Consider the following 144,179-nt stretch of genomic DNA (forward strand, 5'->3'; position numbering starts at 1 on the left):
GAAAAGCAAACCACAACCAAGGTGTGTTCATATTTAAAGGTTTGACATATGTATACACATTTAATTCTCACATATGATAAAGTGCTACAGAATTAATACAATGACAAAATGCCAGTGTAGTTCTAATAGTCAGAAACCATTTCGTATCTTACAGACTTCTGCTGAAGCAAAGTCAAGGAAAGGGAAATTGATGGGTGTCAAGGAGAAGTGATTCATTCCTCATATGGATTTCTGAAACTGCAGTTTAAAAAAACTAAACAGTTCACCACAATCATGAGCCCTGCCTGTCAGGTAGCATACATCTACATCATATCAACTTCCTCAGCAGGGATGTTCTTACATTGAATCAGACCTCGTGTGCAGAGAAACCCCCTTTACAACGGTGTATGATTCATTTGACCCAAGGTGTGCACAGGTTGCTCTGTAGCTTTGCTCCAGGGAGCATGAGTCCGGATATGAGTCCGACTCCGGATCACAGACAGAGGAAGTCAGTTATTACAGTGGAAGCCAGAGGTTTAGAAGTTTGGTTTAAAATCCAATATGAGCGCTACATCCATGGACAACTTCCACCCTGGTCAGGCCAGCAGCTGCACAATCGAACCGTCCAATAACACCTCCTTAAAGTCAACACTGAGGGAGCAAAACAAGACAACTTGTGTAATATGCAGTGAAAATGTGTCTGGATCATATTTGACTTTTGAGACACACTGGACATTGATGTGAAATATATATTATTATTTTACTGTATTTCCCACATCCATAGACAGGCAGAATTGGCCACAGTCATTTCCCAGGCTCGTACTGGCCACAAGAGCTGGAATGTTTGACCACTGCAAACAGTTAATGCAGCTTGCTGACTCAAGCATGAGCTTTGTAAAACAATCTTTGTGGGGTCGCAGTAACAAGAAAAATATAACAGCAAACTTTTGGTCAGCCAAACGTGTCAAGTGGACACAAACTGTAGAGGAGATTCGTATAAATCTTAAAAACAGCCAACAGCTTCAATGACCAGCTTTCGGTCTTGGAGGTCTGAACAGAATGAACCATGAATGACACAAACATAATAACAGCACAGTCATAATGAATACCTCCTGCCATGCAGACAGGTTCTCTGACTAAGAAACATGCTGTACAAAGACCATCAGCAGCAGCTGCCTTTACATCTCCTTCAGGCCGTTGAAATGCTGTATTGTTCAATTACGAACTGTACAAAAACATGTGCACTTTACTTATTAACATTAGGATCAGGGGCTCACAAGGATTGCATATTCATATCTTTAAACAGTGAGCTGTTCTGTAGATACAATAAAAACACGGTTTACAAACGGGACAACTTAACATACAAGAATGACCACTTATCACAACTTCTGCCAGTACAGGTTTAATGCTAATGTGCTGAAGCACTGCCTGCCTCAACAATCATTTCAGGTAAATACAGCCGACATTTGTCAAATCGTTGGACAGTTAACCCACTGACTGTTTGAAATGTCTTGAAATATTATAATTCCGTGCAAAAAGTATTACAATGGCATTAACACATATTGTTGTTATAACAATATAATGGGTTGATACATGCAAACTGCAACTTCTGCATATCTATTTAAACCAAACATTCTCCATTTAATTTATCTACATTTGACAAACAGATGATCTAGTTAGTTTGCTGTTGTTTAAAGGTCCAGTGTAAATAAATGGCAAGTTTCAGAATCATGTAATAAATAAATAAATAAATAAATAAATAAATAAATAAATAAATAAATAAATAAATAAATAAATAAATAAGATCACAGATGAGTAGGAATGGAAATAAAACAAAAACATCACCTACCCTCATTTTCGGATGTTGGACATGCCACTTGTAAAACCAGATCAAAAGTTCTTTCTGGATTCTCCCTGAAAAGAAGGAGAACAGTGTTTAGCGAGGACAAACAAGTGCAGGTGTTGTTGCAACAAGTGTGCCTTTAACATTCGCGCAGAAAACAACCGATGTGTCAGTGACATTCCTTCACACGGACTCGGCTGTGAACGAGCACAGTCCAGGACACGAGTCAGACTGTCGGTAGCAGGCAGGGTCAACACAGACGAAGTGTGCTGCAGTTTGTTCTGAGAAGTTCAAACACCGTTATCTGGACGGACGTGGGTCAGAGGACTCGCTCGCCCGGCGTTGCCGCGACATTTCTCCCTATGTATACACCCTCCTGCTCGGCTAGCGGAGCGGCTAATTGGTGGCCAGCTAGTCGCCAGGCTAACAGACTGGGCCGAATGCCGTGGAGCCAGCTGGCCCGGCTGGTAATTCCACAGTTGGAGAGATGGCCGCAAAATCACGCCAAAACATTCCCCCCGCAGCTCCACACCGCAGCTCCCAGCCGGCGCTGCGCTACCTGCACCGCTTGTTCTTAGCCGTTAGCTCGACACTTTGGCTGAAACGACGGAACGCCGGGGCAGGAGGAGAGGGTGGTGGTGGGAGGTCGGGGAGTGGGACACCAAACTCGGGGGGTCTTACTTTATTCTGCTGTCCATGGTTTAGTTACAACATCGCGACCGCTGTCGGCGGCGGCTCAATCTCCGGGACTGTCCGAGAATATCTCCGCGTCCTCCGTCCTCACTCCCCGCCGTCGCGTCTCCTTCAAATTATCTGATGCCGGTGGAAAGCTGCCGCGACTGCATACTTGGAGGTGCGACGGTGTGGCGGTACGTGCCGCGTCTGCTGCCCGCGCGCCGTGGCCTAAATCCGCCGTCCTGCAGCAGCGCCGTGGCTATTTCCCACAACAAACACCACTCCAGGAAGTGCTGTCAAAGATTTGGTGACGTCAGCGCGTCAGACGAGCACCTTGCTGCCCGCGAGCGTCTTCCCCCAGCTCTGAGGATGGGGGAACAAAACGTGATTCACACGCAGACCTGCATCATGAGATCCCCGCGTCTTATAATCTCCCTGATTCCCCCCCGAGACCGTGTTATTACTGCTTTCCGTGTGTCTGGTGCAGCTCTCAGCCGCAGACTGCAGCCACGGCCTCCACTCTGGCAGTCCTAGTCCATAACCAGCCAGCTCCTCAAAATGAGAAATGGTTCAAAACGGTCACGAGAAGGCAGGAAACATGAGCCACTTTTAACTTTTCATGATTCAACAGCAAATTGCACAAATGATTTCCAAACAGGGTGGTGTAGTGTTAAGCGCTCTCAGCATATCGGGAAGGTTATGGGTTTGGGTCTGGGCCTTTCTGTGCAGAGTTTGCATGTTCTCCCTGTCCGTGCGTGGGTTTCATGTTTGAGGATAATTAATGACTCTGAAATGCCAGCGTGTGCGGTTGTCTTTCTCCCTGACTGTCGTGTGATGGATTGGCAATCTGTCTGGCTGGAATGGACTCAAGCTGACTGAACCACCAATATGAAACATGAATGGATGTTTTTTTTTTTAAATGCTGATTATCCACCAGCCACTTCATTTCATAATTATTATTTATATATTCAATCAAACATATTGCAGATTGACTGACATATTTTACTGTGGAATTGGACATCCTATATCAAGTGTGTCAAACCTGTAACCCTGGGACCAACATCACAGAGGGTTCAAAAGCAGACATGATGTGACTGTAAAGTGTAAAACATTTTAAAGAAGATTTCACATGCCGTTTTCCAATGAAATGAAACTTTATTAATATGTCCACATTGGATTTCAGGTTGTTCACAGTAAGTAGAACGAATGTCAAACTAATACATTATTTCAAAATTGGAATAGCTGCTATTTCTAAGTTATCCTTTTTAGAGGTTCAGCCAATAAGAGATGAAATGAGGCCCTACGTCACTCTTGAACTAAAACGAGCTTGACACAGTTGCCTCTGCATTATTTAATGCTTACAGAAAGGGCCGCAAATACAAACAAATACTATAAGTGAGCCCCCTAATTCATTACAAATTCATTACTATTACATATTTCTATTCAGCCTGACTAATGATGATGCTGATTGAAAAGCAATCAACAAAAAACACATGGCAAGACAGAATTACAATTAAAGAAACAGTTGATTTTGTGGTCCTCAGTTATTCAGGATGCAGCATATTTCATCAACACCTGCTGTCTGTTGTACACCTGTATAAGGTAATGTGATTCAATCCAGCAGCTCTGCCAAAAATCTGCCTTTACAAAAATAATATTGTTCAGTATTTACTTGAAATCGTCCAAAAAAAAAAAAGTTTTAACTAAACTATATTTAGATTTTAAATTTTTTTTTGCTTTCTCAGCAGCATGGTAGTGATTACCATTACCGCCTTACAAGAAGACAGTTGTGGTCTAATTGAGCATGCAGACTGGGCTTTCTTTGTTTGCAGTTTGCATGTTCTCTGTGTCTGTGTGGCTTTTCTCCTGGTTGTCTAAACACTTCTCACAGTCCAGCAACTTGCTAATCAGTTGATGTTCTTCTGGGTGGTGGAGTAGTCGTAGTAGTAGTGCCAGAGAGGTGGGGTTTGTGACGAGAGGCCCAGCGTTCGTTCCAGTCCCTGACACACAGTCATCACTGTGAGTCCCTGTTCCCAGGTCACAACACAGTGGCTGCCCACTGCTTCTGAGAGATGAGTTCAATGCACGGAACAAGTTTCACTCTTCAACCATACGTATGTGGCTTTATGAAGGAATCTTCATAAACCCATGGCTGAGATTGTCTTACGTCTTACGACCCTCCACTTTTGTTTAATGTAAGCTGAGGTTCCGCATCCCTATAAAGTTAATCTTCTTATGATGCCTTGGAAACATCTCCTAATATAATGTAGAGCAAAGCAACACCAGAGAATCCTACAAATGCCTAAATCATCATTCAAATAATTGTCTTTATAGAAGTCTCAAAGCAAGCAATAACCTGTCAGACTTGTCAATTAAGATATGCATCACATCTTTACATGTCGCCAAATGACAAGAGCTCATAGTGAATGCTCTGAACCGCTAAAATGACATCAACTATTCAAACTGTAAACAGCTATAATGCCTAAAACAGCGAGAAATTCTATAACAATCAACAATATTTCAATTGTCAAAAATAACAAAAATTGCTGAAACGGCTAAAAAGGCTAAAACTGCTAAATGAAGTAAAATGTTGTGTAAAATTGAGTATATACTTCATATCATTGTGTATTTAATGAAATTGTTGGACTTTGACCAAGAACAGTAGCCCATTAAAGAAGTTAATACTATGATGCAATGCAAAGGTGAGTTTAAAATGATCACAGGAACAAGGTAAGTTAGGCCTTGTTGTATCAAATGCTGATGTGAAAAAGTTAATCAAAAGCTCAATTTAGACAATAATAATAATAATAACAATAATAATAATAATAATAATAATAATAACTGATATAGTCCCCTGGCTAGCTCAGTTGGTAGAGCATGAGACTCACAATCTCAGGGTAGTGGGTTCGTGTCCCATGCCGGGCGCCACCTTCCCGTGGGCTCACCACCTGCAGGAAGGTTCTTAAATGGTGCAATGTGATCTGGGTGACGGTGCTCAGACTGTCACCCCCGCGACCTGGAAACGGAAAAGCGGAAGAAAATGAATGAATGAATAACTGATATACATTTTATTAAAGCCATCAACTAACAATTCTCTTTGAGCAGGGCTGATAAACCAAGCTTCATTATTCCCATTAAATACATCGAATCAATATTCTCCAGGACAATTCGAGACAAACAATGGTGTAAGTCATGCATCGAGAGTATTTATGCATTCAGTTGCCTTCTTTTATAAAGTGACTGGTTGTTAAAGAATACACTTTTGCACATGCTTCCTGCAAAGCATGTGCAAAGTAAGTAAAAGTAAAGTAAAAGTATTATTAGGAAGCCCCTCATTCCTTTCCATTGCTACATAGATGATACAGAATTGATCTTTGAAACCAGATGATACTGATCAGATTGTCATCTAGAAGCTTATTGGCTTAAAGATATGAAGGCCTGGATGAACTGAAAATGTTCTCCTCCTCATTTCAGATAAAACAGAAGTTTTAAAATTTGAGAGACACATTATGTAGACATATACTCACACTGGATGGTATTACTTTGAGCTCTGGGAACCTGGGAGTTGTTGTATTTTTGACCACAATTCATCTTTGACTCCCACATTCAACAAGTCTGCAGGACTGCCCTCTTTCACCTGCATAACGTCTCTAAAATCAGGAACATGTTGACTCAGAGTGACAAATGAATCCAAGCATGTGTTACTTCTGAAGCACTTTGAACTGCATTTTATGTGTGAAAGGTGCTATATAAATGAGGTTATTCTGGAATGGACTATTGCGGTTTCCTCTTAATAGTTTGTCCAAATGACCTTTTAAAAAGTTCTCTATTGATTGAAAATACTGCAGCAAGAGTATCACGTTGACAGGAAGTAGCAGGAGATCGTATCACTCATTATCACAGAAGAACACTTTGTTCTCAGACTACTGGCTGACTCAAGTTTTTCTGGATTTTCTAAAAGTAGAATGCGAAGCAGAGCTTTCTGCTAGCAGGCTTCTCTCATGTGGAACCAATTCTGACACATTTTCCTTGGTCACCACCGAGGGCCATTTTGTAGTTATGCTGCTCTAGGTTTAGTCTGTTGAAAGCAAGTTCTTCTGTCGCCTGTGTTTGCTGGAATAGTTGGATTTTTTCCTCAATAAAACTGCATTGAGAATGCTGTTTCTCATGATATGGATAATATTGCATTGAAATCAATACCATAAAAAAAAAAATAATAATAATTGTTGGACATTTTTCCAGGTGAAGGGTTTTAGTGACACACTGCAATTCAATTACTCATAATCTTTCAAATTTGTAAGAAAAAACCCCACACAGTCATCTGTATACCATTCAGCTTTTCTTCGACCATTATAATCTACTTTATCGAGATAGTGGGAGCCTGTCCCTGGGCAAAAATCAGGACGACAGAACCCCCAGATAGTTTGATACCAGACTGTAGTCATGATATAGCAGGTTTAAAAGAACTAATCTTCAGAGTGGCTGCGGTCAGCAGCAAAAGGGATTTGGTACCTATGAAGTTCTATACCAGTAACCTAAGAGTGGCTGTTGCTTTGTTTGAAACCCTGTCTGACAATTGGTCTTTCTAATTTAAATAGTAATAATGTAACCCGCCAGCTACGGCTGAAAAAGGTGTCTTTGAGGAAGTATCACAATCTAACTTGAAGAAAACTTACAAATACTCTGAGTCCAAGATGCATGGAGTTGTAGTAAATATATGGTTGATCAGCACCATATGGTAAGAGATTTGGGGAATTGGGACACGGGATTAGTTTACAATACTAATGCAAAGGCAGAGACACTCAGATGTCTTAACCTGGACACGTAGACAGGTGGAACCTTTGGGCAAATAGGTTTGCTGTTGGCTTGATCCCTGCTGTGAAAGTGAAGACGCTGTGTTTTCCTTACTGAGGCCCACGTAGTACACTCAGTTGAAGAACAGTGCTGTGGCCAACTGCAGCAGACAGCATGTGGTGAAATCGAGCATGATTCCTTGACTGCATAATTGCAGTGTGTGTCATGAGCGGATGCTACTTACAGTAACCAAATTAGACAACAGCAGTCCGTGCATCCAATAAATAGCTACAGAAGTCACATTGCACCACTTAGCTCCACGGACTGTTAATTGACCAAAATTATTCTGTGTGGCACCGGCATGTCTGAAGTTGCTCTCACTGCACATTACAATTAAAATCGGAGAGATTGAGTCAGTCCTCAAAGGCAAATACACACTTGTAAGGGCATAGGAACCAAGCTCGCACACACACACACACACACACACACACACACACACACACACACACACACACACACACACACACACACACACACACACACACACACACACACACACACACACACACACACACATGCAAGCTTACCGTGACCAATCTGAATAATAGTATTTTTATTTCTAATTTTACAATATGCTCCCACTCAAGTATTTAATGCTATATTTTATATTCCCTCAACTTGTTTTCTTTTATGTGCAATATACCTCAGCACTTTATAAAAAACCCCGAACAGAGTGTAATTTTCAGTGCATCTTACCTCAACGGCTGCTCCGAATCTATTTTGAGCGACACCTGATTCATTCCATTTCTACTATCATTTTGGGGAAAATAGATATATTTTGCTCCTTTAGTTGATCGACTCAACATCAGTCTTTGTCTGCTCTGCTCTCGGAATTTATTCCATCAATTATCCATTTTAAAACCATTTTCAAAACCTCTCCTCTCTGTTATCCAGTCTCTTCCCTGACTGCATGAAGAAGTCCTCTCCTGACGCAATGGTTTATGATATTAAATTGAACAAATCAATGAATAATACTGGACTAATATGTGTCCGTCATTATTCCAAAAGACCTCATGTGAACCTCCTTCCTTTCCGCCCTCAGGCATCTTTGTACGAGCGTTCTCCTGATAAGAAATCATAATCAAAGCTAGATTATTGAGATGTTTTTTGTTTTGTTTTTTCGGTGGAATGTAAAATATATTACCATAATACCATTTATCTTTAAATAAGAGGAACAACTTGACATTTCAAGCTGAATTAAGAGGTCAGGTTTACATTTATTGTATACTGAAACAGTTGGTATTCTTACATCAGTTTATTATTAGAACTGTTGATTCCTTTAACTCAGAACTGTCCCAGAAGGAATAGTTCTGCTCTCGAGACTTCCCAAGTAACAAGTGTACTGTCACTAATCTCAGCCTGTTGCAAACCATTAAAACAACCGCATGTGGCAATCCATGCTCATTCATCTAATTGTACTCGTTGTTATCCAAAAGTGCTGCGGGTCATACATGCTCTAAAATGTTATGGATGTCGGGAAGAGGTGCATGCTCCCTTCTCTGCTGCATTTTCATAACAAAAGCCTGTAAACATTTATTTATTTATTTATTTATTGATTGATTGATTGATTGATTTTTAAGACTACTGTTCTCTTCAATGGTATAATGTTGAGTGGCTCAAATGCACCAGTTTCCAATATTGGTGGGAACATTTCCCCACATCCCCCCAATTCTGATGTCAGAACTCTGGAACATCTATTTTTTATTTTTTTTAACTTAGGTATTTAACCAATTTTGAACCATTGAACACTTTAAATTTAATGTAATCTCTCTTGGTTCTATGGAAACATGCCTTGACTCATTGCTGTAAACTCCCCGGTGAGTTAAAATGAATTAGGGTGTGATGTTTCAAACAAAATTTGTATGAGCCCAAAGAGTCTGTCACTAATTCGTTAATCATCCATTTCCCTATCCCGAGACGGATGATACATTAAGTTCATAATTCTATTCCTTTTTGACTGAGTATAGATTTGGCCAAAATCTACAATACGGTGTAGTTCTATTTGAGGGTAGACTTTTCTTCTAATGTTTGCATTGATTAATATGTTTGAGGGAAAAAAATGTATCCTTTGGTAAATTGAAACCAATGGTTGGGATGTATCCCGCTTCCCTCTCCAGAGAGTCTGTCTGGATTAGGGCCAGATTTCCTCAGGCTGACTGGAAGGTAATTAAGTGGCAGCAGACTGGGGCATGCTGTTTCAGGCATTCATATGAAATGATAATGGCAGGGCTGTTGCCTTAACATGGGAAAAAAAACACACACACACACACACACACACACACACACACACACACACACACACACACACGCTTTGTATGAATTGTGGGCATGGGGAACTGGTGAGGTTTCCTATTTCAAGGAACTGTAAACAGTAAACAAGCCCAGATTATATTCATTTAGGAGAACCTGCCACAGTGAAAATAACTATACAGCGTCTCATTGTCCTTCATAGGTGCCGCAGATACGTGACAGAGTAATTTCAAACATTTTCCCTGCCCAGAGCATATAAGATGTAGTTTGCTGAATTGAGATGTGACTTAAAAGAAATACACAACGGGGTTTCATGCTGGGAAAATGCAGCTGAGAGTAAATGCAGCCTGCGGCAGAGTTAACACAAACTCTTTCATTGACTCTGGAGTCTATTGCTATGTAAATTTATAAAATATCTGTTTCATCTTACTTTAATCAGGTTATTTTTGCAGCATATGCCCATCATGTGGGATGCTAAACAGCCAAATATAGAAAGGTTGGGAAATTTCACTTGGAATGGAAACACCTCAGCCTGGAAAATACATACGTCCCCTGTTTTTTTTATTTTATTTAAAGTGTATTTTATGCTAATGTTCATGCAAATATTTTTATCAGCTATGTGTAATTTGTCTGTGGGTAAATTGACCCCACAATGTCAGTCAAAAGACACTTGTCAGGTTTCATTACCCATAATTCTGGAGTAGACACATCATCATCAGTAGTAGCTTACAGCAGAATATAACCTTGAAAGGACTCATTAATGTCCACTCATCAACCTTGCAGTGCTTAGTCCAAGTCACCATGTTAGAATAATAGCATGGGAGGCTCACTTTGGACTCAAGGATAGATGAGGAAAAAGACCCAATCTTGGATGGTGCTTGTCCTTCCTGTTGTATAAGTACATGCACATATTATTCACAAAGGCGCACTGCCAAACAATCATGTTCTGTTTTTCAATGTATTGCTTTACAATGTAATTGCATTAGGCACACAGATTGCTCTGCAAAGACACATTTTATTATGTGTTTCCCATGGGAGCACTTTTTTTTCTGTCAGATTATGGTTCTCTGTATGTTTTTTAATGCCCTTAACAAATCCAAAGAATTTTTCTTCATTTCCAATGCTTATCATTGATTGCAGGAAGTTCATATTGTAAATGAAATTTGTAAATACCCAACTTCACTCATATGGGTGGCTTCAACTTTATTATTTCGGATAAAGTAATCAGCTGGTTTAACATGTGTTTAAAAAGAGAGAATCCATTAATGAATGATCCTCTAGACATTTTGATTTTTTTTTTCCTTCTGTGATTTTGAATCACAAAAAAAACTAAACTGGGCCCAACAGGTGAGATTGTTAGTATCGTAGCAATACAGTAAAACTGTAGATAGATTATTGACATGTGTCAAATAATGCCTGTTTGAATGCTGCTTGAATGAATTCACACACAAAGATCATGTTGCAAATGCCCAATGAGTGTTTTTTTATTTTTTTAAGACACTCACAAATGTATTCATAGAGGAAATATATACTTTCATCAATACATGTGGCACGAGCGTCATTCGTTATTCGGATGTTATACATAAATCCCCAAATATATGTGTGCATCCTTCTGAGAGTAAGCACGACGTTTGACATCGATGTGACTCCGTGGTCCTCAGTGGCAGCTTTCAACCAGCAGGGGCGCTGTGTGAGCCTGTGAACCAGACATGGTCACATGTCAGCAGTGTGACGAGGGGCAGACGAGGAAGTACAACATGCTGGCGAACAGGCAACACCTAAAGTAGGGGTCACACAGTAGTAGAGCGTCTGTTTGTGTAGGTGGAAATGAATTAAACTGAGATCTGCATGCATGGATCTAAGATGATCGTGGTGTCCCTTCAGAAGTTAAATTCCTGCAAGACACGAAATGTCAAAGTAGTTTTTCTTTTCTTTTCTTTTTCCATGATTACAGATCGCGTAGCGTCTGACGGCAATGTTTCAACAACATCACCCCGGCAGGGCATTGATCTCTAGGCTCGTTCTTCTCCACCACCACCTTCGTAAACGTCTCATAACACTGTCGGTAGCGCAGCCCTCGGAGGACCGCGGGAGGCGGCCGAGAGGCAGCAGCAGCGTGTCCCGGGTGGAGGAGGAAGGCAGCAGGGCTGCGGGCTGCAGAGAGCCGGGGAGGGAGGGAGGGGACCGGCACAGGGCTGCAGAGCTCACAGAGCAACACATGGACATCCACACAACCCACAGAGAGGCGTGTGAGGTAAGATGCATCACATCCAACACTTCAAATTCAATTTGTGTCATGTCCTACAATCAGATGAACACAACCTGTCATGATTAATTACAACCCGACCTGTCCATATGTTTTTGTGGGGACCACAACAAAGCATTAGGAGTCCAATTTATCATTCAAAATGCGACTTAAATAATAAAAAATGTCAGTCGATTCCCCCAGGCAGAATCATTTATTTCAGTGTTTGTTTGTTTTTTATTATTATTGAATGTGTGTTGTGTTGTCTAATGTAATGCTTGACTGATGACAACACTTTGAAGTTGTTGTGTTTATCTTTGAGACTATATTACTTGGGCTACTCTCTGGTGGATTGTACCATCAGTAGCAGTGGAACAAATACCACATGATCACAGTATTTCTGTATGACATCTGAATATCAAAAATAGCTACTTGTGTTAAATATTGAATCAAAATTGATAAAAAAAACATTTTATTCACAACCCAAGATTGCCTTGACCACCATGTCAAATGCAAATAAAGACATCGCAAAGACTGGCACATTGAATCAACTCATATTTAATTCCCAATAGGACAGCTTGTCACTACGTCATTTTACAATTTCATGGAAATTATTTTGGGAATTTGATGGCAGCAACAAAAGTCCACATATTTTCTTAATAGTATATAAATTGTTTCACAAAAGAAGCATACATCAGCAATAATTTAACCTTTTTTTTTTTTTTTTTCATGCTGAACTGGACTGCCTGCAATCCAGACCGTTCACCATTCATGACATTTTACATTTAGCGCATTATAAATTGAAAAAAATCTGGTAATGAAGTCCTAAAGACTCTGAAGTAACTGACATCCAGCAACTGATCGCATCTCTTTGCAGATGTTTACAGGCTGTTGTTAAATAGTGAACCTGATGTTTCACTGCTATCAAGAAAAGCGAATATTTTCAAAACAAAAAACGGTCCCAGTTTCAAAATCTCATGAGTTGTTCATGTTCCATTAAGAATGAAATATTGGTACATTAGGTTAAAAAAAATGTTTTATTCTGTTTTCATTTACATTTAACACGGCTACTTGACTTTTTAGGCTTTCGGTTGCATGATAAAGTTAACAATCTTAACTTAATCTGCACAATATAGTCAGCATGTCATTATAGTAATTTTATTGAGAAGGAACATCTTTGCTGTAATGACATGCATATAAAGGCATACATTTCAACCCACGGCTCTGCTGTATTGTACATTTTTGATGCTCTTTTCCATCAGGTAGACATAAGGTGCGGTTATTTCTATCAGCCATCAGCCATTGGAACAGAAAATTATGATCATGTTAACAGCATATGGGTTTAATGGCATAAGAGACAAGTTTAATGTATTCCACTATGTGAAGTTTAAGTCAGGCTGAAATGGAACACAAAGAGTAAAATAAACATTGTTTACTTTAAATACTCTGTCTGAACAGTTCTGCTTCTTTGAGCAGGCCCGAAAGTTAGATTTCGATTCATTTTGTTGAAATATTTAAAGTTACAAATAGTTTATCACTTATAAACCAGCGGAAGTAAGTAACACAGTTTATTCCATCCGTCACAAAGGGTCAGTGTCACAGAAAGAAAATGACCCACTCATTCATTCAGTGTTTCCAGTTCCTACATGCTGTAGACAATCTCACTTTACGATAAAAGAAGAAACACAACCCTGTACTGGTCTCTCCTCCAGTACAGGTGAAAAACAGAGAGACAGGTGATTACACGCTCACACACTACCACTGGCAATTTAAAGTCACTAATTAGACACATGACGTTTTGAAAATGTAGAAAACCCACGTATGCACAGAGAGAATATGCAAACTCTTCACAGAAAGGCCCCTAAGTCCAGATTCATAGCGGGAATATTTTCCCTGTGGGGTGAGAGTGGTAACAACTACATCATCATAAAACCACTGATAAACCATTAATCACTGAAAATATAAAACACATCTCAAAAGTGCTTACGGTCAATTTATTTCCCTTCGGTGGATTTAAAGTGTGCATCATGTGTTATAATCTTTAATGTGTTTCGTCTCAAGCGATCAGCATTCCCAGGGAGGCACACATTTCTTCTGATTGGTACTGAATGTGACACTCCTATCAGATAAACGTAGCTCTGATGTATTTGTTATTCCTCACTAAGTAAATAAAACAAACCAGAATGGAAAAAAAAAAAATCTGTCGTAATCCAACATAGCAGAAACCACGCTGGACCAGGAGCAGCTTAATTTATGAGAGCTGGTACTGTCCCGGCGCAGTGTGATAATGTACCAGCTGTGATGCCTCTCCAGAGCCTACCTCTCCCCAGGGCAGGGTTCCCCTGGAGTCCTCAGCAAAATGAAATGTTACTCTCGTTCTAATCACTTAAAGAGATAAAACAGTTGATGGTTTGTGACTCACTCGCTTCATGTTTACCTCCCTCACCACAACAGATATGGTTTATTAATTATAAAGCACTGAAGCTGTAAATATTTTTGGGGTTGAGAGACAGACAGAAAGAGAGCGTCGTGTCTGAAGGAATGAGGTGTTTTTACTTTCCTGCCACTGATGAATCGTTGAATTCTGAATTACACGTTCACGTTTTTTCTTTTTTTTTCAGACGACAGTGTCTGCACAGGTTAAAATCTACCGTTGAAGGGCAAGGTAATGATAGTAACTTGTTTTGCCACGTCCATCATATTCGCCAAATCTTACCCGCTCCTCCATCAAACGCATCCAGAGCGCTGTGCGCTGATGACAGTGGTGAATAGGTGTCATCGGCGTGCCTCGAGGCTTTATCTGTTGTAAATATTGTGCCTCTAAGTGTGCATGAAGTTGAGGCAAGTTGGCCGCGACCTGAGGAGACTGGTAGGGCCTGGGTGGGAAAAGCACAATACAGAGGGGGCCCAGCTATGCCAGCTTCACTATGTGGCCGCGCAATGCCATGTGAAATGACAGGCCGTGTCACCAAAAGGCCTAGGGCCCTTTTCCCTTTGTGGCCTGTCAAAGCGCACCAACTAGTGGGCTCTCAGTTTGAAACAGACTGAGAGATGACATTTTCTAACTTCCTAAGGGATGGCAGAGGAGTTCTGTGGTTTTTTTTTTTTTTTTTCGGTTTTGTTTGTTTGTTTGTTTTTCACTTACAGGAGAGCTTTATGTGCAGTATCAAAGATGTATTCCTAATGAAACAATGGCTATGTCTGGATTAAAATTTTTTTTTTTTAATTAACGTCTCTTGAAACTGCTCAAAACTAATTGAATGCAGCGCATTAGTCATCGCAATCATTTTCACCCACTGAATTGCACACAAAAAACAAGAACACTAATTGATGAGTGAAATCACAAAAATCTAACTGTCTTGCATCTGTTTCTATGCGCAGAGGTCGTCTGCTCCCTCTTCTTCTTGACCCAAAGCAATCTGTCTCTGTGTATATGTTTATATTCAGCAGGATGCTCACGTGTTCCTTTGTGTTTGGGTGAATATATGCACTGTATACAGTGAGTACGCAAGGGTCACCCGTCAGCATACGTGTTTGTGTGTCATGCTAATTAAATAATAATACCTCCATTATGTTCAGGCAAAGAAGCAGATGTACGTCGACCCTTCCAGCGGGTATAAAGTGTTCACAGAGTATGCCCACCTTCAGAGAGGAAGATGCTGTGGCACTGCATGCAGACATGTGAGCGCTTTGTTTTCCGTTTCACCAGGTTGTGTCTTCCTCCACTTCACTCTGTTTTCTTTTACCTAGTTTTTTTTTTTTTTTTATTATTAATCCTGCCTCAGCTGTTGCGTTCTGCTCTTTCCTGTTTTATACAGCGGGGATGTTTTCTGGTCCCGCTGATAATTAACTTTAGATGTAAACTGTGTTTCTATACATATGTTTGTTTGTTGTTGTTTTTTTAATTCTTTTTAAGCCAAAAACTTTATTTGCATGACTGCTGACACTGTCACATACAATTCAGCTGCTCAGGCAGAAGAAAATATGGTGAGATCATTTAGTTGAGGAACACAACTTTAACACATTTATTTGATAAGACATGAAGATACATGTTATACAACAATGAAATAGAAAGAATAAGATGTAGTGCAAAACCATCAATGTAACAGGAATCATGACTATATAAAGACCATTATTTTACTTTGCAGTGGAAAAATGTCTATGAATCGCAACAGTAAGTAATGTAATGTGAAATTAAAAGACTTGTCTTTTCCTTTCAGAATATGTTGTTGCGTTATTTACTAAGCATCTTGAAATTGTGGCAATATCCTCTTTTTCCAATAATTTCTTCCTGATAATTCTTAGTCATCTATTCATCCTTTTCTTTTTACACGCGCTTTATCCAAACTAGGGTGATGACGGTCAAGACTCTAGAGTGTATGCAACACGTGGTGAGACACATAAGATACATACAGAAAACAGTTCTATTGACTCAGGTTTTCATGCTTTTAAGCTGAGTCGTTCCATTAATTTCCATTTTAGACTACATGATTTATTTTTATTTTTTTTAAGTTCTGCTTTCAGTAAATTAAATTTTTTTTTTTAAATAAATTCTTAAATCAGTCCAACTAGTGAAGATTTTTCTAAATTCAGAAAGCAGACTCTAAACGGCAGTCCATATATCTCACTTGTTTGGAATGCAGTGACTATAATTGTAAAAGGAAAATGTAATTTTGCAGCACTAAAGCCAAACCGAGTAAGTTAAAAAACCATTGTACCACTTGGAATTCTGTTATGACCTACATCTATTTCGCTAAAAGAAAGCAAAATTGGTTCTGGAATGAGAACAAATCATTTTCAGCCCTGAGAACTACATCCTCTCATGATCAAGAGAGCGAACCCAACGATAAAGACAATGTCAACTCATTCATGCTTTTCATTTTCACCTGAAAGGATCATTAGTCTGTTGAGGTCATGTGGGAAGTGCTCTGTTTGCGTAATACTGAACAAAAGCAGGTTCCTTGATAAACACTTATTAGTTCATTTATTTACTCAATCAGTAAGTCAGCCTTTTATTTCATACAGCACCTCTGAGTAAAATGTCATTCAAAGTACTTCGCAATGGACAAACGGACGCTTAAAAGAAATAATAAATGCAAGCGTATCCATGCGTGTGCGTACGCACCTGCATGCACACACGCATACAGACACAAATATGCCAACACCTACACACAAACATGTGAACACACGCGGACGTATTACTTATTTATTCAGGTGAAGAAACTAAAGCAAGCCCCGAACATTGAAATATATGGTAGGTAGCTAAAATAATACATTGCATAATACTACAATCAATTAATATTAAATGAAAGATACAAATTATTTCACAAAATGTTGAATAATTATAAAAGATGTTATTACCCATTAAGACAAAATACGCTCCAATCAAACTGGATCAAACGACGATCATGTATTTCTTCCACAAAGAAACTGAGACGTCATGTTTCACCATCACACATCACAAAACATTGCTGCTGTTCATTAATTCACGATTCAATATAATTCTTTCATACCAAGCATAGTGCAAATATTTTTTGTACATATTTAACTGGGAGTTTGTCTGCCTGCATTGTGGGTTTTCTGATCAAATCACTTGAGGAATCTGTTCCCTGCCCATTTTCATTCCTGTTTGGCGTTTGTGTGACTTGCCGCCCATCGTTGTGTGATGTCCCGTTCTCTGTGTGAATACACCTTTGACTGCACATCACCACTGAACACCACTTATCTCTCTTTCTCCTCCAGTGTCCGTATGGTCAGGTGAACGTGAAGGATCCCGCAATGAAGAAACGCTTTAACTCACTGTTTTATGTATAGACCTAACAGACTCATGCCAAAGGTAAAGCTCCAGCTGACGGAGCCCACCGCACGTTGCTTGTCTTCTGCCTGTCGTTATTTGGACTACTTGAGAGTCATTTTTTTTTTTTTTTTTTTTTTAGCCGTGTAATAAATGATGAAATATGGGTAGTGTCTGTGCAATGCTTACCTCTTATGAATCTCAACTATTCTTAGGATTATTTTCATTCTTAACATATTGAAGATGGAGAGAGGGTTTGTTCACTAGACCCTTATGTAAAATAGTCTTTAATCACATTTTTGTTTTGTTGTGTTTTTTTCAGATATTTCTTTCCCTCTCCAAAGTCCAGTGAAATGCCTTGAGCGTCATTGTTCATTCCTCTTCAAGAGCATTTAATATTTTGTAGTATTCTGCTCTTCTGATGCATTTACAAGGGTTGTGGGAGTATGGAGATGAAAACTGAAAGTGCATTTTAGATCTTCGCCCTCAAGATAAAGGGCATATAAGCGAAAGTAACTGCAGATAGTCAGCTGGAGCCTTGTGCTCCTCAGCTTTGCATCTCTTGTTATTTTTCTCTCCCAAATGTACGACTGCATGAATATTAGCATCATTTACACTCCACAAGTGCTTGACTGAACTGTCTACCTTTGACTGAAATACTGTGTTGTTAAAAATAGGAAGGGGCCAAGGGTCAGCCCTCACACTTGGCTGCTTTGCTTTTACACCACTTGATGGAATCAGGCTGTTAGCAAACATGCCATGGACATCAACAGCAGCCCTCCCCACCGGACCTGCAACTCAGCCTCCTGGCAACACTTGGCTACAGCATAACTCCCTGCGGCTGCTCTCCTGAGCTGCAGCCTAATGAACTCCTGGGCCCTCTTATCCCAGGACTGCAATAGATCAGCGCATGTTCGCCAGTATGCGTCGACGCAAACATGCATAGGCAGGCCTACTCCAATACAACACCCTGTGGCTCCTAATAGGCCAATATAGAATAAAGGTTGTACTTAACACTGCACTTTGGAGCCCACAGTAATAGTACCAGGTAAGGTCAAGCACTCGCACCGCACTACCTGTGCGTGCAGGAGACGTTGAGGAAAGATGCGCCACTTGATTTGTGAGTGCATGTGGGTAGGCAGCGCGATGCCTTGAGGCGCTCGCTCTGAACCTGCCACACACACTCGCCTGTCTCCGCCTGATTGGGCAAACAGCGTCGTGATGAGAGGATGTGTCTGCCGCGGGATTCTGTCGCAGCCGCCTACTGGCGCAGCCACAATTTTCCTCGGCAGGTGGGTCCCAAAGGCAAGTGCTTAGTGATCGGAGCAAAGCCCTGTGAGCGGCTACAAGGAGATTCATGATCCCAACAGTGCTGGGGAGGACAGGTTCTGGGGACGCGTCATCAGGCGGGATGAGAGGCGAATTTATTTGGTGTTATTCTAAACTGAGGCAGCGGAGCGTGCGGCAGCAACATTTCTACAGCGGGACGGTGAAGGTGTCACACTCATCAAGTACCTGGGCCCGCTTGCCTGCCGCGGCTCTGCGGGTTTTGCCTAGGGACTTGTCTGTCACATTAAAGTAGATGCATTGCCATTCAAGGCCTCGGCGGTCCCACAGCCTGACCATGAAATAGGCCAACTTTCATGTCTGCCTCATCCCTCCACGTCTTCCCAATCCAGTGATGGCACAGTTTGAATTTTTTTATTTTTTTTTTTCATCATCCTCTAACCTAGCATTTGGTGACTGAGACCCAAACAGCACAGCAACCTATGGACATATTTTTACAGAACTATTTACACTTCTTACCTCTAGACTGGTGCAATGATTAAAATAGCCTATGATGAGAAACTTTTAGCCTTGGTGAAATTTTCTTGAACACTGCCTTAAATATTCAGAGATACAGTATGTCAATGCACAAGTCAGATTTCTTTAGTTTACTGTCAATATAATTGTTAGCCAGATTTCTTCCATCGAGTAAATCTTTACCCATTTTTCCAATTTAATCTTGTTTATTCACAAAACCTCTGAATCTTTGTTACTGTTGAATCTGCTTAAATAATGAGTTGAGATGTATGATGCAATACCACTAAAATGCTGAAAAATGAATAGAATGTAAAAGTTTAGTTTTCTCTAAATAAACAAAAATATGCACACACACACACACACACACACGAGGCACTGATATTCTCCTCAGTGCAGATGTGCTCCTAAGTTACACCAGCCAATGCCACATGCGAGGTGTTTATTTCAGGCATTTTGGACTGAACATCTCTGGCCCTCAGCTGGAGCATATGCTGTGCTGGAGCAGAGTGGCAGCTATATACCATGTGCCTTTCTGCAGGATGGTGGCACTAGCCGCAGAGAAAGAGAGAGCTGTCCAGTTTGGATCTGAGACCAGACAGGCTCCAGTCATAACCAGTTGACAGGCCAGGCACCCCTCCTCCCCTTTCTCCTCCTCCTCCTCCTCCTCCTCCTCCTCCCTTCCATCTCAAACAGGCACAGCAGCCCTGCGGCCAATGGCCCCAACCACAGTCAGTTACAGTGTCTCCATCACTGTTGGCCAGACCAGCCAGGAACTGACACAGGGTTGGCGGGGGGGAAAAAAAAACAAAAAAACTTGAGTGTCAGCCGTATGATGGCTGAAAGGAACGAACATCAGTCTCAGCAATTGGCCAGGCATCGCTTTTGTATAGCGTGTGTGTATGTGTGTGCATGTAACCACGTGCATGCGCGCGTCTTGATATTCAAGCAGCATTTGAGCAGCCCCTACATCAACGTCTGGTCGTTCTACACAGACAATGTCAGCTCGCCTCGGGGCAGCAGCCTCCACAGTGGTCATATGGACAACCGCATCCCTGTGGTAGAATTAGTGATAAAAAACACACACGGCCACTGAGTGACAGTCAGCGCACCAGATTCCTTTGGACAGACAGGGCTGCAAATAGCACAGAGGAGCATTTTCTCCCTGAAACCGCAACTGGTGGTCAGGCTCATGCCAGGCCAAGCCATGGTCACCAGATGAGCCCAGATAAAAGGAGAGTCGGGGGCAGTCAAAGGCACCTACGTGGCGAAAGACCATTTCGGCCTTTTTATTTCCCTCCTGGATTCACATTAATACAGTCATATTTGTCATATATTGCCTATATCTACCAGCAGTCATTTCTTTCTGGAGCTTTTCTGCTGTCTAACCTTTGCACATTAACCTGCCTATGACTCTGCTTTGAAATACAAAGATGAAGTCTGTTTGTCAGTGTAGCATTTACAAGCGTCACCTGGACCCTCGCATCTCTGCTGAAAAGCTGCTTTGCCCCATAAGGTTATATAGTGATAAAAAAAACATCCATCTATTATGTTTCCATGTCCTTTCTAGTGTGGCCAGATATGGACTAATACTCGCACCATTCCCCTGGAGAATCCTGGGTCCCCAGAGGAGCTGAAGGAGGAGCGGGTGTGTGTGTGTGTGTGTGTGTGTGTGTGTGTGTGTGTGTGTGTGTGTGTGTGTGTGTGTGTGTGTGTGTGTGTGTGTGTGTGTGTGTGTGTGTGTGTGTGTGTGTGTGTGTGTGTGTGTGTGTGGGTGTGTGTGTGTGTGTGAGTGAGTGAGTGAAAGAGAGATGGTGGCAGTGTGCTGTTGGAGCTGTTCTGGAGGCAGGGGGTGGGGGTTCTGGGGGGGGGGGGGGGGGGGGCAGCAGTTGGTGTGCAGAGAGCAGAGGCTCAGGCTGGCTAGTTAAGAGCTTCTCTCTCCTATCCTCCATCTGCCAGGGACCGGGGTAGTGATTTGAGCTCCAGCAGAGCAGAGCAGGGAGGAGATCGAAGGAGGGGTGGAGGGAGGTAGGGGATGTGGTGGTGGTTAGAGGTAGAGAGGGAGGGAGGAGGGGGGGGGGGGGGGGGGGGGTGATGGGAGGGAGGGAGGGAGGGAGGGCACATTGGTTGGAAAAGACAGAAAGTGGAGGAAGCAAGGAGATGGAGTAGGAGATAGGGAAATGGTGAGGGACAGAGAAAATAAGGATGGGAATGAGAGACAACATACACAGGAGCCACAGTTCTCTTTATAAGCATTATTTTTGCCAATCATTGTCCTTTAAAAAAAAAAGAAAGTCACCGCTGATCTTTGCGGCCGTGGCTACCTCGCCTGCTCGCGCTTTATAATATTTTCTTCCCTTCAGATATTTACAGTATGAAGCCATGCCTTGTGTGTGTTTGTAAATATTTCCAGGATGCCTCACCATCCTCTCACCCACCCACCTACCCTCCCAGACTCATGTGACTGGGATACATGTGACTAGGATGGAGCTTCACCGTGCTTCACTCCTCCCTCTTTCCTCCCCCTCAAACACCCCCTTCTCCTTTCCCTTCCCAGCCCTTTCCTTCATTCTGTCAGTGTTTAGCCTGTGGTTCCCTGCGCCACAGCGGATCCTGGGAGAGCCTCCCTGCCTCCTCCTCCTCCTTCCACTCCTCCTCCTTGCCTCTCTTTGACTGCTTGCCTCCACCTCTCCCTGGCTGATTCTCTGGCCAGGCTTTGGGAGTGACTGAGAGCTCCCTCTGCGAGATGGAGTGTCACTCGAGGTGACCCAGAAATGATAACTCCAGATGAACCCTGGATGTGTGGTAATCTAACCACCATGCCCTACAGCAGAGAGGAGCATGGGCGTCCCGGGCAGGCGGGCGTCCTGGTGGGTGCTGTGGCTGCTGTTTCACCGGTGAACCGAGCCGGCTGCAGTGCCTGTCTGGGTCTCATGCTCGGAGAACGCTGTGTTGTGGTACACTGTGAAATGGATCTCAGTGTTGCTGCATTATTGATGAGATACACTGTGATGTCAACCCAGGCTGGAAGAGCAAAGCAAAATGACTGTTAGCAGTGTGGCACATGATCATTTATGCAGGCTGTACAGAGGTGTAATTAATTGTCACCCTTTTGCTCTCAGCCCCAGTGCTCACTCCCACCATTTTCCTGAGCACTTGTCATTGAAATCCGCACGTCTATGTGTTGTTCTCCAAGAGGTGACTGGTGGCAGATTTTAGAGACCCTCTTTCATGGATGACCTCCCTCTCTCATGTTAACAGAAAATATACAGCTCAAGTGGAGTCAACGTGCTCCCTCACTGTTATCATTCAATGGACAGGTGCCATACCCGTTTGATCTGCCTGGGGAATGACAATCCAGTAATGAACAAGTAAATTACAGGTAAACACCATAAGGGTTTAAACGTTAGCTTCAGCTCTAAAGCTGAGAAAATACACTCTTGTTTAGAATGAGTCACAATCAAACCATCTTCAAAACATAAACACTATTAATATTTACTGTGATCTTCACATTATTAACTACTGCTAAATTTTTCATCATAATTTATTTTTCCATTACATGTTGCAATAACAGGCCACATATGTGCAGAAGGCTGAATCTCCTCACTATAATGTTGAACTTATTTGAGTTGTGCCAGTTTGTTAGTCCAGGTGGATCGAGCAGAGATGTGGACACGGTCATGAAGTCCGTATGGTCCAGAACTTAATCCAAGTGTAGGTTCGTTGGGTTATTATTGTTGCTATTATTGACATTATTCATTTAAAAAGAGAATATGTGTAGAGATTGGTCTTAGGAGCAAATGAGAATCTTTTCTAGGTGCAATTGTGGATATAGATTAGAACAATGTTGGTTCTTCATTTGTTTATCTTTCAAAAAATAAAACAAAGTGTGAAAAAAAATAAAGTCCATTTGATAATTATTACCCACTGCTCTTTGGTTAAGGGACCCCAAAATACATAAAAAAAAAATCTTTAATAACCAAGCACTTTTATTTCGATTCTGTATTTAGTTATTCAATATCCAAACATTTTCCTGCGGGCGTTTGTTGCTGAGCTCCACGTCTTGGTGAGATTGATTGATCTGCTTTGACGATACACTCCTCTAATTATTTATTCACACACATTTCTCCAACCAGTAAAACTAGAGCTGTAAACATATTAATTTCGTTTGAATCTCATCAAGTAACGCCTCGTGCATTAAAGATAGGTGATGAAAAATTCTCTGATTAAATTGAAGACCCACATATGCTTCAAGTGGCCCATAATGTTGGATTTGGTTTACTTGCCTTTTGTGGCTAAAATAAAAATAAAAAAATAGAATAAACGTCATTAAACTCATATGCAACACAAGTCATGTTTTCCTAAGGTTGACATGTACAAACGGGAAATTCTCCTATATCTTATCTTATATAACGGTATAGAAGTCACAATTTGGCGACGAGTGTTTCTTCTTTAATTCCAGGATAGATTACATATCATAGGCTGCACGCTGGGAAGGCCATTGGCTCATGACTTCCCATATTGTGTGTGCAGTGGCGTGTTGAGGGCTGTCTGCATACGAGAGAGGAATATTTAAATGCCCTGTGTTTTAATTGACGCTGCAACTAGGAGTGTGAGCTCAGAAACGAGGAACAGCCCCCCATCTACCGGCAGCGTTCCCTCCGTCTCCTCAGCGCGGAGCGCACAGTCCGGAGTTGCTCAGCCTGCGCGCAGCACAGGGATCTCTCGACACAAACCGCACAGCCTCAGGTAAGAACCCTCTTTTCCGAGCTATTTATTTATCTTCAGGCAATAACAATAAAAAAAAGAAAAAGAAAAAAAGTAGCATTTGTTGTAAGAAGAAGAAGAAAAAAAAAAAAGAAGCAGTAGAAAGCGGAAGAGAGGGAACGGGTGAAGCAATGCGCGCCAGATCTGATGTGTGATAAACAGAGAGAAGTGGAGATTATTCACCGCGATACACTGGGATGTGCTGGAAGCTGCGAGGGTCTAAACTCACTCAGTATACAGATTATTTTCAATAAAGACACCTTTCTTGCAATCGAAAATACCCCCCCCCCCCAAAAAAAAAAAAAACATGGGAAAAAACTAAATGTCTCCAAGTAGTGATTCAGTTAATAAAAATAAAAATAAGGTCTGGGTAATTTTATTTCTACGCATGAATGTTAGAATATTTATTTCTTTTTCTTTTTTTTATCATTTATTTTACAAAAGTTAGTGGCCTACTTAGCCTTCTTGGTTCATCGTAAAGGAGTTAACATTGTACTAAATGGATTTTTTTCACTCGTTCGAAAGTGTCACATGGTGTTAAATACCGTAATAATATTTAGCGGTGACTCCTTAACGTTTAATGCCTTAATTTGACCAAACAAGATCAACGAGCAGAAATTAGGGCAAATCGGTGCTCAATAACTCAAGCAAAAATGACACAAGGTCAGTCAGCTTTGTTTTGCTTCACAGTTTATTTACACTATTCATCATAGATATAGGCTTATTTATTCATTTTATATTTTGCTAAAGAAATTATTTTGGTCAATTATTTTAAAAAAAAAGGGGGGGGGGGCTGGTTTCGCTCTTTGATTTAAATGGGTGATAAAAGCAAGGAAAAACAACAAACAAAACGGGCTCCCTTCACTTGTATTCAGGCAGGTATATCCTAATTATGGGGAAAGCAAGCAAATAGATATAAACAAAACAAAAGCACAAAAGAGGTTATTAGTGATATTATTCCCCCATCCCCTTGGTGTTCACTGACACATTGTTAAACCCTCTTCAGTCAAATGAAATGTCACTGCTGGAGGCAACGGGTCAAAACAGGAGCTTATTATCGACGTTAACGCAACGAGAGATGCTTTCACAAGAAACATTAAGTTGCACGCATTAAAATCGGCCTCTCCTGCGTGAATCAGTCCAGAGTTAAATGTCCAAATTGAAGGCACAATGATATGGAATATAGTTTTTTTTTTGTGTGTGTGTGTGTGTGTGTGTTTTTTTTAAAGACACCACAGTGAATATCACACTGAGTGAGCTGATGACTGCTCTCGGGGTGTCTTTGTCCAGGTGAAATGAAATCCGTGCGTCCTTTTAAGGCTCTTTTCAGCGCTCCGTGGCTGCTGCTGAGACTCTGACAGAGCGAAAATTAACGTTAGAGCAGCTGCAGGTTCAGCCCGTCCAGGAGGGTTCAAGCCTCGTCTTATAGCGCTGTTATCAAGGGGCCTCCAATTAAAGCCAACACAAGTTCACTCTGTGTGTGTGTGTGTGTGTGTGTGTGTGTGTGTGTGTGTGTGTGTGTGTGTGTGTGTGTGTGTGTGTGTGTGTGTGTGTGTGTGTGTGTGCGCGCGCGCGTGCGTGCTGGGGGGCGGGGGTTCACATGATAATGTAACGCGTCTTGAGATGAAGCATCCACACCTGCAACCCCCCCACCCCCCATACCCCCCATCTCAGTAAATCTATTAATGGGGATAAGACAGACTTACACGTTCAGCCTCTTTATTTGTTGTTTCCAGACATTTGAAATCATTGATCCTGCACAGAGCATCGCTCATTATCTCAAGTTTGACTTTAAAGAGCACAGTGGGTCTCTGTCAGTATAGAGACCAAAATATACCTTTTTTTTTTGTGTGTGTCACCATGTTTGGATTGTATTCCGGACACTTAAACGCCTCAGTCATTTTCTTTTAGTTGCATAGCACCGTTTTTCACGTCCATTAAAATGACACAATCCATATTGTAGCTGCTGTTGTGCAGCTACAATATGGGTTGTGTCATTTTTACTTAAACTACGTATTTGGAATTTCTATTTCATTTTAGACAGCTATACCCATTTAAAAGTGCCCACCAGCTGCTGGTGGTTTCCAGGTTTGTTTATCTTGGTTATACTTCCAGATCTTTTTTTCTTCTTTTTTTTTACATTGTCTATAGGACATACTAAATGGACATACTAAATTCATGTACGACTGTCATTCAATCAACTCTCCTGCAGGTATCGGCCCTGATTCAATATAGGTAGGAAGAAGACTGCTAATTAGTTTTCTGACAGTGAATAATTCCTGTTTCAAATCAGAGTAAGTGAAGGGAGTTTTGCATAGAAAAGACCAGCCTTAGATTTCAATATCTTTTTTTAAACGAGCTTTTTAAATGTTATTAGCTCGTGTTCAAAGAAAAAACAAGGAGCTGTGGTGCCACCTTGTTTATTTCGTCAAGATGTTGTCATGATGTATTGTTTTTATATATTTGTCCTAATTCATTTGTGCTTTAAAAAAAAAAAAAAAATCTATTCTGTCAAACTGTTTAAGGAACTGTGCCCCCCCCCCCCCCCCCCCCCCCCCCCCCCCCAGCCTATCAGTGATCACCACCCCGCCCAAGACAATAATAAACAACTTCTACCACACACCCACAGTTATTACATTATTCAGAGACACCCAAACACCTGATTAAAGCCATTTTAAACTCTCAAAACTGTCACTCTTCACAGGCACAGCTCTCTTTAAGAGAATTTAATTAACCTCGAAATTAAATCAAATAGATCGTAATTTAATGTTAAATACTGTTTCATGTGAGTTCATTTTTAACTTCCAAAATCAAACCACTTAGGGTTTTTCTTTTTGCATACTTCATGGGTATTTTATTGTATTTGTTTAAGATGCTTAAAATAAATAAAATATTTACACTCAAGTTAGGTTTTATGAAATGTATGACAAGACTCCCGCCTCTGCTCTTTTAAATGGGCGAATAAAAGTAATGGAAATGTCAATACCATAAAGTGGTGGTCCTTCCCTCAGTCTGAATCGGAGTTTTTGAGAGAAAAAGTGACAGCTCTTTGTTGGTGAATAGCAATCAGAGAAGGAGACAAACTGTGTGCGGTGTGTGAGTGTGTGTGTTGGGGAGAGGGAGGGAGAGAGGGAGAGAGAGAGAGAGAGAGAGAGAGAGAGAGAGAGAGAGAGAGAGAGAGAGAGAGAGAGAGAGAGAGAGAGAGAGAGAGAGAGAGAGAGAGGGGAACTCCTCCTACCAAATTATTCAGACTGGGCCGGCTTTGCTCTCCCCACAAATAGGACACGGTTCTCAAATCCAGGCAGTCCCAACCTGACCTCCAAGCTCAGAGGAACCCCTGACTGGGAAATCGAGAGAGAAATCACCAGAAAAGAAACAACACAAAACTTTGTGTCATTATTTTTTTCTGCGAGTGCTCACTGTAGCTTCCCCTTCTCCACCCCCACCACTTCCACACCGGTGTATCGCATCATTTGGACTATATTTATTTTTTTTTAAAGTATTTTTTTCTTCTGGAGGACATATATTAAGGGGAAGAAGGAAAAAGCTGGTGCACCATCACCACTCCTCCTGTCCCACCCATGCTGTAGTTTCTTTTCCCCCCTTTTCTTCCCCTTGCTTATTTTGCACTCTGCCGTGGAGCTGCTCTGATTCTTTTGGGTGGTGTCATTGTTTTGTGTGCCTCCCTTAGAGCCTCAGAGTCCATTTGGATCCGCTGAAAAAGCGGGGCGCAGCGCTACAGCACAGTATATGGAAGTTGTGGGCTGCAAGACTGAGGCAGGCAGTTGCACGTTGCGTCCAGGACCGGGAGCCATGCTTTTCCACGGGATCTCCGGGGATCACATCCAAGGAATCATGGAGGAGATGGAGAGAAGGTCGAAATCGGAGTCACGACTGGCTAAGGGCATGCAACTCAACGGCAGAGAGTCGGTAAGAGGCCGGCTCTACCCGTGTGCGACTTCGCGTTAAAGCTCCTACGTTCACCCTCGTTGATGCGTAAAAAAGGGGGACAGCCGACGTGCCCGGAGAAGGGCAGTTGTTTTGGTGGAAGTAGGAGAGCAGTCAGGAGGAGTTCATTGTCATCTAAAATTATTGTTTTATTTCCTGCTAAGATAGTCGGCAAAATATCACCTTTAAATGTTATACATTTTACTAACTTCTGCTCTGTTATTAAAATGTTACATTTACAAAAAAAGGAAAACATTCCAATAATTTTTGTTTCCTGATTATATATTTGGCTGGAGACTAAAGTAGTAATAAGATTATGCCCCCCCCAAGTATTTACTTTAAGTGCAATTGAAAGTTACTTTATAAAAAAACAAACTTTAAGCAGTCTGTTATAATAATAATAATAATAATAATAATAATAATAATAATAATAATAATAATAATAATAATAATAATAATTATAACAATTATAATTATTATTTTTATTTCCACATTGTAACATTTAGTTTATATTTATTTTCTCGAATTAAAATTTTGGATTTAAAGTAATAAATAAATCTAATATCATAAATAATACATACGTTTCAAAGCACAATCACTTTTTTCAACTTGTTAAAATGCGTTTATTTAATGTATTTTGGAATCAGCAGTTGTTGTTTTTTTTCCCCTATATGATATTTATTCTGTTTGAGGCCTGTGAGCATATAAAGTCTTTACATGTGTCACCATGTGCCGTTAGAAAGTACTATTGAGGCAGCTGACACAAACATAATTTAAAGATGAGAAGGCTTCTCAGAGCCAGTGCTTGTTGTTTTTGTGATAGTGTTTCTGGCATTAGATTTCCCCCTGCAGCCTTTTGAAAGAAGCAGTTGCCCTGAGCTCTGTCTGTCTCTCCTCCATGCAGACCATGCCTTCTATGAGCCCAGAGAAGCCAGCGCTGTGTGCCGGCTGCGGCGGCAAGATTTCGGATAGATACTACCTCCTGGCCGTGGACAAACAGTGGCACCTGCGGTGTCTCAAATGCTGTGAATGTAAACTAGCGCTGGAGTCTGAGCTAACCTGTTTTGCCAAGGATGGGAGTATCTATTGCAAGGAGGATTACTACAGGTAAGAAGACCTCAGGCCAATCTTTCACACAAATATACGTTTGACCTAAAAAAAAAAAAAAAAAAGATAAATCTGGGCTGTCTTCGTGCCTTTTGTTTATTTAAAAAGTGACCCAGTCATGATGCTGATTCTATTGTGAAGACCTTTTTAAAGAGCATTTGGCCATTAATTGTGTACAGCCACTCTTAGTCCTCATTCAACAGGCTTTTCACCTGGAATTATGATGAAGCCTTTTGGTCCAATTAAGCCTGAATAGTAACCCAGCAGCCCAACAGGGGGGGTCTGTATGGCGTTAATTGGGAATCAGCAGAGATATTGAAACTGTCGTTAATTTGTTATCAGCCCAATTGTAATGTTTTCTTTATAGATCGGTGTGTAATGTAGGCCACACAATTTTAATTCACGGTCACCCTCTTTGCAGCATGCATTTGTGTCGATTTTTGTTTAAAAGTAATGTTTGAGTTGACCCCGAAATAAGCCTGTTAAAATGCGGTTGTGGGGTTTATGCCATAGTTCAACACACACACTTCCAGTCTTGCACGAGCCAGGTCGTTCTTCTAAAAACGCCGTTATTGAAAAATATCTCACGTAAGACAAGAGATGTTGTTATACCTATAGTCCTGTAGTTCAGCCTCGAGCAAAGCCTTGTGCTTAACGTCCAGAGCAACGTCAGTCGGTGTGCAGCTGGAGGTTTCATTACTGTGGTATTATGTCTGTCAGAGAGTATCTACATTTGTGCACACGCACTGAATTGTAAGCCAGATGTGGGTCTTGGCACAAAAACAACCTGAAAAATATAGGCCTAGCAGAGCTAGTAAATACAACAGACAGAGTTTGTGTCCCTTACAGCCCTTTGTTAGTGTGATACCCAGCGAAAGCAGAGAGGAACTGACCTGGTCGGCCTACTTTCACCATGCAGGGCCAGTGCTGGTCGAATTTTGACCCGCGCTCCCGTCCCGTGTGTGTTTGTCCCGTTCAGGTTTTATGTATGAGGGTTCTTGACGATGTGCCTGTTCCAGAAGGTTCTCCGTGCAGAGGTGCGCTCGCTGCCACCTCGGGATATCGGCCTCGGAGATGGTGATGCGAGCGCGCGACTCCGTGTACCACCTGAGCTGCTTCACGTGCACCACTTGCAACAAGACCCTCACCACGGGCGATCACTTCGGCATGAAGGACAGCCTGGTGTACTGCCGGCTCCACTTCGAGACCCTGGTGCAGGGACCGGACTACCACCCCCAGCTCAACTTCGCCGAACTGGCAGCAAAGGGCGGCGGGCTCGCGCTCCCCTACTTCAACGGCACCGGCACCGCGCAGAAGGGAAGGCCGCGCAAGAGGAAGAGCCCAGCCATGGGGATAGATATACCCAGCTATAACACAAGTGAGACAGCGTGCTGCGCAGAGCCGGATCTCATGTCGACTCAACATGTTCACACATTTTCAAAAAATAACTTGTATAGATTGAGGCTATTTCCACGTAGTTTTTGGTGCAAAAGTGGCTTACAGCTGTAACGCTTTGACCTGTATATTGTGTGAAGGAGCCCAGGAGCGGGAGGCAGGGAAATCTACAGGGAGGCTTTAATATCTTTTAATCCGAGATTTAGTGTGAACTATTATGACGTGCACTTGATCCATCACGAAGTCACAGGAACCATAGGAGTGGTGATTTGGCCGTGTTGCTGTTTATAGAAAATGGTCATCGGACTTTGCAGATCACAGCTCATCGTCTCACTTCAGTGATTTTTGAAGATGGTTTACAAAATATATGGGATTACATAAAAAAAAAAAAAAAAAAAAATTCCTACCACTAAATTATTTAACACAATTTTTTTTTTCTTCATGATTTCCCTCAGACTTTTGCTTCGTTACGCACACAACCTTGGTCACTTCCTTCAGTAGCCCGGCTGCATGAGTCGCATAATATTAATAAATCTGTAATGTGAGCCTTGCAAATGAAGGTGAACATCGCCTGAACCGCCGCACCCGCGGGGCTAATTGATTTGTAAATCTTTGTCCCTTTACGCACCGTTTCTATGGCGTGTGTTGCACAGACAATGATCGAAATCTGACCCCGCAGTCAACTTTCCGATCGACTTTTATAATTAGGAGGAATTTATTGCGCTCTGAGTGGGGTAAATATTGTTTAGGCTGCTGCGTAAAATTGCGGTTGAATACTCGTTTAGACTGATGGGAGGTTTTTTATTTGTGAGTGTTTGACTTGTGTTGGAGGAAAAGCGATCCTCGCGGTGCACTCCGAGCTACTGTTAAAAGTAGGTTCCATCTCAAACCTTGCACAGGATCTCTCGGTGTTCCAACCCGACCCCCAACCCCTCCCTGCAGCGTCCCCATTTTGTTGTCGCTTTCTGCGAATTAGTGCGCGGTTGACAAACTTTGTCATTGTGCGCCAAGTTTCCAGTGTTCCCGGTGAATGGGGAGGAATAGGGGTAATCTGCGCGTTAATTGTTCTTCCTTAATTGAAGGTGACGTTGGAATCCCTGGCCTCATGTGAGCCGCTCAGCACAGTTCTCAGGGACTCGGGCGGCGGCGCCGGGCGGAGGGGCCTGCAGCAGGGACAGGCCGGGGCCACTGAACACACAACACTGTACAGTCACTGCTCCGGCTGAAAGAGCTTTGCTTCGCTCTTCGTAAACACAATTCCATGGGATTATGCAAATGCTAAAGTTGTCATATATAGAAGCCACCGTAGAGAAATGTCCATTGTTGTCCTGTGATTTTACCTCCCAGAGCACTTTCACCATTGTGTTAAAATGTAGTGCAGTCACAACAGGTAGCCTAGGAAGGAAAAAACAACAACAAAACTCTCAAAAGGAAATCCCAAAGACCAAAAAAAAAAAAAAGTTTCCTTTAACCCATTGTTAGACCTCACAGACACAAAGAAAGCCCAGGTGGGAATATGTTTTTTTTTTGTTTTGTTTTCATCCGGGGGAATTTAAACAGAATATAATAGATAATTTTTTCATGTGAAAATAGAAACGTCGGTTGGTTTGCGTGGGGCCTGTGCACATGTTTTAGGCGTGCGCGCTGCTTCTTAACGAGGATTTAATCTGAGGTGCAGTCTTCAATTTGGCCGAGAAACTAAAGAAAAAGAACTCCTCATGTTTGTAATTAAATTAGGGAGGGACAAAGAGCCATTTCTCCTCTCCAAAGTGCTCCTTGGCCTCGATTACGACATGGCGAACACACTTTTGGAAACCTCTCTTATTATCGGATCAAATTGTTCATGTTAACGTTTTGCTCTGAAGATCAGGAGGTTGTAGGGAGAGGGCTTGTTTCAGAGGTTTCGTTTCAGCTTTAGCGAGCGCACTCGTGTTTGTTTTCACCAGGGAAAGGTGAGCGAGTCTTCCGCGTATTCCCTGCCACTCAGTAAAGTTTGGTCTTGTTTGGATATAGAGACCCCTAGTGGGTAATACCAAGTGAAACACAATCCAGTGCAGGCTGGGGAAGGAAAACGTCGCCATCAATCTCTGTTTATGTTTTCGTGGAGAAAACTGTCACAACCCCAAAAAAATTGGTGAGGAGAAAAAATATATAGTTTACAGTATTGTAGATAGTAATTCAATAAAATGGAATTAAAAAGAGTAAATCTAGTTAATAAGCACAACTTTCTGCCTGATCCATGGCAGATTTGTTATTTAGCCAAATAATTAATTTGTGGCTGTGTTTACACTCCATCTTTATGATGAGGTGTTAGTTTATTTAATAGGATGTTTTATTACCCACTGAGAAAACCAGCTGCTCGACATTTCACTGAAAGGAGACTGGGAATGCATACAATATGCGAGATAATTTAGAAAGTCTCCTCTGACTGGATATTCTTTATCTTTAAAGGAAAGATACTAAATTAGTTTGGATACTCTCTCATATACATGAGCTGTAAAAGAAAACGCAACATAGAATTACTGGAGTTTTCGTATAATTGAATTTTTTGTTTTGCTGTAGTCACACAAAACGTTTCATCCACCTCAATAGAACAAGTTCCTAAAAATGAAATAATATATGTAATATACTCTTATATTTTTTGATGTCATAGACATGCCAGTTGTTATTTTTAGTAATGCAAAGCATTTAACTAAGTGGATTTGTTTTGAGTTCTCTGCACTCAGCTTATGATAAATGAGGCCCATTAGGCCTTTTAGTGTTTGAAAGCATAAGCAGAAATAATTCAGCCCTGTCCGAGTCCATGGGGAATATTTATAATTTTCCTGTTTGATAATTACAAACATAGATTCTAAAGTAAAAAAAAAAAAATCCACAATGCCCAATGTGTTGGTTACATATAATGACATCTGATGAATGTAATTATATTCAGTTCAATCAGTTTCCTGATTATCACTATGTTGGGCACACCACACGTTCATGAAAACAAATTTATAACACATATGATTTCAGCATTTTTGTCCTTTCGATACCGAACATATAGTAACATATTGATGTAATTCTCAACCTTTAAACTAGTGTGAAATTTAATTAGTGACACCTAAGATAATTTGATTCAAGCATATTTCTGATTTGAATAATTATGCCTTTACAGCAGTGGAGTGGGATGGGTGATCATCAGTGAGACATCAATCACGAAATCTCAAGAATGTAGAGGAAATGAAACAGGAAAAACTAAGAAGAGGAAAAAAATTAACAATTCTTGCAGAGATAAATAATTTTACTTTCCTCTGCTTTCTGCCCTCTCTGCAGGCTGTAATGAGAATGACACTGATCACTTGGACCGGGACCAGCAGGCCTACCCTCCAACACAGAAGACCAAACGCATGAGGACCTCCTTCAAGCACCATCAGCTGCGGACAATGAAATCCTACTTTGCCATCAACCATAACCCAGACGCCAAGGACTTAAAGCAGCTGGCCCAGAAAACGGGCCTCACTAAGAGAGTGCTACAGGTAAGCAGAGAGCCATTCTTCTAACTAATGTGATCACCCCACGTGTGTGTGCGTGCATCCCAGTCCCCCTCCACATCCCCGTCATTTCACATCCAAATTACCATCAATGTCATCTTTTTGGTTTTTACTTTGTTTCGTTGGTCCATTTAGTCATTAGATGTACATCCAGGGGTATTTATGTGAACTTTTGTAATGGTTAAATGCTATTCTTATGAGAAAGGAAAAAGATTAAGTAGTGCTTAAGCGTACAAACTCAAGTTTAAAATTGCTGGTAACTTTATTAGTAACATGAGTGCACATGTCCGTGTTACAGTTACTTTAGTGGAAAGGGGTAATTTATCTCTCACAGCTAAAAAAAAGAAAAAAAAGAAAAAAAAATAGGATTTTGCTTTTAATTTGCTTTTAAAACCGACTATATTGCATTCAGTGTTCGGTGCCCCTTAACACCAAAATAATGTATGAAATTAGAAAGACCTTTGCTAACTTGATATGTAAGCTACTGTACCAATGATTTGATACGTTCTTTTTTTTTTTTTTTCTTCTTAAAAGTAATTCTACTTAAACAAAAAAGTAAAAGCCACACTGGGATTGGTTTGCAGGTTTGGTTCCAAAACGCAAGAGCCAAATTCAGAAGGAACGTTTTGCGACAGGAGAATGGAGGTGTTGATAAGGCTGATGGCACCTCACTCCCTCCACCCTCATCCGACAGTGGGGCCCTGACCCCCCCCTCCAGCGCGGCCACACTAACAGACCTGACAAACCCCTCTATCACTGTAGTGACCTCCGTCACCTCTAGTTTGGACAGCCATGATTCGGGGAGCCCTTCACAAACTACCTTGACAAACCTTTTCTAACAAGCTATCAATAGCAGACTGATTTTTTTTAATCTGATTTTTTGGGGGATTTTTTTTTTTTTTTGGGAGGGGGGTGGGGGGGGGGGGGGGGCAGAGGGTGGGATTGGGTTCTTTTTATTCTCTTTCCTCGATTTACATTTTATTTTTTTAAGTGACACCTTTAAATCAACCAGAGACAGCTCCTTGGAACAGAAAGTGCTGTACTGTGTACACAAACAAGAACAACAAGAGCAACAGCAGCAGCAGCAGTGGCCACATTAAAACATGGGAATCTTTTTAATGTGTAGCATTTGAAACTGCGCGGCATATGCAGAGATTGATTTTGGACTGGACATTTTTGGAATTGAAGAAATTAGTAAACTGTTATGGACTCTGAAATCTTTTTGGAAAAAAAAAAGAAGAAAAAAAAAGAGAGAGAGAGAGAGAACAAAACTTGAAGCTTGTTTGCAAAAGTAGAATTTTCTTTACATGATTTGACTTCATTTGTACATTTGTATTGAATTATGATCAGAATGAGCCCTTCCTAATTTATGGTCAATTGGTAAATTTAAAATTAATATGAATACCTTGCCCTCGGAAACCTGTATATGTATGCACTGTGTTCGCACTATTCAATTTAAAGACTTTGTTTCTGTTTTGGAATAATTTGCGAAATTAACCTTGTAGAATGTTCTGTATTCGGGTAACTCCAGAAAACAGGCTTTAATTATTTCCGAATGTTTCAGTCTTACGGACTGAGTTGGATGGAGTCAGACATTGGTATATCTCACAGAGCTACTTGTAAAACGTCTAAATTACACTGTAAGCAGTCAGCCATTGCAGCTTGTAACAGCAGATAGACGCTAAGCCACTTACATTTTGTCTTGATTCACAATTTTACTTGGCTGAGGTGAATAAAAAGAAACAACCTGTGCAGTGGTAACTGTTCAACATGTAAATGCAGTCACATTGATAGAAATGGTTTGACGATTAAAAACAGGCACGAGAAATTCAGATGATAGAGTAGTTAATGGGCACTGTTATAATCGATTGTTTTCATGACAGCATCTTTCTTTTTTTTTTTTTTTTTAAATTTTGGCCTCATAGACTTAAGCACAGTCAAATGGATGAAGCTGAGTAAACATATCCATAGATCCACAGCTAAACTCAATTGCACAGTGACAATATACTGCCCAGTAAAAAAAAAAAAAAAAGAAGGAAAAAAAAGTGCATTATTGATTTTATCATGTTGCTCAGGGTAACGATGTGATTATGAAAATGAAAGGAAAAAAAAAAAAGAGTAGGGATGAGAAATATAGCGATTGTGACATTGCAGACTAGGTTTGTAGATCTGACATCAACATTCAAATGACCTCAGACAGGTGGAGTCGTAAGAAGCAGCCAGTGGGTAATCATTGTCCTCGTGTACTCCGTTTTTGGCCATATTTATACTTTCTTTGACGACACTTGCCACTGAACAGACCAAAAACATGTTTCTTCTGGCTGAAAGATAGCGAGGAAAGAGAGAGAGAGAGAGAGAGAGAGAGAGGAAAATCTTCAATGGAGTTGATATGTTTCATTGTGAGCGTCACAATTTTGTTCTATTGTGGGACAAAGTGGCACTCTTGATCTACTTAATGAAGTAGATGCCTAACTCAGTTCTACTATGTGCCTTATGCTATAACTTGGGAGAAAGTTTGTGAAATTCAGGATATATGTGTTCTTTGTTAACTGATTCACATCCTTTTGGCGCCTCACTAGTTTTGTACTGTTTTGCATCTTATTTCCGAAGATCTTTTTATGGTGTATCCTGTTAAAAAGGGGGCAGCGATGTCATAGAAAGCATTTGTGCACTCTTTCAGATATAGTTGGGTAATCCAAGAACCTTATATATTGATCTTCGTGTTAATAGTTGAGTACAGTAAGTGTTCTATCAAGATTGTCCATGTTTCCCTGTTTCTTGATAAAGATGGTGTATAGAAACTATTTCCCCTTAAATATTTATGGACCAAACGGTTGTTATATATCTTATTAAATTTGTGTGAATAAAAATACTTTGCTTTAAATGGGTTTTATTTTTCATTACACTTGCCATTTTTGTGTTCTTTCTTGAATACAATTATGTTTCCTTTCTCACATCGACAAATAAGACAGCTTTCAGTTGTTAGGACCAGTTGAACGTCTTCATTTTTGCCTCCATTCTTTAATTTCTATTTCCTATTTTATGATGTTTATAGTTTTCAACGTAATGCCCCATGGATTTGCATCTAAACCCTGCAGTCAAAAAATATGAAGTTGCTTTTTAATGCATGAACGTGGCTTTAAAATTTCAATAAAAGGAATGCTGCAAAGCACATATTGAGTTTTTATCGCTATACATATACAGTATATATTTATGCATATAATATATTGGTAAACCTAAAATGAAGTAAGATTAAATGCAGACCCCATAAAGCCAGGTTGCTCTGTAGTTAATATATTCTTACTCTATCGTTTCTTTCAGGGAGAACAAATCTTGGGGCATTACAGCCATACATCCCGACGTTTGAAAATTCCCTAAAGTATTAACAGAAGGGGAAAACTTTGATGGGAATTCCTCACCATTGAAGACAAAGACAATGTTAGGATAAGATGATAGCATACTGAGTACAAATAAACGAACAACCAACAATTAAAAAAGATCTGTTTCAGTTGCAAATGTACAAGAATTCTTTTAAAAGCCAAACTTTGTCCTGAATGTTTGAATCCATCAACGGAGGAGACCCTGAAGTGTACAATATATATGATATTAATGTGAAAAAAAAATAATCTCTGTATTGGAATGGTAAATGCACCAAAATGATAATAAAGTGTACTGTAACATAGTTTAAAAAAAAGAAGAGAAAAAAAAAGAAATTCCAACAGATAGATTGGATGCAACTGTAAAACAACAAGCATCCAGCAACACCAGTGTGAAACAGAGACAGTATGGATGTGACTACTATGAACACACATATTAACACATGTACAAACACACACTCGCACACAATATACAGTCCTTCTCCCATTGCTCCTATAGTAAGATCAATATATACATTTACTCACACACACACACACACACACACACACACACACACACACACACACACACACACACACACACACACACACACACACACACACACACACACACACACACACACACACCCACACACACACACACACACACACGCACACACCTGCAAACACAAGCTGCCCCCATATGCACCCCACCGAAGGATCTGCTTGCTAAATAGAAGTTTTCTTTTGTCACAAGTGTCATTTCATAAACACGCGGCCTCCTTGAAACTCGGCAGCAGGATGCCCATCAGATATGATGAGTGTATGAAGAGGACTGCAGAGCTGGAGCTTTGCCATCTGGCTGTACCGTGGAAAGGAAGTTTAAGAAAAAAAAAAAACAACAACAAAAGCAGATAAAGAAGAGATTCTCATTTTGCATGCGCCTCATCATATTGTTAGCATTTTTTTCTTGAGATGTCTATTATTTTCCTTTGATTTACTGTATGATTTATTGTCAGCTGCAAAATAAAGCATATGAATATGACGTCCCTGATGCCCTTGTATCGTGTTGCACACGGATAAACAAACACCACCAGTGTCACTGTGAGGATATTCGCCACTTCAATCCTATTTGTTGATGACATTCAGGTTCCTGGGAAGACTGAACCATTGGTTTCTTACGACCTTACTGTACATAGGCATATTATATCACCTCTAGATCGGTGATAATAGGTGATATACATCTCTTTCACATAAAAGATTACTACTTTTTGACACCTCGCATTTTGCCACACAACTATCCGTTTAAGTTCTACGAAGCTTAATAATTAAAGTCATGCATTTTGCAAAACAAGTTGCTTTTGACATCCAAATTAAAAACCGGCCGACAAACAACTTTTGACATATCTCTTGGATTAACGACAGCAAATGCATACGGAAGTGAAATAACCTCAGTGATGTTGGTAGGGATACTAATAAGTATAAAGCTAAACAGACCACGTCAACAACGAGGAGGAGAGGAATTAAAGAGGGTGAAAGAAAGACTAAAGCCACACGGGTACCAGTAAACAGGCTGGCGTTGAATTCCAGCAATGTGGGAAATGGCAAACACTTCCATCAGTCCAGGAGGAAACCTCAGTCTCGCTGGGGTGCCTGCACGCTGTGGCAGCAGGGCTGTGTTCCCCGGGCCTGATGGGAGGACGGTGGGCGGGTTGACACCACACAGCTACAGGAAACGGGGCTGGAGCAGCAACACAAACAAACATAGCCAGGCGCCGCTCAGTTTTCTTTTTGGGGGGGGTTGTTGGATGAAAATTCTGGACAACATCACGGCTTCGTGTTGACAAGAATTTCAGGGGTTCACTGTTGGACTGCCGGTGACCGGAATACATCTTATCGGTATTTGTGTGTACATATATATATACAGTGTGTGTATAAGCAATGCCTGCTTATTTTCCCTGTTGCCAACAATGCTGCTTTACTCTTGTCCAGATATCCCACCCCCCCCCCCCCCCAAAAAAAAAAAAGATGTGTATGTCAAAAAAAAGACGGGGAACAAACATATATTCAGGCATTTGTGCAGCAAAATTCTTTGGGTCCATGTTTCTTGAGACTGACTGTGCCAAACTGCGGTATCACCAACAGGCCTTGTGCAAAATTCTTCTTCCTCATTTATCTACTTCTCTTAAAGGACAGCTGTCTACAATGACGATATAAAAACAGTCTCGAATCCTGCGTCTCCCCGGCAGATGTGGACCTCAGAGAAAGAAAGAAAACTAAGACGGAAATACTTACTACTGGGAAATCTTTAGCGGGAGTACTTTTACTTACTCTATATATACACAACACTATACACTTATTAGAACAATATAAGAACAAATAGATGTCTGAAAATGTATCTTATTTCACAGCACCGATATACCTCGCATTCCAAAGTATTATGCAGATATCTTTCTCCAATTTTCCTGAAGTCGATCCAAATGACAGTCAGCCAGCCAATCTTCAAGTCATCAACCGTTAGAGTATATTCAAATATTATTATCACTGTAACAAGCCTCCCAATGATAACAGTATTTTCGTTCCAAAATAAAAAAAAACAACTTAAAATGCACCGTTCCAAATTATTATGTTCAACAGTTTCAAAACATTTTATAAGCAAGGTGAGAACTGAAAATGGTCGCCTGTCGAATTTGCAGCATTCGGAGGTCAGACGTCACCTTCTAACACCTGATTTGATAGCAGCTTTCATGCATCCGTTGAGTTTCTGCTTGAATTTCTTTGCAGGGTGTCAGAATAGCCTCCCAGAGCTGCTGCTTGGATGTGAACTGCCTCCCACCCTCATAGATGTTTTGCTTGAGGATACTCCGAAGGTTCTCAAAAAGGGTTGAGGTCGGGGGAGGATGGGGCCACACCATGGGTTTTTCTCTTTCTATGCCCGTAGCATCCGGCGATGCAGAGGTATTCCTTGCAGCACAAGAGGATGCATTGACATGCATGAAGATGATTTCGTTACGGGAAGCACATGGAATAAAGTGGACAATCAGAAACGCCACATACTTTTTCAGAGGTAATTTTCACACCTTCAGGGATCCAAAAGGGCCCGTCCAGCTCTCTCTCTCTCTCTCTCTCTATCGCCATGATTCTGGCCCGAAACGTGACTCCGCCACCTCCTTGCTGACCTTGTTGGGACATGGTGGTCATCCACCTACCATCCACTACATCCATCCGTCTGGACATCCAGCGTTGCACAGCACTCATCAGTGAATGAGCCTGTTTACTGAGAGATTGTTTAGAGGTGGCCGAAGAGAAGGTTTATGCATGACAGCAAGCCTCTGGAGGAGCCGACACCTTGATATGTCTGTGAGACTCCAGAGGCACCAACCAGCTTCAAATACCGGTTTTCTGCTTTGTAATGGCATTTTGGCAGCTGCTCTCTTAATCCAATGTATTTGTCTGGCAGAAACCTCCTTCATTGTACCTTTATCGCCACCAACCCATTTGTGCTCTCAATCAGCCACAAATCTCTTAACAGTACGATATTGCGTTACGTTTTCGCGAAATATCTAAAATTGTCATGCCTTGTCCAAGGCATTCATCTATTTCATGCATTTCAGCAGCAGAGATCCTTTTTCTTTGCCATATTACTTGGAAAAGGTGGTCCGCTTAATAATGTGGAATGTCCTTCTTTGGTAGTTTTTCTTTTTACTTGGGCTCACCTGGCAAACTAATGATCACAGGTGTCCGAGATCAATTTCAGTTATCCCAAGAGCCCTGAGACACGATAAATTCAATTGAAAAACAACGAATTTAATGTTTATGACACTTCCATACGTTTTGCATAACAATTGGGAACGCGGTGTACATGCACATATCAGGGCACTTGACATGACAACATGAAGACAATTCAAAAACCAACCTGACAGATGAAACTCACAAGTGGTTGTAAGAGTGCTCAACTTTTAATGCTGCAAAATGCATTGGGATTCACATCCACCTCAACTTCTATTAACTGAAACAGTGGCTGATATTTGGAATCAGTTACTCTCAAAGGTCAAAATGAGAACGCAAGTACAAGGATAGGCTTCATGCACGTCAAAACACAAAATATCAGGGGAAGTCTCCGCTTTAAATGAATAACTCTGGTATCTGATTCAGCTTTGTAACCAACTACTGAAGCTAGTTCAGCCACATAATTAAATCAGTGGGTGTCCAATACCTTTGAATGCATTATAGTCACGAACAAGCAGAAAATAATACAAGTCGAACCACATAAAGCAACAGGTGTGATTCATTTTGGAGGATACCACAGAACAAAGTTCTACTCTCCGTGGTTGACAACACCGATAATTCACATCACCTACATCCCTACTGACACTCCAGGAGAGTGGGTCCCTGTGAACACACACACACACAGACACACATTCCCAGTAACACATTATACATTTACAGTGACAGGCGACATGAGCCAAACAAAGTATGGAATAATCACTGAGGCAGAGGCTACACCTGGCGTTTACATGTTGCTCTGATAGTGTTGTTTCAATTGTCACCGCTTGTGTGTGTGTGTGTGTGTGTGATATTCTGCCAGTTCCGCCTCAGTTCCCTGCTCTCATTGCTAGGCGCCTATTTAACCTCACCTCGCACACCAACCACCCCACTAACTCAAATACACACCGGTGCAGGGACACACACATAGACAGATGTCAGAAGGGTGACGATGTGAGTGAAACACGGCTCAACTGCTGTGTGTGTGTGTGTGTGTGTGTGTGTGTGTGTGTGTGTGTGTGTGTGTGTGTGAGAGGATGTGTGTGTGTGTGTGTGTGTGTGTGTCTGACCTCTTGTTGATACCGAGCAGGTGGAGATGATCCGCTGTGCTGGGTGTCTGCCAAAAAAAAAAGGTATAGACGAATGTATTGGCGCTCATGCCGGTACACATAAACTGAGACACACAACAGCAACCAAACAATTTTCTTATAAAGCGACTTAGACAGAAATAAAATGCCAGTTTTGTCCTTCACATTATCACAGACTATCTCTCTTGTGCCTCATTTGTACAATGCACTCCACACGCCATAAATCCTTTAAATCTCCATTGTGCTGTTATTCTATATTTACACCTATTTGTTATGTGACGGCTCACATCCAGACAACCTTGGAAATGCTACGATCAAGGCTGATAACTACAGGTTGCAATTGCACTTTGAAGACAAAACAACATTAATTAGCGAATAAAATGGAAATGCAGGCATCACATGCACGGTGCCTCCAAGTTCGCCTGGGTATATGAAGAGAGAGACAACATTTCACACACATTTCCATCTGTAATCCCTTTTCTCTTTCCCTGTGATAGCTGCGCTCTGTGAGGTGCATAAACAGGAAGCTCGTCTGCATTGGTACGGCATGTTTCAGTGTGTGACAGGTCATCTTTGTACTGGTGGAGTGTAACCTTTCAGTTCTTGCTAAACCTTCAGGATGCACGCAGCTCCTCTCCCCTCCATCTGCTGGTCTCTATGAAGTCTGCGCCCGATCACAGGAGCTTTGACTGCAGCTTCTGTCTCTACCACATTGCAGTCATACCTAACCCCTGAGCCAGATCAACAACACACAGGAAAATAAAAAAGACACGAGTAAAAACACCAACAGTTTTTTCCTCTTTAGGTGTTTAAGATAGGCTTTCAGCCCCCGGGTGCAAAAAATTCTGCATATTTAGCAACGAGAAGCCTGAATAGGATTACACTCGATTCTGAATGCGTGAGGAAACAAAAGGTGAGCTTAATGTGCATATGTTATGATATTCATGTGGGTCTATAAGAAATGAAATACACTGGTTTGCAAAGACATACAGTTCATATTGTCCCTTTTAGTTTCTGGACTCGGGTGTTTTGACATGGACTTATTATCTAAATTCAGGTAAAAACCCCCACTTTATTTATATTTTCAAAATTCCCGACAAAGAGGTCCCAACAATGAGAAGAATTTTGCTCAAACACATGAGAAATGAATGTCACATTTACAGTAACATGTCTAAAGGGTTTCTATATAGTCAGCAATTCAACCTTTTTCATTTTCCCCTGGAGGAAGCACCTTTTCCATCACGGTTACCTGCGAGCGACACCAGAAAGTTTGAAAAGGAACGGAGTGAAAAAGACGCCAATACTCTTCATGCTGAAAAAAATATCCCCAAATCAGAAGGAAATCCTCTCTGTTAAATAAACAATATCAGCAAAAAGAACACAAAAAGTTTGCCATTGGTTTAAAGCGGCAGATCAGTGCACAGAGCCACTTTTAGAACAATAGAAATCCAACACGATTATTAAACAGTTTTCTACCAAACAGACGTGGAGGCATGTGTGTTGAACTAGAGGATCTCGGGGTGCAGCTCCCCTTGCAGACTGATGCATTACTTTTCATCCATCCATCTAATTATTCCCTTAGAAACCTGAAATTTGAAGATACAAAAGACCGTCCCTATCTGTCACTGAGCGGCATTGATCTTATTGAAAGAAAATGTGGGTGTAGAGGAAACCCAATATAACTCATGCCATTAAATTCCACACAGCATTATTCACATACAGAATTGACAGATTTCTGTGAGACATTTCTTTTAATCTTCAACTGTTGTTGAAGAAAAAGAGGGAAAAAAATCCCACACTCCAGGCATCTTTCCCTTCTCCATATTTGCAGTGAGGTTAACAAAAAAGGCTATTGAAGTAGGGAGAAAAAACACAACCCCACCTAACTTGTTGATTATTAACAATGGGGATGGGAAGAAGACAGATGTGTTTCTTGTGTATCGGCAGTGTTTGAATTGTCAGTCTGAAATCAGCACTGAAGCTTTTATCAAAGCACAGTAAGCTGATCAGCTTCCAGATGCTCTCGCTGTCCATGCGTGTCAATACGCAATACCATTTTTTACCAATAACTTCTCTTAATATTCCCAATTACAGACGGCGTGTATGCGTGTGTGCCATGGGATGTGTGGGTAGTCTCCACGCATGTGTATAATGATGGCAAGCAAGACTGCGTGCATATTTCAACGTGTGTTCAGGAGAATCCACTAAGCCCCGGCTGCCTTGGTCTCTCTGCTGCACAAACTGACAGTCACACTTACTTACACCAACAGATCATTTCAGAAATTCTAAACAAAGTCAAAATATCAAATCTTTTAGTTTTGTTGCTACTTCATAGTTTGTCATCAACAGTGGTTAAAAAGTAACTGAGTCTTTTATACTGTCAATGACAGCAAATTAAGCTTGTTAGTCATTTGACACCAAGCCATCGAAGGGGTAAATATTGTACTTTTGCTTAGCGTATATGAAATTCACATGCGAGGAATGACATTTATATGTCACTCTTTGACATATTTCAGCAGTAATGAAGTCCATCAAGACAATGAGATCATTTTAAAACCTGGCAAAAGCGCACACTATACCATTAGATACACTTTAACTACTCCTATGACTGAATGATGGTGTTACTGATGGTGAACACCCCTGACAAATATATATATATTCCAGTTTCCAATTGTGCAAGGACGCAATGCTGGTCTAAAAAGCAAAATTCACTTTTTTTTTTTACTAGGTAATTTTAATTCTTAAAAACAGGTTAAGAAATCTATATCATTGTCGGCCATTCAAAGATGAAAGACTTCCATAGAAGGGGTATGCGCTGCACATAAAGTGAACATTTTAAACATTTAAATTGTCTCGAAATTGTTGTACAATTTCACAAAAACGTCCCTTGATGTGAAACAGCAGAGTGCAGAAATCCTACAATCTGCAATACATCAATATCAATATTGATAAAATATTCAAAGAATTTAGAGGGAAAAGGCCCAATTTCAGTATTTATTGCTTGTGATCTTTGGGCTCACAGTGTAGGGTTACATTACTGCCTATGGCGGGTTGGGCAATTACATTCTCCTCAGGGGTCACATGAAGAACTAAAACTGATGTGGAGGACTGAACCAGAAGTGAAAATGATTTATATTATTAATACATCTATTTAAAAAACTAAAACCGTTTGTCACGTGGCTTTTGTGGGGCTGCACTTCCTGCTTTTCATTAATAGTTTTTTGTCTTCCTCTCTTTTATAGTTAATAATGATTCATTTGAAATCCTTGAACACATCAATCTATTCTCCACAAACTACACACAAGGCTTTTACCTTTAACTTGAGCCCATAAAGACTTAAACTATATTTCTACAACAACCTTGATTTCCTTTTATATCATTGCAGAGCAATAGTCACTAAATCTGCTAGCTGTAAAATAAAATGCACTTGTGGGTATGAGTAAACCAATGAATGCATGTAAGTGCATGTCCTGCATGCATTGTGTACCTGGAATTGTTCATTTGATTCATAGTCATTGTCCTCAGGCAGTCCATCAGGGACAATCAAAGACCCTGTGTGGCCTGTACAACCCCCAGGTCTGGAGTGGGCATCTTAAACTACCGTACTACAAAGAGTCTATCCAGAGTTAGGGTGCTGAATTGCCCTCTGTACAGTAAAATATAAAGCCTTGTTGACAGTTTGAATTTATGAACATGTCTAAATCATGAATGTCCCAGCTTTTTTTCTGTGTTTCTAAATGTTCTCTGTCGCCCATGTAACTCCCCTCTCAAATGTGCTCACAGATACAGTGAACGGTGCAGTCCATGGTGATCAAAAACAGCAAAATAATATTATAGGTAATTGTCTCTGAGTACATAAATAGATTGTTTGTTGAACAATTAAACAGAATAAATCCATGATGCTCAAGGGAGGGAAATGTACGTCCAGGGCCGTAGCCAGAGTTTCAGAAATACTGAGGTCCACCACTCATTATCCCAAGTAGCGACTGAAATATAAAGACCAAAATGTAATTAAAATTGAAACATTTAAAACAAGTAATTTCAGTATATGTTGTGAATATGTGTGTGTATCCACTTATAAAACTACCTTGTTCCAAAAGCATGTTTTAACTATTTTTAATTACATTCGCATGGGAAAAATACCTAGGTCTAGACCTCGGTGTCCTCCTTGGCAGCTACGCCCCTGTGCACATCTGAGGAGAGAAAGCATATTTTTGCACCATCATGGTGCCAGATACAACACTGTCACAACTATTCTTGAGTTGTCTTGCTGCTATCAAATTTATCCATCTAGTATCTTCTACACCACTTGATCCACCTTGGGGGTCACAGGGCACTGGAGCCGATCTCAGTGGACTATGGCTGAAGGCGAGATACAACCTGGACAAGTCACCAGTCCATGACAGGGCAAACACAGAGAGACAGACAATCACACACTCACTCACACTGCTGCTCTAGGTGTGGGGTGGGCCTCCCCTGGGTTACCACCAGAGAGCTTCAGGAGAGGCGCAGCAACAGGAGAAATGGGGATCAATGGAATCCCCCTTTTCCAGCAAATTTTTTTTTATTTTTTGGAGAAGAAATTCTGACAAAAAGAAATAATTGGAGGATGTGACTGGTAATTACTTTGTTAAAAAAAAAAAGGTTTAGACTAACACTATTTTAGAAGAGAATTTGTGCTCTGGGGAAAAAAAAGTGTGAAAGAGACAAAGATTTCAGATTAAATGTCTCTAACAAGCAGAACAGTTATGTTATTATTTCGTATGGATCTCAAAACATGTTAACTGTAATATCTTCCAAAATAGATTTTTTAGGTGGGGGTCAATTTTTTTTTCGTGTATGGGTGGGCTGGCTCAGCCTGTCACCCTTTGGTAACTCCTGAATTAGCCTCACATTATGTTCTTATCCCAGAAAGGCCAAGTGCACAGTCTATCAGACTCGAGATGTTTCCCAAAATGTTGATATGTTACTTTTAACATTTATTATGATGCTGGTACTCTTTATGTCTGTTTGCTTGTTGCTCTCAGTCTCTGTCCTGGCCTTTTCTCTCTTTCTATCCCCTCACCCAAACCAGAAAAGCAGAAAGTTTCCACTTCTGAGCCTGGTTCTGCAAGTTTCTTTCTCTTAAAATCAAGTTTTTTTTAAGTCCACTGTCGGCTATACTTGCTCATGTGGAATTGTTGTTTTTTTTTCTCTGTAACAGTACCTTGAGATGACTGTGCTGTATCTGGTGCTATACAAATAAAATTGAATCGAACATTTTGAGATTGGGATTTGCACATCATTGAATCCTGGTTTTTATTCACATCCACACACCTTTCTGTAATCACAGCTGGAAAGAAAAATATAATAACCGATCCAGATATGGTCACTCGCCCTGTGAAGGTTGAGACGGGGAGTCCAGGCTGCACTCTGACGTGCTCCGTCTCAGCACACTGGGTGTTAAAAGCTCACGATTCACGTGAAACTTATTGGCAGTGGCAGCGGCCAGGTGGAGGTGAGGGTCCGGGGTGGTGGTTTGAGTTTCTCTGTTGAATCTCGCGGCATTTGACAGCTTCCCTCCAACTCTTTGACACTTGCCCCTCCTCCGCGCTCCGGGAATGCTGGGTTGTTTACATTGCTGGCACACGGGTCAGCGCGAGCGCAGCGCGGTGATGAGGGGGGCCCAGCGGTGCAGCACGCAGGCTGTCTGAAAACACGTACACGTCTCGGCACGGGCGCTCCCTGCGAACACAACTTTCCCTGCGCACAGGGCGAAGAGCCACGCCGGGCGAGAGGCTGGTCAAGTCGACTTTCTGCGGCGACCTTGGTAAAAGGACGGGAAAGTCAAAACAAAGACAAGCGCCATAATCATCAGCAGAGGCTCCCAGCGTGAAGGAGGAATAGCTTAGCAACAAGACTCCCACTTCCTGGTAAGCACTGACAATGAACTTATGAAACTAAGCCACGGCTGAATAACCTCTTCCAAACTGCACCGCAGTCCCCGTGTGGCTCCTCTGGGGAGGGATAATCTCGTAGAGGCTGCGGGAGGTAATAGTTTTTATAGAAATCACGAGTTAACGCTCACCCGCAAAAGTTTCCACGAAGTTCGCGTGCTAGGTAGCTTAGCCTGTTAGCCGGCTAGCATAGCGCCTCGCTAAGTTAAAAAGCCTTTAAGTCGCACCGCGGACTGTGTCAGTGGATCACAATACCAACGTCGTAACATGGTCATTACAATGTAAAGAGCAACTGCTCTCACTTTACTGGGACTTTTAGCTAAATCGTGCAGCTCGGCGTGTTTGTGTCACTTTTAATGACATGCTGCACAGTCATGCTATCGTGACTTTACACCAATGAAAAACGAGATTCAACAAGTGTCATAGTCAAAATGTGCCACTCTGTATTCTCATGGTGGTTTATTTGTGGTGTTTGGTCTGATCATAACTTGTCTGTTGTCGCTGGAGGAAGAAAAATAGAAACAGTAGACGTGATCTTTCGGACTTCATGGCAACAAGTAATAACACAGGGATGTCAAACATGTGGCACGTGGGCCGAAAAGCGGCCGAGTAAAAGGTACAGTAAGGCCGAGGAGGTGAACTTGCAAACTATTAAATCCAGAGAAAAGAATCACTTTAATTCAGCCGGGTTGTAGTGTTTTAGTGAGCTTTGTGGATATAACACTGTTATAGTAATAATCAGTATAATCACCGATGCAGCGGTGAAGGTCATCTTCCTCCTTGTATGGCTTTAATGCTAATGCTGTTTTCATAGCAAAGAGGGTAAATTCATTAAAACAAACTGATGTGAGCTGCAATCACGTGTGTTGACGTGTGACAGACCTACAATCGTCAGATGAGAAACGCTGTTGTAGTTTGTACTTCTCAACTTTGAGACAGTCTGGAGAGCAAAGTAAGGCATACATTCATTAGTTTCATTACTGCATCTAAGATTTAGAGAAAATAAGAGTGTCTGATGTAAGGTACAGTTTTTTGACGTTTTGTTGTATTTTATTCTTTATAGCTTTTTCATGTTTGTGAAATATTTTTTCACTGGGAAAAAGGCAGAAATTTGGAAGTGTCATTATTTGAAGCTGGGGATGTATGATATCAGTATTATAAAGGACGAGTACAAGTGCGAGTACTAAGCTTTAGCTACTTGCCGATATCGAGTACCAATATGAGTACTTATTAAATGCCATCACAATTACAATTGTTTTCAAAGTGTTTTATAATCGTCTGATGTAGGGATGCACAATGACATTGGCACAACATTGGTATAAGCTGAAAAACACTATAACATTGTTTTGAAGTGCCAATAGTCGTATGCAGATTTCTTTCTTTTTTATTTTTGTCATGGCATAACCAGCCTGAGCACGCCATAAGCGTGCTAGGCCGCCAAAGTAAAAACAAAAAACCCCGACATCATTACATTGATGAGTGGAAAAGAGGGAAAAATCAAATCTGTCTGCTGTGAGGATATTTTTTTCATAAGTTTTAGAAACTGATAAAGTCACCATTTTTTATGAGTGCTCAAAGTCGGTCAAGGGACGAGGAGTTAAAAACACGCTCTTTTTAAGTACTGAAAGTATAACCTGGCTCGCTTCCCAGTTCTGGTCCATGTAGTTTGCAAGTACCTCCCTGCCAGCGCTGTCTCCAACAGAGAAACTGTATAGATCAGGGCCATAAGGCCCGTGGCTCAAAACTGGCCTGCAAGAAGTTCTAATCTGGCTCGCCAAAAAAGCAAACAAACCAGAAAGATTTCTATACTATACTCCTATACTCTGCACCATAACAGTTTAATTTTAAAGGTAATTATGGTTCTACTGTACCAGTCTGGCCTACTCAAGTTGAAACAAGGCTGTATGTGGCTCCTGAATTAAAATGTGTGTTTGACATCCCTGGTGCTTATTTTCATACAGAAACATCTGCCTCTCATTCTTGATTTGTAGGTTGTAGGATTGTAATTTGTTTTCTCTGTTGGACTTGAAAGGAATTCTGCACTGTAGTTTATTTTGCTTGCACATCGTCCACATGACTGTCATTGGTTCTTGCTCAGATAAGTATGTACAATAGCCTGAACTTAGTTTTGAGTTTTCATTTATATCTTTAGAGATTGTGTAACCACATGGGCTCATGTTCTTAAAAAAAAGTATTTCAGTAAGTTAATACAAGAGTCAGTATATCACTTTCAGCCGACTAATTCACATTTATTCATTTCGATATAGGCACTCCTTTATCTTCTTTAAAGCTGTGAAGTGCATTTTCATTATTCCTGCAACCAGAAATGGTTAACAATTACAAAGTATTTCATACCATCGTTATTTTTCAAAATGTTCTGAGAATATTAAAGAAAGAGTTTATTGTCCTGTATTCAAAAATTGTACACAAATAAATGTGACTTACATGTAAGTTGCATTTGTTTTCTGAATTTGGTCTCAGAGCTGCTACAAAATAACAGCAGTCACATCACAGAGTTGACAAAAGCATCATTGTTTGATGTTGATTTAATGTTGTCAGTATTAAGTACTGCATCACAATTTCTATTGGCAATCGGCATTTCGGATATCGATACATATCCAACATTGTGCATCCCCTTCTGATGCTCTCTAATTCTAGATAACATTTAACTCACACTTAAATATTTACTTTGATTCTTTTTGGCTTTGGCATTGCAACACATCTGGTAAAAAAAAAAGAGAAGAAAAAAAGCTGAATTGGTAAATATAACTAAACTATGCTACTTACATTTTTACTGATAGTTTATAAAACATGGCTCTGCCAAATATTTTTCACTTACAGGGGCTTTTCCAAAGGAGCCCTTTGGTGAGCAGTGAGGCAGTCGGGGAGTTTTGTGCTCTGATCCAAATATTCTGAGACATTTTGTCTGTTCAGAAAGAGACCCCAGCATGTGTGCTATGCTATTCTAACAGGTCTGTGCGTCCTGCTGGAATGGAGGGAGTAGGCCAAGGCTGAATGTTTAAACTCCCGGATACAAGTATTGGTATCGTTGCACCCCTCATTTGGTGGTTATCAGATGTCCGACTTGAGATCAAATTGGGTACAATTCATTCCATCACTATTTTACATAGGATCCTGTAGTGTCACAGTCAAACTAAATTAGAGTAGGATGGCAAAAATAATAATAATAATAATAATAATAATAATAAAGATAATAGTTGTCTGAGTCCAGCCAGTTTAAAATGAGACTTGTGAAACAAATAATAAATGTCTTGAGAAGGCACGCGTACAGTGAAGATGTGAATTCATCTGTGATCTAATACAATCCCATTGCTATAAGGGAATCCTATTCAGAAAGGACAAAGGCCCAGTTTTGGTTAAATTAATGAGAGAGATAATGTTAAACTATAAATATAATGAAGGGACTGGAGGTTGCAGTGTCATTAAACTGGACAACATTATATTAACAGCTGCATCTGATTCTTTGGCCACTATGTTCCAGTACATGAGTCAAGCAGAATATTAGGTGCAGCTTTCAAAATTAAGCGACTCGAGTGTAGCACCCCCATGAAATACAGCTTTTATATTGGGCACAGTATTTGTATTCCTAGTATATCAAATAAAATGTCTAGTGAGTGTGCATTATATAACTTAACCATATCCTATAATTTAGTGCAGTCATCGTCACAAAACCCACAGTACAAACACTCACTGTTAAAAACTGCATTGGCCTATATCTAGCTTTCAATATCAGCATTAGACCCTAAACAGCTGCTAAAAATGGTTTAAAAAGTAGCATACTGTATTTTGAAGTATAGATAATATAGATGTTTGCGCATGAAAAATACTTTTCTTATTTGTCAATTCATCCATCGTCTATATCATACTTATTCTACTCAGGGTCACAGAGTGCTGAAGCTGATTATTTTAATGAAATGAAACTATAGTTAATTCATAATGTATAATTAAATATGTGTTAGCAAATTCTCAGACAAATTTGTACTTCAGCCAGTTTATACTTCCAAGATGTGGATACAGGGCAATTTATTAAGAGACTACAACCAAAGTACTTGTCAGATATACTACATAACAGATTTTGAAATTAGAAACACTAGTTTCTCTCTCTTTCTTTTGAATCTTCAGACTGTGTGGAGAAGCCCCACTGCCAAGCAAACGTTTTTTTTTTTTTGCCTTTTAATCATTTAGGAAAAGGCTTGGCTTAAGTGCCGCTTCCAGCTGTTTATTTCAAGCTGTTAAAAACACTGAGAGTTGCATCCTTGAAGAGTGGCATTATTTAGATGAGATCTGCTGGGGGTCAAAAAGAAAATGATTATTTGAATGAAAAATTAAATAAAAGAAGTCAAGGTTTTCTCTATGTGATCAGATTTTCAAGTGTCTAATTGGTTATTGCAAAACTCAAATACACTCATTGCAATTTTACTGGAACTTTAGTGTATCATATGGTTCATCCTCATCCTAAATATTCAATTCATTCAAATGATAATTTTGTAAATATTAACAACAGGAAAGTGAAGCTTTTATGCCAGAGACAAGGCACAACAAACAAATAAAACAAATAAAAGAAAGAATATGTGTGCAGGTATGTGGGCGGTTTCATTTCATCTCGGGGAGGCCTAACTATTTGGGGGGGTCACATGTAGGTTGAAAGCAGTATCCTGTGCCATGTTGCTGTCGCTGCCTATCACAGCCAAATATTTCAAGCGTCATACTATCACGTTTGGCTCTGCTGCAAAGAGATGATTCAACCGAGAGTTAGTGGGAACTGACATACCTTGTTGACCCAATTATTACTCACTTCTCTGTTGCCACATCCGATCATCGTCAGAGACAACAGGCGTGAGTCTGCCAGCGTCATCAGGTGATTGAGATGAACGCTGGCTGGCTCTGTGAAGTTGACTATCAAGGAATGTGTCACGAACCGGATGATCAGAAAATGGGTGCCAAATGTTTGCATCAGTCTCAGTGGTGAGGGACTTCTGCCAGTATATCCCACTTTGAATTTCAGCTGATGAGAGGTGGATTACGTTTGACGAGCTTTGGCAAAACTCAGCGATTCAGTGTCGCTGCATTGTTTGGATTTGTTTAGAAAAGCCGTTCGAGTTCTGGTTAGTCTGACCGAATGACAACTTTAGAAAATACAAAGTGAAAATATACCGTTGTACAAATAAATCCATTTTTAACTTATTGAAGGAAATGCAACTATGTGATGTCAGTACTTCCCTATATGTTTGTATGGTGTCTCACTGAGCCATGTTGTCAGACACATGTGGTCATATAGTGTGTGTGTGTGTGTGTGTGTGTGTGTGTGTGTGTGTGTGTGTGTGTGTGTGTGTGTGTGTGTGTGTGTGTGTGTGTGTGTGTGTGTTTTTCCGTGCATCTTTGTTAGCAGTGAGACTTTGTTCCAGCTGAGGCGTTCAGATTGAAAGGTAAAATGTCATTCATTGGTGTGGAGAAATCTGCTGCTCACAGGAGTGATTTCGCACAGTGGAATTTACCAAATCACTCAATGCTGTGAGGGTTTCCTGTTTGAGCCCTGAAGCTGGCCCCACTACTGGATTAAAGATCAGATGAGACATTTGTCATCTGACCACTTTAACAGTCATCTTGCCTGTGGGTTTTCATGAAGAACAAAAAAATGATAGTTCTTTTTATATGTTTTATTTCCTTTCACAAAGCATATTTGAAGGAAGATGCTTCCTGAGGCAATTTTGAGCTACATTAAACACTGTCTTTTGCATGATGTCAAAGACCGTGGCCAAGGATTTTACAGAAATAATGCAGATAGGTAGCAGATATCTATAGAGGTTATTTTGTAGTGTTGGCTTTTGTGGTTACGTGTTGCATTATGAGATGATTAAAAGCAAAAAGTGAAATACAAGCTTCATGCTTTCCTTGGAATTGAGTTTTTCCTTTTCTGGCTCAGTTTGGTTAGAGTTTATAAAAGGTCTTTGGCAATACGAGTGGGCTGTCTCAGTAGCTTCTTCCACTCTCCACCAACAGCCAGTCTGTCAATATTTTTCATCTCCATCTCCCCTCCATCTTATGAAGGGTCACTGATATTCTAGCATTCAAATATCCTTGGAGGATGCCTTGCAGCTCCTCGTGTCACGTGAAAGTTCTCAATTTCACTGTGGCATTGATGCCTTTTCTCATCGGGCTCTGTAGTGCTCTGGGGGAAAACAGACTACAAAGACATGCAAACACAAAAATTACTGACCTCGGACCTTGTTGAAAGTTTACAAAATGCTTTCTGCGCCCCAGGGTCATCTTATGCCATGACCACACAGTATCAGTGGTTTGTTTCACAGCCAAGGGTGTTGGGAACAAAAGGCTTTTATTTATGTTTGTTTATTTCTTTTTCTTTTTTTTTCTTTCTTTTTAACAACCATTGTCTAGTCTTTGGCTTAGAAACCCTGCTGTAATGGAAACAAGCACATTTCCATGTAATGGTGGTATGTACCTAATCACTGTAATTAATGCAATCACGTTGATGACACATTTTCTTTTAGACTGAAAAAGATTCAGAAACAAATATGAAGAATAAAGCGATTCATTACAGTTGTCAGTACACTCTAACTTTGTTTTTTTTTTAAAAAAAGGCTTTCTTACAATTAGCTTGGTGAATACAGGGAGGTAAACATTTTAGTAATGACAATTATGAATACAGAAAAATATTTTGACAGAAGTAGCGTGCAGTTAGCGTTGGGGAATAATTTAAACATTGTGCTTTTGCTTATTTGTGACTGTGAATCGGATTCCTTATTTGTGTTTAACTTTTTTTTTAACCTTTTACATTAGTAACGACCTTTATGAATAGTCATTTTTGTTGCTCTGTGATCTGTCTCTGCAGGTCACAGCTTTTTCAAGAATGAACTCATGTACGTATGCTGGGATCAAAACAAAACTACCAAAGCCTTGTTGTCACGTGGTGAACTGTGCCAGAAAGTCTCGTCTCAAGCAGAATTTTCTTTTTCTTCTTTTTTTTTTTTTAATATTAGCGATCACTCTCCAGTCGTCCCCTCTCCCTCTCTATCTCTTTTGATTATCTAGACGCAAAAATACAAATCCCCCAGGATAAAATTTCTCTTTCAGAGAATAATTACAAGATGCTATATGTCACTGTAAACACCACATCAGTGACAGTGACAGTATGCATTTGTCATGAGATGAGACAAAAGCAGAATGAATTTGCACTCATGAACAGAGAGCGAGAGGAAGATGTGTGTGTGTGTGTGTGTGTGTGTGTGTGTGTGTGTGTGTGTGTGTGTGTGTGTGTGTGTGTGTGTGTGTGTGTGTGTGTGTGTGTGTGTGTGTGTGTGTGTGTGTGTGTGTGTGTGTGTGTGTGTGTGTGTGTGTGTGTGTGTGTGTGTGTGTGTGGCATGCTGACTATGCTATGGGCATTTGTTCCAGTCTCACCACAAATAAGCCTTAATGTTTCACACGGGATTTGCTGCCGAGGAGAGCAAATTTGTATGAGAGCATCTTGTTTTGACAGACTCTGATTTACCCTCCCCCTATTTCAGAGTGAAAAACAAGGGGAATTTCACTTTCTCTCATGCTTTTGTTGCTTTACATTTGAAATTCGTTTTTAATTTTTCCGTAGTGATGTCACATTGGTCTGAGGATTAGGATTTATTCTGCAGGAGTTTTCTAACAGGCGAACTATTAAATTGCGCTTAAAATGCAGGGCTGTCGTAAAGACATTTATGTCATCAGTGTGCGTTTCCTGGTTATTTAGTGTTGCAATTTCTTTCTCTCGATGTCTCAAGTATGAACTGTGTTAATCGTCTTTGACACGAGAATACCATCAGAAATAAATATCTAAACTATTTATTTTTACCATATTTCTGTCCTCTCAGCTAATAGCTGTTTCTTTTCAGCTGTTAAATATACAATTTGCAACTAAAAGAGCTTTTGCTGATTGTAATGAGATCTCTGTATTATGTGTATGTGTACCATAAAGATAGTGTAATTATCTATCTGGTTTTAGGTGAAGTGGCAAGTTACTAAATCGCTTGAGTCACAGGCAAAACCTAAGAACATTTAAATGTGAAACACTTTCTTTCATTTGCATTTTGTTTTTGTCATGGTGTCAAATTTGGGTGTGCGAGGCATCTTTACCCGACTTGCCTCTTCTCTCTTTCTCTGTTTGTTCCCTTATTCACAGCAGCCTTCCACGAGCTTCCTGGTCTCTGAGGAGGTCTCTTGGTTTGGCCTAGGGCTTTGAGGTTGTGGTCAAGGCCTGGGGGCACAAAGAAAGGAAGAGGGGTCATAATGAGAAGCTCCCCTCAATTCTTTCTGCCCAACTTGCCCTCAAGCCCCTTTGTCTCACTCCCTTTCCACTTCCCGTGCGACCCATCGCTTCTTCTTTTACAGCTTCTCATCTTAGACCCTTCTATCTTGTTGCTCGCCAGGCCCCTTTCATTATGCAGATTCCTCATTTCTTTTTCCTATTTTCTACCCTTTGCCTTCTGCAACTCCTAACCCCCCCTCCTCTTCTTGCCTTTGCTCTCCTGGGGGTCCTTTCTACCTGGGGCCTCCCCTCAGCCTCCTGCTTCCTGCCCAGCCTGGCCCACTGTCAGGGAGGCAGGCAGCCTGACTCCCTCAGAGCAGCAGGAAGCTGCAGCAGCAGGGGTTAGGCCTATATGGCGCTGCCGGCTGGCTCTGTCAGAAGTCCTGCCAAGCCAAGGATGAGAGACCTTTGCCAGTGTGGTACTGGGGCACTAAATAAAAATATTTTACAGATGTCTGATGGCAGGCACCAGGAGTCAGCAGAGGCTTACTCAGGCCTGCAATGGAGGTGTCTTTTAAGTACAAATAGTGTGTGTGTGTGTGTTAATGCATTTCTCTGTAGTATTTATGATAAAGAAAATGAGTTATAACTATGAACAGTGGAAAAGGGCCTTACAAAATGGTCTTTTTGGGTTTGGCTGTCAGGAAATGGGCTTATGGCAGGAAGACTGAAAAAGGCTGGTCTGATTCTGGATTTGGCTGCAGATAGAGTGATTGATTTGGTTGAGTTTCTTTTGAAGACAGTAAGAATGTGATGCCGCTGTAGTGTGAATGCCTGGCTGGGTTCCCGACCCGTTCTGGCTTGACAGTTTAACAGTGAATATTTAACATTGCGCCACACTGTGAAGTTTGGCTGTAAACAGCAGTCAGCAAGCAACATAGCAGCAAAAGCTTGCGTGACGCTGGGCCTTGGTTGTGAAGCCCACCTAAAAACAACGTGCAAGCGGGAAGCACATCTTGAAGTTCTGATTTTAGAAAAAGGCAGATGGCATGGGCTGGTGGTGTCACACTGTAAAAAAAACCCCAAAAAACACCAGGATCCCCTGATGAAAGCAGCTCCCGCTTGCTTTGAACAGCGAGTCTGTCATGGTTGGTGTCTGCTGTGTGGCTCCAGGTCAAACTGTGATACGCAACTCCTGGAATTTGCGCTTTTTAAGTTTTTCATGTTCAAATCGTCTGAGGGAGAGAAAAAAACCCGGGGAAAACAGGAAGTCTCATTAATATTAATATTCTAATGTGTGGAAGAGGCAGGGAAGACCTCTCTGGTTTAGCTGCTTTCAACCCCTGTTGGGGAGCTTTTCTCTCTTTCTCTCTTTCCTTCCATCTGTCTTTCTTTGCAAATTTGGTTTCTGATATTTCCTTTTTTTTTTCTTCTTTTTTTTCCGGAATATTTGTCAACTCTATTCTGTTATAAATAAATGAACAGGTTCCTATATTATACAGTGTTGTAAAATGTGAGATTGCTTCTCAGATTTGTACTGAAAATACAGTTCTCATAATCAAATCTGTTGCTGGTGCTATGTGTATCAGGTGTTTTTTTCTTTTTTTATCAGCGAGAAAACGTTCTACATAGTCAGAGAAAACACTCTGAGATGTGGTGAACCATTTTATTAGTTATTCTCCAGCAAATAAAAACATTTCATTTAGTATGAACGTGGACATTGTTGTGCTTTAAAGCAGGAGTGGCAGCGATGCAGTCTGCGCTGATCCTTACATACAGCTTAAATGTTTATTAACATACCTAATATTTTTTCTTCTTCTCTTCAAACCACTTTAGTGTGAAATTAACAGGACATTTGAACTGTGTTGGAAAATCCCTGCACTCCCAATTAAGGTAGTCCTTGCGTTAGTGCAAGACCACCAACTGTGTTGACCTTCACAGGCAAATATTACCAGGCGGTATAGTCTTCCAGCTTAGAAACTGGCTTATTTGGGTTATGCCATTGTTCATCGCATATTAAAGGGGTTTATCAACCAAGTGCACCAATGTCTACTTTTAGCTGGGCTTCATAAAACTGATTTTTCTTGTTCTAAATCAAACATGTGGCCCTGTCTACTCCTTTTGTGGCCTGAAATATACATTTTCTACAAATAAGGAGGCAAAGAAGAAGATCAGTTAATGACATTTAAAAGTAATATTTATTACAATTATCCCTTTAATATTGTAACTCAAATAATTTTTTAGTGGACATTACCAAAACTGTTTGTATGTGGTTCAATCAAGTTATCTTATAGCTATTCACTTAGATTGCTCTATAATTTAATAGTGTCAACTAACAGATTTTGTTAAATACACCATGTCAATTTGACCCTCTGGTCAACAAATTGAAACTATAAAGAATTTACATTTAGATGGTATTTGGGGTGCATTTCCCCACTCAACATATTCAGTTTTAAAAGTAGTGTTCTCAACAGGTTGGTAAAAACTGAGTTTGGTTAAGTGATCTTTTTTCATTAATTTGTATGTTAGCATTTACAGTGTGTAATAAACTCCTCTCTACGGGCAAGTATGAAGTGTATGAATGTATGCATGTATTCTCCCAAAATACAACTTAAGGTCAGTATAAGGTCACAAAAAGAAACAGCACAAACTCTTTTTGTCCAATTTGGACAATGTGGGGGTCTGCATGACGTCATCATCTCATAATAAACTTGTTATATCTTTAAAACTTCAGAATGACTTTATTAATCCCCAGGGAAATTATTTAGCAACGCAGCATAAACAGCAATTTTTCCAGCACTAATAAATGGGACTAATTTCACAGAGTCTTACGTGGAGTAGGGGGCAGCTTCACGGAGGTCCGAATCGCCTGCTACAGCGTGGAGGAGCTGCTTTCATTGTTTTGAAACTGCTGTCAGTGCCGTTCTCCTCGGCGATCTGGCGTTTTTAAAGGGTGACGCCTGGCTGCAGAAAGGCCGCCTCGCTGTACAACGGCTTTGCAAACATTGCATGTTGTTGTGTTGCTTTGCGGTATTTTGAGCATAAAATACATCCAAACAGCGACATGTTGTCATGAAAAGTTGGATAGCACAGTGCTGCTTTGCTGGCCTGCTTGCTGGCTGCAAACTGTGGAATGGATTTCCTGACTCATTACTCCGCGTCTCATTGAGACCCGCCTCCGTTCAGGAAATCCTTTCCATGTTGTGCAGCCAGTGAGCAGAGCAGCCGGCAGCGAATCCCTTGTGGATGTGGATTGGAAATCTCCGCAGGTTGGATTATAAATTTCAGATATGTGAATGACACTGGCGTCTGAACGCGATACTGGATCAGATCGGCCACATCCCTAATCGAAGGCTTTATGTACATATTTTCACAAATCAATCTTATTGCTCAAATTGATTAAAAAAAAAAAATAAAAATACTCATTACTTTTGTCTCGCTTCAGGCTGTGTTACTATCCACTGTTCACACAGCAGTATAATTTCTATTTGTTGATTTGGTCCTTCATTGTTGTTTGTCAATGAAATCAAACCTTGTTAATCACAACAAGCTCTGTCTTGTGACCCACTGTAGCTAGTTCATTGTAGAGCTTCTGTGATTACAATAGACTCTTCCATGCCTCTGGATGCAAACTGTGTTCAGTAGATATCATATTCAAACTTCAGCAACCAGGTCCAAAACAGCCAGATTCATTTGTTTACTTTTTGAAGGCAAGTTGAGGACATTTTGATTCAGCTGTCCTCCTGTTAAGCCCCACTTGGTCCTGATATCTGGAAATGAGGCTTATTTGTGGAGCTTTACAGATGTTAGGTGAATATAGGGCAGTCCAGCTTCTGTGTGAGGGATGGTGGAACAGGTCTGACATCTCTCCTGAACTGAAAAGGGAAATCCCTGCAGGCACAGAGTAGTGAGGAGGGATAAGGGAGGAGGGCGAGAATGGAGAGAGGTGCGACCCCTTAGGGGTAACGTTATTCTCTGATCGTCAGCTCCTTACACACACACTCGCACACAAACTGGGATGCTCTGTCGGTGTGCCGGGTAATGCACTCATGCAAAGAAGGATGAGTGCCTGAGGAATAAAAATAAACATTGAACTTTTTGTGTGTGCTTTTGTGCATCTGTCTGTGAATGTGTTGCGCTCGCTTGCACGTTAGTTTCTGTTTCTTCAGTCATTTTTGTCCAAATGAATATTTCTTGGGGTTTTGACTCATACTTGTGGCTTGATAGCAGCAATTTTAGGGGATTGAAATATGATAATGGAAGCATAACCCTCACTTTGTTCGTGTGCACAGAAGCCTATATTTCTTTTCCTGAATATTGATGGTGTAATAGAATGTTGGTAAGTGGAGAAATACAAGCCAACATATTTTATTTTCTCAAATTCCCATGCCAGAAATCTCCACTGCTTTTTATATAGTTGCATTATTCCTCATTTATTTTCTGCTCCTTCTTATTTTCTCTATAAGATACACCTACTCTAGAAAACAGAACTGTATGCCGGGACATGCAAAATGTCCCTGCATTTTTCAGCAAAAATAATCATGACAATGTTCCTATTTTACAAATGAGAAATTCCCAAAAACAACTTTCAGAAATTTTAATTTGGTCTCCTCGTAAGTTTAGAGATCTCGTCAACCAGATGCATGTTTATGTGATGTGAGCCAAAGCCATGGTGAAGTGTGCTACTGGAAACAGCAGAAACCTTTTAGTCTCCGAGTCAGGAGCGATGCTCTATTGGCAATATGACAATGGCACATGATACATATTTTTGCATGAAGCAACATTGCTGAATTTGACCTCTGATTGTGTCGCGGCATTCTGGTTCTGGTTAGGCGATTGTGTGTGTGTGCGCGTGTGTGCGGCAGCCAACAGGACCCACCGCAGAAGCCACAACAGGCTGAAATTGAACCAGACCCAGACCCAAGCTTGATTTTTGTGGAGCCATGTTCCCATGAGCCCAGTATTAATATGTACATAGTCTAGGCTTCCAGTTTTACATTTCTGAGTGTGCGTGCAGGTTTTTTTTTCTCTCGCATGTGAGTTTATGTGTATTACATTATCGTCTGGGCAGTTTATGTTTTGATATCACTCTTTCTCTCACCTTGCTGAGTGCCAGGAGTTGAGCTAAAGTTGTCTTGGATGTTTCCATTACTGTCTGGAGAAGCTGAAGGCTTGCGGTCCTCTTCACCAACTCTCACGTTCAAGAAAACTCGGGCCCAAGGAAAGCCCCAACACGAGCCCTTAGCCCTCACGTTAGCAGTCAGCTATGTAATGAGACGTGCCTGGGAACTGCTCCTCTCACATTACTAATGATTTGGACATCTTGCACTTGTCATTTCCTCTTAGACAAACTTATACTAACGCAGGGTAACTGCTTCAAGCCTTCCAAATAGCAGGGGGAAAACCTTCTCGCGGAATGGTATGAAGAGACTACTGCTATTTGGAGAGGGGAAAATAGACTACATTCTTCAGATGATGCTTTTTAAAGGTGGTTTCATAGATGAGAAACTCAAATGCCACACAGTGATGGGTCAGCAATCGCTGCTTCAACTCTGGCTGTGAGAGTTCAGTCACACTGAGAACTGCTTACAGTGTAGAAATCAACAAGTCTGACAGAAAAAGTGCATTTGATGTGTTGGTTTTTCTAATCACTCTGTACACATAACCTTCATTGTTGCCTAACTAGCAAATGACAGTTTGTGCCTGCTTTGGAACGATCTTTGTATGATCTGCCAACTTGTGTTTGTGCTCAGTGCCTCCTTCTTGCAGCTTCATCTCCTCCTTTACAAATGCTAATACAGGTCAAAGAGGGATAATGTAATTTTATTATCTGGTCACTGCTTGGAAGATGTTGTTTTGGTCGGTTGATACATGATAATGAAATTAAGCCTCCGAAATCACCTGTTGTGATGAGGACCAGACTCTGACACTGTGTATAACACGTCTTAACCAGAATCCCTCGAATGGCATTCACTTTATTTTTTTTGTCTGCATAAAATTCACTCATTTGTCTCTGTTTTATTAGGTTATTTTAATATTTTATATTTATTATAAGCCCTCTAGTCACGTAGACAAATAGAGCCGCAGCCTCGTGGTACAGAATGTCATATCCAATATCCTGGTGCCAGAGGTGATGAAGCTAATTTGGTGGTCAGTCAGTGACATGGCTAACAAACAAAAGCCTTGTTGGTCCTGGAGGGCTGGGAGCTCTGCTCTGCTCTGCTCTGCTCTGCAGTGCTCTGTTCTGGATTGTGAAAAAAACGTGAGTTGTTGCCACAGGGCTCTGAATGCAACCTAAAGCCTTGGGATCTTCATTATGCTGTGGTGTGCAACTGTGGGCATGGATTTAGTTCACGTGAAGTGAGGGGCTGTGCTCTAAAAATACCTAAAATATCGCTTGAAAAATCAAATTACCAACCAAACATTTTGAAACATGCTTTACCTTTCATCCTGTTCATTTCTACCATATCATGTATAAAACATGGGAGCTGACATTATGACTTTTGAGGAATATACTAGTTTTTGTTTTTGTTTTTACCCTTCTAAAGCTTATTCTCAATAAATTGCCACATTAATTAAACATCTTCAACAGTATTCTCACTGCTTTTACATTGAGTCTAAAAAAAATGTAATATTTAGACCAGGACTGCCAACGATTAATAAAATACTTGGCAACAATACAATTTAATTTCAACTCTCAGAGATACAATAAGCATTGCTATTCTGATGTTACATAACATGACATGAAGAGTCCTAAAACCAAGGAAAAATATAGGAGATTTTGAGTCGGTCTTGGTCTCTTGGGTAAAATGCTTGTACTGAGTTCTGTGGTCAATACAATAGTCAACATATGGAATCTTTTTTACTGAGACATAACATGTCAGTAAAAATATCCTCTACTGTGCTTTTGAATTGTTGCTGACAAATGGCTAAATGTGACAACCGAAGCTCCTGGTACATCATGCATCTATCAAACACAGACTAGTCTACATTTACAGCCTTGTTGCCATAATAGTCGTGAATTTGCGAACTGTTATTACTCCAATGTGACCGCTTTTGGATTCATCCATTTACAGACTGCAACAGAATCTTTTACAAAGCCTTTTGTAGAAAAAGTGAAAACAGCCATATTAAAACTGGATGACGTTCAGCTCTTTTTAGCTTGACATTTGATATTTTAGCAATAAAGATATTAGTTGTTTTTTTTCAGTTGTAATGATCATCTTGATAAACAAAATTCAAAGAACACTTGGAAAAGTGCATATTACCTTTATTCAGGGAACCAGTGTGATACTTACTTCTGGGTTGACCTACAAACATAAGTCATCCATGAATCTGTTGTATTAGCTCCTCCGACCCCCTCGGCAGTATCATAGACAGTCAGTGTGTGGAACTGCTGCAATGGGATAAAAAATGCACTTCTTCCTGTGCTATGCATGCAATTTTTCCTGGTAATGCTGCTACTGACACCCAGGTCATGCAAGTCTTTTGTAATGGAGTTTTCCATCATTGTGCAGCTGCTTCAGTCACAGCTCGATTACCTCAGTGATGCCAGTGATTTACCAATGATTTATTCAGTGTCTTCAATTAAATGTGCAGCCATAATTTAATAGGTAGCTTTTGTGTTGCAGACCCGATTTATAACTCGTCAAAGGTACATGTTAGAAGCTAAAAAAGCTCATAAAGCACATTCATAGACCACTCCCAACTGTCACTTCCACAATACTCACTCACTCACTCACTCACTCACTCACTCACTCACTCACTCACTCACTCACTCACTCACTCACTCACTCACTGAATTTGTCCTTATTTTACATTGCTTTGCATCCATTGTACAGCCTTTAAGGGACAAGTTCACCTCACCTAAGTGTAAGTAATTCCATATGTCAGAATGTATTTCTTTTTTTTGTTTCATCTAACATGGTCTCTACAATTTCATGACAATTTAAAACATTGATTGTATTTCAGCTTTTAAAGATATTGTTTTCTCGTTATTATTCGTTTTCCATTCTGCAACAAACCAAACAGTTCCATCCCTGAATTGGCTGCCCCTTTTTTTAAATGAATACTTTGTAAATGTCTGTGAATTAGCCCAGACCTTTATGTGGATCACTATTTCTTTTTCAGTGCCATGCTTAACTTTTTGTGGCACCCTGCAAGCTGTAATTTTCCAACCATTCACAGCCAGGATTTGGAAGTACATCCATAATTAGACTATTTTTGATTCACTGATATGGAGGGAAAATACATTTACATATGATTACTTAGTCAAAGTCTTGCTTATTTTGTCCCCTGAGCATCCTGAAAAGTTGTGGCATCTCCTGCAGCTAGATAAACGGGCCTAAATTAAGTGCTCTTTATTTTCTTTTACATATCATGTTTTGGGTTTCTATTTTAACTGAGGTGTGATGGTGATGTGGCATTCTGAAGGGCTGCGAATGCAGTGAGGGTGTGCAAGCACATCCCAAACCCCTAGGGTCCCCTCTCCTGCACGCCTGGGGGGGTTCTCTCCTTCACACAGCCTGCTCCTTGACACACTAAGCTGGTTTCTGAGGGATCACACAGCTGTCTTAAATGCAGCTCTGTTTTTGCATACTTTACCCACACGATTTTGTCTTTCCTTACACAGTCAGCGATTTGTCAATATACCTTGTTTATTCTCAGTGATTGACAGTATGAATTGGTTTCACCTAGGAATAGGGGGGTGGCGAGGAATAAAGAGAGAGGGGTAGTGTGGCTGGCGGTCTCTTTTGACTGGTACCATGGCTGTCTGTCACTCTTCTTTTATCATTGAAATTGGAGTTTATCTTTTACAAGCTTGAGTAGAATGTTTTTGTTTTTCAAGTGATTATTAGCATCCTCCTTGGCTGCCGTCTTTGGCTGATGAAATGAGCACATCAAACAGGGCTCTGCACTAACGAAGCAGCGTTGGCTGGCTGGCTCATGCCTTTTACTGTAAGGCACCTGCTAAAGTGAAAGACGAGCAACAAAGGGCCCCCGTGCCACAAGAGAGTCGTCATTGCTGCTGTCGAGTGGGTAGTACAATGAGGCCGAGAGGTGGCCAGGGCTTTTTTAACCATGAGCCAGCTCGTGTTGGAAACACACTCAGGAGCAGTAGAGCAGCGAGGAGCATGAAGGGGAGGAGGTGGACAACACAAGAGCAATGGAGATAAAGAAAAAAGGGATGAGATTGGCTGACACCTGCTTGTGCTTGAGGTCTTCTCTCAATGGTGACATCTTTACTATAGACAGCTGCGGAGAATGTGAAATGAAAACGGGCATGAGCGGATACAAATGTGCAGGTGTGCACAAGTAGATGCACACACACACACACACACACAAACGCACTCATTCGATCATATATTTAGACACATTAACTTGGATTTCAGTTATGTCCTGCAAAACTACACTAAACGTAGCTGTAACTACTGCTTGCTTAACCTCGACCCCTACCATAACTCTAAATGGTAAATTTACATCTCTTGTATATACAGCAGTTTACAGCTTGAGCAACCTCAACAGACTTTTCATGAGCCATCACATTTACCCATTTGTTCACACAATCAGGCACAAATTCACACAGCAATGGTGACAGCTGACGTACAAAGGGCTCCCACACCTTTGGGAGCACCTTCAGGTTAATGTCTTGCCCAAGGACAGCTTGACACATAGTCAGTGCAAGATAGAGAATCAAACCAGCTCCCTTGGGACTGGAAAATGCCTCACTCGACCAACTGAGCTACAGCTCTCCCTGAGAATAAAATAATTTCTTCTTCTAAGAATTTAAAGAATTTAGTTTAAAGGGCATGATTTTTGGTTTGGTCACAGGCTCATGGAGGGTTGTGTAATGGTGCAGCATCGGGGTGGCAGGAGGTGACACACACACACACACACACACACACACACACACACACACACACACACACACACACACACACACACACACACACACACACACACACACACACACACACACACACACACACACACACACACACACACACACACACACACACACACAGAGGCAAAGCACTGTGCTAGTTTATGTGGATTGTGGGGAAATAAATCAGTTCAGGCCTCACATGAAGCCCAGGCTATTTGTGCTGTGCTATTTACTTCTGCAGTGAAATAATCATGAGCCCATAAAAATGTGAACGTGAAAAATATAAAGGATGGCTATAAATAGTTAGCAAACAGCATTATGGATCACTGGCCTTGTTGTGTCCCAGTGGACCGTTGTGGGTTTCTTTGTCTTAATTTCCTTTTTATTTTTTTTATCATTTTGCTGTGCTCTCTTCTCTGTGTGAGCGAGAGGGTGAAGGTTAGAAATGACGCACGCACGCATGCGCACGCACACGCACACAGACACCATGAAATTCAAGGTTATTTTTTGTAGTTTGTTTCTATATTCAATGATGCCCCATAAACTCATCTTTGAAACCGTGACTCAAAAAAGCACACAGGGAGTAAGAAAAGCATGAAAAGCTACACTGAGTTTGATCAGATACCTCAATTTGTTCCTCCCACCTTTAGTGCACAGTTTGTGCTGCCTAAAAGAGAACCAGCTATTCATCCGGAAATGTTCTGCCTGTTCTTGAGAAGCGAATCCTGTTTGATGCCACTGTTGTTGTTTGGAGCTTTGTATGACTGTAATGTTCTCATGCTGAGTCAGTCCGTGATTAACTTTATGCTTTTGTAGCCAGATTTGAGGAAACAGAAAAGTCTAAATAGTTGGACTATATGCTGTGTTTGGCTGGCTTTTCAAAGGCTTTCTGCAAAGAGCTCTTCTTCATCGCCGTGTTGTGTTTTTTTCTCTTTTAGATTAAGAGACAATAAAATGTCTTCTCATTTTCTATTCTGTCAAGTCTTGGACCATCTTACTGAAAGACCTCAAAGACTTGCTCACATGCTGAGGTGTAATTGGTCTTCTACCCCTCTCGGTCTCTCTCTTCAGCTCATGGTCCAATGAACATGAGTGCTTGCACATTTGGACTAATGATTTTGAATAGTGATTAAAATGAATTGGGAAGTGTGCTGCCTCTGTAGTATTCACCCCCCCTCCCATCATTAGTGGCTCTCTTCCTCTCTCTTCTTCTCTTTCTCTTTCTGTATCATCAGTGTTAGTCAAGCAGGGGTTTGAGAAGAGGCCTGGGGTGGGCTTTCATGAGCACAAACTCAAAGATTTCTCCATTTCTTGTAATCATGGTCACCACTCTTCTAGCACTTTTACTGTCGTCGTCTTCTGGCTCCTCAAAGGTGCCTTTGATTCCTTCACATCGTACACCCAGGCCGGATAGTGTTGCATTATATTTTTCCTCTCTCCTTTTCTCCATTTTTTGCCCTTCACTTTTCTCTCCTCCTCTAACCCAAGCTCATCAGTCTGTGTTCATATTTATTGTTGTCGCATTGAAAGCTGATTTAGCACTCTTCTCTCTGGGAATGCTTAACTCCAGGACCCTTCCCCTTCATTTTCGCATTCATCCCCCCACCATCCAAGTTAGCCTTGATCCACCTTTTTTATAATCATCTCCCTTTCTTTGTTTTTTCTGTACTCCTGTTTTAAATGAATTATGCAGAAGGGAGGAAATGGGGATTAAAGAGGAGCTAAAGCCAGTGCCAACTTCTGTGGTGCACAGCTCCACACTGTCTCTCTCAGGACCATGAACATATCAGGACTAACAAGCTTCTTTTTCCCTCCCGTGGCATTTTTCTCAGTTTCACATCTGTCTCACTCTGTCCTGCATCGTTCCTGCTGTGTCCTGCTCTTTTTTCCTTTCTCAACGTCCCAACTGAATGTAGTTATGCTCTCGTATTAGTGCAGGGCAAAAGGTTGTCCACCTTAATGTAAAAGCAGCCTTGTATGTACTTTTTGTGGTACATAATTAAGTTTGGCAGTCTTGCTTTAATTTACTGTTGCATCATTGCCCTCTAAGTTCACTATTACCCGCTGCTGTCGTTACAGCCATGACTGGAGTCCTGAAAAGTGTTTCTGACGCAAAATGCTTGTTGAGTTTGTTGTTTCAAATCCAAAAAGTGATAAGAAAAACTTAAAATAAAGCAAAAAGCGAGAAATAAAATAGGAGCCAACGTGGCAGACTCTATGCGTCCTGTGCACACACACTGCCAAGGTGCCAATTATATGTTTAAAAGCGTAAATATGCTAAAAGTCAGAGCCTGCAGGTGGATTCAGGGGTGGAAGTAGAGGGCGAACCACAATGAACAAATACTGTAATTTTGAGCAGCATTTGTATATCAGTTCAAACAAATTGCCAAAAATGGAGGAATTCATTTAGTTGAAGATGTGGAAAGTGAGGTTTGTCATGTGTCCATGCAACCGTGCAGCTTGACTTTCTAGAAAAACTCAATGGCTTTACTGCAGCTGTCCTTTCACTTTAGCAATGAAAAAATTATATTTTTCTATTATATCAATAACATCTGCACCAAACTAAATTTCTTTGGTTTGCTTGTGGCACATAAAGGCCTTGTGGTTGCATTTAAAAAACATGCTGTAATTACAAGTCGCATACAGTATTCCTGTTGGTTTAGACTTGGCCACAGAGGTTGAATCTATTTTATTGGTTCCCTATAAGTTTAGTAAACTGGATCTACTGCTGAGAGGAAATACAGACGATATTTGTGTCTTATCATGTAATACTGCTGAGGGATGGGGAGATCCCCTGTTTCTATCCATGGGCATGTCTAGCCGTCGGCTAGAAAAATAATGTTTCTCATAATTTAATTGACACAATCAGTTCAACAGAAATGACTAATTGATCTTAAGTTGTGAAAACATTTTAAAGTTTCATCGTAATAATGCAAACGGATTTGCTTATCAATCTCAGGTGTTACTCATAAGTACTTACCCTAAGTGAAGGACTCTCCTTGTTTGAACAATTCTGATGCTGGAAATGTGAGAACAATGACGGTTGTTCACAGAAAATTGTTGAATGATCTTATTAATATGTTTTCTGCGTTCATCTGCTCTGCCTTTCCCTCTTCTATCATGTAATTATTTATGTGTGATTGGGCCTACTGTGACTAGAGTCTCACACGAGGTGGATCACAGTCAGATAACAGTTTTTGTTTGCGACGAGTGGTTGGTGGTCTGGCTGTGATCCCCCCCCCCCCCCCACACACGTTTCTTAAGTGGAACCCACTAGCAATTTATCAGAGAGATAAATAAGGGTTTCATTGAATAAGAAATTCTGTATTCACATCTGACTGAAATGAGAGTTAAAATGAGAGCATAGAGGATGCTCGTTGTTAATTTATGGATAATATTCAACATGTGACAGAGTGTGATTGTGTTTTTACATATCTAGAATAGCTATAACGTGCATTTTTAGTCATCAAATCTTCATTTCAAGGTGGACATAAGAAACTTATTTTGTTTCTGATGATGGAGCATACATCGATTCTAGTCTACACAGTAAACTGGATCCATCCTGTTGCCTATATAAATCTGTCTCACAGTAAAGGCCAGTTCATACTCCATAAGAACAAGAAGAAGGTTTGGCACTCCGGGGTCCTGCCAAACAAAATTACGTCATTTTCTTCGGCCAGCTCCCTCTGGCCTAAGAAATTTGGTTCGGCTGTGCCAACCGCCCTGGCCGAACTATGCAGGTGCCGCCGCACTGCCGAAACTTCGGCACTGCCGTGTGCATGCGTGTTCCAGTTCGCTAATACCTATTAGTCACATTTTAATCATATTTAGCCTGTAACCTTGCTACTGTGTGAGTCCCGCAGCTCATTAATATGCCTTTACAGATGTGTGGCTGCTGTTAGGAGGTGTGGCCTGCGAGTTTGACAGCTTCTTATCTGAGTATGAACAGTTCTACCGAAAACAGAATCTTTTTCGGCAGCTGGCTGACGTCACTGTCGAATTATCTTCTTGTTCTTATGGCTTTAAAAAGGAAGATTACAGGGGCTTTAACAGTCCAAACTAGGCTTTGACATGCGTCTATGAATAGTGGCTTTAGCTTGTAGCTGCACCTTTTTTCATCTGCAAGAGAAAAACTGGAGGCAGACCAGTGCATTGAGTTTTCACTGTTGCTTGGGGCCAATGTATAAGTCAACACTTACATTTTGCAGTAAGACGCATTTTGTTTGGAAACAAAAGCAGTTGGAGAAACAGCAGAAAAGGAAAGTTTAAATCTGCCCCTCGCTTTGTTTCTGGTTCGTCCCGCATCAGCAGTGTGTCAATAGGAGCCCCAACAATCTGACCTTGAGTTGACTTAGTGAATTGTGTTGTTTCCTGACGTATTCTAATCGAACATGGCAGACTTAATTGATCTCGTTAACGTGGGACGTCGGAGGCAAGTTGTGGCTGGAACCTTAGCTGCCCCCTGGTTCTTTTAACACCCAGACATACACACAAGAGGGTTAGGGAGAGGCGTGAAGGTGTCAGCCTCAGTTTGACAAAACATTCTGAAATGCGAAGAATCACGACAGGGAACTTAGATTGGGGGGGGGGTGACTTGTAATGGCTAGCCTCCTGTAACATCCAAACCCAAATGCCATGACACACACCTTGTCAACCACCTACTCAGTGAAGTATAACTTATATTTACCTACAACTAACATGCCTTGTTAAATTATTCAGGATTGTTTCTTTAATGTTTCAAAGGTTAAAAAAAAAACCAAAAGTACAAAAATTATGAAACACTGAGATATCTTTAGATGATACTCCAAGTTTACAAGATTATTTCACATTATCAGCTTTCATGAATGCACACAGGAGAAAAACATAATCAGCCTAATTGTGCAAGACTCATTCTTTGTCACTTGTTGTTTCATTTTTTTGGCATGATAAATATTTGGAGCTCGTCAGTGGCATCATAATAAACAGCATTTAAAGGTGACTACATCAATCATTTTCATAGTGCGAAATGACAAAGAGGATATTGTCATGACAATTAAAAATATGTTAGTGACAGCCTCCAGTTCAGTGTTCTCGCCAACGAATTTCTGCGTAACGGGCTGTTACGCTGTCACTCGTAAAGTTGGGTGCATGGACGTCTCCTCCACGGACATCTCGTCCACAAAACTGTAACCCTGGACAACTCGCCCATGTGGTTCCAGACATCTCGTCCACAAGTAATTTTTTCAGCATTGTTGATTTGACGGATTTCAAAGTATATTTGACACATGTGGAAGAAAAAACACAAAAACATAAAATATATATTATGAAGCAGTCTTTAGGGTTAGAATTAGACCTGAGGTGTGACGAGGCCAGTGTGGGTGTGAGGGATGTGTGATTTGCTAAATTTGAGCAATTCTCAAAAGAAACAAAGCCATATGATACTTTACCAAAGTATATATGGACATACTAGATATATGAAAAATATCTAAGATATCAATTAGAAATAACAATCTGTAAAAGTACATTGTTCTGTTTTTATTTCCTCAAAAAAAATTCTGAAATCTCATCCATGGACGAGTTGTCCACGGAGGGTACTGTCCGTGCTCAAGTTGTCCAGGGTTGCAGTTTTGTGGACGAGTTGTCCTACAATGGTAATGTTGACGCTGTAATTAGTTCCTACACTGTCTTTTAGTTCAGCGTAACCGCGGTTCCGTACTTGTGCTTACGGTGTAAAAGACTGATTCATCTGCACCCTTTGCACCCTGTGATCCCACTCCCTATGCAGTCAGAAAATCCTAGTGAGAAACCTGAAATTCTTTGTGATTTGATGGAAAGTCTAAATTAACCCGTAGTTAATTTTCGGCACCTCAAGAAAATCATCCATTCATCTATCCATCCATCTTCTATCCCACTCAGGGTCGCGGGTTGCTGGAGTCAATCCCGGCATACTGTGGGTGAGGGCAGGATACACCTGGACGGGTCACCAGTCTGTCACAGGGCAGACACATATAGACAACTATTCAATTTAGTGTCATAAATTGACCTCATGTGCATGTTTTTGGACTGTGGAACAAACTGGAGTACCTGGAGGAATCCCACGAGCAAAACATGCAAACGTCACACAGAAAGGCCCCAGGCCGTACTTGAACCCACAACATTCTCGCTCTGAGGCGAGAGCGCTAACCATTAAATGGTAAAATATTCAGAATCAGACATTTAACAATGGGTTTGGAGTTTGACTCCTTTGCCTCTAGCAATGGTTCCCTTCAAATCTGTATTTTGTAAACCTTCCTTACATATGAATGGAATGTGAATTTCAGAAAATAATATCCTGAATATAATCAATGCACTCCCAAGAGGAATGGTGTGCAAACACTTTCATGATCTTCAAAGCTCACACGAAAACCAATGAACCCCAAGAAAGAAAAGCTGAACTGATCTAAAATAATCAACCCCAGTATATGCCTGCTCACATGTGGACGTACAAGTTAAACACTCATGAAATGGATACGTCCACCCATGTATTGATTTATTGATCTGAAAATCAAACATATAACCCGCATTACGTGTACACATGATAAATTATATTGGAAAAGGTTGAAGCCATCAACTTAGAGACTGCTTTGCTGTGTCATTCTCATATCTGGTATACCAGGGGTTGTCTAATTGGTCTGGGGAGGTTTTCGGTAACAGACGAGAGGTAGTTACTAATACGTAAATGACAGACTGACAGATCTGCTGACTGCCTGCCTTCACGACAGTGGAAAAACATGCAAATGTTCCACTCTGAAGTGTGTTGTGCCTTTTTTTCTTTTGTGTGTGACTTTTTTTTAGTGTGCATGTTTGTTTGTGCAAGTATGCATGTATAGTATGGAAATACAATACAGAAAAAAACGGTGGCTGAATCAATTAAACAACACTTGGCTTATTTTCGCCTGTATTTTACTACACTTAAGAAAATTATAATTGCATTAATCGCTTAGTGTTACTATCAGGAAATCCCATGAAAGGCTCCTCAGGGGAGTGTCAAATAGATACTTTAAAAGTGTAGTAGTATAACCTGTGCTTTGTTCAGATGAGAACTGCCTTACTTTGCCATGCTGCAATGTGAGAGCGACCCAGACAAAGAGTGTCAAATCCTCAAGCATGACGTAGGTTCCCATTCTGCTGAAACTGGACACTCTGGCAGCCATCTCTTTGTTTGTTGCTGAACAACATTGAACCTTTGTCCACATTTGGTATGAATGTATCAGTATTTTAAATGGAAAGTCTTTCATTTGATGGTCACCATTGAGTTTGTTCCGTTTCATGTGCTTGATTCCCAGAGGTGTACAGGATCAATCTCCTAACACCATGGATATGGACACGCAGCCACAAGGACAGCAAGCAGCTGTGCCAGTGTTTCAACCTCAGGTAAACACACACTCACACTCACACACATACACACACACACACGCACACACACACACACACACACCCACACACACACACACACACACACACACACACACACACACACACACACACACACACACACACACACACACACACACACACACACACACACACACACACACACACACACACACACACACACACACACACACACACATGCACGCACGGTTTAATTGATCAGACTGCAACTTTCTTTTCTAAGACAAAAATAAAGAATCCTGTTAAAACTGAAAAGTTTTGAATAGAATTGACATTAAAAAAACCTTCATGAACCGATAAGTCAGGTTTTATTTTGGGCTTTCAGTTGAACAGCAAAAACATCTGATTTCATATCATTCCAATTAAGAATTTTGTGATCTCTTACATCTCAAATAGAGCAAGTCGAGTATATTTTGAGGGCTGTGAGGTTATATGAACCATTAGCTGACAGATATTTTAAAATGGCTTTGATACTGAGGTGGTTTTGCTTTTTTAAGTTCATTTGGTCAGTATGACATGGTGCCCTCACAGGATTATTAGGTTTATTCATAATGGCTTGTTCGTGTTATTTTGAAGAGGAAAAATAAAAGGTTTAATATAAAAGTGACTGAAAAGGTAGGTGTATGTGGTTCATCGTCTACATTTGCCTGTTGTGATCAGTTGCCTGTACATCAATTAAGGAAATGAGATGGTTAAGAATTTAAAACAGAATTCATCTGTTCATCAAAAGCACAGACCGTGCATCTATCCATCCATCTTCGATACTTCTTTACTCAGCCTTAGTTCGTGGGTCAGAGGTACAATGTTCCACATTTTTTACATTCTCTGCATCAGTACAGATGTGTCCTTCAGTCCAATCATGCCTGAGACCACTGTAGTTGTGTATACGATACACAGCAGTGGATGAATGTTGAGTTGTTTCTATTGATCAGAGCTCAGGAGGCTGCCAGAGCCTTGCCTCCCTGTATGCTTCTTTTGGTTCGATACAACTCAAGTTTGCTTCGCGCAGATCTGGTCATTGTTGGATTTTAATACCGCCCTCCAACATCAGGGGCATTGATTTCTTTACAGAAGGATGTTTTTGCCTCCATAAGTATTGAATAGACTTTAAACAAAGAGGATCATCCATATGCCCCAGAGTAAATGTGGATTCTTCTCCAGAAAGAAAGAACTCTAAAAATAGGTCTGTACAGGCTGTTGTTTTTCCTGCGTATGCAAGGGCACGGCAATATTAACTCTGGAATTGCCAAGGGAGTTAATTTATTCTAAGATTTGTAATTGCAAAATTAAGGATAATTGGGTTGCACACAGAAGAAAGTCAGATAAAAGCTCTAATAATTAATTTGACTTAGGCAACACTCCCCCATGCATACACATACAGACTGTAGATCCTCTACTGATCTCCCAACAGTTGATTATGTGTTATTGTTCAGCCTTAATGATTTCTCTTTCTCTCTATTTTTCAATCTATTTCTAGCAGTTTACATCAGCGTTAATTCCAGGCTCACTTAGATTTTGGTAGCGTGGTGAACTTTTTCAGTTGCATCATATTTTTTCACTCTCACAGAGCATGTTTAAACGAATTTCACATTTAATGGGAGAGAGAAAGAGACAGCAAGATTATGTAGATGACTGTCTAACCAGCATCCAGATGGGTGTCTTTCAACAAGTCCTGTATCTGCTTCACACTTTCCTAAGGTTCAGTCTACTCGACAGCAAGGGGGAAAAAAAAACGCCAGCCTCCTCCTGGAAAATCTGAATTGTATATGTGATGAAGGGTATTCTGTATTGCTTGCAATATAATTTTTCTTGGTCCCGGAGGTATGATGCATATGCATTAGTTAAACGCGATGAGCTGGTAAGATGTGCATTTTTAATGGAGCATTTGCTCTTGAGTGAGTGGGAGGGTTAGTGAGGAGGCCCCCTCAGATCAGATTTTGATCGTCGCTGCAGAGTTTGACAGACGCAGATCTGTCTGCAAGCGCTGAGAGAAGGCAGTGTGATTGTGGAGCCGATTGAGGGGAGAAGAATGAGAAGCACCTTTGGGGTGAATCCTGCCGGTTTGACTGCCTGCCTGGCTCACTGGCTTGCTGGCTGAGGATGAATATTGCATGGTGTCTGCTCAAGGGGGTTGGTGACTGGTGAGGGTGGGAGCTGCCCCTCTATCCCCTATCGCCTGCCAGTTGCTGTCTCTGTTTCTGTCTCTCCATGTATCCCTCTCTGTCCCTCTCGGACTCCATCCAAGCTAATTCAACAGATTTTTTTACACACAAGAGAATAGAGTCTAAGATGGCTGTTTAAGGAAGTTCAAGATCGCTGTCCACTGTAAAAATATTGAAAACGTAAAGAAAAAAAACCTTCAATCTACATCAGATGATGAATGTGTACACCGTAGCACATCTGGTCGGAAGTTTACCGGTGTACTGATTTTGCATAAGAGCTGATGTGCTAAAGCAACAGGACAAGTATTGGAAATGTAAAAGTGCTTTAGGTTTCTCATAAAACTATGGTGGAGCAATTCAAACTATGGTGGGCCACTGCAATCTCTGTAATTAATGGGACACTGTCAAATATACAAACTCTGAAGAGACGATTTCCCAAAAGCTCCAGTTTTTGAGGTCTATGAAATGCTGCTTAAGTATTCAGAAGTAGCCTTCTTGGCGTGAATGTGGCCTGAGTTTCTGTCTCTCGGTCTCGGCATACCTTTCGGTATTCCTCCGTGAGAGACAGCACCTCTCTGCTGCCGCTGGCCTTTCTGTGGCAGCCGTTGGCACTGCTGGGCTGTCACATCACACCCTCTCCCCTCTGCTGCGTGTCCCTCACCACCCACCCTATCTCACTTTCTCTATCTTCTGCATTCCCTATTCCACTCTCCATGTGTCTTGTCAGTTGTGTTTGGCAATGGTGTCATTATTGGGCAGCTCGTATCACACTTCCTCCGACGAGCTGTCTGTCTGTCGGCTCTCTCTCTCTCTCTCTCTCTCTCTCTCTCTCTCTCTCTCTCTCTCTCTCTCTCTCTCTCTCTCTCTCTCTCTCTCTCTCTCTCTCTCTCTCTCTCTCTCGGTCTCTCTCTCTCTCTCTGTCCTAGTGACTCGCCCCTGGCGGTTGTGTGTCACCTTTATACCCAAGACGCACTGTCCCTCACAGACGTTACCCATAATTCCTTGCACAACTGCCACTTAATCTTCATTCCCTGCAGCTTGTCCCCATCATAACGCAGAATGATGTGAGTGAAAAGACATACCACATGGTACAGAACAGGACTCGCAGTCAAGAAAACTGTTTGATGAAAATTAAAACTTTGAGAGGTATTGTAAATAATTGGCTTAACTAACTGGTTTGTTTAGTGCAAGCTTATTGTAATTAATACGGTTTTGCTATTCAGCAACTTTAAATAACTCAATATTGTCCTGGTTATAGTCAATAAATGTAAAAGGATAAATACATGAATTAAATAGTTTTTTGTAGTATTTGTGTAATAATTTACACACTTGAAGATACAGATAAGGCTTTTTCCTCTGATAGGAGAAGAACAGTGGCACCCCAATATATTTGATATCTGTAATCATTCCTAACCATCACAGTAACACTCAAGTTACGATCTTTACAATTGGCAGTCAATGTAACCCTCTCCTCCCAGTTTCGTCGAGTTTCTGACCTCGGCCTCGTGTGTGTGTGTGTTTGTGTGTGTGTGTGTGTGTGTGTGTTGGTCCAATGGGACCTTGTCTTTCAGCTGGGAGCCCCTGTTTGTGTGATACCCATGTGTGGCTGATGAGACGGCCTGTCAGTCAGCTGTGGCCTAGCTGCCCTTTGAAGGCCAGGCCAGGGGGCGAAGAGGTGCCGCAAATGGCCTGTGAAGTTTACATACACTGCCCACTGCTAAACAGATTAGCTCTAATGAAGTGTCTAATGTCGGGGCCGCTGGCTGACATAATCCTGCCTGGCAGCCCGGCCCCTTGGCTGCCAGAAAAGCCGCCCTCCCTCCAGCCCTCTATTCCGCCCTCGCATGGCCTCTGCTGCCACCCAGGGCGACTCCACACGGGGAGGTGCCCACTGTTAATCATGCTGGACAGTGTGCGATCTGACATGCAAATGTAGGTCATTGCATATGTAAATGTGTGATTACGAGGCTGGCATGCCAGGACACATTAGCAAGACTGTGCTCTCAGCAGGCGGTTGTCACAGCGCTTTAGAGGCTCATGCTAACATTTGTCAAGCTACCACACAGCGAATGAAAGCAATGCCCTCTTGTCCTCTCTGCCCCCGCCCTCCCCCACTTGCGACTTCTCGCTCCCTCCCTCCCTTTGTATCTGTACACCTCCAACTGTCCATCGTGCATCTTCACACAAACGCTTCTGTCAAATCATCCACTCATTGCCCCATACGGCTCCACTCATCATGTGACACACCTTGTAGGTTTTAATTTTCTTCTCTTGCACAACTTTAATACATTGCACAATTGTTTGTGCCTCAGAGCATCGATATATTTGTTGTGCTAAAGAATTTTGTGGTATATATTATATTTTGTCGTTTTTTTTTTTTTTTTTTTTCCAGATCAAAGTAAGTGTTGAACAGTGTGTCATGCTCACTGGCAGTGACTCTCAGACAGCTCGGGATGATGGAAGTGTCACGCTGAAAAATGCCCACCTCGGCAGTGTTAATTGGGCAGGGCATTTCATTGGCTTGCACCTCTTTCTTTGGCTGTCAAAAAAAAAACAAGAAAACAATGAAATGCCTAAATTGGTGTGTGTGTGTGTGTGTGTGTGTGTGTGTGTGTGTGTGTGTGTGTGTGTGTGTGTGTGTGTGTGTGTGTGTGTGTGTGTGTGTGTGTGTGTGTGTGTGTGTGTGTGTGTGTGTGTGTGTGTGTGTGTGTGTGTGTGTGCGTGCCCCCCCCCCCCTTCAGTTGTGTAACCTGATGTGATCACTGCTGTGTGGAACTACGTTTTCTACAGTGTCTTTGTCTGTTTTACTATTAGTAGTTAGAGGTTCAGGTTTTTCTTCTTTATTCTGGGAATTTGCAGTTGACTGTGTGATGGCATTGGTTTATGTCCGCTTTATAAAAACCTTTAGCATTTTCAGTCTTGGATGCGTTAACACCATTAATTCATTGGTCATCAAGTAAGTGAACCATTTATGCTGACAGTTTGGTTTACCAGTTAAATAGTTTTGCAATAACAAAAACATTGGATGGTCCTTCCTGCTTTTGATTGACCTTATTTTAGGTTGTTATTTTGGTTTTAAGGCCTGTAGCTTCAACAATACTGAACGTTTTGAGTACTTTCTTCTGCTTTTGGCAGTACTAATTAGCATTTTCCAAATTTGTGAGATGTTTCAAATTAAAAAATGTGCACATTTTGAGAAGTGTTTGTCACCAGAAAAAAATTATCATTAGCTACTTCATTTAGTTACTTCATGATTATTCTTGTTGGATTTCGGTTTTAATTTCTCACTGAACTAAAATGTCATTATGTTGAGTCAGCTGAGACAATCCTGTATAGCCTCCAGTCTTCGCTCATAGTAACTTTGTCAAAATGTAAAATGTAAGTGAAGCAAACAAATGTGATGACACTCCCTTCTTGCATGTTTAGTGCTTAGGAGATTAGATTTTGACCTTCTCCCCCTCTTCATTCTCCCTCCCTCTGTCCTAAGTCACTTGCCCCTGAGCTGCTCCCTTGGCCATGCTGGCAAAAGCGCTGGTGACATGTGGCATTCTGATATCTGTCACCTTCTGTTTGCTCCCGCCGACGCCTTTTACAAGTTTACCAAAAGGCTGGAAAGGTCACACTGCCTGCTCTCTGCGTTTTTCACACATTATATCCAAGGGGCTCATTCTCGTTTATTTTTGAGTGTTTTTTTTTTTCTTCTTCAGTTTTTTTTAATTGGGGAAGGTGAGGGACTCGGATTGCTTAGCCAATCATGTGGTGAGGAGTGGTGAGGAGTCCCCAAGTCTGTGGCCCATTGCCAGGCTGTCAGTGATATAACTTGGCACAGGAAGGAAAAAGACTCTGGATAATTGTGACGAGGGCTGCTCGATTATAGAAAAAAAACATAATCGCGATTATTTGGGGCAATATTGAAATCGCGATTATTTCCACGACTATGTCTTTGAATTTAGAACAGCATTTATCGAACATATTTAAAGATAAAACTCTCCTGTTAAATATATTAAAATATCTTCGAATGTAGTAGTAAAAAATAAACTGTGGTGCTGCACTCAATCTTTTGAAAACAAGAACTAAATAAAATACAATGAGAGATATACTTCAATAAATAAGTCCAACATAAATACTTTGATAAATTGGTCCAAAAAAAAATTGTGGTGTGGAACTTTATTTAGTAGAGAGACAGGGTTTTTGGTAGGAAGTATTTTGGTGTTACACAGCGTGTGCGCTCTCGTGTTGGAGAGAAAGAGAAAAAAGAAAAGTTACTGAGAAGTGTGGTTGAATGGAGAATAAATTTTAGAGTTCCTTGTCTCCGACTCCCGTTCATCGGCTCTTCAACATAATGGTTTTTCCTCGATAATATGAATTTTGGGATTGTCTGGAGCCAAAATCGTAATCACAGTTAAAATTCCATTAATTTAGCAGCCCTAATTGTGAATTTTAAAACCTTCAATGGAAAGGTTAAAAGCCCGAATACATGTAAATTGTATAATGTAATCCTTTTCTGCCTTTTTCCCCTGTTGTTTAAAGTGTAAAGGGAACGTTATTAGCCATCCTAGCAGAAGCAAGGTATTTTTGCAGAGTTAAATGAAATGCATAGGAACAATATCAAATCACTCATAAATATTAGTGGATAATTGTTAACTCTAATACTCTTCAGTTAATGTCATCGGCAACTATTTTCTGATAAATTCCCCGTCTCTGCGTAGTAAAGTTCTACTTGAAAAATACTGACTTGTTACTTGTAAATTCACACAATTTTACCTATGCATCTTTGTCCTATACACAAGAGGATAGTCATTTTCTTTCACCTATGAGCTTCACGGATGCGCTCAAGTTAAGTGTATGAACATTACTCAAGACCTTTCACAGCATGTCACATCAGCCTAATGGGAGTGAAATCATCAGCCCAGAGCAGCCTCACAGAGAAACAAGCTACACAACAGCTTCTTTTCCACCCCGTGCTTCAGCCCTCATGCTTTCCTCTTTCAGTTGTTTGGAAATAGTTGCATGAGACTCTTCATGCACTTAGTTTAGGCTTCTTTTTTTTTTTTTCTTCTTCCATATTCACATATATCTCGAATTGTGTGGCTTTTTTCATTTCGTTTTGCATTTTATAACTTCAACTCACTTTGTACCAAAAACGATGTAAACAATGAAAACAAGTTGAATTATTGTACAGTGCTATTTGACCCAACTCGCACAATGGCTGTGCTTCCCTTCTCCTAATAGGCAACCCAAAGCACATTTTATTCTTCGCCATGGTTCTTCTTTCTCTCTGTGCGTGAGTTCGCGGGTGTAGAACTTCATACTTTGTGTACTGTTCCATGTGTTTCTAAAATGTAGATGATCTACTGATACTGATCTCCCAAATGTTCTGCACGCGCCAATGTGGACGACTATAAATAGGGCTGCAGAATGTATCGCAGATTCATTGTTGCCACAATATCGACAGGTATAGCAGACTGACTGAACAGGAATAAATCCTTCCTAAATCCACTCATGCTTTGCATGTCAACATATTTGGCCCCTAACTGCCCGAGATACCTGCACACAATGTAGATATGTTCACTCGATACTGTGTAACCTTACTACAAAACCTTTAACGTAAATATAATACATCGTCGGAAATGCTGTGGAAAAACACAGTATGAATTTACAAACACTACATTTACATTTGCCTAACTTGGTGATTTTGCTGTAAATAGTGTTTTGCTCTTGAATTAGGTACAATTAGTATATGTTTTGAGGCACAGCATGAATGTGAAGTTGTTTTCTCTTTTTCTTTCAGAAACCTTTGCAGCCAGACATGGGCCATAATTCACTGGCTAACTTCCAGATTGAGAAGAAGATTGGACGCGGCCAGTTCAGTGAGGTTTACCGAGCAAGATACCTGTTAGACAACACCTCAGTGGCTCTGAAGAAAGTTCAGGTGAGGCATTGTAAACCATGTAAAGAAAATACTTTACATTATTTAGGCTGTTTTAATTGACTCAGAGCTGCTTGAAGACATTTTCCTTGAAGTTGAAAGTATTGAATATAAACCTAAATGTGAAATGTGCCACAGAAAGTGGCTATTATTGTACCACAATGAAATTTTGCAGTGCTGCAGTGAGATTCTTGCACCTACATTGAGTATTCAGTGACTGATAGAACCCGTGTACACAAGCACACTCCTCAGATGCACTTTACATGGGGAAAATGTGTGTGTTACTCAGATATGAAACACCTGTAGTCACTCCAGCGCCACCCTCTAGATAACAGCAGTCGTGTTCTCTGTTTAGTGTTTTTTCTGGGTAGTTTCTCTACATCTCTCCATCTTACATTTTTTTGAATATGTCATAACACTCCTCTCTGTCCTCTCTCTCACTCTCTCCGTCTCCCCTTTTGATCTCCTGATAGATATTCGACTTGATGGATGCCAAAGCTCGGCAAGATTGCATCAAAGAGATAGATCTCCTTAAGGTAAAGAACCAGAGGAGAGGGAGACGGCACCATGCGCTGTGCTCTGTTCTCTTAAGGTGCCTCAGCTGAGACCTTCCACCACAGGAAAACAATTGATCTGCACCAGACAGCATGGATTTGTGTGTTTGTGTGTGCATGCATTTCCTTGGATGGTTACAAATGCAGAGGGGTGTTGAAGCATTTGTGTGTGTTTGTGTGTGTGTGTGTGTGTGTGTGTGTGTGTGTGTGTGTGTGTGTGTGTGTGTGTGTGTGTGTGTGTGTGTGTGTGTGTGTGTGTGTGTGTGTGTGTGTGTGTGTGTGTGTGTGTGTGTGTGTGTGTGTGTGTGTGTGTGTGTGTGTGTGTGTGTGTGTGTGTGTGCGTGTGTGTGTGTGCGCGCACACACACGCTTACGCACGCATACAGGGGTAAAGCATCCCTCCAGGCACACATTGGCTCACTTTTAAATGCCAAATGTATTGTTTTAATCTCTTAGTCAGGTTTAGAGCCAGGCAGCTACAAATCAGCACGGAATTTTTTCTCTCATGTATCTCCTCTTTTTTATTTTTTTGTTTTCTTGTTGTTGTTTTTTTTTTTTTTTTTAACTCCAATGAGTTGTTTTCATTTTTAAATTAGCGTAACCATGTGTCAGTTGAGATGCCCTCAAATACTAATGAACAAACTTCAGATGGCTCCAATACCTGTGCCTGTCTCAAACATCCTAGATGAGTGTCAGAAGTTTTGTTTGTTGATTGTGCACGTTTGGGTTTCTCTTCATATATGTAGCCTTTGTGCATGTGACTGTGTGCACTGCAGGCAGTTAGAGCACACAGGTGCACTCACGCATACACATTGAAGAGAATAGGGAAATAAAACCAATTAATTTCTTCCACGCCAACACTTTGTTTAAGTTCCTGGGGCTTTCTGGACCAATCAAAGGCACCGATACTGAGATGTAGACGAGCCCCTGTACAGAGCTGCAATCTGAGAAGAACCATCATTGGCATGAGACGGCTGGATTATCCTGATCTGTATTTCCTGACCTTCTAAGGGAGGTCAAGGCAGGGTTAAATGTGACATGTGACCATGTGCTTGTGTTTAGTTAATGTATCTGTTCCATTTTCTTTCTTTAAATACATTGATCCTTTTTCTTTACTCTTACTTTTCAGAGTGAACGTTTCCTTTTTGCTTGTTGCCGTCACTTCTGTCTACCTTTTTGGCCATTTTTTATATTTGTTTTCCTTTTCTTCTCAAATAGCCATCCTTCATATGTGTCCTCCCTTCGCTGCATTTTCATCACTCAGAGCTTTTTGTTCAATTCGTTTCATCCCGCAAGCTGATTGCTAGTGAACATTGAAGTTATGCCTGGCCCTGCACTGCCCAGCCAGCCTGATAATAAAGGACCGAATGTGAGAGAGAGACAGTCCTTCTGCCGTATTCCCCTCTAGACAGGCCAACAGGAGACACAGCCAAATCAGAATAATGAGATATACACTGGCAAGGGCCGACTGGACTGACACACATAGTCGCCCATGATCATACACACACACACGCTCACATACAGACATAGTCAGTCATGGCCTTTCAACACTGCTCCTATTTGTTTGTCTGTCTGTGTTTGTGTCTGTTCATTCATCTGTATTTTCTTTCCTGGCATGACAACTCCAACTTGAGGATCTCATGTCATCCTATTGTCTAAATGCTCACTGATAGGAATGGTGTTTGCAGAAGTAACATGCTCCTGGCTCATCTGCTAATTTTACCGTTCCTGAAATCTCCCCCAGCTGTGTCTTCCTCCCGCCTGTGGTTACTATCGTGTCAGGATTGTTTTGTGACTAATGATCTGCTCTAATCAGCAGTGAAAAGCTGTAATGATGCCTGTTTCTTTCTCTGGGTTTTGTGTGGTATATATTTGTGTAGAAATTCGAGGTGTGTGTGTTTGTGTGTGTGCGCGTGTGCATGTCTGGGATTCTCGATCTGATTAGATTACACCAGCAGCCTAATGATAAAACTGAGAACTGGCAGCGACCAGCTTCGTCTGACTTGGTACATCCACTGTGAAATTTCTGTTTTGTCTGCAGTTTTCTCTACAAGCAATGCATTCCTTGAATAGTTAGGGTATATATTGCCAGCGCTCCATTAGTTTATTTTCTAAGATCCTGTTTGCTCTACCCATTGGCTGGATTAACATACAGTGTATGAGTGTGTAGCATAAAATGTGACATGCAACACACAAGGCATCCATTTCTACAGTGGATGGGGAGTCTAATCTACTTTTGCGATATTCTTTATAGTAGACTAGTATAGCAAAAAGGAAACGTTCACTCTGAAAAATAAGAGTAAAAGCAACCAACCATCATTTTTCAAATATATTTTTAACAGCTGCTTTTGCTGTTTTTATATATTAACACTGTATCCTAATTTTCTATTGTGCTTAATTTTGTGCCATCACATTGCATTAGGCTGCATCTTGTTCCTCTTTGAAACACATCACCAGTTTAGCAAAGATATCACATCGAGTCTTGCATGATTAAGTAATTACACACTCTAGTGGGTCTCAGCCAGGATGTGTAATTACATAATCACGCAAGGCTCTATGTGATATTTCCCAATGAGTGGTTGTTGTATTGCAGTAAGGTCCCATCCATCATTTACATAAACATCTGCATGTGAACGTACTCATCATTTCTCTGTATCCTTTGCCTGAGGTTGAAGTTGTGGAAGAGCAGTGGGTTATAGCGGGTAGAGGGATGGCAGCGGCAGCAAAAGCGGGCCTTGTCATCACTCCTTGGCTGTGCTTCAGTGTGGTGCAGAACTGCCACTCTGAGCCAAAAATACATCTGGCAAGAAAGGACAAGGGAAGGATGTGGAAAGATGGAGACATGAGGAAGGGTGAAAGAGAGAATGAATGAGAAGGAGGATTGTGGAAGGATGCAGAGATGGAGTGGAGAGTGTAGTGTAGCGTAGTGTACTGTACTGTGCTCTCCCTAACCCTCTCGGCATCATCCAGAGCATGCACATTTCTTTAATCACAGCAGAGAAAGCACAGCCGAGCCGAGCGGAGGACGCATGTCACACCGCTCCATCTGCTCACATCACGGCTCTAACTCTGCTCACATCACCATCCCTCCGCTCTCCCTCCCCCCTTATCTCTCACCCAGTTTACCTTTTCTATCTCCTGTCCCTTTTTTTCACCATCTTCACCTTTGTTCTCCTTCCTGAGCTCTTCACCTTGTCCCATCTCCATCATTCGTTTTTTTTCCTGTCTCCTGTCACAGTGTTATTTGTTCCTTTACCTACATCACTGTTCTCTCCCTCCCTTCCTCCTCTTGCTCCGGATGGATAGAAACTTTTTGTTTACTATGGGAATGCTGTTTCTGCCTTATTGACCAACCAACAGGAAGGAATTTCAGGTAGACATGAGCCCGGGATGCTTGTTTTTCAGACTGCCAGCCATGTCAGCCTGTCAGGCATGTGTGTGTATTTGTATGTCTCACACACATGGGTTGTTGTCATCACAGACAGAGGGTTGTTGTGACATGTCACCCAGCTTTGGCATAGTCGAGGACAAAACCATCTCATTAGGTCCACATGTTTTGAACACTGATACAGTGTTAGGCTTCGACTGTTTAGTTTTAATTGGTTGGGGGAAATAAAGTGATTTACATATAAATCTCTACAATACATAATCTGGTTGTTTAATATAAATTGTGTATTAACTTTAAATAAAAAACAAAAAGAAAACTGTAGAGTAGACCAAGGGTGTTGTAAATATGACAAGTGTCACCAACATGTCCTCTTTTTGCTTCTTTTTCCTCTCTCGGTGACATGTTTCTTTTGCTTTTTTTTTTTTCTCTTTGTCCGACAGCAATTGAACCATCCCAATGTGATAAAGTACCACGCGTCTTTCATCGAAGACAATGAGCTGAACATCGTACTGGAGCTAGCAGATGCTGGGGACCTTTCTCGCATGATCAAGGTAAGGACCTCACCACAACTGCTGCACTGCTAGTTCACACACTTTCCAAGACAGCAGCAAGCGCATCTGATTTGTGGTCATGACATACTCAGAAATTTCAGCCCAGTAGTGCTTTAAAGGATACTGACTCACAAGTGAAATATGTTGGTTTTTTTTTTATGTAGACCGGAAATAGTATTCCCACATAAGTATACTTTGATAATAGTTGCAGGTAGTTTGCCAAATATTGTTGTTTTTTTTTTTGATGCCACCGTGGGAACATTTTGGTTCACTTATTTTTTCAAAAGCATCAACATGAATAGGTGCCAAAACAAAACAGAGATCCATCCATCTGTCCGTCCATCCTTCCTTCTACTATACACTATACCCACTATATAGTATCCCGACCAAAAGAATGCAAAAACTAATTTTCACTGGTACTCTATGGTGTCGTTACTCTGGATGGCCCAGTGTAGATAAAGGCAACTGAAACATTTTTACTGTATTTTTCACTTAATCTACGTTTTTAATCGTTAGAAAGGGACAGTCATAACTTTTTTGTATACAAAAAACTACTTTTTATCACTAAAGCTGATAAAGAACTACAGACTTTTCGAGAGGATCATTTGACTTGGTCCTGTCTACACTCTTCTCCACGAATGCCACTCATCACACTGTTTACACAAGCACTGTGTGCTGCCTCAGCTGAAAATTAATTGTTAAAAGAAGCGAAAACCAAAATCTATTGTATGCATTTATGGCCGCTGAGCTTGCCACCTATCCTAAAGTGTGTCTGGTTTAAGTAAAGGTAGCTCTGGCAGAGTCTGGTGGTCTTCACTCCCGAGCATCATGTCCACATCTGCAGCAGAGTGAGAAAGAAATACGACAGAAGAGGCTTCAGTTACAGTCAGAATAAAACCTCCTAACCATATTCAAAATCTTGTCTTGAATACATTTTTCCTTTCGAGAACCATGATTAAATGATTTGATGTGTTCAGAAATGAAAATTACACTTCAAAAAAGGTTGAGAAGAATACCATTAAAACACTAAACTAGTAAGGTATGAATACTTCCCCATCACATACCAGGTCATTATAGAAGCTCAGGCTGTCCACATCACAGCCAGTCCAATACCATATCTTACTGCTGGTGTCAACAAGAATGTGAGTGTGGAAGCAAAAAAATGCTGATGTGGCCATTTATAAGTGAGGGAATGATGGCGGGAGGTCTGTGGTCTGTGGTTGTTGGAAGCTTCCGACTACCTGGACACTGAGTCAATCTGAATCATCCACTCCAAAATGAAACCCCAAACCAACTAATATGAGGCCTCCTTTAACCTCCTTTTATTCCGTCAGTGCATGTTTATGTCTACTCCAGCACTGTAAAGGACATTGTTAAAAGTCAAGCGCTGATTAAAAGTTATAAATCTCCAGCATATGTTCTGTGGGGGGTACTGAGTGTGTTCTGGGGTCTTTCATATATCTTTCACATGCTACACTTTGGAAATAAGGTGATTACTTTAAAATCTATTATTTATGCATAACTGTTATGACTTTCTCCTTTTGTGCATTTGCTTTTCTTCTAAACTGGCAACATGTCTCTCAAACAATCTACACTCATTTTAGTTCACATGGTTATAATCAGTAAAGTCAGTGCAGACTGAAATAAAATGAACTTGACAGTAGTATTAAGTACATAATGCGTAATTTAGAGCCTCATTGATCTGTCAATTTGACCTTGTGTTAAATGTCAGTCTTTTGAGTTTTGTCTTTTCTTAGAACTGAAGCAGAAGGCAAAACAGAGCTGCACCAAAGCAGCAGCGAGCACATCCCAGGCTGGCCCTGTTTTTCGTCTTTGAGCGAGACCCAAACCCCCAGTTATAATATAAAAACCTGCCAGTATAGCAAATTAGTGGTGTGCATGTAAAAAGCCTGGTCTTCTCCCATGCATAAATGATGCAGCAGCGTTGTATCAGCATAGCTCGACAAGCTGTTTGCAGTCATACTCAGCAGCTCCACATCCGCACAGTTCAACACAGCAAATTAGGAGAGGCGAGGATTAGTGGTACAAGAGAGTGAACATGGCAGGCTCAGCACACCCATACACACACGGATATGTATCTCTCACACACACACACACACACACACACACACACACACACACACACACACACACACACACACACACACACACACACACACACACACACACACACACACACACACACACACACTCATCCACCTTCACACATACGTATAGTGTACAGTGTAAGCAAAGAAAGTGCAGACACAACCAGGCAAATGTTCAGAGATGCACTTCACAAAGGCGAAACTTGGCAACGTGAAGAGATGCGATAACAAACCACTGAGCGTCATCTGCTACCTTAGCTAAGCTATCATGGGTACTGGCAGCATTCAGCCTGTGTCACATCCTTATGGCTGCTGACAACACACACTTGCATATGCACTCCTCTGCTTTGCATCGTTTGGCTTTTGCCCCGTTGGTTAATGATTTTTACTTTTCCAGTGTCACAATGGCAGTCCAGAGGCGTGTGCCAGGGTTAAGTCTGACACCCCCACCACCTTTTGGTCCCTATCATGAAGTAAACACATTTGTACACTTTGCCATATGTAAAATAGAAGACAACCCCCCCAACCCTCCCCACCCTATGCATGAATTTTACATTTTTTATTCTTTTTGATTTTCATCCTACTCTATGTTGCTCGCTCTCTCTCTCTCTCTCTCTCTCTCTCTCTCTCTCTCTCTCTCTCTCTCTCTCTCTCTCTCTCTCTCTCTCTCTCTCCCCCTCTCCGACCAGCTCAGAATTCGAATGAAATCAAATGGTCCTTGATTTGCATGCACTTACAGAATATTGCATGTGCTGTGTTTGCTGTTAAAGGCATGGAGAAGAGGGTGGTGGTGGTGGTGTTGGTGGGCGACTATGTGCTTCCCCATTGACATCAAACAGTCTTCTGATATGGAAATAGGGGGGCAAGGGAAGAATGGCTCCTCGCTGAGGCTTTGTTTGGATGTAGGCCAAGGTCTATCCTTCCCTCTCTCCATTTCTCCATCTACCTCGATCCCTCCTTTCCACTCACATGTTATTCATGTTTAGCATCTCTTACCATCACCTTCGGAGGGACTGACTGAAGTTCTCCATTGCTATGGTAGACTTCTGCCCCTTAGAATCAATGTGCCGTTAGCAAACCTAATCCATTCATTCATTCATTCATTAAATTGTTCATTCATTAGTTTGTTGTTAAATTATTTTGTTTGCTCATTCTGTCGCTCTAACAGTGTTTCTCTTCACTTTTCTGTGCATAGTAACATGTTACTGAAGCAAATTAAAACAATGATTAAAAAATTCATTGGTAAACAATTGTAAAATATTTAATAAAATAAATAGCATTACATCCTGATTAGCAACATATTTCCTCTAAATAGTAAGTGCAACAATACTTTTTCAAAAACTAAGATGAAGTGTGGGCTTTTTTAAATAATTATGATAGGTGCACACAAACATGGTGACAGCTGTATACTCAAAATTCTACCAAGATCTGAAACAATTAGAAGGCAAAAACAAGACTGTAATACCTTTAATTATTATTAAAAAAAATTTGCAAAACTCTATTAAAACTAATACAAATTTGATGGCGAAAACTTTCACTGATATAGTATCGTCATAAAAGCTAACGCTAAGTCACTATCAACTGCCAAAATGAAGACTAATGAAAACCTATGGGAAACAACCAAACAGCAGGGGAAAAATCAGACACTGTTAAAAGGCTCTCTAGCACCTACTTTATTTTAGAAAGCATATAAACAGATGGTATGCATACCATACTGTGCAAACATACAGCCTATCAGAGAAAAAACCCTTAATACATCATACATTTACTTCAGACTCGTTCCTTTACTTAACTAAGGATGGAGCAGTTGTTGATTTCATGGGTCTGATTTATGCAGCTACTGTCCTGTGGATCCCGAGGGAATCCTAACTTAATGTTCTTAAAGTTGGTGGGTGGTTTTATTTTTTATTTTTTTAAGGTAAAGAGTTTGCTAAATGCCTAAATATGTGGGCCTCATGTCCAGGCTGGCTAAAGCCCAAACTTTTTTTTTTTTTCTTTCCTGAAAATGAAACCACGAGGACACACCATAAAATGCCCATGCTCGCCATAGTTCCTACACCTATCAAGTCCACTGGCGGTTTCCCTGCTTTGTGAAGAAGAGTTCCTGACATCAGTTGTTGATTTTAGTAGACATCGATCAATACGTCTGTGTTATCATCAGTGTAGTTTTGATGGGTTTGGACCACAGTTTTCTATGGTTGAGAATAACTCACTCTGGACCAAAAATGAATAAAAAATAAATAAAAAAACAAACAAGAAAAACCCAACAACTAAAAAACAACATCTGAAACCACTGCTCTGCTGAAAACTCTACCTAACAAAAGTGCTGTTTGCCAGATGGGAGACTTTTGGAAGGTACCACAAATTTCTTCTCTCAGTACCCGAGAATGCATGTGCTTTCCATTGTAGGTTGTACAGAAAAATGAGAGGGCTCCTGGTTAAGCAAGGGACAGACCTCGAAGAGAGAGGTCTGGGTTGCATTAGGAGTGGAGTCACAGAGAATGGGAAAGCATAGTGTATAAACACACACACACACTTCTATACCATGGTGGAGTCGTATTCTGGTTCACACAAGACTTTATACCTTTCCTTTTAAAATGTGAGTTTCAATAATGCGGAATATGTGTTTGCATGTACTTTGCAGCACTTCAAGAAGCAGAGGAGGCTTATTCCTGAGAGGACAGTGTGGAAGTACTTTGTCCAGCTCTGCAGTGCGCTCGAACACATGCACTCCCGGAGAGTGATGCACAGAGGTAGTGTTGATGCACACTCTAACATATATAAACCATAACAGTATCTCCTCAGTCATTGCAAGTATGTGAATGTTTTACATTACGATCAGTTCAAACCATGAATGAGAATTAGTAGAATCATATGCGCTCATCTTTTATTAACTCAGCAGCAACAGGAAATCTGTGCATTATTGTGTGTTACATGCAAGAGCAAGAAGATTTTCTTTTCCCAAAAGAAATAAAACTCTGACTTGTCTTAAAGGCTTTTCGGGTAAATTTATTGGAGATGTGGCAGGTTGAAGATTAATATTACAAAGTTGCATAAATTAGCACATAAAGCCAGTCATTTCTCTTTGGAGTGAATTATCTAGTTTCATATGACAGGAGGCTTAAGTGTAGGTGTTAAACAATACATAGACCAGAGAACATAGTGTTTATGGGCCCACATGCTTTCAATAGGACCCAGTCAAATCAAATCCTGGGCACATGTGCAAAGGCTCCTGCACGTAAGGAGACATATACGTAGCTACAGGTGATGTACTTCCGCTCGGACCGACTTTGATTAGGGCACAGGGACACTAATGAACCCTGAGCTCTGAGCTTTAACGATCACTTAGCAGAGACCGCCTATTCAAAGGCTGCTCACAATTACACAGCAGCAGTAAATTTCAAAGGCTGTTGCAGGTTACACTGACATGATTTCAGAAAACTGTGCTAATGCCTGGATTACCTTAGATTATATTTTCAATCATACAATTTATGCAGATCATCGACTTGTGTTTATTATGTGATACATTTATGATTACATATTTAAAAAAGAAAATATTGAAGTAAATAATCATTTTCTGTTTTGTATCACTCGGCATCTTTCTGCTTTCTACTTTTTTCTTTTCTTTTTCTCCTGTCTTCTTTTTTGACTTTATTCCGTGTCTACCTTCAGATATCAAGCCAGCCAATGTATTCATCACAGCCACTGGAGTAGTGAAACTAGGAGACTTGGGTTTGGGACGGTTCTTCAGCTCCAAAACCACTGCTGCTCACTCACTAGGTAATGTACTCTTGTTTTTATATATGTACATGAATACACACGTCAAACCCCTTATAATGTCCCAGTTTTGGATGTGTTTCATTAGGCATTGTGCATTGCCAGTGCTGTGCTCGGCCTCTTTCACAGGCCACTTAACTGCTTCCTGTTGCCTTGACCTTTAACCCCAATGCAGGTGAGGACTGAAGGCGACGACACACAACTTTGATTATGAGTCTGGGATATATAATAAACCAACCGGCTTTACAATCAGGGTTATTGTTCTTGTTTGTGCCTGTGATTGTCACCTGTGGAGACTATCACATTATATTTGTGTCCTAAAAAATAAGAATTATGGATCAAAACTGCAATAGTAATCAAGATGCAATATAATGTTCGATTCCCATCTCTGTCATCTCTGCCTGCCTATGTGCCGACGTGTCCTTGGGCAAGACACTGAACCCCAAAAACTGTCCCCATTGCAGTGACAGCGCCTTGCACGGCTGCAGCCTCCAATGGTGTGTGAATGCGTGTGTGAATGGGTGAATGTGATGAGCTATGTAAAGCACTTTGGGGCTGTTAGCTAAAAAGCGCTATCTAAGTTAGTCCATTTACCAGTTACCATTTAAAATGCAACTTTGTTGGACATGAGGCCTTTGAGCTGACTTTGGTGCAGTTTTAAAATAAATGTAACTTGTTCTATCAAGAATTAAGGCCGTAAATCTCAAAAGGGAGCATTGTGACATTTTGATGCTTATTAATTTTAAAGCAAATATTCTCCAATATACAGCTGAAGCCCTTAATGCTTGCCACTCCTGCAAATATCTTGTTGGTTCATCTTGTTAAATAAGTAATAGGGTTTAATGCAGTAACACTCAGGTTGCACATATACAATATACTCTCACCTCAAGAAAATACCTAAATCGATCTTGTTTTGCTTCTTCAATAGAATCGCATTATTATTATTCCAAGAGTGTAAAAGAAATATGGTTGTTTTAGCTGGCAATGAACTGAGTAGTGGTTATTTAGAACATAAACCAAATGGGATAAAAGCCTCTGAGCAGTTGAAGTGTGGGTCAACGATAAAAAGTCAACGGTCCTTAAAAGTGAGAAAAAGGATGAAAGTTACCTAAAAATAGACTAAAAAGTTACCGATTGATAAAGACTAATCCCTCAGAGAAATGACAGAAATTATTGAATCTGTTATTTGAAAAGTTTTAAGATTCAGAATTATCTTCAGACTTCCTAATGGAAGTTGATAAAAATATTGTTTAAAGAAAAAAAAAAAAAGGCACCTTGTGATCATTGATTTCTATATTTACATGTTTGACTGAATAACTTTGAGCCTTTTTTTATTGCATTGAACAAAACCATATTTTTTCTAAACAGTGATAATGTCTGTTGTAAATTAAATATAACACACAACATCAAATGTCAGTGCTAAAGTCATGGAGTGAATATTAGCTGAAGAAAAAGATCTTCCTGAATCTAAGAAAATTAGTTGCTAATTTTTTTCATTTTGCTTTGCTTGAACTTTGAGGTCACAGCGCCTCACTGCTTGTTGTATGCAGGATATGCATTTTATTGTGATTTTTTTTTTTTGTTCAACATTACACAGCAAAAACAACAGAAACGGCTCCAAATTCGCTCACATTTGTTCCCGCTGTCATGATTTTAAATGGGCTTCTCTCCCCATAATTACTTTGGTGTTTCTGGCTGATGAAAGCAGTTGAATGTCGAGATCAGTGTAGTGAAAATGTTGTGCTGCTGCCGTCCAACCTTCCCTTAGTGATTTCCAAAGACTTGAAAATATTATAAAATTTACCCCTATGTGCGAAAAAAGACACTGCCACTCACATTGCCTCACTTTCCTATGTCAAACTGTTATTACCACAAACAGTGTGCTATTCTCAGCACCAGTACACAGCGGCAGCCCAGACTTTGAGAATGTGTGAATCACATGATCAGTTCAGCAGAAGCTCTATCAGTGGAGCATTCTGCAGTGCCAGCAGAGCAAGGTGAAAACGTCTGTGATTGCTCATTAAATGCTGAGTGCACAGCACCCTCTTTAGGCTGATGGAGGACAGGCAGCCTCACCAGCAGAGGGGTCAATCTGAATACGCTCCTCATTAACTGGATTCAATCAAGATATCGTTGCAGACAAATGAGAAATCCACTATCGAGGTGCATACAGTGCCGTTCAAATGTTGATAACAGTATATTATTTGCAAACACTTTGGAGAATCTGCCCCACTTTAAATATGTACGAGAGGTGTAGATGTTTGTTGATTCTTCAGCCATATGCACATATCACTGGATGATGTTGTGCTGTAGAAGCAGATGATGTCTGTAGGTTAGCATGACCTGTCAACACCAGGGACTCGGGAGTGTGTCAAGCTTTCGCTCTTGCTTCCCTGCCTCCCTCCTTGACATTTCCTGCTGTGTATTTGAAATAGCAGATATCCTCTGTCTTTCTTTGTCACCTCTTCCTCTCTCCTGCTGCTGTTTCTGTATCTCACTTGTCCTCACTTCTCTTCACCTCACCTCCCTCTGCACCACCCCTCCCCATGACTTTTAGTCTGAGAAAAATTATGGCTTGCATGAAAGAAAGACATAGAAGGTGTGAGAATGCCATAATTTTACAGAACGGAAGAGTGAAATAAGGCAGAGTGGATGAAGCAATATGCCAGAAAAAAAAGAGGGATACAGAAAAGCAGGATGAATGACCAAAAAATGTAAAATGTAGAAGGTCCAAGGTGTTGGAGAAAAGTGTGACAGAGTGACCGAAAAGAGAAGTAAAAAGGAGAAAAGTTATGGGGCGCAAAGTAAGAAGAGAGGATGTGACAATGTGACAGCAGAAAATGGAAAAGAAGAAGGTAACTAATACAGTGGAAGACTGAGAGAGAGTGATAGAAAGAACACGATAAAGAGCAATGTGTGCATGGGACTGTGTGTGTGTGCATGCAATGGCGTGGGTACGTAATGAGCTCAGTCACCCAGCTGAACAGTAGAGCAGGGTGGTGGAGCTGAGATGGAGGTCCAGGCATGCAGCCTGTCAACTCCCATGCTTTCAACTCAACTGTTCAGCAGTCCACACACACACACACACACACACACACACACACACACACACACACACACACACACACACACACACACACACACACACACACACACACACACACACACACACACACACTTACACACACACACACACACACACCTCTGGTGAACACTGAAAGAGATACAGACTCTTTTGTCTGCAGGACAGCTGTATCTCTGAGCAGAGGTACATATGGTTGTGAATCTATGAGCACACATACAGAGGCTGTTGATCATGGCCATTCAGATAGGTGAACAACAAACATGCACAACAGTTGCACACCATGTCATAGAAATAGAAATAGATATGAGCATGTTAAACACACCTATTACACAGTTTGAGCCTTTCATTGTAGTGGTTAAGTATTTACAGTTCAGGCAGGAGTTGAATTTAAGGAATTAAAAAAAAAAAAAATGACATCTTAGTACCAGATAAGGTATTGCAATCTTTAAAGAAATGAGCGACTTACTATTTGCCACTGCCAGTTGGCAGCAATGAGTAATATAATATACTTGCAATTAACACCTGTAATGAGAAAGGTGTTAACGACGAGTGCTGGGGGAAAAGGAGAGCATGGGAGCAGAAAAACTTTGGGCAGGCTGATGTTGAAAATAATTACAGCCATTTAAATGTGTATATAGAGATGTCGTTATCTTACAAAGGCCAGTGAGCTGTGACATGAGAGACGCAGGTGGACAGCCAAATTGGAAGTGATGGTTCAGCATGACATTTAATGTAATTAAGGAATTATATAATATTGCTATGATGGAAATGCAGTGAACATTTGGTATAGACAAAGGCAGTATAGTCATGTTGTACAAAAATGTATTACACAACAGAGGACACATTTATAAACTATTACTCTGCATCTGAATGAGAAATTCAGCCTTTGCCTTTTAGATTTGAGCTGAATCGTTCTTTCAGTTCAAAATACGAGAATCTAAAACAAGACAGATTTGAAACGGCTTATAAAATAAAGGAAATTCCTCCTGAAATTCTTAGCGTCGTTCAAATTGTCCTTTGAAAGCGTTAGGTTATAGGTGTTAATAAGGAAATCACTGCACGTGCCGATAATGTATTTAAGATGGCACAAGTTTCATTTTACAGCACATCCAGTAGGGAATTAAACGAGTGTTCTTTATAGTGGGTGACTTCTCACCTCCTATACGACAACGCTTATCCTGTTATGCCAGGAATACAGTGTTGTCATTGCTATTCACAATAATGGAAATCAATCCCAACATGACTTTCAATTTATTTGCATGAATAAGTAATGTGCCCTTAATTCAGCATGCTGAAGGAGCTTGAGCTCGGCACCGCTGCCTTTTTTTATGCAACTATTAGCATAAGAGAGGCTGATTCCTTTTAATCAACTAATAATGAATGTTAGGGGAGCCTGTTCAGACCGCACCATGAGACCTCACAACATACACATGCACACGCCCACATGCACACACTCAGATATACCACCATACCAACCTGATGACCAATTAAAAACACGAATCCCCAGTACCCTGATTATTCTTCCACTGGCTCTCTCTTGCTTCGTCTCTGCTTGTGCAGATGCTGATTATTTTTGGAATGACAGGTAACACTTCATTATTCAAAATCGCACATTTAAGATAAAAGCGTATTTTCTCAACCCAATTAGATCTGCACAAAAATTAAAAGTGCTGGCTTTCATTTTACTTCCCATAGACTTCCAATCTAATTGCCCCCTCCGTAATGGTTTTATTAATTGCAATTTCGTTGGTGGAGTTTCCACAGACCTGTTAATGTGCAGAATGGCCCTGGAGAATTTGTACACGCTTGTATGCGCACACGATTGAGTACAGTAAATGAGTGTGCAGTTATTTCTTGTTTTTTTCTCTCTCTCTCTCTCCTTCCATTTTTATGCAAGCTGACTTGCCTCCTGAGCTCTTTCCTCTTGAGAGGTGTTTTCACCTACCCTGCTCACTTCAGCTGTTTGTGGTATGATGTAAACTCGACAACTAACGGTTACTGTCCAAACAAAATTCGTTCATCCTCACTTCACCCACGAATTTCCGAATGCATATGTTGCACAGATGCAATAGGCACCGTGGCTTGGGTCATTTCATATACAAAACAAAACTCTTATAATTTCAGTTTTGTCATGCTCACTTAATCTAATTTCCATTCCCTGTTTTTGAATGGATTTTGTATTTATGAGGCAATCCCCACTGCAAAATGAGCTGCTATTTGATTGGGATGGCGGGTATTTTCTGGCTCACAGGCCGCATTGGTCATGCTACATAACCAACAAGATAACCGGAGTCATAAACAATGAGAAAAAGTCATAGGGAGACATAATAAAAACAAGTAGAAAAAGAAGGTAAATATTTCAGCATACTAGATCACTCCAAGGGTAATAAGCAGTAAGGAAAGAGACCCGAGATGATGGTAATTAGTGATACATGTCAAACTTTGTAGTCTAGCCTACCAACATTAATGTATATCAACACTATCCACACATTGTATCACCTCAGCAGAGCCTGTTTGGACTTCCTCATATTTTAGGGAGCCTCCCGTCAAATGTTTGCGTTAAAACCATTGTGAGAGCTTCTTGGCACAGGTTTGACTGCTAGTAAAATTTCCCTCCTCTAACCATATGTGAGCAATAAAAGCCTCTGCTGGATGTGCTTGATGGGCTTTTACATGGGAAATCACAATAAACAGAAAGCAGATGAAAAAAACCCAAAAAAAAACCAGCCAGTCAAACTGAGCTAAGAAAGCAGCAAATCTCCGAAGTTTCCTGCAGTGTGTTCTGGATCTGATGTTGAGCTGTGGTTCCTCTTTGTGTCCAGTTGGTTGACGGTCTGATTTTCTGGAGCTCTGCCATTTGCCATGGCAGTGTGGGATTCTTGAGTTTCAAAACCAGAACCATGAATGGGCCAGCTTTTAAGGCTCCATCGCTGCTCCCTGGGCGTATGCGCCGACTACTGTTTCAGATCATTACTGAGCCTCAGTAATCAAAACTGATTTATGTATATTTTGTATGTGTGTGTGGGTTGTGTTGTCTGTACATATGTATGAAACGTTGTGGTTTTATATATACTTGTATCGATTGCCTGAATGGAATTGATGTATATGACAAAATACATCTATTCATTATTAAACACTGTATTGCTTTAGCCTGGCTACAGTATGGATGTACTTCAAATTCACCATTTTGTGTTGCTCTGTGTTAAAAATGTGGTGAATATCGCAGCCTTTCTGTGCATCACAGGTTTAAGCGAATCCTCTGTTTTCCGCCTGCTCTCCTTTACTGTTTGAGCTTTGTCAAGTGACGTTGCTGGGTTGTATTGGGGGGAAAACATGGGGCGGTAATACAAAATGTTAATGTTCAATCACTGTTTGTTTTCTTCTTCTTCTTTTGTGCCTCTCATTCATTCTGTCCATTCATGCTTCTCTTTGGCGCCCTCTCTTTGTGTTCCAGTGGGTACCCCTTACTACATGTCACCAGAGAGGATACATGAAAACGGCTACAACTTCAAATCTGACATCTGGTCGCTAGGATGCCTGCTCTACGAGGTAAACCATAGGAAAATGTGCACACACTGTCACCTTGCAGGCGAAGGTAGGAGTGACACAAGAAGACATCAACTCACACACACACACACACACACACACACACACACACACACACACACACACACACACACACACACACACACACACACACACACACACACACACACACACACACACACACACACACACACACACACACACACACACAGAAACAAACAAGCCGTCCTCAATCCAAAATCATGTGGGTGTGTACAAATACATTTATGGCCTGTATTTTGTTCACATTGCTATATCAAGGAGGGTGACAAATCACAAAAACTCCACATATTGAAACAAAGATGATTAGGTTAGAAATGTGCTGGAAATGTACTGCTCATATCTTTGTAATGATTTGAAACTTTACATTTTCCATTTGAAGAGAGGGCTTTTATTTATTTATGGAGCAATGCCAGACGTTGGTATTCCGCTATTTGCGTCCTGTTGCTCTGATTGCACAGCTGCTTTTGTCCATATTTCTGTTCCGCAACTCCAGTTTTGGAGTAGTATTACCTTTTAAAGTGACATTGACAGCTCACTAGTCTGGCTAAACTTTGTCATCAGTGTGCAGATCAGATGCATGCTTGATTGTGGCGTTGATGTATGTGAGCATGGATCAACATTTTATTTCACGAGCGATAATGTATTTGTATATATCAATAAAATACATGCATGTATAGTCATAAAATATTCCAATGTTCAACCACATTTCTTAATCTCTTTTGGTACCCTGTGGCCTATTGGAGTCACGTCTCTTATGAGTGTTTGAATTTGAGTCGTCTAGCCTGGGAACCTGGTAAACATTGAAATCCTGGCGAGTGAAGGGAACTGACATGGCCATGTGTTTTCGGTAAGGCTGCCCAGTGACACTGACTAGTTTGATTAGTCAGGAGCAAAACACCACAGGGCTCTGCAGAGACCACACTGAGCGCAGACAAGCCCGGGAGGAGCACACACAGCCAAGGGAACATAAGAGAAAAAGAGTCAGGGGCAGAACAATGATAGACATGGATGATAACAGTCAGTCTGACGCTGCACCTTGCCAGCGTTTACGTGCACCAAATACACACAGACTGGCCCAAATTCAGAGGCTCACTGCTGGCCAAGGAAATACCCTTGTCTCTCTCCCCTCGTCTCTCCGAATTCCCCTGAGTTGCGGATCATTTGGGCTGCATTTCAACGCACCAGTGACTGCACCTTCACTACAGCGCCTCAGGCATAGAGGTAGAGAACACGCAAGAAGTTTGAGCACAGCTTGCAGGTCATGGTTGCTCAGAGACCACAGTCCTTCATGCTAATTAGTTTCCCACAATGCATTGCTGCCGTGCATGTCTGTGGTTGGCTGAAGGCAGCGGGTGCTGCAGGTCGCATTCCCTTTTTGTACTTCTTATGTGTGCAGTGCATGGCTGTTCACATGAAAGATGCTGCTTTTACCTTTAATAGAAAACACATTGCTCGGTTATGTTGCTCTTGTTGCATAGTATCTGTAGGTATTGTGTTTGCATAATTGCAGCACCACTAAATGTTATCGTATTTAAAGCAGTCACAGTGAGTTGATTTGGCCTTTCACAAAGTCAAGTTTCAATAATCCCATTAAGTTTCAGTTACCCAAGAATGATTCCAATTTCCTGTTTGTAGGCAAAGTTTTTACTGTTCTACTTTGAATGGAAAAACTTAGATTTTTCTTTAGTTGAAAGTGGAAAATCCTAAATTTTCATAGTACTCCTTTTGCAGCTTGAGCATCAGTTGTTTCAGTTTGTGCACAATACGTTGATCTTTTACACATTTCAGAGTGAGGAGAGCTTTGAGGGCATCACAGTCAGGACTAAATACTGAAAAAGTAAGATGGAGACCAGGGAAGCGGAGAAGCAAAGAGAGAGCTAGAGAGCAAAAGTGAAAAAAATAGATGAGACTTGTTGGTCCCTGAGGAGGTCAGAAGGCAAGGAATAAAGATGTGAGGTGAAAAAGTTTAAGAATCTATATAGGAAGCTGGAAAAGGGTAAGGGCATAGGCAGTACACGCCATGAGAGAGAATGAAAAGAAAGAGGAGATAGAAGGCTAGAGAGGAAGCTGCAGCAGAGGGGAAGAAGTGGAAAGGGAAAATAACAAATAGCGAGCCGGGTTATAGATTGCTGGAGCGAAGAGAAAGATACGAGCTGTTCATTCAGAGATAAAGTACTATAGGTACATGAGCAAAGACAGAACTCCAGCCATCAGGTCAAGGTGAGCCATGCAAGGAGCCTGTGGAGATAAAGATTTTACAACCGTATTGTTACCAGAGCAGTGCTCACCACTCCATGCATATTCTCTTTGAAGAGCACACTCCTGCTTCTCGGTAAGAGGGCTCTACAGTGCATTCACAGTGTCAGGAAACTTACCACTTTTTCTCCAAAACTCTGTTCTCCTCGTGCTCTTCTTCTTCAGCTATGTTCTCTTCCATATACTTTCCTTTTTCTCACTTAACCTTCAGGCATAAGGAATCCACACAGAAATCTAAGCCCAATCCCTTTGGTGCTCATTGATTTTGCTGTGAACATACAGTAGAGGCTGAGGATTGTGCTCATTTAGGTGTGTGTGCACGTGTTCTTGTATGTGTGTTTGGATCCCAGGGAGTTCCTTATGTGTAAAATGGCTCCATTTGAGAGGGCCTGCATTTTTCATTCCTGTGCCCGGGGGTTGACTCCGAGTCCGAAGGGTCCGTCCATCAATACGTGGTCATTGTATCTGCGTCTATCTTCATCTCCCATTCTGTTTGATCCCTTTCTCTGTGTGTCCAACCTCATTACATCACCTCACACTGCCCTGTGCCCTTCACCCAAACCTCCTACGCGTTGGTAAACAGGGAGGCGCATCAGCGTTGTTTCTTAGGGTGACCAGAGAGGTAAAAGAGGGCAGGTGTGGGTGTGGTGTGGTGACATTCCAGTTCATGAGATTGAGGTATCCTAGCAATCTCTCTCCTTCTGCTCATTGTACTTGAATTAGTTACTCTCACACACTGAATCTGTTTCCTATGGGGAGATGCATTTTTACATACATTGCAGTTGTGCCTCTTGTGATCTGGTTGTGTTTGGTCTAACTGTTAGAGGAGAATATCTTTGAAAGATTTACAGGAATGTGTCTCCTTCCTGTGCTGGGCACAGCCGCTCAGCACCTCTGCCTCCGACTGTGCCCACGTTGGAGGCCTCCTGCATCCCCCTTCCCTCTTGTTTTGCTGTTGGTTTTATGAGGCCCAAAAATGCTGGGTTCTCAGCAGCTGGTGCTTTCATGTGATGAGCTGCCCCTGTGGGTACTTCCTTGTATGGCAGAGTGTGACAACATCTTCCCCCCCACATCGCTCAAACTGGAAAAATGTGCATGAAATCATTCATTTGCATTTTTTGTTACATTACCATCCATTGTAGATCAACTTGCTCCTCAACCCATTGTTGTACAGTAGTACAGGCCTTTGTAAAACAGTATATATTGTCTTTGTTTATTCTGTAAGACGTTTCCCCAGTAATTGGCTCTGAGTTAAAGCCTATAATACTCCCAGTAATGTCAGGAATTAATTTCCTCTCTTAAGTGCTGTTCCTGGTTCTGCCACCCCTCAAGTAAGTTATTAAGTACATATTTTAATGAAGAAAGAGAATTATGCATTTGACATTATTTAAATAATATTTAAATAATTTGTAGAAGACAGCTGAAAACTATCACAGTAAGCTTGATTAATGCTTAATGAGCAACAATTAGACACAAATATAAACTGCTGTCTCAACCTTGTCTCAGTTTGCAGGTCACACTTCTGTTTTTGTGGATTTAGTGTCAAGTACCCCCACACTTTGGATTACGTTCTTCGTAAAGTTTTCTCCTCTGATGTAGCTCTTTTCTCACGTTTCTTGGACCTTTTGGCATCCGCCATCTTGTTGAAAGTGTTGACCGTGCTGTGGCGCACCTGAGGCAGAACTATTAGCTGTTCGCTGCTTCTCTTGCTGTATTGGTAGATTACAGCCACAGGTGGCTCATGACTGCCACACTGTGGTAGCTGTTGGAACAGATTGGTTGGAAATTCCAAAAAAAAGAAAAGAAAAAGAAAAGGTCCGCTTATGTTACAAAATGTTATCATCCAAATAATTAATGATTAAATTAGTTGTCCACTATTTTAACATTCAATTTTAATCCATTAAATCAATTAGTTGTTTCAAATCCTCCAACGGCATCCACGTGATAAAAAGGTATAAGTCCACACTTACATGTTTCGGCTGATCTGATTAAGTCTCAGCATGTAGTTAGTTGGTATCAGTAGGTGGTGACTGTAAAGTTAGTACAGTGGCTGACCGAGAAGAGCAGAAAATGTGTGTTTGTGGAGGACGTTCAGAGAAATCAGAACAAAGCAAAACATGAGGCTAAAGCTAATGCTAATACTTTTTTTTACTTATTGTAAATATTGTTATTTTGATCACATTTTCCTCATATTGTTCTGGCCTAATAAGACAGCTTTACATTTCATTACTATGTTTCAAGTATCAGTAGAGAAAACTACGGGCAGCACTGTTCTGTACAAAAACATTCACCTTCAGGAAAACTGTTGCTCTTTAATTAATGTAGATTTTTATTTTCATGTAAATCTTAAAAATGGTCCTAACGGGAAGATTTTATTTTATTTTATTTTATTTTATTTTATTTTATTTTATTTTATTTTATTTTATTTTATTTTATTTTATTTTATTTTATTTATAGTATGTGTTAAATAAGAAAGTGAAGCCATTTACAAGCTCAAAACTAATCCTTTAAAAAATTCAAACTCCATCACTCAATGTTACTGTACTGACATGGTGATATAAGAACACACTGTTGATAAATTACTTCCAAAGTTCACAGAAAAAAAATTCCACTTTGAACTCACCCGTCCATATCTTTTTTTTTTCTTTCTTCCCTCACTCTGCCGTTTGTAGTGTGTTGAAGGAAGAGTAGTGATGACTCCACTGGGTGTACGTATAAATCTAATGTCTGTCCCTGCATTGTGAGTTATTACCTTGATCAATATATCATCATAAAACCACATGAACGACCAGTGAGCACATAAAAAGTCACACTTTCTTCTTCTCTTTTACAGCTGTGTGTGCGCGTGCGTGTGTGTTAAACACAAAAAGAAAGCGATATGAAAATGTACACCATATATGACCATTTAGCATGCCTGTGTGGTAACATTATAGGTGTTTATTTTGATGTAACATGCTCTAATTGTATGTGCGTTTAAATATGAGAACTTGTGAAAAGCCTTTGGTCCCAGGCTGCAAAGACACCAGGGATCCAGGGCGAGGGGGGGTTGCAGGGAAAAGGCAGGGAGCAGCTCACTGCTTCTTTTAATTGGCATACAGGGAGAGAAGCCGGAGAGACGGAGTTGGATCAATGTTAATTAAACTGGAAGGCCCTATCTAGACCTTTTACACGCACAGGGAGGCTAGCTTTACATGCTTTGGCCAGAGGAGAGCACAACCTGCTCAAATAAGGAGCTGAGAAACAAAGGTGGGAGAGTGTGTTTACTTCTGCATTTTGTGTGGACCTGTTTGAACTTGAGACTTTAAGAGCAAAAACATTTTTCAGTGAGACCATTAGTGAGGCCAGTCGTCCTCTGTTTGTGATGGACCTTCAAAGGGATGCTTGATGGAAGAGGTTTGGTATTAGGATTGACTGTAGAATTACACTGGGCTTAAGGGTAGGGTTTGGAGTGGGCATTAAATTGTGATGGCCAAGGTTTAGGTGAGGGGCCAGTGTGTGAAATATGTCAGTGGTGGTCCTCAGTAATATAGTAACACAAATGTACAAGTGGGTTTATGGGAGGGGGTTGCGTGTGTTCTGCCACCAGCAGCTCACACCCCTCAGACAGACAGCAGGCATGCGTGTGCATTGTATGGCTCTCGCATATCAATGACACACACACACACACACACACACACACACACACACACACACACACACACACACACACACACACACACACACACACACACACACACACACACACGCGCGCACACACGCGCACACACACATCCTCACACACACACACACACACACACACACACACACACACACACACACACACACACACACACACACAAACACACACACACACACCCACACACCTTTTACCCGACTGTGTCGTCACAACGGTTTAAATGATTGACTCACTCTATGACCTCTGAGACCTGTGTGTGTGTGTGTGTGTGTGTGTGTGTGTGTGTGTGTGTGTGTGTGTGTGTTTGGGGTGGGGGGGGCATTGAGAGCAGGGGGCCGGCAGCTGTCAGGGGCTAGGAGCAGCAGGCACTAATGAAGCAGATGAATAGTGCAAAAACTCCCAAATACAAACAGGACAGTTGACATTTTTCATCTGTCAAAAGCAGAAGATGCATGAAAATACGACGGGGTCTTTTTTAACCCTTTGCCTGCCGGTGTCTGTTGCGAGTGGGTTTTTGCATGGATAATAGACGTGTATACCTTGTCCTCCTGCAATGTGTCCCTACTCTCATGGTCACTATATTAGATGCACTTGCACGAGCTTATCTAATGCCAATAGCTCTACAATACATTCTACCTGTACAACGGTGACGATGTTCAGTTTTGAATGAGCATCTCATATAGATTTTACGGTAAATTCTACTGATGTCAGGAGTGTGCATTTCATTGAAAGGTGTTCCTAATTTTCTGGCCTCAACATTAATATACACATTTGTTGAATAGCAGTTAAGATTGTTTCACACATGATCCTTTCCAAGACACTGAATACACTTTGAAATTAAGTGATTTAATCTATTGCAATTTATTTTTATTATTTGATTCATTAAAAGACTAACACTTCCCTCCCTCTTGTTTTCGAGCAAATTATAGTCTGAAGTAAATGTTCAGGATGTTTGCTGAGCTTGCCAGCAAACTACATTTTAGACTCTTCCTGGTGACACAAAAATATATTTATTAGCGGCATTAAATTGTGAACAGTTTTTTTTAGTTGTGTGCATGAGCGATGGTGGTGTTCATGTATCTGCATCTGGTATGGTTTTAATACAAATTGGAAGAGCCCCATTTCTTTAGTACTTTCACTATTGAATAGGAAAATAGATAAATAAAAAAAGACTGCAGACATGAGTCTTTGTTATTAATGGGAGTTTATCATTGCTGACGCACACAGGAATACACATTTCCACACATATCCCATCACTGTCAGCCTCCTGCTGTGCCATTCTCAGTAGTAATGGAGCAGAGGGAGAGAGGTGTCCAAGGAGAAACAGAGAGGAGATCCTCTTCACCTCATGTTGTGGTGTATTTTTGTCGGGATGTGCTCCGCTAATGTGTCGATTTGATTAAGAGACTCTGTGATTGCAAGATGATAAATTGTGTCCAGAGGAAAGACGGCCCCCTGAGGTCCTGCTGGCGTCATCTTGACGTCCCACTGGAGGCTTTGACAGAGAGTCTGTCAAACTCTGCCTGATGGGAAACAAGAACTTTTCTGTCTATTCACTGTCAATGTTTGACATAGCTTTCATTGAAGACTCTAATGATGAAGCTGTGTCCACATTAGACGGATGTGCTGGGGACATTTTGGGCAGCGCCAAAGGGTTGCTTTTGTAGCTACTTGCAATGTAGACAGTGTCTATTTTTGTTTAGATTTTATAGCGTCATCACAGATGAAACTTTTCTCCATTATTTTTTTTTTCATTTTTTTTTTATCTTTCTTTCTTTTTGGACTGATCAACATGAAATTTGTCAAAATCCAAGCCTTTTTTTTTTTTTTTTTTTTTTTTTTTTTTTTTGTATCCTGGAGCTCAGTGACACTTTGTCAAGAATGTTATCTAATTTAAAGGTTCAGTTTTAATCCCAACATATTCAGTGTTGAGCAGCTCAACTGCAACACGTCTTCTTCTGCTCAGCTCTGCTTCACACATTGGCCTTATTGACGCAGATTTATTTTGTCTCTGTGCTGCTGGGTGCTGGAGAAGGTGACGCATTTACTCTTACGTACTGTATTGCTTTTGAACAATTTAGATCCATTTTTGGAAACTTTATTCGCCTCTCCTTTCACACCACCAATTAGCAAGCTGTCCAACACGTAGTTTGCGTCCAACAGTAAATACCTTAAATAATGGTTGAAGCAACGTGTACATTTCCCTCTGCTCACCGGTGACCCTTGGATGTTTGCTTTTTCACAGTCTTCTGTCTTTTGTTTGCATTGTGTACTTCCTATTCCAATTAACCAACATTACTCTGCTGTCAACACTTTGGAAAGTTTGGAAATATTCACATCCGGGCTGTAAGAAAGACCATCTAGTTGATGAAACCTTTGAGGAAAACAAACTCAGAGCGTTGGGCAGTAATCCTAAAATAATCAGTTCCAATACTTCTGGTGTGGGCACTAAAAGCAGTGTCTGCATTAACACTGATGGGATGGTTCTCGGTGAGACTGTAGATCTTTTCACAATTTCTGAACATATTTTCTTCATTGTTAACTTACTGCATGCAACATGCATTTGTCAGACATCCATGTATTCTAATTTTTTTTATAGATCTCTAGGAACTAACACTAGTTAGATATATGCACAATAAAAATTACCAAACAAACTAGCAAGCACAATCAACCAGTCATGGTCATTTTTGGATTGAAATATACCATATGGTGCATACATGTGAACTGTCCTATCATATTGTTCTTGTTTTTTGTTTTTTTCATTTTTTAATTTGTTTGGTAATCCATGTTTCATTAATGGTCGTGTGTGTTTGGTCAACATTTCCTACTCCCTCTGATTTTTCATGACCAGTCGAACTGAAGTTCACAATTTGTTTGAATAAGTCTGTAAAGTATGAATGTTTGTCCGTTCTTTATTTAAAAGACTTGCTGGGATGAACAACATCATCAAGCAAGATGAGTCTGAAATTTCTTATATACTAATAGCAGTTTTTGCGAGATGTCATAGTTTCGATAGTCAATCACATTGTTATATTTACTGTATAGAGAATATAGAACACATTTTTCTCTCAAAGTTATCAAATACAAGAAAATACTGTCTGATAGATCCTGTAATAGGAATTCTTCATACAATAAATATGTTTGATATTCAGTATATTAGGATGGTAAAGTGCAGTAAGTGACAAAGATCAAATATAAGCAGTAAACCACCACTATATTTTTATAGTTTATCTCTGAAATGTGCTTTGATGAGTCACAAATTGAGGTTCAGATATGCGAATCAGCCATCTCATCATTTCTTATGTGCCTAAATGTTCCTTCCTTTTTATGCAAGTAATAGTTTCACAAAAATGTTTGGCTTGCAGTATTATATTAAATAGTGCAGCCTTAAACCACCAGTATTTTAATCCCAAAACATCGATGAAGATAAAATCAACCACTTTGGCCTTAAATGTAGTTTTAACATACGAGTAGTAGAAAAACACTGAGCGCGCTTCTTGTTGCAGGCTTCACCTTCACACAGTAGAAAGTGAGTCAGTGATGAGCATGGCAAAAGTGGCATGCTACTTTTCTATTCTTAGAAATGTGGGACGGATTCTTCACCTGTTTCCACTCGCCGGCAAGGGGTCTCCTGCTTTCCATTTCTCCCCTCCCCATTCCCATTTACCCTACCTCTGCTCTGCTCGCTTGCATTTGTTTTCTACAGGATTTGGTTTTCTCGCCGCTCCAGCAAACTGAAAAATGCTTTCCTTTCCTATCCCTGCACCACTCTGCTCTCACAAGCTCCTCCTCTGTCCCTCTCATTTGTTTTTCATCTGCAAGTTTTGGAGGCCAGAATATTGGAGGAAAATGAAAACCAAAAGGCCTGGGGATTTTTTTAATTTTATTTTCTTTTTTCATTTTTGGTTCACTTTCCTGCCACTGGTCGAGGGCTGGGCGATTTGGCAAAACATTCACATCTTGATATTTTTTTTCCTGAAAGTGTCTATATACAATAAAAAGTCTATTTTTTTTCACAATGAAATTTTACCAGGAAAACAATTCTGGGTCAAAGTCACTAACAAACTGTAACACAGGCATTTTTTATTTACTATGAGACTTGTGAAAAAGTAGCATGCACTTTTAAAAAAAAAAAAAACTGTCGAGTTTAAGTCAGCAGGGTCAAACTCATTTGAGTTCGAGGAGAAATGTGTTTTCCACGTTCTCTGCACATTGTGTTTCCTACACGTCGGATGGTTGAAACGACCCGTTCCTCCTCTTCGACTTTTACGTTGTCTTTGTGCATGTTATGTTTGGCCGTGAGAGTGGGCAGGAGCAGGGATGTGAGTGCAGGTGGGGGCGGGGCCTCGAGAGCGGGTAGGGGCGGGGCCGTCAGAGCAGGTAGGGGCGGGGCCACAGGAGCAGCTTCCTCAGAGTGAGAGTGGCTGCAGGTGTGTGAGGCAGGCAGAGAAGAAATACCGAAACGTAGTAACTCTTAAAACTAATAATTCAACACAAAAAGCTTTAGCAATACAAACTTTTCAATATGGGATTTAAGAAAAATCATGGAAGTGTCATAAATAACTGTTCACTGCAAAACCTCAGTACTGATTTTAAACAGTACATATAATTTTAAACATTTTTCGTTATTTTTCTCTCACTCCCACTCACTACTACAATTAAACTGTTGTACACACGTTACACTAACACCAATTATCAGAAATGAAAAAATAACTAATTTATTTTTTAATTATTTATTAGTGTCCACCAACACAAATAGTTCTTCTGCCACTAATCCAAGTGAGTGTTGCTAAACAACACTGTTGTAACGTTAAAGTACACTGCTGTAAGAAAACCTATTAGCAAGCAAGATTTTAGCAAAAACTGCTGCCAATCACCTGTGTTTAAACATTTTTCATGTCAAGTAGACATACCGTACGTTAAAATCTAGTATTGTTTGGCTTGTGGTGCATTCAGGACTTACTGAAAAAAGGCATTTGCCGAACCTCCGGCAGGGGGAAAAGCATTTAAACACAATCTCTCTTTGAACTTCCCTCTCCGAAAGTCCAGAATATCTAAAACTCCAAGAAACAAATTTGGTGTTATTCAAAATGGCAGCAATTGTTTTCATGAGGATAGTTTTATATAGTATTTAGGTAATATTATGGTATTTGTTTATGACACACTCTGTAATAAACCAAACACAGTTAAAAGTGAAAATGGTCAAACTTCACCTAACAGTGAGAGTATTACTAACAGTAACAGAAATACTATCTGCAGTAATGTTGATATGATATTGACTTTACTGTAATTCCACTGTGTATTTCTTCATATACTCCATGGCAGTATCTGTTATTTATATGCAAAGTTTCACGGCGCTAACTAGTTAGCTGCTTGTTGTGTGAATACTGCGAACGTGAAAGAGGCCGTTTCCAACTAAACAGCGTTCCGTGTTTCCATCTCCCTGAACGCACCATTATAATCAGCCTCTGATGAAATGTGTCCCGTATAATCAGATTATTCTCTCACAACTAGCTGTTGTATGTAATAGCACCACAGTGGTACTAAACTTGGCCGGGTCCACTTTTTAAGTCTTTTCTGTGCAACACCCACTGAGAGTTTTGGGGCCTTTTTCCTTCCTGTTTTAACTTTGAATCTCTCACACCCTTCCCTCATGTCTCCCTGTGTCCCTTCCCCGTCTCTTCATCTCTCTGTGCTTCAGATGGCAGCCTTACAGAGTCCGTTCTATGGGGACAAGATGAACCTCTACTCCCTTTGTAAGAAGATAGAGCAGTGCGACTACCCCCCTCTTCCCTCAGATCACTACTCAGAGGAGGTGAGTATTAGCCCAGCTTAGATCGGTCACCTTTACCGCCGTGGCACAAAGTGGATGTGAACTTGTTCAGTGTTTTTAAAGGACCAGCAAGGATCTGCTTTCATTAACTTCATTTAAAAAATTTTTTTAAAAAACTTTCTACATTTTCTAACTGGACCGCCATTTAAAGTCAAAACTCTGCTTTCTTTTGTCAGTTGCCTGATTTTTATATGTATATAGGTTCATGAAACTTACCCATCTGTCTGACCCGGAGCATCGTATGATATTACTCTTTGATCACAGACCGGCCATGATTTTAACCCTTTGAAAATTAAATGTACATATCAAAAGCATCTGGTCGTGCTGGAGAGTTGGCTGAAAGTAAATGGCTTTGAGTGTCGTGTTTCTCTAAGTAAAGGTTAAATCATCCGCTGTAATTCCGTGAAGACTTATTCGTGCACCAAAAAATGTAATGCAGTCAGGCTGCGGTTCACGATCGCCTTATAGCTGATTACCGGTGACATGCGCATGGATCTGCGTGTCCTTGTTTCTGCGTGCCCTTGTTTCTGCGTGCCCTCTTTGTGTGGGTGGCATTTTTTTTCTCTCGTCGTTTTAAATGTATTAAGTCAAGACGTGAAAACGTTACCGACAAACGTTCCAGTTTTACACACTGTTATTATTATTATTATTATTGTTGTTATTAACCAACAGTTATCAAAAAGGTTTCTCACCATTACTGCACATTACAGTTTCAGCCTTTTCTACATGACTTTACGACAAGTTGATTGATTTATTAGTCATGTTATTTCACAAAACAACCCAAAATCCCAGTCGGTGTACCTGTGCATGAATCAGAATGAGTCTATTTTACAGCACTTTTGTACGATTGCCCCTCTTTGGGGCTGCACATGAGATCTGCAGACCTCGCTGTGTCTCATCGATCAAATATTTGTTTTACATCAGGCGCTCTCGAGAAAGTTCAAAAACCATTTTGTCTTGTCTTTATGGCTTCAACATTTAAACAGGCTCAACGCTGGCTGATGATTTAACACTGAAATTAATACAGAAAATCTATGAAATATACTTTACATAATTATTCATCTCTTTGCTGCAGTTTAGTCGTTTCAAAATGTTCATCAACCTCAACCTTGTTTACGTCACTGAGAAGAATGTCCGTGAATAAACTTGGGACATTAATAACATGTTACCAGTTTAATTTCCAGGAGTGTAACGATAAGTGTTGGTGAAATAGTCTTTAATTGATATGGCATGTGATTCCACAATATGTCATTGTGTTTGTGCAATATTCCTAATATAATACTATACTTCCTAATAAGTATAGTATATTACATTAAAACCAGGTAATTTTATACCCATTGATTCACAATAAGTGTTTGTGGTTGGATTTTATTTTATTTTTTAGAGACAATGTCCAATTTGTGTGGCTGCTGTTTCCCTGATGTCATGCTGCTTTGCTACAGCAAATGAACATTTCTGCCTTTTTCATGACATGATTTTTTTTTATTATTATTATTTTTTTAGAAACATCTTAGAAATCATTTTGATATTATAATGAATGATACAATACGGCAAATCCCCGTATAACAGCCACATTTGGAAACGAGTAGCAATAATGTAAAGCATTAACAAAGGCCCTAAAGCCTGCAAGAAAACAAATGCTGGTTTTATCTTCACACCTTCCACTCCCCAGTGTATCGAGACACATAAATCTACTGTGGCTAGTTTAAAGGGGTTATCATTATTCAGGTCTCACGAGTGAAACAGTAAACCCAGCAGAGAGCGGCTTTTATTATACTGTGGTATTTAGTTCATTAGGCTGGTAAAGGCTAATTGTGAGGTGTTTCAAGCCTCCGTGGTGTCTACGTTTGTGTTTTTTTTTTTTTTTTACACTTGGAAGAGAAATTGTGCAAGTGTATATTTGTTACAAGAGCTGTTTTTTCCACACATACACACACACACATCACGCTGAGCTTCTTCGTTGCCCCACATGTCACCCCCATCCTGGAGAAAGGAAGACAAAGCGAAAGAGAGAGGGAATGATAGAGCGAGAGACAGGGCGATGGAGAGATGGAGATGAGGGGGGTGCCTGCAGCGCCTGTCTGGATGTAAACAATGCTCCTGAAGGATCGGCAGCAAACTGTCAGCTGCTCATCTTTGTTGTGTCATTTAACCATCTCCGTCTATGGCCCCCCCCCCACACACACACGCGCCTCCCTTCACTAGCTCCCACCCCCCACACCCTCTCCACCTGACACTCCCCCACCCCACTCGCCATGCAAAGAAGCGCATGAATATTTTACATATCTACATCTCTGCACACCCCCTCCCTCCTCTGCCCCTTCTCCATTCTGTGCGACTAATTCTCAGACTGTCTGAATTTGCATCTTTCTCACACACACACACACACACAGACACACACACACACACACACACACACACACACACACACACACACACACACACACACACACACACACACACACACACACACACACACACACACACACACGTGCATGTCCACACACAGCGCCTGGTGAGAACTCGTCCAAGCCGGTGCCACGCAACATCGGCCAGGAAGTCAGCAGATGGTTACCATAGCGACCTCGTCTAGATGTTTTTTTTTTTTTTTCTGACTTTCCTCTCCATCTTTTATTATCTTTTTTTTTTTTTTTTTTTTTTTTTTTTTTTAATGATGGCGGTGGCTGTTCCGCCTGCGAGCCTGTCTATCTATCTGCTCCAATCAGCCAATCCGCTCGGCTTCAAGTGTAAGTACTGTCTCTGGAAGGCAGTGGAGTGACAGCTGTGTGTGTGTGTGTGTGTGTGTGTGTGTGTGTGTGTGTGTGTGTGTGTGTGTGTGTGTGTGTGTGTGTGTGTGTGTGTGTGTGTGTGTGTGTGTGTGTGTGTGTGTGTGTGTGTGTGTGTGTGTGTGTGTGTGTGTGCTTGGGAGGGGGGGGGTAAAAGTGTATTCAGCAGACCAATAAGCGATTAGTGCACTAACCCAGCCGTGCATCTTTGTCTCGGTTTGGTGACCTGTTGCTTTGTTATTTGCAGAATTAGAAAGAGGTCATCTGGAGGGAATTACCTGCTTGTTTGTTCATATTTTTTTTTGCTAAAGCTGCTCTTATACAATCCAAGCATACAATGTCACTGACGCTATATCTCTCTTTACCTCCCGACCTTCACCCCTCCCCCCACCCGTCCCCTTCACCAGCTGAGGAACTTGGTAGATATGTGCATCAACCCCGACCCGGAGAAGAGGCCGGACATCACCTACGTGTACGATATTGCCAAACACATGCAGAGCCTAACACAGGGCTGCTAAGCTCCGAGTTACACACACTATGCCTTGCAGATCTCCTTTCCACGTTTCTTCTTGCTTTACATGCTGGACTTGTATCCCGTCTTTCAGCTTTTAATATAATGTTTTTTTCTTCCAGAGTTTAGCTTCTTGTGATAGTTAGTACATATAACAGATTATGTCCAAAGTGGCGGCAAAGTCATACATAACTTTCACCCAAAGCCCTTTTTTGCCCCAAGACATTAGTTGTAGAGATAACAGCGAGCATCCCGTTCTTCACATGGTCGTGTGATTATTACACTGAAAACCAGTGTATTGTCGCTCTCTGAATACACACCCTACCTTCATAAAGCTGGTCTTCTTCGGCAGACATTTCAACAATTCAACCGTTAAATTTAATGGCAGGACAAACCTGGAGAGTGTCACTTTGGAACTATTGGCTAAAACAAAAACAGAAAATGCATCCAAACTCAAAGTGATGAGATTGTAGAAGACATGTGATGCACAACAAAATGTAATTGATGGATGAAGTCTTGCGTTGCACTTTTTTACCCTGGTACTGGAAGGCTGGCAGGGTGAGCATATCTAATGAATGTATTAGGAAAAGGAAGGGTCATTGGGAGGGTAGACTAGAGATGTGCTGGGGGGAATGTTGGCGAATGCCTCCACAGCACTTTGAATGCAAGTCATTTTGATATCTATGTGTTACATTTGAAAAATTCAGATTGTCTCCGTTTTCACACTCGAGCAGACATAGAGGACACATTTTTTTGTGTCTGCTGTTTACCTTAGTCACAGACACCAAAATATTTCCTCCTTTGTTCAACGTAAGCAAGAAGTATACTGCTGCTGCATAGTGTGGAGGTTTATTTAATGGGGCCTCGGAAATCTCAAAGAAAGATTCAAACGAAAACACGGTTTACCGGTAGACGCATTTGTCCCACCACACAGGTAGTCAAATTAAAGTTTTCGTGTTTCTGTGTAAGTTGCGGTGTATGTGTCTTTTTTTTTTTTTTTTTTGTCACAATTAAGATTTTGGAATATTTTGTTGTACAGTTGTACACCACAGTGTGCCTAACCTATAGCCTCTGTAAAGAAGAAAAAGATCAAAGTTGCACATTTAGATAAGGGGTTTAAAAATATGTAAAAGAGACTTTTATGGAAATGGTATCAAAGACGTGCGCTGAAAAAGAAGTTTTGAAACGTACAAGTGGGACTAATTTGTTTTAGTGTACATAAACAATTAAAACCTCACTAAATGAATAAAGGCTTTTTTTTTTGTGTTTGGAAGGAGGGAGGGATGTATATCCACTATATCGCACAACGGTATAGTTTGTTGCCCTGCTTGGATAAACACCTGGGGGCTCAATATGCCACCGTCTCAACTGCCTTCTACTAAAATACATCGTTATAAACATACAATTCAATAAATACTGCTTCTGTTGATGCCGTATCACCGTGTCAGTTTCTTGTAAACCAAAGACTTAAATCAGCTTCTTTTTTTTTAGCCGAACCAATGATGATGGACTCTACACTTGTCCGTTGTCAAGCAGTAATATATTTTGAGTCGGATAGCAACAACCGTTCTTGTTTACAGTGTTTACATCCGTTCTACAGATGTCATGAGCAGAAGCAGAGTAACTTGGGTTCCCACTGAGAGCAAGTGGCCTTCACGGTATAGTGAGCTGTCTGGGATCAGAAAGCCGTGAGACGTGTAAAGTGACTAACTGTTGCAGTTTTGAGCTGCAATTATTGGCAATAGATTCTGAGGTATTACAAGTCACAAATAGGTGCTTGTGTTTTCTTTCTCGTTCCTTTTTTTCCTAATGTTGGTCTGAAAGCAGAAGCGAGGAAAGTTCTCATGTGAGAAAAGGCTTGCGGATAAATCCAGTCTCCTCAGAAACGTTGACTTTGTTCTTGTCACACTCCAGGTAAGTGTGACTTCTTTACGGCAGACTTCTTTTCCTATGGAGTGTCGAAGCCCGTGTTGGTTTCAGGGCTGCTCCTTCAGCCTCCCTCGCTCTGCAGCCTTGAAGCAAAGAGCAGGAGTCGGTTTACATCTGAAAGTTTCACCGTCAGTTCGGCTGTAGAGGTGCTGCCTTATGTCGTCACCTCCAGATGGAGCGTTTTCTGCAAAATAATCTGGATCAACTATTTAGTGTGTTTATAACAATGTTTTTAGTATGAGCAGGCGGTTCTGGCATGTTGTGGGCAGGTTTATATAGCTGCGGCTCTTTTTGACATTATCAAATATCTTGTTAAGCATCATTGAAACTGTACGCCCAATGTTGATGTTTTGTTTTTGTTTTTGTCTTTATTAACATTTAATGATATTAACATGTGTTGTATTCAAAATCAAAGCTCGTAAATGCAACAAAATGTAAGTTATTTTGTTTTGGTAAACAAAATATTTTGATTGTGTTGTCTATCTTTTTTTTTTTTTTTCAGTGTGTGTCTGAGATGTGCAAATGTTTTGCAATTTCTGTTTGGAATTGTACACCTTGTCCTACATTTTGTGTACTTTATATTGCTTTTACTTTTCAACAGTAAGAGTGTGTGTGTGTGTGTGTGTGTGTGTGTGTGTGTGTGTGTGTGTGTGTGTGTGTGTGTGTGTGTGTGTGTGTGTGTGTGTGTGTGTGTGTGTGTGTGTGTGTGTGTGCGTGTGCGTGTGCGTGCGTGCGTGCGTGCGTGCGTGCGTGCGTGCGTGCGTGCGTGCGTGCGTGCGTGCGTGCGTGCGTGCGTGCGTGCGTGCGTGTGCGTGCGCGCTGCAGTAATGATGTTAATTTACCACCATCTCCAACCTCCGTCCTGTTAATCGCCCGTATGAGAACAATCTGTAGAGCATCAAAACGTTTCAGTATTTTGTTGTATTTACAGAGGAGCTTTGATGCACTTTTCAAATGGTTTACTTTGATGCTGTACAGAATAGAATTCCCCAAAATGTGTGTGTTTCACAGGAACCCCCCCCCCCCCCCTTTTTTTTTTTCTTTTTTAAAGATGCAATTCTAATAGCTTGACAATACATTTACAATATTGTCCTTTTCAAAGCACCATCTTGAAAAGAAAGTAACGGAGGGATGCATAATACACACGAGGCAAAGTCACTGAGGAATACAGCCGTGTATTGATGTGTTTGTCCTCGTTGTGTTGTTGTGTATTGTGTGACAGTGCTCTACTGTGTCGCAGCCTCCTTCCTCACTTGTCTGTGCGCCCGTCCGGAGTTGGTGTTGAACGGTCCACTTAGTCCAAATTAGTAAGATATCGGCAGTTGCTGTTTATTGTCTCTGCAGTTGTTCAGTTGTTTACTGAACATTTCATGTCAAATTAAATCTCCACAGTCGAAACGCCGTGTATGCAAACTCAATGTAATAAAGCTTTCAAATTTCCCGAGTGAGTGATTAATGTGTGGTTCCCCAAACCTTTCGTGAGTTTGAACAAGTTTTGGTTTGTACTTGTATTCTGGTAACTCCACTTTATATAGTGCAGGTTTACCACTTTAACAGCTTCAGAGTGTTTCATATGTTTGTTTTTTTCACACACTCAGAGGTTACTTGGTCGCTGGGACAACAGGAAGCAATGGGATCAAATCATCAACATTAAACCACAATAAAGTATTTTTTTTTAAACCCTGAAGCAGCTTTGAGTAAACAGCAGAACAAACTCCGCGCACAAAACATTTCTTTTTCCTTAAAATTCTGTTTAATATTGCTGATTCTGATCCATTCACACTGGCTGAGTACAAATCAATCCACCCTCCTGTTTACCTCTCTGGTCCTTTTGACTTGAAGATTAGAAAATAAAAATTTGTGTTTTCTTCGGAGGTTGTTATTTAATTTAAGTTACAATAATAATTTAACACTATAAGTGCCCATTTTGTTCATATATGTTCAAAAAAGCAATATCACTGAATATTCCACTGATAGATTTGACTTTGATAATTATTAGTGTCACAGACTGACTGAAGAACAAGAAGTGTAATTTTGGTGCATTGTTACTTTCTCTGCAACGTCGGGTTTTTAATCAAAAGTTATACTAATAATATTTATTAACCAAGTCATTCCTATGGACTTATGAGGCACAAATCTTGTAATTAACAATTACAATCTAAAAAAAGAAAACCCTCAGAAAGTCAAAATGCAGTGGATACATTTTGAAATTAAAAATGTCAAAGTTTATTGAAAAACACCAATTATTGTGTCTTATTTTCATTTGTGTTGCACTTCAAGCTGCAGCGGTCAGAATGTCATAACACGTTCCAGCAACCAACCTGGGGGTCTGATGTGTCCTCGCTAAGATCCTGTAACTCAACAAAATAAAGTCCTCTTTTGAAAGTTTTATCATGTGGATGGCCAGAGGAGAAAATCCTTCATAGTGAAAAGAGAATTTGGTGCATTTCGTTGGTAAGAAGAAGGTTTAGTCATTTTGAGTCATTCCCTCTGGAGAAGCAATTCAAAACTAAATCGATCATTGACGTGAGCCCCAAGGAGCTTTGGTATCAAGAACACTCACGAGCGTCCCAGTTGTTGAACGTACAGTTTGTTACGGACGATCAGCTCCAACCACCAGGAGTTTGGTTCCAGACACACCTCGTGTGGGGAAGAGCGACGACGATATCTAGTCGGCACCTCTCAGCCTGCTGCACCAGTGAGGTCACGCTCAATATCCAAGGAGCCGGTTCCTGCCGCCTCCTGGTTAACCATCCGCTTTCTGTCCTCCATTAGACTTCAGGAGTGGCGGGCCCTCATAGGAGACATTTCTGAACTCTCAACAAATAGAACTGTCAAAACATAAGTAATTAAAAGTAATTATTACAGAGTGAAAGCATTATTTTATCAAATACATTTTAAATGTCACTTTAAACTTATTAAATTGTCCAAATAAGGTTTAAACGTTATAATGTGAACTTTAGCGCGAAACCATTTTATGTTAGTTGTGAACTAAACATAAAGATGACATTTTCTCTAAATTAAAAACATTTAACTACATTAAAAAGGATTCTGACAAACATAATATAGTTTCTGACTGTCAAAAATGTTTGTTTAATTCCTGCCTAAAACATAGGTATGTTTTATTTTTTATTTTAGTTTTTTTTACTTTTCCAAATTCCCACACAAATTTTGTTGCTTTGCAGAATAGTTCAAATGTTCCAAACAAGTCATTTAACATTATGAGACTTTTTATATATATATATAAATCAACATATTTAAATGTTAATCAATAATTCAGAAAATGCTTTCAGTACATGTTGTTGTACCTCTGACAGTTACTATGACTCGGCAGTATAACTTTTCCTAGATCCACCAAAACGCTGCAATTTATTTTGAGATTCCTAGCAGGATCTCTCCTTCACAATAAAATGTTTTGACGTTGTTTTGTTTTTCCTGTGCTGCTTGTTTATAAGAAAGTTTTCTAAAATGTATTTAAAACTGCCACTTCAGTCAAGCTAAACTCTTAAATGTATTTTTCTTGAATGTAGTTTTGTTTTTGCATTAAGTTTAACATCCCAAGGTTTTGAAAGGGAGTGTGTACACGGCTTGGTCCTGATAAGAAAGTTCTTATTTCTGGTTATTAAAGTTTCTATAGTTCGACTGCCATAAAAAGTTTGAATAATTGAAGATAAATCTGACAAATGTTAGTAACAAATGGGGGAATATTTCAGTCACTCTTGGTACTATGAAAATATTTGTATCTGACTTACATCACTTCTATATTCAGACATTTTATGAGTATGATTTAATGTTTTAATTTACACATAAAACTGCAACTTTAGAAATGTGAAAACAATAAACATTTTACTTTGACAAAACCTTTTAAATGTCTCTTTAAATCAATGGCAAAAACAAACCCGTTCTCGTATTACAAAAACAATGTCAATAGAATTATTCAAATGAATATTTCATTTATTCATCAATTCATTTGATAATTTTAAAAGCACATAATCAAATACATGACAAAATGTGTAATTATTTTTTCAACCAACATTAAATACTGAAATGTTTTCTCTAAATCTCATTACAACAAATTTATCATGTGGCTTCAGCCTAACTAATGATCAGCTATTAATAAATGTCTACAGTTAACTTTCAACTCTAACAATTATAGGACACATCGACAAAAGACAAGTTTCAGACCATCCTTTTTTTTTTTTTTTTTTTTTTTATTATTCATAAACCAGTAGCCCTCATATAAATATCACTATACTACCTCCAAATGCAGAAATGTTGGTAACAAGAAAACACAGGTAACAAAACAAACTCAAATATGATCCAAACAATTCGGCAGCTAATAGATAAAGATGAGGAGTAAGGCTATGTTTACACATACCTGTGTTTTTACAAAAACGGACACTTCCCCCTCTACCTTTAAAAAAACAAAAAAATCTTCATTTACACTGACCCACATATACACCTGGTTCAGAGCTGCTATGAGCAGCCAAACCTGTAGGGGGCAGTGTGGCGAGAAGCATGAAGCCATGATAGCCAATCAGAGTCCTGGAAAAAAAAACAGGAATTGAGATGTAAATATCGCCTACCCCCTTTAGATCTCCACTGTGGCCGGAGTTTTCAGGAATCATCGTTTGTGGTGAGTCGCAGCTGCGTTTATGTGTAAATGTGAGGCCCAAATGCAGACAAGTATCACAGTTTTTTTCAAATACCCGGGTACGTGTAAATGTGGCCTAAGAATACTGATTCATGCACGCTGCTCATACTTTTCTGGCTTGTACGTAATGATACTATCTAAACTGTACATGTTTCTCTAGCAAATACTCTATAATCCCTTGTATTTGTGGACGCTGGCTTATCATCACGCCATAGCAATCGTTGACATTGTTAACGTCCCGAGGAGTTTAAGTTCTGATCAGTTTTGACCAGAACTGAGTCAAATTCATGGCTCATCTTATCACTTCATAGTGATTGTTCCTGTGGCCTCTCACAAAATGAATCACCCACCTCTTCAATCTTTAATCTTTAATCCATCAACAATGAGAAGAGAAAGAAACATTTCCTGCTTTAACCCCCCCACTAACAGACGCCATCACAATGTGATAATCAGTTATATCCACGTCAGCTGGTCACAATGTAATGGCTGAGAAGTGGTTCCACCCGGTGCGTGTTTTTATGGTTGCAGTGAAGCCTCTCACGCAGATGAAGAGGAATGTGATGACCCTGTAAGAATTTTAGACTCTTTAAGGAAATTAACTTTTTAAGATTCAGGAGGCCAGTTGAAGTGTGTGCAGAAAGAAAATAACCACATTTTGATCCTGAACAAACCAGATTTGTTGGATCATCTGGCCTGATCACTCCCCTGAGCAAATCATTGCTTCAGCTGACATCAGTTAAACCATCTCCTGTATTCCTCCCTGAAATAACCACAACTGCTTTTCTCCACTCAAAGTCGACAGAAGGGAAACTGGTTGCTCCACGAGTGAAGTTCCTCCTTTGTGCCGTCCTCTTAATTTCTGCCGCTTTGTTTGAGGTCATTAAACGAGTGTTTACGGTCTCCCTCTTACTTCGGTCCCACGGGTGCCCCTCCCCCTGCCACACCCTGACTTCATACTGTGACTTCTCTCTCTGCTCCTCCCACCAAACTAACAAAATGCCATCCCGGTGGGTCCTCCAAATCCCCCTTGGCCCAGGAGCAGTGAGGGTGGGCACTGGCTTTCTCCCCGTAATGAACTCCACGGGGACTGCTGTTCAGTTTCATCACGGCAAGAATTGCTCCCACGGTGCCCCGAACACAGTAAAAACAAACAAAAGTAAATAACTGGAATTAATACACAAGTTGTTTGGCTTTTCTCTGCACCCCCCCACCACCCACCCCCACCCGTTTCAAACTATAGAAATATGTATCTATTGTTACGAGTTGCTTCTGTGTCTTAGGTGTAGTGATAAAGGCATTTTTTTCTCTCTTTCTTTTGTTTCCCATACATCCCAGATCCATGCATCCCTAAGTCCATCTTGTGGTGGAAAATATTTACTGCACTGCACTTATCCTCCACAAGTGAGCCCATTTTAAACATGCATGAAGATATCCTTCAGCAGACAGCCACCTGGACACGAGTACACTGAGGGAGTGTGGCTGTTAAAGCATTTTTTTAAGGGAGGTAGAAATATATGTAGGTACTGTATCTGAATAAAGCCAGGAAAAAAAAAAAGTGTCATGAGCATTAGTTTGCTGATTTGGTTGGAAGGAGATCAGATATACGCAGTCCTACAAAGCTTTATGCACGCCCACATTTTTCTAAGCCCGGAAAATGTTAGAGAGGTTCAAGTAAACATTAAAGTATACGTTACACTACAGAATATAAGCGTTAAAAGCAAACTCTTTTCAGAAAGTTTTGGGTGTCTTTTCCTGTGATTTTTGCAGTTAATCACGTTTGAAGTTCTTGAAAAGAGAACAAGAAGAGGTGTTATATGCAAGCTTTATGTGGGCTGAAAGACAGTGTGACTTTAAGGTACCTTATAAGCGATGGTGTACGTGTGTCTCCCTGTACACTAAAGAGAAGGTGTGGAAGAAATAGAATAATCTCTCAGCTCATCATGGTTTGTCCCAGATGGAATCCGAGTGTTTTGAGGGAGAAAAGAAATGGGGCCATTCCAGGGGACATGCACTTGTATTTTTTATTTTTTTTTATTTATTTTTTCCCCTTTTCCCCTGTTTGTTTGTTTTGTTTTTTGAAGTCTGGAATATCAATATTTTTTGCACATTTGAAATAGCTTGTGGCGCATACTTGGCAATGGCAGCCGGAGCTTCAAACATATTAGTTTGCTGGGAGAGAAGAACCACCAGGGACAGTCTCCAAACACAAGCGGGAACAGCAGCACAGTCCTGTTCATCATTTGAAAGCCGCTATTGTTTGAACTTCAGTAACTTTAAACAGGTTAAACTCATATTTAGAATGAAACAGTTGTCTTGTAGGCCCGCTCGGTTTTCAGGTTAGAGTATTTGTCGGCAGCGGCTCTTCAGGGAAAACGTTGTGAGGTTCAGGTAGAGGAAGACGGTCCCTGCAGTCATTTATCTGCTGGAAGCTGCACCCAGCAGGCCGCAACTGGCGTCAGTCATCAGCACGGCTCCTCGCACACAAGCGTGTGTAAAGGCGTGCAGGCACACACAGACACACACTCACACACACACACACACACACACACACACACACACACACACACACACACACACACACACACACACACACACACGCGCAGTAAACACCACATATAATAAGCATGTGTGCACACACAAACACTGGTATAATGAGTGACTCTTGCTCTAAATGTCCTTAATCTGCAACCACCAGGCCAGCACAGAGGGGGCACAGTAAAGAACAAGCAGCCTGCAGCGAGCTCAGCCAAAATAAAAAAAAATAAAAAAAAGCCAAGTGGTTCACGAAAGCCGTCAGGGGCTCTTAAAAGGCACCACACTGCATCTACCTTCGGCCGTCCAGCAGGCCTACGGGAGGTTTATAAAACGCTGCCCCGCAAACTTTAACTCTTTAGCACGGGAGCGGCCTTCCGGAGTGAACGGTTTCACAAACTGTAAACGACTGGGAACAAATGTCGTCTTTAAACATGTTCAAAAGAAACCCGATCCTCAGAGACACACTTTACAGGTGGCCGGGAGTGTGTCAGATGTACCGGGCCCTCCGAACACACACACACACACACACACACACACACACACACACACACACACGTTACACATACGCGTGTTCTTTACCTGCATACTTGCATTTGGAAAGACAGAACCACCAAAACAAAACCTCATTTCACTGTTAAAGACTGTGTTCCTCACCGGATTGTTCACGTCCCTCGTTTAGAATAACAAACATAGAGCACTGAGCACTGTCCGTCACGTCTTACCTTCAATGAAGGATTCTGGACCAGATTTATTCAGCTGCTTGACAAAAACCAAAACCTCCAACAAAACTGCAACTCCAACCACAGTAGTATTTACAAGGGCAGTTTCCCAGCATGACGGATAAATCCCGTGACTGATGATGCAATTATTTTAAAAAGGTAAAGGACAAAAACAATACACAAGAATCTGCCCAACACAAAAGAAATACTGTCGCTTTTTTTTTTTCCTTTTCCTAATAAATGAATAACTAGTGTGAATTACAGTCATGGCATCACCAATAAGAAAGATATTTGCAATCTAAAAAAAATATGTAGATAATTTAGTATTCTATTATTTCAGTACTGCAGAACAAAAAAACAATTTTTTATTTTATTTTTTTAAAGAGAAAATCAAACAATGAATTTAAATTGTATATCCTGTGGACAGCATACCGAATTAAACCCCGGTTTAATTTTACATGAACGCCTTTTAAGTTCAACTTTATCATCTTACATCTTTGGGCAAAAGAACCACAAACATCGGGCGGGTTTTTATGTCCTCCTAAGTCCTCCTATATTTCAGCCGTATGCCAGACTTCCAGAAGGATTTCCCTCACTGTCACAAACACATGTGCTCGGCCCCCGTAAAATAAGCACTCTGCCTATAAACTTGCCAATGAGCTGTCCCCAAATAACCACATCTGTCAGCTCGACTTAAACAGGCCCTAAAGAGTCACTTTTAAAGATGAAGGGACTCTGGCGGCTGCACACAGACGCAGCCAGACAAAGTCTTTACTTCTGCCCATGAAATGAGGGAAAGCAGGTATCAAGAGAAATGCTCACGTTCTGCTTCAGATGAGGAAACATCTGATTTCAAAGCTGAAACACGCGGTCACATTTTTGGTTTTTGGGACTTTTTTTTTTTTTTGGAAGTATCATATTTTAATTGTTAAGGCTCATGCAACATTATGTAATCCTGCAGTCGCTCTGTAATTACTGTGGCCCTGGAACTGACTTCTTTTTTTTTTTTTTAAACTTTGTGTTTTTTTTATCACCAGTAAAGTTCAGTATTAAACCATTGCACACTTGCACACACCGTGTGCTCACAGGCAGCTCTGCGTCTCACCTCATAACTGCAAAGCTTGGGACATTAAACTGATTGCTGGTTTCGGATTTAAGCGTGATTTTAAACGCAGCTGCCGTGAGACGAGTTGAGGCCGAGCACACGGGGGAGATGAGCTCTGTTTGAGTGTGTGGTGTGAATGGGAGGAGGAGGGTGAGGAGGGGGTGGAGGGGATGGAGGGGGGTGCTCGTTGTACCTGGTGTTGCCATGTTCCCACGGTCCTTTCCTGAGCCCTTCACCCCCTCTGCACTGGGTCCCCCTGCCTCCGGATAATTCTGACTGTACCACCTCTGAAGTTATGGAAACAAACCATCCTCCTAAAACTCAGGTTTAAAGGTTTCTGAGATGGAAGAGGGGGATGGATGAAAGACACGGGGAGAGAAGGGGGGAGGGTTCCTGTCAGCATATCCAAGATAAGTTTTGGATGTCAACTTTAAGAAGCTGTTAAAAAAAAAAATGACACTGAAGACAAGGTATTGTCTGGTTAAAAAATAAGAAATTAGGGTAGTCAGTGTATTACGAGCTGCACCTGAGAGACAGGAAAGGAGCCAGACACACTTTTTTATGGATAAAAAAAAAAAAAAAAGAGGATAAAATAAAAACTTGGATCATTGTGAAATGCCGTCTGTTCTGGATATAATCAATAGCTAAAGAAGAATCCAGTTCAGGGTTGTCTCTCATATTTCAATCCCTGCTCTTGTGTGATCAATAACAGTGAGCTGAAATCAAAGCGAGCCCTCTTTACCATTGTCTATTCAACGTTAGCAGACAAAGACTGAGGAGCCTTTGATCGGCCTGTCTGCAGGGCCCACAGCTAAACACAGACCCCATCCTCCCACTCCCACCCACCACCTCCAGGTGAGCTGTGTGTGTGTGTGTGTGTGTGTGTGTGTGTGTGTGTGTGTGTGTGTGTGTGTGTGTGTGTGTGTGTGTGTGTGTGTGTGTGTGTGTGTGTGTGTGTGTGTGTGTGTGTGTGTGTGTGTGTGTGTGTGTGTGTGTGTGTGTAGATGAAAACCAAAATGGTTTTCGTACGCACACACACACAAAAACAAAAGCACTTTTTTTTTTTTTTTAAACAGAAATAACAGGAAAAAGCTGTAAAGTCAGGTTGTGCTGTCAGCTGGCAGGTCATCACACAAGTTGCCAGCCGCCGTCTCAGCCTGTCTTCAGGTGCCTCGTGTTCGACCGTGTGCTTCGCCGCTGCTCTCATTATTCAGTGGACAGTTGTGTCGTCTTCCTCCTGTTGTGTTGTCGTCTCTCTTGTCCTCTTTGGGTTTGTTTTGTTTTGTGCTCCTCTCCGTGCCCTCTCCCTTATTAATTATTTACACTTCTTTTGGCCTTGTCTTCTTTTTTGTGGGTGTCCATCATCATCAGTTTTGTCTCCATCCCGTCTGGTTTTCTCCCGTCTCTTCAGTCCCCGTCTCAATCGGTTTCTCTTCCACTGCACTTGGTTTTTATTTCCAACCTTTCTTGAATATCTTTTGTTCTGTCACTTTTTTTTGTCCACGACTGACTCTGTCTTCTGTCTTCTTTTTGTCGACCGTTTTTGCCTTTTACATTAAAATGGATTTTTTTCATCTTTTGGTTAGACCCTTTCTCCTGCTGGGTCCTCTTGCATTTGTTTCCTCATCTTTACTGATGTCCAAGATCTTATTTTATTTTCTTCCGTCCTCTGTTTTTGTTCAGGCCTTCTTGTCACCAACGGCTTCTCCATAAAAAAAGTAAAAAAAACCTTGACCTCCACTCTACTGTGGCTAATCTATGTCACATTTTACCTTTAACTAATCCTCTTAGTTCAAACCGGTATTGTTTGTGTCACATGACCTGATTACCGGCTGCTCATCAGTGTGAAAACCATCAGGAAAAATTGTTTAAACACGGCGATCGTTTTGTTGTTTTCAGAGTAATGTGGGTTTCTGTGGACATTTCCATTCAGTACTAGTAGTAGGAACCTACTTCACACACTGTGAAGTTTGTCCACATTAACTGGAGCAGGTCAACGTTTGTCCTTATGGCCAAAATAAACAATATTGCTTGTATTTTCTTTAAAGACATAAAACAACAACTTGAGAACTGTAAAAAAAAAAAAAACCACGTAATTCATGTTTCATATGCATGAGAAACTTGGCATCTATCATTTTTCTCCCACATTCCCTATAGAGGCTTCATAAAATTCAAGTTTTTAGAAAAAAGGATTTGATGAAGTAAGAAATACTGTACAGCCTTAACAGTGTCCTGAATGAGGCGCTGTGTTTGATTAAATGGAGAGTTTGTAGGACCTCACCTAAAAAATATATATATAGTTTAGAGAAAATAGATTTAGCTGTAACATATTACTAAAGTGCTTTTTTTTTTTTTGTCCAATACCTTTTTTGTCACCTTGTACCTGTCATGCGCTCCTCGACTTTTACATCTTCAGTGCCTCCCCTCATGGATTTGTCCTCCATCCTTTGAGTTTTGTTCTCTTGTACCATGTCCAGTTTGTCTTGTCAAGTTGTCTCTGTGATTTTTGTCTTTTATTCTGTACATTTTAAAAAAATAAAACATTTTTTATAACTATATTCAGAAATCGCAGGAGAAAATCGGTAGTCTGGACCCCCCCCCCCCCCCCCCCCCCCCCCCCCGAAATCTGAAAGTACCCAGTAGTATTATAGCCCATCTGTACATTTGTATAAATTACTATGCAGTCTTCTGCAGCTTTGCTCGGTCTCAGCCTCAGTCCTTGTCTCACTGTGCCATGTTTTGTTCACTTTATCATATCTTCTAATCCTTTTTAATCCTTAAGCTCTCATTACTTTCTTTAGTTTGTTTCTTTGTTTTTTAGAATGTATGTCCTGTCCACTCCTGTACTCTCCTCTTTTCTCCCCTTCAGTGTCCTTTTTTTTTTTTTAACCCAATACAATAGACATACTTCAAGACGATATCAAATATAGCAACCTATTTAAGGATTAATCAAAAGGAAAATATGAGACATTATCCTGCTCCTGTACATTTCAACTTGTCTCATCCTTTTTGTCCCGGTCATTTATCCCGAGTTTTCCTAAACCATCAAAGTCTCCTATTCTGATAATGTCCTCATACACTTTCTCCGCCTCCTTCACGCCTTCCCCTCCTCCGATATCTCCTCTCTCGTCCTCTTCCATCTTTTCCTCTCCTGTCCTTGTCTCCTCTCGGCTGCTCGACAGTGTTGCACGTTCTCTGACAGCAGACAGGAGACACCAAAGCAGCAGGACCCTTCGACTCTCAACATGCACCTTGTTTACGAGTCCTAAACGACAGACAGCCCCGCTGGAGCCTCCTGTGTCAGAGGAGGGGTGCGGAGGATCTGCTTGGGATGAACACGAACACGGTCTTATGATGACAGCCCTCATGAACACGCACAAGACAGCTTATTATATCAAGGAGCACCAGCGCACGCAGGTGCAGATTAAAACTGATGCTCTCTCCATCTGGCCACATGAGTGCATCACCGCAGCGCGAAGGCATGGCGGCACATGTTGACACAAACGCTCTCTGGGTGATTAAAATCCCACCAGTGATGTTCATTTACAGGTGAAGCACGTGGGAAACTTGGACCGCATAAAAGTTGTGAATCGTAATGAAGTTAAAGGACAGTGCCGTGATCAAGTAAATCGTATCCGCAGGAAATACATCTACAGACAAGTCACATCTCGAAGGCTCGCTCAGATCAGGCCAGTGTTGTAGACCCATGGGACGACAGAGAGGCTTTTATTACGGCCGTGATTGCTGCTACTCATACATAGTATTTATAAATCACAGCAAGTTTAGAATTCAAGAACACATCCGTCTTGGTATAGCTTCTTCCCATCAGTATAGAAAAGATGTTCAGATTGTATTGTTAACTTTCACAGCCCTCTCTGGATGTGTACTTAGACTAAGACAGACCAGTGTAACATGCGGTCCTCAACCAGTCCTCAATGTTTCACAGGGCAGCTTTGTTTTAACAGCTATATTGACAAGTCGTTTTTTTATGCCCTTCACTATCTTGTTTAAATTTGAACTTTATTCATATCCAAACATAAAGATTACACGGTGGTTAACACAGTAAAAATATCACTGCTTCGAGGGGTTTGTTCTTTGCATGTTCTCCCTGTGTCTGCACAGTTTTTCTTCCCCCCTGGTACTCAGGTTCCTCCCACAATCCAAAAACACGTGTTTGAGGTTTACTGGTGAAATTTTAATAAGTAATGAAATTGACCTTTGGCTGCTCTGAACGCAAACGATCCAATAGCGTTGATCTACCAACGACTCAGAAAAGTCGACTCGGACATTCTCAGTGTAAAACTCTGTGGAGAACCGTTAGAGCTGTGACACTTAAGCTGTTTTCTTGGCTCTATTTGTCATTTAAGATGCAGCAATGGTCAAAACGATGTGCCTGGGGCACATGAAGCAGTGATACGAGTTATACCGAAAGGAAAAACAACGGGGGTTTATTTCATCCCATTTCTCAAACCCAAGCAAAACAAGTAAAACATATTTTCTCTGGATTAAGTTGTGTAGCGGACAACACAGCCAACTCAACACGGCGTCTACAAACAAGGATGTCTACCATTGTCCTAAGGTAAGGCAATGTCTTGTATAATCGAAGCAATCTGGTCTTATGATATTACTCCTATAACACCAGCAATGATGAGTTTTCTTAAGCGAGCCACCGAGCTCACCTGATAAACACTGAAGATCTGTGTCTTTAACTTCAGCTTTTTCTCATCCATGTCCACTTGAACATTTTGCATGTAGCGTTCCTTGCATAATGCCGACCTTGCCGAAGGCTCTTCGATTAAATAAATTCATACGGGCTCCAAAAGTTGTCGAGCGCCTGGTTCCATCTCTGACAGCTGCCATGTAAACATGCAGTCAGCCGCGACAACTTGTCCGAGTGAGCAACAGTAACTGAGGGGGGCGGGGCTTAGCCAAAGGTCAATTGGTGACCTGTCCCAGATGTACCCTGTCTTCACCCATAGTCAGCTGTAATTTTCTCCTGCACTCCATAGTGCTAAGTTGGATGAGGTGGTAGAGAATTTGAGATGGATGGATAACAATGCACTCATACTCAAGTGTTTCTACTATTTCCCTCTGTTCTGTGCACAGTTCAGTTCTGTCCATTTCCAACTTCCAGTATGAGCTGGCCTCCTACACGTCTTCTCCCTGAGCAAAGACAAGCACACGTCCCTCAGACAATCCAGATTTTTGAAGGAACTGTGAAGTCTGCAGGGGGAAAATTTAGAATCACCAGTTTCCTTATGTGCAGGACTCTGGGATGTAGGAGGAAGTCAGACTACATGGGAAAACACGATGTATGAGCAGGGAGAACATGCAAACTCTACACAGGCTCCAGGCCCGAGTTAGCATTTAGGCCTATGTCATCTTCTTCGGAGTTTGTGCTGAACATAATTGTCGCCTATTCGAGCATAGTGGAGGCCACCATTCCTCCATAAACTACAACTTTTCCTGGTGATGGTGACAGAGTGGAGATTTGTGTAAAGGCATGGATGGACTGGGACACAAAAGCAAACGGGCAGGGGTGTCACTGCCTTCAACCACAATATGCATTTATAAACATGGAGCAAAGTGGAGTCAAGGACATTTATTCCCATCAAGAAATGCAGGAAGCAAATAAATTCTTCAAATGTATATAAAATACAAATATAGAGAAATTCAATAAGTTTTTTTTCTGGAAGGGGGGTAGGATATGTCACATTTACTGTCTAACTTCAGTAGTCAGTATGTTGCATTTATGTGGTATTTGTTGTCTGAGTTGCTTGTGTGCCGCTTTGTGTTAATGTGTGTTTTGTCTCCGTACGGTTGTCAATAAACATGAATCACCAAAGAGCCAAATTAAAATTGTGTACATTCCCAATCGTTCTGGCTCAGAAAAGGTTGAACTGAGTGACGTTTTATCAAAGACCGTCATAAACAGAAATGTTTAGAAAGTCCACAAAACCAGAGGGGCCTCTCCTATTCATTATTTATTAAGCAAGAAGCCAGGTCCAATAAACACTGGGATGTTATTCAGATGCCTCAAAATTAATAGACGTTGTGAACTTTATGCCATTGCACTGTCGTGTTGTTGTGTAAGTCGGAGATGTTCAGTGCAGAATAAGAATCATATGCATTTATTCAAGTGAACAAACATGAGGCTGGAAGTGTGTTTTGTGAATTTGTTTAAAGGCCAGTATTAGCATATAGCCACAGACAGGCCGAGTCCTGACTTCAATTCAAAATCCCCAAGTCAATGCTGGGCTCTCCGGTGCCAGTCAATCACCCCACACCTCTGAAATGAACCCAGGCCGACGTGAATTGGACCTTTCAAACCTGGGTGAAAGGTTACAACCTTTCAGCTACGAGCTCTCTTTGTACTGTGGCGGTGGAGCTTTGTGAGAAACAAAAAAAAGAAGAAGAAGAAGAAGATAAAAAAAAGTTCTGAGTTTAGATGCAGAGCAAGTTCTCCTCTCTCTATACGCCTAACCTTTAAGCCGAGTGCCCCCCCGTGACTCCTGGATTCCTGATTAGTTTACAGTATACTCCCAAATCAGCATAATAAAGCGTGTGATGAGGCTGATAAGATCTAACAACCTGCTCTTGTTTACCCCGCCGCAGCACCAGCGCCTTCTCTGCATGTGTGTGTGTCTGACCCCGAGGCACCGAGTCACTTGATGCGTCTTGCATCTCTCCAATACACATTTATGCGTGCACATGTACACGCACGCACACACACACACACACGCACACACACACACACACCCACACACCCACACAACCCCCCCACTGGTAGAAATCCTGGTTGTATTGCCGTATCTCAGCGGAGGCCGGGAATCCACATCCCCTTTAGGCGAGTCCTGGGGTGCATTTACTCCACGCACGCACAAACACACACACACACACACACACACACACACACACACACACACACACACACACACACACACACACACACACACACACACACACACACACACACACACACACACACACACACACACACACACTGTATCTTAATGAGAAAAGGAGATGGTACTATGAAGGCGACAGCAGAATGAAACCTACTCACCAAGGACTGACCTGTGGTTCAGGGGCGGCAGCAGCTCGGTGGGGAGCTCCTCTCCCAGCACTGATCAGAGGGCTGCACCGCCGAGGCTGCTCACGCTGACGGCGCTGGAAAAACCAACTGATTAAACGCCACTGTCGCCTCAGCTCAGCTGCTATATGGAAAGAAAGCTTCCTCTCTTTTATATTTTTTTTTCACTCACTGTTTGTTTGTCAGTCTCCTTTGTTTTCTTTGTCCTCTGCTGAGACAGCGGTGCCGGTGGATTGGAGCTGTGAGCGTGAGGGATTTGTGCGTAATTAGCTGAAACGCTCACCCAAGCAAGCACAAAAAGTTAAATTTTAAACTTTTTGAACTATACTCCTTTTTAACGGTATTTCACTGACACTCTGCTTCACTTCCAAGATCAAAACCTTGCTTCGTGGTAGAAATATATTTTATGTGAGTCTTTGGAGTATGTGGACAGCAAAACAGCGCTGCCAACTTGCAAGTCCTATTAACAAGTTGTGCAAAGTTAAAATTGTGCAATGTGTGTGCATGAAAAAAGTACAGGCTGTGAGAAGACATGAATATATTTATGAAATGTTAACGAAATGACAGAGACAGCGTAATTGGACCTGCTGACCAGTGTTTTAAAAATCGAACCCTGCCTATTGTGTGAAAAATGTTCAGATGAGCTGCCTTTGTGGTGAGTGTAGGTCACATGGAGGCTTCAGGAGTACAGTGTTGACAGTAAGTTTGCGTGGCTTTAAATGAAAAATGAAGGTGCATTATTTGAAATGGCAGCTGCTGGACAATTGGCCCGTTTAGGGTTAAATCACTGGTGTAAATAGGTCGTCAGATATATGTGAGGGAGACCGGTTTGTCTGCAGGAGGCCTGGAGGATAATACAGCCCGGGTCAGAGGTTGAGGGCATCCTGCCGACCACTATCGTCCATCAGGAGCCAATTCACAGCTTTCGGGACCCCACAGTGGTGCTTCTGTCCGCCCTTATAAGGTGCGGATGAGATAGTGTCGAATGTGGAGACATCCTGGCACAAATGAAGGGTTAGAAGACTCTGCCCATTATCTGTGCCCTCTGGCCTTGTTGGGCGAATCATCCAAGGATGGGCAGTGACTCTGCCAGCCCCGGGGCCAGACTATGCTGACTGCCAGCCCCTTCGTGCCACATGGACAGTTTCAACTAAGCCTTTTGACAGTAAGACTCAGCAAATCTGGGTGACAGAGTTTGAGTATTTTTGTAATAGATACTCCGAATGACAACATCAGCCTATCATTTCAAAATGTCTTTTTCTTAAGTCGTGATTATAATATGTGATTAAAAACGCAGTAAAAATGTGAGTTGAGACCAGTTTTGACTCAACTGCCCTTCACCCAACAGTACTGTACCTCTCGCCCTTGACTGCCACAGTTTGGCCGGGGGCTTCTCTGGCTAGAGTCACCGGATCATGGAAGGGCTGGAAGAAAGACAGGACGAGGACAAACAAAGGAGGAAGCTTGGTGCCATAACCTTGAATGAACGAGATCTGCTCTAACAGACAATGGCCACCTCAAGTCAACTTTTCATTTATCGCTACAGTTTTTCAGCTTTTTCTTTTCATAAGTTGAAACTCTCAGTTTGCTGTGACTGACCACCCTTTGCCCCCACAGTGATGGCCAGGAGGAGGAGTGGAGCCGAGACTGAGCATCGTCTCATCTCACCCCCACTGGCAGGAGAGAGAAGGAAAGGAAAATAAGGAGGGAAAAGGTGAGTTGAGAAAAAGGTGCGACCGGGCAGGGGCAGCTTCAGCAGCGTGGAGAAGGAATGGCTGCCAGCACAAAGGATGGCTCTCCTTCTGTTTTTCAGCTCCATTAATATCTGAGATCCAGCCTGCATATATATCCTCATTCATTATTCATGAACCGACCAGGAAGGAACGCAAGCGGGGAGGAAGGCAGGGAAGCAAAGGCCAGAGATAGTCCCAATCAGTCCGGGTTTAAATGACACTGAGTGACAGAGCCTGGGGTTTTATAGCTCGTTGTTCAAATGAAACACTGCGCTGTGGTAAAAGGTCTGCGCTGGCCCACCGTTAATGACCAGCAGGACGCATTAGAAGCTGCACCACTCGTAAAAGCCAGCTACCAGCAAATTTGCCCAAAGTAACTTATCATGATTCCTACACAGGAGCGCAGAATGAGCACCACCACAAACTGTACTAACCTGTGCCTGACCTGAGCTAAAGAGCAACTGGATCCGGTTTTAAGACTTGCAAACACCAGAGAGCCTTAAATTTATGTTGTCGCACTTCACTCTGCAGGAGTGCTCAGGTGATGTGGAAATGTGCTCGCGGAAGCACTTCTGCCAGGTCTGGAGCACGACTGCCAACTAAAACTTTATTCCCACTTTATTCCTGATATTCCTTCTCTATTATAACCCGATACATTAACACCAAATTAGTGAAAACTGCAAAATTGAGACGTAATAAATGTGGCCTTTAATATCTTTTACGCAACAGTCTTGCACATTAACAATGGAACATAATCCAAAAACTATTTTCAGCCATCTGAAATTTACAAGAATAAAAATATTGGCTCCATACTGATAAAGCTGATGCCATTCATTAGAAGACATCACGTCCAACTCTGATTTTCATGGTAGGATGTAATTGCCTGGGGTTTTATACTCCTTACATTAGATGAATGACGACCCAACACCAACCTCTCTGCAACTGTGAATCTTCCCATGGATCAACTTTGGTTTGTGTGGTTTAGCATTGAGAATCTCTAACTAACCTTTAGAGTAACATTTAATGTGATATTGTAGTGTGCATCCTCGTGTCATGAGTTTCTGGTATTCACTTAAAGTCTGGGTTTTATTTCTTTTTGTTTGTATGATTTCTTCCTCTTTTTTATTTAGCTACCATTTGAAGCCTTGTTTTACTTCTGCATTATTCACCTTTTCTTGAATTTTCTCTTGCTGATGACTGGCAAGTTACACCGTAACTTTAAAATGCACTACTTAATTTGTTTGTCTGACGAATCATTTTAGAATTAATGTTTTTAAAGGTTGGGATCAAAGACACTTTTTCTTTCTTTGGACGGTTTCCTGATGGTGTTTGAATGTAAGCCCTTCAGTCCTCGAACAGACACACAAAGAAATCCTATAAAAGGAAACAGATCAATAGTTATATGTAGAAATGTGCAGCCACACTCAAAAACCTAAAGCTCCCAGTCAATTCAAACAATATCCAGAAATGAATTCGGTTTTCATGTGAAGTTTTAAAGTACTTATTATAGAAAAAACATGACTTGACCACAGCTAGATTTAATAGTTTTGATTTTATTCTATCTTTAAGTACATATAAGTCTGTATTTGTGTATTTATTATTGTTTCTAAGTTGTTAAATTACAGACAACAGTAGTTGTCTGTAATTATTCAGACTTCAAAGTTAATGTGTGTATTTTCAGTTAGTTGAATGACTGACAAATGTCAGAAATACACGAGAGGTTTTAAGGGGAAGCTGTTTCTGCTGCTTTGTAACTGTCCCGTCTCAGCGCTCCCGACTGAGGCCCTCCTGACTGTAAATGATAACAAATGTGTTTAAAGCTCAGTTTAAGAAAAAAATACACCGGCAGCTTTCTACATAAAACCTTAAATCTTTGTGATGATTCTGTATTTCCTGCAGTTAATATTAATATAATTCCCTTTTTGCCTCTCTGCGCCTAAATGCTCTTGAGCTGAACTGGATTTCGTGCTTAGTCAGATCAGTGATGCCACCGTCCCTCAGGCACTAATGTCACTTTAGAAAATGCCGTGCGCCCACCAGGATCATTGTTCAGAGATTAGTGAACAAAAAATGAAAACAAGCCTTAGATGAATATGTTACAGTGAAAGAGAATTTTTAAGCAGAATGTACAGTAAGCATTTTGCAAAAGATTCAAAAATATTTTATCCTCTCATGGGGCATCTGGTGAGTACGCCTTCAGTGTGTGTGTGTGTGTGTGTGTGTGTGTGTGTGTGTGTGTGTGTGTGTGTGTGTGTGTGTGTGTGTGTGTGTGTGTGTGTGTGTTTTCCTAAGTCTTAGAAATGGTAATGCCCTTAACCCCAATGCAGGGGAGACTTAACAGTTGGTATTGACTTTGTGAACATTTACCATTGAGGATTCAGACTATTCAATTCTATTTCAACTGAGGGCTGCAGACGGAAAGGGAGGAAGTCCCTGGGCTCCATGTTGCCAGCACACAAACACACACGCATACACAACAAGCACACACACAAACACACACACACACACACACATCCTCAGACTTTACGGTGAATGTGCTATTCTCAAGTGATATCGACTCAATCGGATTTTAACCCCTCTCTGTCGTGCAGAGACAAACGCTCTCAACATAACAAAGGCTTCAGTGTGTGTGTGTGTGTGTGTGTGTGTGTGTGTGTGCGTGCACGTGCACGTGCAGTTTCTAGATTGTTTTAGATGTGTAGCCTTTTGAATAATCTCCACCTGGGAATACAAAATGCCACTTCCATCAATACAAATAAAACAAATCTATTATAAATGTTTATGCATGTTTTTCAAACCTTGAAATGAATCCTCAATTAACTATAATGACACTTTGGGAAACGTGACTTCTGCAGAGACTTTGTAAATAAGACGAATGACACTTTACAGTTTGCTTAAATGTAGCATAAGGACCAGAAACTATAGGAAACAGTTCACTTTACTCTCCCGAGCAACAATATTACTCCACAAAGCACTTCTATCCTTACTAGTTACCGCATATTATCTCCTCTATTCAAAGTGCATATAGTTCACTGTTTTACCAGTCTAGTTGTGATCAGCACTTGTATTTTCACAGCCAAATATAACACTCGTATTTCATATATTTCTTGTCAACACACTTGATTGAGGTATTGTGCAAAATGTATTATAATGTTTTTTAATATCCAGTGTTGTGTAACTTAATTAAATGTAAAAATTCACAAAAGTAATTATTTATTTAAAAAAATAAATAAAAAGGTATATAAAGGTTCCTTTACTAATTAATGAAAAAAAAAGTACCATTGAAGGAAAACTAACTCTTCTTACTTTCAACAGTCGTCCTGCATAAGGCCTATTGGGGTAATGTATCATTATATATTATTATTATTATTATTATTATTATTATTATTATTATTATTATTATTATTATTATTATTATTATTGTTATTATTATTATTAATATTATTATTATTATTATTATAGTGCTGTGACTGATGGCTAATTCACTATCAACTTCAGCAGGGTTTATATAAGTTAGTTGGAGAAAGATGCTCTATAACTCTGCAAACAGTGACCTTGCATTATAAAGGTAAGTTGTTTTTTACATTAAGCTTCTAAGTAATCACAGGTGGATGCCTACATTATGACATCTTTCTTGCATTACTGTCAGGAGGAATGAGCAAGTTCAGGATTAATAAGCTGCTTCTTTCCCAGTAAACAGGAGTGGAGTAAAATAGGAACCGGTCAGATTACAGCTTTTGCAAACAAATATCTTGGTAAACAAGAAAAGCAAAAACAGCAGCTGTAGAATTTATTTAAAATCCAAACGCGGATACTGAAGTAATTAGAACAGCATTACTGATTCCATGTTATGACTGCAGGTCTCACGCTTACTGCAGATCGTACCGGTTGCAGTATTTACTTTTTAAAGCAGCATTACACACACTGCTTAGATCTGACTACTTGCATCACATACTTTTACCCTGACAATCCTTTAGACACTTTAGATTTTTTTTTTGTACCTCTCACTTCTCCCAGTAGTTTTTGTGGTTTTCTGTCTTCAACCATTTGTCAAGTTTCTGGCCCGTTGCTAAATGATACCCATGCTCTCTGTGGATCGAGTCTATGCAGCCACACATTCTACACCTCCCATCAACCACCCACCCACATCATTTATACATGTGAGCCTTCGGACTGTCACAGCCTCTCAGTCAGAGCCTTTATCAGTGCGGGCCATAGATTCTCATTAAACGGGTGAGTCCCCCAGTCTTTGACACTTGGACCATCACATGTCCACACAGCCATTTCTCCACTGCTGACCATTTGTTCAATCCGACTGGACAAGTGGATTGGAAAGACTGAGCTATTGTTTGCCTCTTTTAGTTAAAAGCATGGTGTTTCTGTATGCTACAAGCACACGCTTCAGAGCTACAGCAAGCTCACCAGAAAAGACGCCGCTCATTACTCAATTAGCTGTAAAAAAAAAAAAAAAGAAAAAAAAAAGCCCTCTTCAACCAAAAAATGTGCATTGCTGGAGTATCACTGGATATCTGCTTACTGTAACTTTAACTGGATGACAGGCTAATCAGTTTAACCAGTGGTCAAACACGGTCAGCTGATAGGAAGCTCTGTGTGGTCACTAGATAAGAGGCGCTACTCCTCAAAGGCCGTGCTAGCTGACTTGTTAGTGCTGGGTCAGTGAACCGCCGTCAAGATTTCTAAATGGCCACTCAAACCCCAGAACTGGATTTGTATGACTGTGTGTGTGTGTGTGTGTGTGTGTGTGTGTGTGTGTGTGTGTGTGTGTGTGTGTGTGTGTGTGTGTGTGTGTGTGTGTGTGTGTGTGTGTGTGTGTGTGTGTGTGTGTGAGAGAGAGAGAGAGAGTGAGGGGGCGTGGGGGGGTTACTCTGGTCCCTCTGGACTTTCTCACTGAAGGATGCTCTGTTTAATGCAGTTAACCACGTCCCTTCAGCACGTCTTCACAGGGGGGAGAAATGTTTTATTCTGGATGTTTGTATACCCGTGCTGCTGCTGCTGACTAACGATTAGACTCAAATTGTGGAGTTTTTTTTCCCCACCTGCAAAGGGTGTGCAGGTCTCCTGAAGCATCCTCAGCTGCTTTGTTGCAATATTGAAGTGAGTAAATATCGGCAGCATATAGCATTTAGTAAGGCCTGACAGGAAGAGTGCACACACTCTTGCAGCCCCTTGACCCCTTGGTCAAGGGGCTGCAAGAGTGTGTGAACGTGTGTTCACAAACATTCACACAAATGCATGTATCTCCCGTTTCTGACCCCCACAACTGAAAAGCTGTGAGGTCTGCAACCGAGCTACAGCAAGATTGACTGGCAGCTCACATGTCCACAGAGATACAGAGCCAGGCTGTGTGTGTGTGTGTGTGTGTGTGTGTGTGTGTGTGTGTGTGTGTGTGTGTGTGTGTGTGTGTGTGTGTGTGTGTGTGTGTGTGTGTGTGTGTGTGTGTGTGTGTGTGTGTGTGTGTGTGTGTGTGTGTGTGTGTGTGTGTGTGTGTGTGTGTGTGTGTGTGTGTGTGTGTGTGTGTGTGTGTGTGTGTGCTGTATAGGCCCAGTCTGGCAGCAGAAAGCAAGATCTCATGGGAGGGCCGGATGTTGGGTCAGGAAAAGAGGAAAACAAGAGTAGAGGAAGAGGGGTAGGAGGGAGATATACATGGGAAACATGAATCAGTTATTGTATATGTATGCATATAAAAGTACTTGTGTGTATCCGTGTATGTGTGTGTTACCTGAAATGCTTAAAATGGATCCATCTTCCACCTCCTGCTGCATCAGGTATTTGGCATATAGGAATCTCTCTCACACAATAGCATACAAACAAACAGCCTGTGTGTGTGTGTGTGTGTGTGTGTGTGTGTGTGTGTGTGTGTGTGTGTGTGTGTGTGTGTGTGTGTGTGTGGGTTGAGTATGCAGTTGATTTTGATGTATACATTAATCTTCACGCGGTGTACACATCCATTTATATTTTTTGATATTATACATCAACATTTAATGGCGGCAGGAGGGTGGGAGCCTGCACATTTTTCCACCTCCTTTTGAATGCACCAGATCTGTCACCGCACGGGGGGTAGAGAGAATGTCATGGAGGTGGTATGTCTTTCTTCATCGTATCCGTCCACATAGTATTTTAATTGGGTTTTCTCTTCTCCAATGAAGAAAAAAAAAAAAAGAAGTAATGGAGGTGAGAGGAGGGATGAATCATATGGGGTGGAGGGAGACAACGGAGGGAGGGAGGGAGAATATGTGCTGCTCTGGGTTTCGGTCCTCACCTACCCAGCTATGCCATCTCATCATTGTGGCCCTCACTCCAACTACACACCGAAACACACAAACACACGTCCACACAGACGCACCACAGCTCGCCCTTAGTGGCGCTGTAATGTGTTTGTAGTGAATATTATTAAACAATGGTGCAGCTCACATTCCTCCTGCGTTGGAGGAGGCTGCTTCATAGAAACATATTAATGCTGATAAAGCCACGCTGTCTCCCGGTGACTGTCGAACACGGCCTCACCAACGGACACGCTGCCCGAGCCCACCAAATGGGACCAAAAATGTCTGCATAGTACGAGAATGGATGCATGCGAGTGTGTGTATGTATAAATATGGGAGTGAGTGTGCATGTGCGTGAGTGCGTGTGCGTGTGTTGTATGTTGATGGTTGATGTACAGGCCTGGAGGGCAAACGCTCTAGGCTGCTCTCGTTAAGAACCTGTCAGTCATCGACAGAGAGGAACCAAAAGGAGTCCAAATCGCAACACTGAGCGTGTGTGTGTGTGTGTGTGTGTGTGTGTGTGTGTGTGTGTGTGTGTGTGTGTGTGTGTGTGTGTGTGTGTGTGTGTGTGTGTGTGTGTGTGTGTGTGTGTGTGTGTGTGTGTGTGTGTGTGTGTGTGTGTGTGTTTGCGTGTGAGTGAGAAATGCATTCAGCCACTTGGCTATTGCAAAAAAACAAAAAAAAAAAAACAAGGCTGTAAGTCAGTAGAGAAGCATGCGTGAAAAAAAAGGAGGAAGAACTGTGGAGCAACATGAAGCCACACTGCCCCCCAGTGGTTTTCAGCCGCTTCACCATCTCTCTTCACTGAGACGTGAAAATCCTAAGGTTGAGGCTGACTTTGTTGATTAAGGCACACGAGCTGAGGTCTAATAGTTTAATGGGGAGATTTGAGAAATGGAAGCGCTCTGAGAAAATGTTCTTTTTAAAGCTAAAAGGATTGATATCATGTGAATTCTCAGTAGAGGGGAAGCACACATAAAGCCTGACAAGTGACAACATTTACAAAGACACTGCACTAAAGAGCATGTAGACAGGAAGGGGAAAGGGGAAGTGTAAAAGAGGTTGTTCTGACAATTATCTCTAACAGAGGCCTTTTGAAGTAGCATGTCTCCATTTCATTTAACTCCTTGTGAGGCACAAGCTGTGGCGCGATGTTGAGTCAAACACCTAATGTCAATACAGTATTTGTATTTCTTGGCGTAAAACTGATTGTAATTGTGAGTTAACCACAACTGACAAAACAAATAACTGCCGTTATAAGCTGCATAACGCTAATAACACTGCACTTTAACAGTATTATCAACATTATTTGTCCACAAGCCGGTCATTATCTGCATTTGCTCAGTATGACTGAAAGTTTTGTTGTAAATCTTGTAAATTCCCTAGGGCACTAAATCCCCTTTTGTGAATGATTCACATGCATTTGCATTATGTGCAATCTTGGTACACTGTCGTTTCTGAATCTTAATGAAGGCATTGAGAACTAGAGGCAGATGTCTGAAAGCGTCGGAAACACTTCAACCACATTCAAAGTGTGGGTGCACTGTGCAGAGGGTGGAGGAAAAACTGCACGCGTCTGGCTGCATCACATGCACAGACGAACACAGACATCACTTCAATCCATTTTTCTCTTACCTCCCCGTAGTCACAGCTGTGACCGCACAGAGGAACTAACAGTGCAACTTTAATAAAAGGGATTGTGGTCTTCCCTCTAAAATGCCCCCATGGTCGATGTATACAGCCTCGGACATTCACAATGGGCAGCAGAGCCGAGGAGACGAGATTGCATTTTTGAGCAATACTTCATGCCGTGCAAACTGAAAGAAAAAAAGAAAGAAAATTGAGGAAGCTGTGATGTAGTTTCTCATCGAGGTCACACCTTATTCCCCAACATCTACATAAACAACCGGAGCTTAAAAAAAGAGGCCAGATATAGATTTACTGTAAAGCACATTGGGTTCCACGGTCCAGGAGCTGAGACTCAGCTTATCTGATTCTCAGTCAGTTCATCTCAGGGCTTTTCCATGAGTTGATCAATCACAAAGGAAGTTTCGCCTACACTTTCACTTACAAATGATTCCGTATTTTCCATGCTTGCAATAGCATCGGTATAAAGGAATTTTTTTTTCTGCGTAAGAGGACGACATCACAAAGTTTCCTTACAGCTTGTTGTTTGATAGACGTGAACCAGAGTGGCAAAAAAAATTACAATTGCTTTTTCAAACGCAATCATAGGTGACTAACAACAAACTTTACCATAGTTCCACCAACTAAAAGTCACAATTTTTTTACAGTGTATATCAAAAAAGCACATTACTTACTACTAATTACTAATAATACTGTACCAATAGTTGTATGTATATATATATATATATATATATATATATATATATATATATATATATATATATATATATATATATATATATATATATATATATAAGACAAATCTTGTTTTAATATCAATCTAAACAGTGTGCATTGATATCATCAAAGTAAGTTTTACTTACGGTAAGTTGCATAACAGCTATAACATAAGGGCTATAGCAGCCAGAACACTTATCTGTCGGTAATGCAAGACAAAAAGTAATCTAAAGCAAGCTGTGATATACTGCCCATAACAAATGTCTGGAATTTCATTTGGTTACATGTGAGCAAGACTGTATTCAGCCAGCAGAATTAAATCAGCTCTGTTACTGTTTCATTAGGACTAATACCCACTGGAGTGCCCCTTAATCTTGAACTCACTGCTGAAAGACAGATCAGACAGCAACATGAAATATATTCGACTTTAGGTAACATTAACACTTGAATGTGTTCAGGAGATTTCCAATACAGATTACTGCATATTATTTGGACGGACCTAATTGAGGGGACAATCAAAATTGAGGGACTTGCAGAAATTGTCTTTTTCTAGAGCTACAGTATATGTCCGCACTGGGATTCACAGTTCCTGATTCGCCGCCCCCTCCCCCCCCCTCCCCGAGTGTCACCTGAAATAGTTTCCATCTCCCCATGATGAATGATTGTTGCCATCATTTTGTCAGGATGACTGTAGATAAGGGCCACGTTCAGTGGCCAGCTTCAATGTCAACACAAAAAGGACATTTATATGAATTTTTCTGTAAATTCAAGAACACTTATGCTCATTTAACTCAAATATGTGTAGAATGTCTTGCATTTATGTATCATATTTATAGACAAATAATGTCTTGCCAATTGTGTCACTCATTTATTATTATTATTATTATTATTATTATTATTATTATTATTATTATTATTATTATTATTATTATCATCATTATCATCATCATCATCATCATCATCATCATCACTGTTGTTTATTTTTCTTGACGACTGATTTGAACCAGTCACTAGTACACCTGATTATTACATTTCCAGGGCCCGTATTCATATCAAAACGTCTGCTTATGGAGATTAAAGAATAATCTTCACTGTGTATAATGTGTGTGTTGGAAGGACTTATGCAGTCAACATTGAATTTAAATTAATCCCCGATAATGGCCGACTCTGCTCATTGCAAAACAACAGAAATGTCAGAAGGGACTACCGTAATAGTACGAAGCAGAAGGAAAACCAGAGGACCAGTTCAAACATTCATGTGCACATCAAAAGCAGCATGTAAAAATAAACATTAGCACAGTCACTGCAGTTAATGAAATACATTTTATTGCAGACGAGCTGCCTACAGAATATGAGTAATTCATGGAAAACTATCAAATGGTTGAAGAAAAGACATAAAATGTTTGATGGTACCGATAAAATGCTTCCACAGACCACAGAGTTGTTGATTTATGATGCTGGTCTGAGGGTCAGGCCCTTGATTTGGCACCGTAGGCACTGCGAGCTGTTTTTCTTGTGTCTGCACTGCCAAGAACATGCAAGACTTTTACTCAGGCTTGAAAGATTACGTCAGAAAGTTTTTTTTTTGTTTTTTTCTTTCAGTGAATCTTCTTCAGAAACTTAGTTCTTTGGTGCTGCTGTTCTGTTCCAACTAATTACAAAGCAAAATAATAAA

At 40.9% G+C, this 144,179-nt stretch overlaps 4 protein-coding genes across 10 annotated transcripts in view; 3 read left to right on the forward strand and 1 right to left on the reverse strand.

Annotated features, from left to right (window-relative positions):
• dennd1b (DENN/MADD domain containing 1B) overlaps window positions 1-2,821 on the reverse strand; it is a 105,586-nt gene extending 102,765 nt beyond the window's left edge. For all 3 annotated transcript variants that reach the window (XM_080473842.1, XM_080473841.1, XM_080473840.1), the window contains exons 1-2: window positions 2,504-2,821; window positions 1,829-1,893 (exon numbers count right to left, since the gene is read on the reverse strand). In XM_080473842.1, the coding sequence (XP_080329968.1) occupies window positions 1,829-1,893; window positions 2,504-2,520 (82 nt within the window). In that variant the 5' untranslated portion in view covers window positions 2,521-2,821. The remainder of the gene's footprint in view (window positions 1-1,828; window positions 1,894-2,503) is intronic.
• Window positions 2,822-11,341: 8,520 nt separating this feature from the next.
• Window positions 11,342-17,806, forward strand: cUnh1orf53 (chromosome Un C1orf53 homolog). Of its 2 annotated transcripts, none has more exons than XM_080472788.1 (4): window positions 11,342-11,384; window positions 11,556-11,855; window positions 15,426-15,527; window positions 17,589-17,806. In XM_080472788.1, the coding sequence occupies exons 2-4, from the start codon at window positions 11,577-11,579 to the stop codon at window positions 17,658-17,660; spliced, it is 453 nt and encodes a 150-aa protein (XP_080328914.1). In that variant the 5' UTR covers window positions 11,342-11,384; window positions 11,556-11,576; the 3' UTR covers window positions 17,661-17,806. The 2 variants fall into 2 exon arrangements, with proteins under 2 accessions (XP_080328914.1, XP_080328913.1); XM_080472787.1 differs by having other exon boundaries at window positions 11,371-11,418.
• A 6,323-nt stretch (window positions 17,807-24,129) lies between these two features.
• lhx9 (LIM homeobox 9) lies at window positions 24,130-37,873 on the forward strand. 4 transcript variants are annotated; one of them, XM_080472641.1, is made up of 6 exons: window positions 24,130-24,189; window positions 27,899-28,137; window positions 29,060-29,262; window positions 30,282-30,640; window positions 33,970-34,172; window positions 34,772-36,274. In XM_080472641.1, exons 2-6 carry the CDS (start codon window positions 27,958-27,960, stop codon window positions 35,024-35,026), a joined length of 1,200 nt encoding a protein of 399 aa, XP_080328767.1. In that variant the 5' UTR covers window positions 24,130-24,189; window positions 27,899-27,957; the 3' UTR covers window positions 35,027-36,274. The 4 variants fall into 4 exon arrangements, with proteins under 4 accessions (XP_080328767.1, XP_080328768.1, XP_080328769.1 ...); XM_080472642.1 differs by having other exon boundaries at window positions 30,285-30,640; XM_080472643.1 differs by lacking the exon at window positions 34,772-36,274 and adding an exon at window positions 37,509-37,873 and having other exon boundaries at window positions 24,132-24,189.
• A 10,119-nt stretch (window positions 37,874-47,992) lies between these two features.
• On the forward strand, window positions 47,993-117,457 carry nek7 (NIMA-related kinase 7). The gene is made up of 10 exons (XM_080473689.1): window positions 47,993-48,308; window positions 73,777-73,864; window positions 81,839-81,979; window positions 82,450-82,512; window positions 86,358-86,468; window positions 91,221-91,329; window positions 92,249-92,356; window positions 98,893-98,987; window positions 110,660-110,773; window positions 113,985-117,457. Exons 2-10 carry the CDS (start codon window positions 73,805-73,807, stop codon window positions 114,093-114,095), a joined length of 912 nt encoding a protein of 303 aa, XP_080329815.1. The 5' UTR covers window positions 47,993-48,308; window positions 73,777-73,804; the 3' UTR covers window positions 114,096-117,457.
• The last annotated feature ends 26,722 nt before the right edge of the window (window positions 117,458-144,179 follow it).

The sequence above is a fragment of the Lipophrys pholis genome (genome assembly GCF_963383615.2).
Source record: "Lipophrys pholis genome assembly, chromosome: 10".
Lineage (NCBI taxonomy): Eukaryota > Metazoa > Chordata > Actinopteri > Blenniiformes > Blenniidae > Lipophrys > Lipophrys pholis.

What these genes read in the sequence shown, in the direction of transcription:
- cUnh1orf53 (XM_080472788.1), top strand. Translation starts at nt 11,577, where the DNA reads ATGTTTCAACAACATCACCCCGGCAGGGCATTGATCTCTAGGCTCGTT. An exon ending in CCCACAGAGAGGCGTGTGAG is followed by an intron (nt 11,856 to 15,425) that starts GTAAGATGCATC and finishes CATTATGTTCAG; the next exon opens with GCAAAGAAGCAGATGTACGT. An exon ending in GTGGCACTGCATGCAGACAT is followed by an intron (nt 15,528 to 17,588) that starts GTGAGCGCTTTG and finishes TTTCTCCTCCAG; the next exon opens with TGTCCGTATGGTCAGGTGAA.
- lhx9 (XM_080472641.1), top strand. Translation starts at nt 27,958, where the DNA reads ATGGAAGTTGTGGGCTGCAAGACTGAGGCAGGCAGTTGCACGTTGCGT. An exon ending in TGCAAGGAGGATTACTACAG is followed by an intron (nt 29,263 to 30,281) that starts GTAAGAAGACCT and finishes TGCCTGTTCCAG; the next exon opens with AAGGTTCTCCGTGCAGAGGT. An exon ending in TATACCCAGCTATAACACAA is followed by an intron (nt 30,641 to 33,969) that starts GTGAGACAGCGT and finishes CCCTCTCTGCAG; the next exon opens with GCTGTAATGAGAATGACACT.
- nek7 (XM_080473689.1), top strand. Translation starts at nt 73,805, where the DNA reads ATGGATATGGACACGCAGCCACAAGGACAGCAAGCAGCTGTGCCAGTG. An exon ending in ACCTTTCTCGCATGATCAAG is followed by an intron (nt 86,469 to 91,220) that starts GTAAGGACCTCA and finishes TGTACTTTGCAG; the next exon opens with CACTTCAAGAAGCAGAGGAG. An exon ending in CACTGCTGCTCACTCACTAG is followed by an intron (nt 92,357 to 98,892) that starts GTAATGTACTCT and finishes TTTGTGTTCCAG; the next exon opens with TGGGTACCCCTTACTACATG.